This window comes from Anastrepha ludens, chromosome X (genome assembly GCF_028408465.1).
Source record: "Anastrepha ludens isolate Willacy chromosome X, idAnaLude1.1, whole genome shotgun sequence".
NCBI classification, from domain to species: domain Eukaryota; kingdom Metazoa; phylum Arthropoda; class Insecta; order Diptera; family Tephritidae; genus Anastrepha; species Anastrepha ludens.
The window spans coordinates 82,913,559-83,057,737 of NC_071503.1; the positions used below are offsets into that span (position 1 = coordinate 82,913,559).

The following is a 144,179-nucleotide window of genomic DNA, read 5'->3' on the forward strand; positions in this document are numbered from 1 at the left end:
TCCCAGTATTGAAATGTCCAACACAGAACTTTTTTATAAGCAACTTATGTTGTTTTCTGCAACTTCAAGATTAACCAAATATTGGCAAATATTACTATTTTCGAATGGTCGAGAAAATTGGTAATGGGCGGCTCGTTTTATGAATGAAAGTACTTTGCTCGTAGAAATATGTGCTCGAATTTATCAATGATGTTTTTGATGATGAGTTTTTGTTGAAACTGTTCAGTGCCGCAGCGACTATTTTAGGCTGTTCAGCACTATGACAACTAGACTTATGGCAGCTACGGCTGCGCCTATGAATGCTTTTTGTTCTTGTAGTCGCTAGTCCTAGAATTTTAGCTTTGAACGACATACTCATTTTGAGGAATAAAGTGAGTGCCCTGTGTGTGCGGTTGTATGTACATGCATACCTACATATGTATATATTAGTAAGCATTGTTTTGCTGGAAGTTCAGAACACAAATATAGGGTTTTTCAGTAAGAGCGCTTCAACTTTTGAACTTTTTTGAATAAAACACAAACGGTTTGACTTTTTTAACTAATTTTTTTTTTATTATCGAGTTTGAACATATACATTTAAGCATGAAATTCAATTTCTTTTGCATGACCACCGCGTGCACGTTTTACGAAGTCCAATCGCTGAACCCAATTTTCGACCACTCTTTTGCATAAATCGGCCGAAATTCCAGCAATTTCGCGTTCAATATTGGCTCTGAGCTCACAAATCGTCGCCGACTTGTTACTGTAGACCAATGACTTCCCATAACCCCAAAACGGGACGGCTTGTTAAATGGACCGTAAAATGGCCGTAATGCTCTTAAAGTAGCAGCAACAGAACGATTATTTTCATAAAAAATTTGCACGATTTGCAATCGTTGCTCAAGTGTGTAGCGTTCCATGATGAAATGTATACTAATGAAGTTTACAAATGACAAGCGAAAAATAAAAAAATATTGCGTCGTTCGCCCTCCCTATCGGAAAAAAGTTGAAGCGCACCTATTGAATAACCCTATATGTACGTACATAGGCTAGGCCGTGATTCTAGTTGCCATAGTATAGCATATGTATAAAACATTCACATATTTCAATTTGCATCTGCCATCTTCCTGTGTGTCTGCAGCGTTTTCTATAAAGAATTTTTTGATTTGATCAATATTTGTCAAACATATATATGTATGTACGTATATAGGCTACGGCATCAAGTGTGCATACGCACATACAAATACGTACATGCATATGCAAAAGAAGGTCGCGCTCCCATGGGATCGGGCGACTAAGCTGGGCTCTAAGCAACCGTGGGGGTCGGCAGGTTGCGGATAGCCGGACGGCCTGTAGTAGCAGGTTAGTTGCGAATAAATTCTAACAAATAAGCAGCCCCCGACAATGAGCGGCAGAAACGGAGGAAGCGGTTTAAAAGCTAGCAAATCCGAAGAGGTTCCTGTGACAAAGGCGAAACGACACCGCCTTTAATAAAATAAGTGTCCTCCTCATCATGCAAAGGCATGGTGAAAAATACAAAAATCCAGAAGCGACTGACTCATAGTGGGCGGCTCCCTGGTCAGCGTCTGTCCTCCATGTTAGGGGCGGCTGTTAATTTAATACGATCTACATTAAGACCGAGCCCAGTAAGGTCTTAATCATGGAATACTGGAATACGTTAGGACATACTGCCACGAGCTGACGACTGTATTATTCTGTTTCCCTAGTAAGCGGAGTGATATCTAGCTGAAACGGCATTCAGGCTAATAATCCAGTTGCCCCCGCCCCGTTAAAATGATGGCAAGTCTCTAAGAACGCTCCATATCCTGTCGCCATTAAGTGTCGGCGTAGGTCTAGATGTAACATTCCTAGTTAACACTGATTCGGCTCTGAACTTAAGCTCTCATAAGGAGCTTTTGTCAACCCTCGCATGGCCTCCCTGCTCGCAAAGATAACCATGGAATCATTTACAAGTGACTACGCATCAGGATATGGATAACGACTCATGAGTTGGGGCCCAAAAAACTAGAAATGTCTTCAAACCAAAACCAAAAACAAACCACGGAAGGAAGTGAAGTTGTAACAAAAATAACATCAGAGGTAACAACAACTATTGCAAATGGCAATAACGGCAGCGGTGAATTGCTCAAAAACCCGTTCCAACGGAGCTCAAGGCTGGCATATTCACCATCAGGCACGGAAAGAACCAGGTCGGCATCACCGTGCATGCAGCACTTTGGCTTCACGAAAGCGATGACGGCCGAAGAAATATATCGAGCCATCGGCGATAAGGTCAAAGAACTAGCCGAAATGATGGAGCTTCCGAAGAGAAACATAAACCAGCCAATGCGAGATTTGGTAACGTACATAACGGACCTACACAAGAAACTGGAGGGATCTATCCTAACTCCGGAAAACCTGGCGATAAGAGGGGCCCATAGTGAACCATCTACTGTCAAAGATGGATGTACCCAAACTTCACCTCTTATTAAGCGTATAGATTCTACGCCAAAAAGGGCTATCGACAACGCCGCTGCAAGGAAAAGTCCTGCAAAAAGAAACAAAAATAACCGCGTTGAAGCTTTGAGAATAGAGCTTGTTGCAACCGAAAAATGGGAGATGGTTAAGTCCAAGAAAACCCGGAAGGATTAAACGCAAAATATACCCAAATCGGATGAAAAGACAGAAAGAAACGATGCAAGGAAAATTCGAAAACGGCAGAGGCCACCGCGAAAGGATGCCATAGTAGTAAAAAGCGTTGGCAGCATATCATATGCGGAAATCCTGAAGCGGGTTAAGTCAGAGCCAAACCTAAAGGAGCTGAATAATGACATTCAAGGGGTCAAAAAAACTGCCAAAGGGGAGTTACTTTTGGTGCTGGCAAAACCATCTGACCCAAACACCCTGAAAATCCATAAAGCTGTTAAGGCGGCTTTAGGAGAAGCGGTAGAAGTCAGGGCTCTAACGGAGCTGCGGCAAGTGGAAATCCGAGACCTTGATGAAATCACCACAAAAGAAGAAGTACATGAGGTGATAACAAAACAGTTCAAGGAACTTGACGTACCTGCCTCAGCGATTCTGGGCCTACGAAAAGCATATGGAGGCACACAAACAGCGACACTAAGAGTAACGCCGGAGACCGCTACCAAGCTGCTTGAAGCAAACAAAATTCGAATAGGCCTTGTAATTTGTCGCATACGAGAGAAAATAGAACCAAAAAGATGCTTCAAATGTATGGAATATGGGCATGTGGCAGGAAGTTGCGAAAGCTCAGCTGACTACACTAGCGCCTGCTTTAAATGCGGCAACAAAGATCATCAGGCCAAAAATTGCACACAAGCAGCAAACTGCATAATATGCAAGAAGAAAAATGTAATTGACACAGGACATGCGATGACCAGCAGTAAGTGCCCAGAATACCAGAGAGCTCTGAAAGAAATACGACAGAAATGAAGATCTTACAACTAAACCTTAACCACTGCGAAAGCGCGCAAGACCTACTCACGCAGTCTATACGGAAACACAAAATAGACGTTGCTGTACTCAGTGAGCCCTATAAACACCTAGAAGGCAATGGCTGGGCCTCTGATATTCCAGGCAAGTCGTCAATCTGGAACTGTGGGTCAAATAGCTCCCGACTTATGAGCGTGAAGGCAGCTCGCGGATTTGTACGAGCGCGTATTGGGGAAACATACGTCTATAGCTGCTACCTACCACCCAGCTTAACTCTGACTGAAGCTACCAGCATCCTAGAGAATCTCGCCCAAGATATTAAAGACCATAGACCTGTGGTCGTAGCTGGTGATTTTAACGCTTGGGCTGTGAACTGGGGATGCCCGCGAACAAGTCTAAGAGGTCAAGCCCTCTTGGAAACTTTCGCCATGTTAGACATAGTCCTTCTGAACACAGGGAACCAGCAGACATTCCAAAAGGCAGGAACGGGATCGATAATAGACCTTACCTTCATGAGTCCCAACCTTGCTCGCTCGACGAAATGGTTTGTTAGCCAGCATTATACTCGGAGTGACCATCTCGCGATAATCTGCGAAATAAAGAAACATGACGAATCAAAGGTGCCCTATACATACGACGCGAGATACAGGGTCGACTCAATGGAGGCTGAAGTAATCGAAGTCATGCCGACAGATGTAACACTCACTGGTGATGCAACTGAGAAGGCTACACAAACTATGAAGCACCTAACAAAAGCTTGCGACGCAGCCATGTCTAAAACAAGGCCTAACAGGCATAATAGTGGGCGGGTATAGGCTAGTCATGAAAAAACTAAAAGTTTTCAAGCCACTCCCAACAACGTGCCCGGCCACACTGCGTAATATAGTTGAAACATTGTTCCCAGCACAAGATGCTCTCCGAGCCTATGATTTGGAAAAATGTTGTGAGGGGGACCAAAATATGCAGTTGACAGACAAAGATGAGCTCCTGATGATCACTAAACGGATCAAAAACAACAAAGCTCCTGGCCCAGACGGAGTCCCCAACGAGGCACTAAAAGTGGCAATTCGAAGCCATACCGACATTTTTGTAGATCTCTACAATACATGTCTAAAAGAAGGCACATTTCCAACTCAGTGGAAGTTACAGAAACTGGTGCTGATTCCAAAAGGATCTAAACCAGCGGAAGATCCTACAGGCTACCGCCCCCTTTGCATGCTCGACACCGCAGGTAAAATTCTAGAACGGTTGATCGCTAATCGTCTGGAGGCTGCCATTGATGACGCAGGCGGTCTATCATCCTCGCAATTCGGATTCCGCAAGGCTCGCTCAACCACAGATGCTGTAGTTGCGGTTAAAAGCATTGCGCAGAAGGCAATCGAAGGAACTCGGTGGTTATACGGTAGCAAGGAATACTGCCTAATGGCAACGCTAGACGTAAAGAATGCCTTCAATACCGCGAACCGGAACCAGATTCTGATGGCGCTTGATTGCTTCCAGGTTCCAACGTATATACGAAAGAGTATACTCAGCTATTTCACTGACAGAACCCTTCGCTATAATACCGATGCGGGTGTTAGGGAATATAAAATAACTGGCGGAGTTCCTCAAGGCTCGGACGGAGTCTTACGTCTCAGTTTACCCCCAGGGTCCAAAATTATAGGGTTTGCTGACGATATCGCTGTTGTGGTCGTAGCTAAAGTACTACAGCCAACAGAAGCAACCTGCAACCAGGCTGTCGGCGTGGTAAAAGAATGGCTGCGCAAGAATGGTCTAACTCTTGCGGATCATAAGACGGAAGCAGTGCTCATTAGCAGCAGGAAGAAGGTGGAGTCGGCAAATATAATGGTGGGCGAAAATACCATAGGATCAAAACCGTTCATTAAATACCTGGGCGTATTAATCGACCATAGGCTGAACTTCAGAGATCACCTATCATGCGCAAGCAGCAAAGCGGCAGAGGCAGTAACAGCACTGACGCGCATAATGATGAACGCTAGAGGCCCTAGGCAAAACCGTAGGAGACTACTTAATACCGTGGTCTCATCGATTTTGCTGTATGCAGCTCCAGCATGGGCAGAAGCAACTAATTGCAGCTCATATGTGAGTTGTATGAAATCAGTGTATCGACTGAGTGCCCTCAGAGTGCACTGCGCGTTTCGAACGGTATCAGAAGACACCATTATGGTTATTGCAGGACTACTCCCAATAAATTTGATGGCAAAAGAGTACGCTGAAGTTTACCAAAACAAAGCTACTTCAGAACGACAGACAATACGCAAGGAAGCAAGAGAGCGTAGCTTGCGTTCATGGCAGGGAAGTTGGAGTTCGTCCTTGAACGGACGCTGGACGTACCGTCTGATTCCCTTAATAGCCAAATGGGTTAGCCGTAAGCATGGACAGTTAGACTATCATCTGACCCAAATACTGACGGGACATGGGTGTTTTAAATCCTATCTATGTATATAGGTTTAAGCACGAAGACGACCCGTACTGTTCTCATTGTGCACCAGCTGTAGAAGACGCAGAACATGTTTTCTTTGTCTGTCCGCGATTTGTGTTCGAAAGGGAGGAATTAAGCACTAGGGTGGGGAAGCCGATTTCGGCTGATAACCTAGTCGATATTATGTTAGAGGCAGAAGAACATTGGTCCGCTGTATGTAATATGGCAAAAATAGTAATCTCCAAACTGCGTCGCGCTGAACAACAGCGCAGATTTTCATGAAGAGGCAATAGGCCGTTCCCCTTCCCGTCAAGTGATACTTGACGGTTGACGTCGCTGAACAACACAGCGCAAATTTTCAAGAATTGGCAATAGGCCGCTCCCCCTCCCGTGAAGTCAGGCCTAACGGTTGTCCCGCGGTGGGAGGGAAACGGAGCTGGGGTGGGTTTTTAGTGGGTGAGTCGAAAGGCAAGTCCCACACTTTTCGGCTTTCAATGCTTTGTGCCACCTCCATAAAAAAAAAAAAAAAAAAAAAAAAATATGCAAAAGAAGTTGTTTTAGCATTTGTTAGACAGCAATTTTATCATTCGGATATTTACTCCGTAATTATTGCATGAAATATAAGGAAATATAAGGCGTGAGGTAGGTAATGGTTGCTTCAGTACATACATATGCCTGCAACACTATATTTAATAAAGATGCAATTGAACTTAGTTGTCCCATAAATGCAAATATATACGTTTCTTTGAAGTTTTTCTTTATTTATTTCAAAGTTGTATACTATCTAGAAAATGCATGCATACAAATGTATGTATATTATAGGCACAAATAAATGCATATTCAAATGTAAATATGCGTCGTGAAATAGGTCATGGTTTCTGCAAGTGCGTATGCACATACATAAGTGCATACATATCTAACACTATAAGAATTGAAGATCCAATTGAACTTTTCAAATCATTCATTAATTCATTTATTAAGTTTGTTTGAAAGCATAAATTGAATAAATTTTCGTTCATCAAGGGAACATAGAAATGCACAAGCAAATACTTTGCAAAATGTCGTCGGCTATTCGTCAATTTGATTTCCTACAGAAACCAAAAACTGTGCAGAGCCAATATACTAAAGACAGAAATCGCTGTAAACAGCTCACACACACTCCGGCGATGGTTAGACTTCATTTTTGACAATTCACACTATGCGTAGCTCGTGAGACTTCTCTATATATTAACGTTCTCTGACTGAAATGACCTACACAGAACTTGTATAAGCTTTTTATAAGCTACTTGTGTTGTTCTCTGCAACTTACTATATGCTCATGCGCGCACTTTACGCACAGCAGCTGCGGTTGTCGAGCATTTAGAAAGACATACAGTTAGTAACAGAAGTAAGTATACAAAGGACACGTTTTCAATTTCCCCCCAATTGATTCCTTCAAACATCCTAAGTTATAACAAAATTGAGTTTTATATACATGGATGAAATACAAAAATCATATTTAATCCAAATATAGCTAATAAACTATAGCTTTTTATATTAAACTTTATAAAAATTCATGTCTCAAAAGTAAGTATACAGTTCATCATATTATTAATTTGTGAAATCAAAAACATAACTAAAATCAAATCCTAGTATGTGGTAGGTTAACTATTAGACTTTACAATCGCTTTAAGTCGTGATGCCATTGATTTCACCAAGTTTTCAGTTACAGCTGGTGGTATTTTATTCCATTCCTCTTGAAGGACGTTTTTCAGTTGTTCCTTATTTCTAATCGGATGTTTACGTATTTGCCGCTTTAAATATTCCCATAAATGTTCGATTGGGTTGGTGTCCGGGAACTGTGGCGGTGTTTTCAGCTGTTTTCGCACATTGTATATTATAACAGCCACTCTCGTACAATGTTGGATGTGTGCTTGGAGTCATTATCCTGCTGGAAGATAAACGTTCCTCCAAGGCCTAATTTCGTAGCGCTTTCTTTTAAATTATTTTTCAAAATATTTAAATAACCATATCGGTCCATAATATTTTCGATAAATTCCAAGTTTCCAACACTGTTTGCAGCCATAAATCCCCAAACTATCACAGAGCCCCTCCATGCTTCACAGTGCCGGTCATATTGTTTGGATCTAATTCCGGGTTAACTGTTCTCCAAACTTTTTCACGGCCATCGGATCTACAGATACAGAACTTACAGTCATCAGAAAATATGGCTTGGTTCCAAAACGTTTGGTCATATTTTTCATGATTTTTTGCGAAAGAAATCCGTTTACTCCGATTGACACTACTCACGAAGGGTTTTTTCCTAACATTGTTCCCATGATAACTAGCACTATGCAAAACCCGGCGAATAGTTTGGCTGCTAATTTGTTTTCCAGGCCCATTTTCAACTTCGGATTTCACTTTGGGGGCACTTATTTTGGGGTTTGTCCTGATTTTCCGTACGACTAAGCTTTTTTCTCTGGGACTTAAGAGCGGCGGACGCCCACAACGCTCTTTATTAGTTGTGCTTCTCGCACTTTTATATTTATTCACAATCTTTTGAACTGTAGCAAAACTCCTATCTATCAAACGACCGATTTCTCGCAATGATTTATGTTCCTTGTGATATTTTATAATCAGTTTTTTTAAATCATCAGAAAGCTCTTTTCCTCTTGGTGCCATTACTAAAAATGTCGCAAAACTTAATACAAAACGTACTTCAATAAATTTTTATACTCACTTTAACCCTCTAGTGCATACTTTTTTAAATTTTAATTTAAAAATTTTCTTCGCTTAATTCAGCGTCAGAGAATACGAATCCGACATCGCTTTTGATATTTTACCTACAGGAAAAGAAATTTTTGCCAAAAGGCACTGCCATCCAGTTAAGGTATCATTGTACCGTATCAAAATAAGTACACATATTTTCGTGTTTAATCGATCAGTTATATCTTTTTTATTAAATTTTTTTAATAATTTAATTCGTTTGTATCTTTGCCTGCATTAAGATGTACATTAGATATATAAATACATATATTTATAAATATATATATGTATATAATTATATATGATTGGTTTGACTTACTTATGTATGTACTTGTATTTGAATTAGTTATTTCTTGGTATGGAATTCTTTGAAACAGTTCTTTGGGGATGAATTACTTAATGGAATATCGCATTTTTCACAATAAGATTGCGTCTGCGAATTACAAGGTTTACTTTTGCAATGCGATTGTGCAGACCGATCTCGAAATTGACACCAGTGACCAACGTTATCAAAACGTACATCTGATATTGGCATATAACCTTTTTTTTACCGACAACAAAACTTTCCACTTTGCTTGAGTTTGTTGGCCTTCCTCTGCCTTTGACTGAATCCTGGCCTATTTTAGTGAGAGCTTCTGCCACTTCATGAACTTTTATGTTTTTCTTTTTCCACACTATTTTGCTTATTTCCTCATCCTTATGTCGCATCTGGACAACATTTCCATCAAATCTCTTGAATATATAACTACTGACCCCTGCGCACGTCTTAGGCCTTTTTGGAGGAGCTGGTGGTGTATTGTCACCATGTAAATTTACACTTGATTCTTCCCTGGCTACGGAAGCTGTAGGCGTAACCAAAGTTAAATTTAGATCTGATACACTTATGCCCAGTTCGCCACAGCCAAAGCTGAATTTGTCAACCAAGTTGATACCGTCATCAATATTTTCATCATCCGTTGAGACCACGTCATCACTGCCTTTCTCATCTATAACATCAATAGTGTTCAGAAACTCCTCAATTTCTTTTTCAGTCAAACTTAAAACCTTGTTTTGCATTTTTTCTTTCCAACCATTCATTTTAACTTTAAAATTTTCAAAAGAGAGACGTTCGCTACAAAAGAGTATTCACATGGTAACTGCATGCTGGTGCCTTTAGGCATTGAAACTTTGAAAAGTCACCCTAATGAAGTATACATAAAGCAACACTTTTGACAACTGAATATCATTGAAAATACATGAAATAACTTACCTAAATTTTTTTATCACTTTCTTTATATAAATTACCAGCGAAAAAATACTTAAAAGTTTACACTTTTCACACAACTATTTTATGCATGCTCAATACTCAGTTTCTCGCGGACAACTGCCATTCATTATATAATGGCAAGTGAAGTAAAAACTTTGAATATCAAAAAAGAGTATAATCTATATATATAAAATTCAAATTATGTACATATGTATCTATAGATCGACTTGCGTCCTAAACGCATAAACCGATCGTAACCAAATTTGAAACACGAACTGGATACCTTACCGGGATGGTCATAGGCTAAAAAATATTTTGATATATATGGGCGTGGCACCTCCCATACAAATGGAATTTTTAACAGTCTGTATTTCTGGAAGTATTTACGTTAGACTACTGAAATTTGGTAAGGGGTTATATGACATTAATCCTTACCACATCCACAAAAACTGCGTATAACTAAAAAGGGGGCGTGGCACCTCCCATACAAATGGAATTTTTAACAGTCCGTATTTCTGGAAGTATTTACGTTAGACTACTGAAACTTGGTAAGGGGTTATATGACATTAATCTTTACCACATCCAGAAAAACTGCGTATAACGACAAAGGGGGCGTGGCACCTCCCATACAACTGGAATTTTTAACAGTCCGTATTTCTGGAAGTATTTAGGCTAGACCAATGAAATTTGGGAAGGGGTTATATGAGGTTAATCCCTAACACCTCCAAGAAAACTGAGAAAAACGAAAATAGGGGCTTGGCACCTCCCATATAAATGCAATTTTTCATTGTCCGGAGATATGGGCTAGACAACTGAAATTTGGTAAGAGATTATATAAGGTTAATACCTAACACCTGCATGAAAACTGGTGATAGCTAGAAATGGGGCGTGACACCTCCTATACAAATGGGATTTTTCATACTGCATATCACTGGACGCATTTATGGTAGAATACCAAAAATTGCTTGCCAACATTTAGGTCTACTGGAAAACGATAATCACTGGGAAATTACATTATCTGAAGCTGGACTGTCATGCCTTCCTTCGCAGCTTCGCAGCTAATTGGCAATAATATTGACAACCTGCTCGCCATCAGATCCAAAAGCACTATGGGAAAATCACAAAGATAACCTTAGTGAAGGCTACATGAGAGCAGCACGAGCTGCAAACGATAATACAAACCTGAACTGCTCCTTGCAAATTTACAACCAAGCGCTAATCGACATAGAAAATATATGTATTTCAATTAATAGCAAATCCTTGGAGCATTTGGGATTACCTTCTCCCGTTCGAGACAGAATCGATTTGGCCGACAAAGATATCTCCCGGAAAATGAACTACGATATCGAGGCTCTTCATACTTTTATAAGCAAAAGCAAACCTCTATTGGTTACGGATCAAAAAGTCGCATACGAAACTATTCAAGGAATGATTATAGAAAATAAGGGAGGATTGATTTTTCTGGATGCGCCTGGAGGAACCGGCAAAACATTTCTGCTTAATTTGATATTGGCTGATGTAAGAGAAAAGAAAGAAATCGCTGTGGCAGTTGCTTCTTCAGGAATAGCGGCTACCCTTTTGTGTGGCGGACGAACAGCTCACTCAGCTTTTAAGTTACCACTGTATATGCAAATATCTGACACACCGATGTGCAATATAAGCAAAAACTCAGGTCAAGGTAGGGTTCTAAAGACATGTAAGCTAATCGTGTGGGATGAGTGCACAATGGCCCATAAAAAGTCGCTAGAAGCTTTAGACCGATCTCTGAGAGACTTGAGAGGTAATGATCAACCCATGGGTGGTGGCTTACTCTTACTGGCAGGCGATTTTCGACAAATTCTTCCAGTTATTCCGAAAGGAATCGCCGCAGATGAAGTGAATGCCTGCTTAAAATCGTCATACCTATGGGACTGAACGTAGTCTTGAAAAATTGACTCTTTCTACAAATATGAGAGCACATTTGGGAGGAGATGCTTCAGAAGAAGTTTTTTCTGAACAATTACTTACAATAGGCAATGGAAAAATACCAATTTCTTTACCACCAAATTTAATTTCTTTTCCTCCAGGTTTTTGTCAACTTATGTTATCAGTCGATGTTTTGATAGAAAGGGTATTTCCAAATATTTTAGCCAATCACACAAACTATAGATGGCTTCGAGAAAGGGCCATTTTGGCACCTAAGAATGACGATGTAAATGTCATTAATTCCAAAATTCAAGAAATACTACCAGGAACTGTCACAACTTATCATTCCATTGACACAGTCGTCGAGGAATACCAGGCAGTTCATTATCCCGTTGAGTTTCTTAACTCCTTGGACCCATCAGGAATTCCTCCTCATCGACTGATGCTTAAAAAGGTGGCCATGATAATTATGCTGCGTAATTTGGATCCTCCACGTTTATGCAATGGCACAAGGCTAATCATCACGAAACTTTTACCGAATGTTATAGAAGCTATGGTTTTATCAGGATATTTTGAAAACCATAAAGTTTTCATACCAAGAATTCCAATGATACCGACGGATCATACCTTTCAATTTTAAAAGCCTCCAATTTCCTATTAGACTGGCTTTCGCAATGTCCATAAATGAAGCTCAGGGACAATCATTAGCTGTAGCAGGAGTCAATCTAACCAACTCATGTTTCACCCGTGGCCAATTATATGTAGCCTGCTCCAGAGTTGGCGCACCGAAAAACCTTTTTATTTATCAACCACAGATGCTGTAGTTGCGGTTAAAAGCATTGCGCAGAAGGCAATCGAAGGAACTCGGTGGTTATACGGTAGCAAGGAATACTGCCTAATGGCAACGCTAGACTTAAAGAATGCCTTCAATACCGCGAACCGGAACCAGATTCTGATGGCGCTTGATTGCTTCCAGGTTCCAACGTATATACGAAAGAGTATACTCAGCTATTTCACTGACAGAACCCTTCGCTATAATACCGATGCGGGTGTTAGAGAATATAAAATAACTGGCGGAGTTCCTCAAGGCTCGGACGGAGTCTTACGTCTCAGTTTACCCCCAGGGTCCAAAATTATAGGGTTTGCTGACGATATCGCTGTTGTGGTCGTAGCTAAAGTACTACAGCCAGCAGAAGCAACCTGCAACCAGGCTGTCGGCGTGGTAAAAGAATGGCTGCGCAAGAATGGTCTAACTCTTGCGGATCATAAGACGGAAGCAGTGCTCATTAGCAGCAGGAAGAAGGTGGAGTCGGCAAATATAATGGTGGGCGAAAATACCATAGGATCAAAACCGTTCATTAAATACCTGGGCGTATTAATCGACCATAGGCTGAACTTCAGAGATCACCTATCATACGCAAGCAGCAAAGCGGCAGAGGCAGTAACAGCACTGACGCGCATAATGATGAACACTAGAGGCCCTAGGCAAAACCGTAGGAGACTACTTAATACCGTGGTCTCATCGATTTTGCTGTATGCAGCTCCAGCATGGGCAGAAGCAACTAATTGCAGCTCATATGTGAGTTGTATGAAATCAGTGTATCGACTGAGTGCCCTCAGAGTGCACTGCGCGTTTCGAACGGTATCAGAAGACACCATTATGGTTATTGCAGGACTACTCCCAATAAATTTGATGGCAAAAGAGTACGCTGAAGTTTACCAAAACAAAGCTACTTCAGAACGACAGACAATACGTAAGGAAGCAAGAGAGCGTAGCTTGCGTTCATGGCAGGGAAGTTGGAGTTCGTCCTTGAACGGACGCTGGACGTACCGTCTGATTCCCTTAATAGCCAAATGGGTTAGCCGTAAGCATGGACAGTTAGACTATCATCTGACCCAAATACTGACGGGACATGGGTGTTTTAAATCCTATCTATGTATATAGGTTTAAGCACGAAGACGACCCGTACTGTTCTCATTGTGCACCAGCTGTAGAAGACGCAGAACATGTTTTCTTTGTCTGTCCGCGATTTGTGTTCGAAAGGGAGGAATTAAGCACTAGGGTGGGGAAGCCGATTTCGGCTGATAACCTAGTCGATATTATGTTAGAGGCAGAAGAACATTGGTCCGCTGTATGTAATATGGCAAAAATAGTAATCTCCAAACTGCGTCGCGCTGAACAACAGCGCAGATTTTCATGAAGAGGCAATAGGCCGTTCCCCTTCCCGTCAAGTGATACTTGACGGTTGACGTCGCTGAACAACACAGCGCAAATTTTCAAGAATTGGCAATAGGCCGCTCCCCCTCCCGTGAAGTCAGGCCTAACGGTTGTCCCGCGGTGGGAGGGAAACGGAGCTGGGGTGGGTGTTTAGTGGGTGAGTCGAAAGGCAAGTCCCACACTTTTCGGCTTTCAATGCTTTGTGCCACCTCCATAAAAAAAAAAAAAAAAAAAAAAAATATGCAAAAGAAGTTGTTTTAGCATTTGTTAGACAGCAATTTTATCATTCGGATATTTACTCCGTAATTATTGCATGAAATATAAGGAAATATAAGGCGTGAGGTAGGTAATGGTTGCTTCAGTACATACATATGCCTGCAACACTATATTTAATAAAGATGCAATTGAACTTAGTTGTCCCATAAATGCAAATATATACGTTTCTTTGAAGTTTTTCTTTATTTATTTCAAAGTTGTATACTATCTAGAAAATGCATGCATACAAATGTATGTATATTATAGGCACAAATAAATGCATATTCAAATGTAAATATGCGTCGTGAAATAGGGCATGGTTTCTGCAAGTGCGTATGCACATACATAAGTGCATACATATCTAACACTATAAGAATTGAAGATCCAATTGAACTTTTCAAATCATTCATTAATTCATTTATTAAGTTTGTTTGAAAGCATAAATTGAATAAATTTTCGTTCATCAAGGGAACATAGAAATGCACAAGCAAATACTTTGCAAAATGTCGTCGGCTATTCGTCAATTTGATTTCCTACAGAAACCAAAAACTGTGCAGAGCCAATATACTAAAGACAGAAATCGCTGTAAACAGCTCACACACACTCCGGCGATGGTTAGACTTCATTTTTGACAATTCACACTATGCGTAGCTCGTGAGACTTCTCTATATATTAACGTTCTCTGACTGAAATGACCTACACAGAACTTGTATAAGCTTTTTATAAGCTACTTGTGTTGTTCTCTGCAACTTACTATATGCTCATGCGCGCACTTTACGCACAGCAGCTGCGGTTGTCGAGCATTTAGAAAGACATACAGTTAGTAACAGAAGTAAGTATACAAAGGACACGTTTTCAATTTCCCCCCAATTGATTCCTTCAAACATCCTAAGTTATAACAAAATTGAGTTTTATATACATGGATGAAATACAAAAATCATATTTAATCCAAATATAGCTAATAAACTATAGCTTTTTATATTAATCTTTATAAAAATTCATGTCTCAAAAGTAAGTATACAGTTCATCATATTATTAATTTGTGAAATCAAAAACATAACTAAAATCAAATCCTAGTATGTGGTAGGTTAACTTTAAGTCGTGATGCCATTGATTTCACCAAGTTTTCAGTTACAGCTGGTGGTATTTTATTCCATTCCTCTTGAAGGACGTTTTTCAGTTGTTCCTTATTTCTAATCGGATGTTTACGTATTTGCCGCTTTAAATATTCCCATAAATGTTCGATTGGGTTGGTGTCCGGGAACTGTGGCGGTGTTTTCAGCTGTTTTCGCACATTGTATATTATAACAGCCACTCTCGTACAATGTTGGATGTGTGCTTGGAGTCATTATCCTGCTGGAAGATAAACGTTCCTCCAAGGCCTAATTTCGTAGCGCTTTCTTTTAAATTATTTTTCAAAATATTTAAATAACCATATCGGTCCATAATATTTTCGATAAATTCCAAGTTTCCAACACTGTTTGCAGCCATACATCCCCAAACTATCACAGAGCCCCTCCATGCTTCACAGTGCCGGTCATATTGTTTGGATCTAATTCCGGGTTAACTGTTCTCCAAACTTTTTCACGGCCATCGGATCTACAGATACAGAACTTACACTCATCAGAAAATATGGCTTGGTTCCAAAACGTTTGGTCATATTTTTCATGATTTTTTGCGAAAGAAATCCGTTTACTCCGATTGACACTACTCACGAAGGGTTTTTTCCTAACATTGTTCCCATGATAACTAGCACTATGCAAAACCCGGCGAATAGTTTGGCTGCTAATTTGTTTTCCAGGCCCATTTTCAACTTCGGATTTCACTTTGGGGGCACTTATTTTGGGGTTTGTCCTGATTTTCCGTACGACTAAGCTTTTTTCTCTGGGACTTAAGAGCGGCGGACGCCCACAACGCTCTTTATTAGTTGTGCTTCTCGCACTTTTATATTTATTCACAATCTTTTGAACTGTAGCAAAACTCCTATCTATCAAACGACCGATTTCTCGCAATGATTTATGTTCCTTGTGATATTTTATAATCAGTTTTTTTAAATCATCAGAAAGCTCTTTTCCTCTTGGTGCCATTACTAAAAATGTCGCAAAACTTAATACAAAACGTACTTCAATAAATTTTTATACTCACTTTAACCCTCTAGTGCATACTTTTTTAAATTTTAATTTAAAAATTTTCTTCGCTTAATTCAGCGTCAGAGAATACGAATCCGACATCGCTTTTGATATTTTACCTACAGGAAAAGAAATTTTTGCCAAAAGGCACTGCCATCCAGTTAAGGTATCATTGTACCGTATCAAAATAAGTACACATATTTTCGTTTTTAATCGATCAGTTATATCTTTTTTATTAAATTTTTTTAATAATTTAATTCGTTTGTATCTTTGCCTGCATTAAGATGTACATTAGATATATAAATACATATATTTATAAATATATATATTATATGTATATAATTATATATGATTGGTTTGACTTCCTTATGTATGTACTTGTATTTGAATTAGTTATTTCTTGGTATGGAATTCTTTGAAACAGTTCTTTGGGGATGAATTACTTAATGGAATATCGCATTTTTCACAATAAGATTGCGTCTGCGAATTACAAGGTTTACTTTTGCAATGCGATTGTGCAGACCGATCTCGAAATTGACACCAGTGACCAACGTTATCAAAACGTACATCTGATATTGGCATATAACCTTTTTTTTACCGACAACAAAACTTTCCACTTTGCTTGAGTTTGTTGGCCTTCCTCTGCCTTTGACTGAATCCTGGCCTATTTTAGTGAGAGCTTCTGCCACTTCATGAACTTTTATGTTTTTCTTTTTCCACACTATTTTGCTTATTTCCTCATCCTTATGTCGCATCTGGACAACATTTCCATCAAATCTCTTGAATATATAACTACTGACCCCTGCGCACGTCTTAGGCCTTTTTGGAGGAGCTGGTGGTGTATTGTCACCATGTAAATTTACACTTGATTCTTCCCTGGCTACGGAAGCTGTAGGCGTAAAAAAAAAAAAATAAATAATTGGCGCGTACACTTCTGTTAGGTGTTTGGCCGAGCTCCTCCTCCTATTTGTGGTGTGCGTCTTGATGTTGTTCCACAAATGGAGGGACCTACAGTTTCAAGCCGACTCCGAACGGCAGATATTTTTATGAGGAGCTGTAGGCGTAACCAAAGTTAAATTTAGATCTGATACACTTATGCCCAGTTCGCCACAGCCAAAGCTGAATTTGTCAACCAAGTTGATACCGTCATCAATATTTTCATCATCCGTTGAGACCACGTCATCACTGCCTTTCTCATCTATAACATCAATAGTGTTCAGAAACTCCTCAATTTCTTTTTCAGTCAAACTTAAAACCTTGTTTTGCATTTTTTCTTTCCAACCATTCATTTTAACTTTAAAATTTTCAAAAGAGAGACGTTCGCTACAAAAGAGTATTCACATGGTAACTGCACGCTGGTGCCTTTAGGCATTGAAACTTTGAAAAGTCACCCTAATGAAGTATACATAAAGCAACACTTTTGACAACTGAATATCATTGAAAATACATGAAATAACTTACCTGAATTTTTTTATCACTTTCTTTATATAAATTACCAGCGAAAAAATACTTAAAAGTTTACACTTTTCACACAACTATTTTATGCATGCTCAATACTCAGTTTCTCGCGGACAACTGCCATTCATTATATAATGGCAAGTGAAGTAAAAACTTTGAATATCAAAAAAGAGTATAATCTATATATATAAAATTCAAATTATGTACATATGTATCTATAGATCGACTTGCGTCCTAAACGCAAAAACCGATCGTAACCAAATTTGAAACACGAACTGGATACCTTACCGGGATGGTCATAGGCTAAAAAATATTTTGATATATATGGGCGTGGCACCTCCCATACAAATGGAATTTTTAACAGTCTGTATTTCTGGAAGTATTTACGTTAGACTACTGAAATTTGGTAAGGGGTTATATGACATTAATCCTTACCACATCCACAAAAACTGCGTATAACTAAAAAGGGGGCGTGGCACCTCCCATACAAATGGAATTTTTAACAGTCCGTATTTCTGGAAGTATTTACGTTAGACTACTGAAACTTGGTAAGGGGTTATATGACATTAATCTTTACCACATCCAGAAAAACTGCGTATAACGACAAAGGGGGCGTGGCACCTCCCATACAACTGGAATTTTTAACAGTCCGTATTTCTGGAAGTATTTAGGCTAGACCAATGAAATTTGGGAAGGGGTTATATGAGGTTAATCCCTAACACCTCCAAGAAAACTGAGAAAAACGAAAATAGGGGCTTGGCACCTCCCATATAAATGCAATTTTTCATTGTCCGGAGATATGGGCTAGACAACTGAAATTTGGTAAGAGATTATATAAGGTTAATACCTAACACCTGCATGAAAACTGGTGATAGCTAGAAATGGGGCGTGACACCTCCTATACAAATGGGATTTTTCATACTGCATATCACTGGACGCATTTATGGTAGAATACCAAAAATTGCTTGCCAACATTTAGGTCTACTGGAAAACGATAATCACTGGGAAATTACATTATCTGAAGCTGGACTGTCATGCCTTCCTTCGCAGCTTCGCAACTAATTGGCAATAATATTGACAACCTGCTCGCCATCAGATCCAAAAGCACTAGGGGAAAATCACAAAGATAACCTTAGTGAAGACTACATGAGAGCAGCACGAGCTGCAAACGATAATACAAACCTGAACTGCTCCTTGCAAATTTACAACCAAGCGCTAATCGACATAGAAAATATATGTATTTCAATTAATAGCAAATCCTTGGAGCATTTGGGATTACCTTCTCCCGTTCGAGACAGAATCGATTTGGCCGACAAAGATATCTCCCGGAAAATGAACTACGATATCGAGGCTCTTCATACTTTTATAAGCAAAAGCAAACCTCTATTGGTTACGGATCAAAAAGTCGCATACGAAACTATTCAAGGAATGATTATAGAAAATAAGGGAGGATTGATTTTTCTGGATGCGCCTGGAGGAACCGGCAAAACATTTCTGCTTAATTTGATATTGGCTGATGTAAGAGAAAAGAAAGAAATCGCTGTGGCAGTTGCTTCTTCAGGAATAGCGGCTACCCTTTTGTGTGGCGGACGAACAGCTCACTCAGCTTTTAAGTTACCACTGTATATGCAAATATCTGACACACCGATGTGCAATATAAGCAAAAACTCAGGTCAAGGTAGGGTTCTAAAGACATGTAAGCTAATCGTGGGGGATGAGTGCACAATGGCCCATAAAAAGTCGCTAGAAGCTTTAGACCGATCTCTGAGAGACTTGAGAGGTAATGATCAACCCATGGGTGGTGGCTTACTCTTACTGGCAGGCGATTTTCTACAAATTCTTCCAGTTATTCCGAAAGGAATCGCCGCAGATGAAGTGAATGCCTGCTTAAAATCGTCATACCTATGGGACTGAACGTAGTCTTGAAAAATTGACTCTTTCTACAAATATGAGAGCACATTTGGGAGGAGATGCTTCAGAAGAAGTTTTTTCTGAACAATTACTTACAATAGGCAATGGAAAAATACCAATTTCTTTACCACCAAATTTAATTTCTTTTCCTCCAGGTTTTTGTCAACTTATGTTATCAGTCGATGTTTTGATAGAAAGGGTATTTCCAAATATTTTAGCCAATCACACAAACTATAGATGGCTTCGAGAAAGGGCCATTTTGGCACCTAAGAATGACGATGTAAATGTCATTAATTCCAAAATTCAAGAAATACTACCAGGAACTGTCACAACTTATCATTCCATTGACACAGTCGTCGAGGAATCCCAGGCAGTTCATTATCCCGTTGAGTTTCTTAACTCCTTGGACCCATCAGGAATTCCTCCTCATCGACTGATGCTTAAAAAGGTGGCCATGATAATTATGCTGCGTAATTTGGATCCTCCACGTTTATGCAATGGCACAAGGCTAATCATCACGAAACTTTTACCGAATGTTATAGAAGCTATGGTTTTATCAGGAAATTTTGAAAACCATAAAGTTTTCATACCAAGAATTCCAATGATACCGACGGATCATACCTTTCAATTTTAAAAGCCTCCAATTTCCTATTAGACTGGCTTTCGCAATGTCCATAAATGAAGCTCAGGGACAATCATTAGCTGTAGCAGGAGTCAATCTAACCAACTCATGTTTCACCCGTGGCCAATTATATGTAACCTGCTCCAGAGTTGGCGCACCGAAAAACCTTTTTATTTATACTCAAAATAATATTACAAAAAATGTCATATATCCGATCGTTTTAAATAATACCTAAACTGACTTAGAAAAGTTAAAGTTGTTTTATTTACATTGCATACTTTTTGATAGAAATGTGGGGTGAAACCCACGGGTATAAGCTAGTATTGTATAAAATATGTCCGTTTAACTTTTAAAATTAAACAGTTACATAATAATTCAAAATTCTGTTGCAAAGCAAGCATTGTCTAAAGGCACTATTATGCACTAGAGGGTTAATTATTTCCTTTTAATAGTTTTAACTTTTTTAATCAATGCGTAAAAATAAATCTTATGCTAACTGAACAATCGTTTGCTGTATACTAACTTTTGTGACTTAAATTTCGCTGGCATCAAAGACAAAGCAAAGCGTGGATAACGGTACTTAAAATGTACAGCTAAATTAAGGCGCATATGAAAGCAATTACCAGTACACAATTACCATGTGTAAAAAATTTTGATTACATATTAAGGAAAGCATTAGCGTCAAACAATTCCATAAATCAGGCTCCTGTATACTTATTTATGTTACTAACTGTATTTACATACATATATTGATGCATACATATGTAAGGAGCCGCGGGCACTCGACTTGACAAAAATTCAAGATTCACCAAATATTGGCAAATAATTCAACGCGAAATATTCCAATATTGACTATTTTCGACTGGTCGAGAAAGTTGGCATATGGGCGGCTCGTTTTATGAATGAAAGTACTTTGCTCTTAAAACTATGAGCTCGAATTTATCAATGAACTTTTTGATGATGAGTTTTTGTTGTGCAGTGCAATAGTTAAAACGGTTCGGCGCCGCCGCGATTATTTCAAACTGTTCAGCACTATGGCAACTAGAATGATGGCCGCTACGGCTGCGCCTTTGAATGCATTTTGTTCTTGTAGCCGCTAGGCATAGAATTTTAGCTTTGAACGACATACTCACTTAGAGGAATAAAGTGAGTGCCCTGTGTGCGGTTATATGTACAGGGCGGGCCAAATAAGACCTACTAATGTTAAGCAAAAATAACTTTTTTATTTTTGACATATTTATTTTTCTCTTTTTGTAGGTTATAATTGAATTGCTGGAAATTTATTATGGAACCCTACAGTACACCACAACGTGTTAGAATTATCGAGTTTTTCTATTTTTACACAATTAGCCACACAAATTGATTTTTTAAATAATGTTTTGATGTCGGATGAAGCTCATTTCCATTTAAATGATTATGTCATCAAACTAAACTGTAGATTGTGGGCCTCTGAAAATCCAAGGGCAATACACCAACATCACTTGCACCCATCTAAATGTACGGTGTTATGGCAACTAAAGTTATCGGCCCATATCGAAAATGAGGATGAAACGCTTCAGGAGCTTCTTACAGAACATTGATTGAAAACGTTTTGCGGCCAATGGCGGAGCAGAATCCAAATTTGTGGTTTCAACAAGATGGAGCAACTGCCCATACTGCTAGGCAAACTATGGACCTTAGTATGGACATTAGTAGGTCTTATTTGGCCCACGCTGTACATGCATATGTGTATACTAATAAGCACTGTTTTGCTGGAAGTTCGAAATGCAAATATGTACGTACATAGGCTAGGGTATCAAGTGTGCATATACACATACAAATATGTAGATGCATATGCGATGAAGGAATCGACCGCAGGCTCAGCACCTTAGAATGTCAAAGCATAGCTGTCCGGTCAGGCGATTCCGAGCTCGAAATATTTAACACATATATACCCTCAGTCACCTGCTGCCCGGCAGGATATCATCCTGATATAGGTGCGCTCATCAGAGGTGAAAACCGATTGGTTGTAGGTGACTTCAATGCGCATCACGATCTTTGGCATTCAAGCCTGCCAAATGATCGTAGGGGACAGCAACTGGCAGAGCAGATAGACGATTCGACATTCAGCACAGTGAACGACGACGCCCCCACCTGGGTAGGGGGCAATTGCAGCAGTTCGCCTGACCTAACAATAGCTAGCGCGGGTCTGATAAATAGCATAACGTGGCGACCTATGCTATCGCTTGCATCAGACCACTTGCCCATTATCGTCTCGATTGAGAGACCTGCCGACTTTGTTTCCGCGAATCACCGGTCCTATTTTAACTTTAAAAAAGCTAATTGGGCCGACTTCACGGAATTCACCGAGGACACCTTCGCCGCTCTTCCCATCCCCACTGATGTGCGCGTAGGCGAACGCGCATTCCGCAAGGTTCTCACAGCTGCTGCGGCTCGCTTCATTCCAACTGGAAGCTATAAGGCCATCCGTCCTCATTTCCCAGCAGAAGCAGCCAGTTTAGCAAACGAGCGAGACCACCTACGACAGGCTGATCCTTGGGATACCCGCATAAGGGATCTCAATTTGGAGATCCGGCAACTGGTAAATCAACATAAGCGGACTAAATGGGTTGAGCACCTGAAGACTTGTAACCTCACCTCCGGAGTGAGTAAGCTCTGGTCCACCGTTAGGTCCCTGTCGAACCCGACGAAACACAACGACAAGGTGGCTATCACCTTCAACGGTTGCACTTCGTCGGACCCGAAGAGATGCGCGAGCTATTTTAGCCGGCTTTTCATACTGCATCCTCCGGGCGACAGAACCAAACGTCGTGCTACCAGAAGGCTGCACAAACTGACGAACGACAGTGCGCCACTTACTTTCTCCGGTGATGAGGTTCAGGGGGCCATCAACAAGTCGAAATCATCGAAAGCCATTGGCCCTGACGGTTTAAACGCGCTGATGCTGAAGCATCTGTGACCCCTGGGAGTAGGATTCCTCACAAGGGTTTTCAATCTGTCCTTGGCCACTCTCATCATCCCTGACAAGTGGAAAGCAGGGAGAGTGGTCCCACTACTGAAACCTGGGAAATCCGCCAACCAAGGGAAGTCTTATCGGCCGATAACTCTCCTTTCCCCAGTAGTGAAGACACTTGAAGCCCTCCTACTCCCACTCTACACGAAACACCTGGCCCCAGCCCCACATCAGCACGGTTTCCGACGAGTGCACAGCACCATCACTGCACTCACCGCCATAAACGCCCAGATAAATCGCGGGCTTAACCAAAACCGCCCCTGCGAGAGGACTGTCCTAGTAGCGTTGGACTTGAAAAAGGCTTTCGATATAGTCAGCCAGACTAGATGACATTTATCAGTCGACACTCCCGCCAGGGCTGAAGAGTTGGTCCGCAAACTATCTGAGCGGTCGGCACTCGTCAGTGATATTTCGAGATCAAACTTCAAAGCAGAGAAAGATTAAGCAAGGTGTACCGCAGGGTGGTGTTCAATTTCTACATCTAGAAGCTCCCCCAACCACCAGCGGGAGTTTCCCTGATCTCATACGCTGACGACTGCACGATAATGGCGTCGGGCAATGACATCGATGGCCTGTGTTCCAAAGTGAACGACTACCTCACCGACCTTTCTCGCTTTTTCACTGCGAGGAACCTCCAACTTTCCCCCACCAAGTCCACGGCGACCCTCTTTACCACCTGGACATAGGAGGTCAAGCTGTCCCTTAAGGTAAAAGTCGATGATACACCAATTCCGACGGTAAATAACCCCAAAATTTTGGGTGTAACCTTTGACAGCTTGCTCTCCTTCTCTGCGCACACAACCTCAATTGCCACTAAAGTCCAAAATCGCAACAAGGTCCTCAAATCGCTGGCCGGCAGCACTTGGGGTAAAGACAAACAACTGTTGCTTTCGACATTTAAGGCAATTGGTCGGCCGGTTCTAAACTATGCTGCGCCTGTCTGGTCGCCTGGAACTAGTGATTTTCATTGGACAAAGCTTCAGACTTGTCAAAATACCGCTATTCGGACAGCGACCGGTTGCCTCCTGATGTCACCCATCCAATACCTACATAACGAGGCACAAATGCTCCCAGTAGTGGAACACAACAAACTGCTCAGCAAACAGTTCCTGCTTGGATGTTACCGTAGGTTTCACCCCTGCAGACACCTGCTTGAGCCTGAGCCGCCTCCCAAGCACGTCAGGAGACACCTCCTAGACTACGCTGACGAAATCCAGGACAAAACTGACGGCAACCTACTGGACCGGACAGTATTTAGACAGTCAATTAACGACATTCACCGGAAGACCGTTACCACCTTCATGAACTCCCGTCCTGTGAATGCCGTAATCGGAGTCCAACCACCACCTATTGCAGACGAAGAGCTCCAGCTTCCCCGTGAGATTCGTGTAACACTGGCACAACTACGTTCTGGATACTGTAGCAGGTTAAACTCCTACATATCCAGAATCGACCCCGACATACCAAACACATGTCAAGCATGTGAAGGTACCCCGCAAGACACTAACCACCTCTTCACATGCCCCCTTAAACCGACTCATCTAACCCCCCTCTCCCTCTGGACCCAACCTGTCGGAACAGCATGTTTCCTGGGCCTACCCCTAGATAGCTAGACGAAGACGAACGATGATGTGCCTACACTGACAGGGCTACCTATGCTGTTAAAACAACAACAACAACAACACAACGAGCAGGATACCCACCGATGGATCCTTATAGGGGGGAACCCTTTAAGAGAGATTATCAACCATCATCTTCTAGGAACAATTTGGCACCTCAGAAAATACAAAGGATCAATCAAATAATTGATGCCGGTAGCGAAGATTCGACAAGGGTAAATATAGACCAAAAAGAATTTGAAACAAGAGCTATTATTTTAGGGGAATAAATAATCTGCCGTGTCTTCAATTTTTTTTGAATAATGATAAAAAGTTAAAAATTTTAATAGACAAAGGCTCAACGTTAAATTATATTAGAAAGTATATTAGTGAAGGAAAAATAATTCCAGTAAAAGAATTTGTTAGTAGAACTCTGAGTGGTTCAAATACAATAAATAGAAAGCAAAGAAATTATTTGTGTTAGGAAGAAAATTAATGTTCTATGAAATTGAAAAAATAAAAGAATTTTATATGACATTAAGGGAAGAATCCTTAAAAGAAATGAATGATAACATAGATTTGGCTAACTATAAATTAATATATACTAAAAAGAAAAGTAATGAGGATACATTCAAAGATCAGGTGAACTTTACAATTGATGATAACAAGTATAAAAAGGAAATAGAAGAACTAATGAACATTAATGAAGAATCAGACCCCACTCTACCATTTACCACTACAATAGAAGCCACGATTAGAACAAACACTGAAGAACCTATATGGGCAAAACAATACCCATATCCTTTCTCAGATAATATATATGTATATATATAACTAGTGGACCCTCTGCCTGCTTCGCTAGGCATATCAAAATTAGAAATGAATAATGAACAATCGATTTAAATTCACTCTATGAGTATTTATTCTTCTTTTACAATATAAAATTAATGTTAATTTTAAACTTAAACTAACGCAAAGTCTTTTCGTAAACTACATTTTTTGTTTTGCCCTGAGTTGTGGTATAAATAAACAGAACTGATGTCTTTCCTACACGTGAACATGATACATACTCGTATAATTGTCCGTGGGAGAAGCATGGATATTCTAAGTCAATTCCGCATAATTTCAGCGATTGTCCTTGTGTTTTGTTTATGTGTTTGTTTTAATCTATCTTGCTCATTACGTTGTATACGTTCTTCAGGTGAATGGCCTGAACGTGATCTGGCCATACGTTCCCTTTGATTTTGGTTTTGAATTTCTCGCTCTTCTTGTGATTGATTTTGCCTTCCATTTGATCTATTTCGCGTTCTACGCGACCGACGATCAATATCATTTCTTCGCGGGCGTGGCATTTCTAAAATAAAGCGATAAAAATATAAATATATTAATAAAATTTTCTTTTTTCCATTGTTGAAATTAAATTTCTAATTCTTTTGGCCGCATACGTTGATTTCAAATAAGTTAAGAGAAAATAATTGAAAAGTAATGAATTTAATCAAAAAAACATGAAAAACTCACAATGTGCATTAAAATTGCTAACAACAACAACGAAACCACCGTTTTTTTATTTTCACTGATTATTCAAATTTTACGCACAATATATTTTATTTTTATAAATTTTTTCCCAAAAAAAAAAATAACAATGAAAAACGCACTTTAAAATTGTTGACCACTCACCAAATGGTTTTGATACAGCTGATTATGTTGACCTCAGTATATCCAGTAAACAAACTGTAGTGAAAGTCCTTTATAAGGACCAAGTTTATAGTGGTGAAGTTTTAAGTACAACACAATTTTCTGTACGCACGGTTGCTCTTTGGCAAAAATAAAGTAATCTTTAGAAATCATAAAAAAAAGTTGCAAATTTTAGAGAAATTTCTTAAAGAAAAACTAATACATGCATTTACTTGAATAAGTAAACACCAAAAGTATACTAAAATGACTATTTAATGCGTTGTTTGATACAAATTTATACAATATTATTGCTCAAAACCCTCTGCGCGCTGTCGCTGTCTTTTTGTTTCTGTATCGCATCGCGGTGAATTCACGTTTTTCAGAAAGTTGGCAACAGAAGAAAATTGAAGAAAGTACATATTTTGCTCATATTTGCTATTTTAGTTGTTAAATGAAAATGTGTTTCAGGTATTTTTTAATCTTGCAACTATTCTTTGGCTTTGAAACTAATTATTACCTAATACAAACTTGTTCTCTTTTAACAATGATAATATTACTATGTGAAATCAAGTAAATATGCATTTTTGTATTATATCCTGAACATTTGTCTTCAGCGCTATACCAATGCTCGATCACTTGGAGCATGAAATTTACAGAAGTATTGTAACAGAAATCCCTGAGAGCGCTATTCTAGTTATACCTGCTTTTAGGCATTTATCTCGTAAACGTACGTATGCCCATATAAAATTGTCTACCTAAATGCATGAAAAAAGTGTTAGCATAACTTTTTCGAGTATATATATGGCTCACAGCTTATTTTATGCAGTGCATAGTCTCAAATCCCAAGCTTTATAACTACAAAACTAAGAAGAATTTGAAAAAGAAATTGGTACCATTAAAAAGATAAAAAACTCAAATTTAACAAAATAACTTCATTTATTGTGAAAATATATATTTAAACAACTTTAAACTACGAAAACCAAAAATACTGGTTAATTTCAGGTCACAGCTTATTTTATGCAGTTACTTATAATTATAAAAAACTTAATATTAATCATAATTTGAAGTATTTTTAATATTTGGTATGATAACCCTTGTTGTCTATAACAGATTTAAGGTGATTTTGCATTGATGTCACCAGTTTTTTTGTAATATCTGGCGAAATATTCGTCCACTCCGTTTTCAGCGCCTCCTTTAGGTCGTTTTTGTTAGAAATCTTATGTTTCCGGATATTAGTTTCTAGTATAGACCACAAGTTTTCAATGACATTCAAGTCTGGCGACTGTGGCGGCGGCGTCATCAAGTGAGGACAGTTATATATTAGCCAGCTTTGTACAATACCCGCTTTATGCTTTGGATCGTTATCCTGATAAAATCGAAAATCTGATTTTATACCCAGATCCTCGGCACTCTGCAACAAATTATCCTTCAGAATCTGTAGGTATTTAAATTTGTCCATTGTTGTCTCAATAAATGTCAACCTCCCAGTACCAGCAGCCGACATGCAGGCCCAAACCATGACGCTGCCACCGCCATGTTTCATTGTCGGTTTCAAATTTTCTTTATTGAGTTCCTTATTTGGTTTTCGCCAAACATAGGACATCCCATCCGAGCCGAAAATGTTGAATTTCGATTCATCTGCGAAAATAACAGAATTCCAGTACTCTGTCGTCTCTGAAACATGCTCATTGGCAAAGCTAAGTCGGCAAAGTCTATTTTTTGGGCTGATAAAAGGTCTTTTACGTGCTACTCGGCCATGAAAATCGTGTTTGCGCAGAATACGGCGAACAGTTTCCACACTACATTGTTTACCGAGGTCAGATTGAACTGCAGAGGTCAGTTTCGGAGCCGAGAGTCGTGGATTAGCTTTTATCCTTCTTACAATAGTTCGCTCATCAGTGTCACTGAAAATTTTGTTTGGTGGTTCCCTGCCCTTATTATGTACACGATTTTCATGGACGAAGCGCTCGATGATTTTTTGTAGGTACTGTAGGGGCGTTAATGTTAACTATTTCTGCTATTTTTCGCTGCGATTGGCCGAAAAATACAGGCTTATGGTTATTAATGGAATCAAATACATATAACGAATTTTTATTTTATCTAAATCATAAAACGTTCAAATGAAGCTCAAAATATTTTCCCAGTTTAAAAAAAAGCAATGTGCTTTGATGTCGTATCACGCATGCATAAAAAGGAAAGAAAAGAGATGACAACTATTGCGTTACGAATAATACAGTCGCATACGTCACTCGACATCAGAACAATATTCATATCTGTGTATATTCTATTCATTTGCGTGTATTCTCATTCCGTATACGTAATGTCCGTATAAGGGAAACACGCAAATATTGTATTTTTCACACTTAAACAACGCACGCATACTTTTACCGATTTCTTTAAAACTTCACATAAACCATCTATGGACCAATACCAATGATCTGTGAAAGTTTGATTGAAATCGGTGAATGCGTTTAGGCGTGAATCGGCGACTAACGAACACCAAAAAACGTCTCCATTTTTATATATAAGATTGGCGGGTACACTCTTTTTGGGTGTTTGGCCGAGCTCCTCCTCCTATTTGTGGGGCGCGTCTTTTTTTTTGGCAGAAATACACTCGGAGGTTTCCCATTGCCTGCCGAGGGGCGACCGCTATTAGAAAAATGATTTTCTTAATTTTGGTGCTTCACCGAGATTCGAACCTACGTTCTCTCTGTGAATTCCGAATGGTAGTCACGCACCAACCCATTCGGCTACGGCGGCCGTCTCAGATAATACCTTTATAAATAAAGAAATAAATAAAATGTTAGAGAACGGAATAATTAAACCTAGTAAAAGTCCTTATAACTCACATGGGAAGTACTCAAGAAAGGCACTGATAGTTAGGCAATCCAAAGAGAAGAATGGTCATAGATTTCCAGAAGCTAAATAATGAAACTATTACAGATAGATATGATGTTTTGATATATTCATCATCACACGATGAACATATACAACAAATAAGAATTGTTATAAATGCACTCAGGTCAGCAAACATGAAAATTTCATATGAGAAATCCCATTTCTTCAAGAGAGTACAGAATATCTAGGACACATAATTAAATACCACAGAATAACAGTAGATCCCCAGAAGGTGGAAACAATAAAGAACTATCCTATTCCAAAGAATTTGAAAGAATTAAGATCATTTTTAGGACTAGCAGGATACTACAGAAATTCAACAAAACCCTTAACGTTATTCTTAAAAGGAGATAAAGGAATGGTAAAAAAGAACTAAAGTGAGAAAATGACTATTAATTTAGATAAAGAAGTAATTGAAGCAAATTATAAAGAACGCACTACAAGAACAAGTAGAACATTTTCAGCCAGATTTCAATAAACCTTTTAACTTAACCACGAATGCAAGTAACTTTGCCATAGGAGCCGTATTATCACAAGGAAGAAATCCCATGTGCTTTATTTACAGAACTCTAAGTGAAACTGAACAAAAATATAGCACAAATGAAAAAGCAGCAATTGTGTGGGCACTACAAAAAATAAGAAACTATTTGTACGGAAAATCCGAGCTAACAATTTACACAGACCTCCAATCTTTAACGTACTCTATATCGGAGAAAAATCCTAATAATAAATTGAAAAGATGGAAAAACCAGATAGAAGAATATGGAGCTAAATCAATCTACAAACCAGGCACGCAAAATACCTAATGCATCTGCTACGGTAGACAACACATTAATCAATTAACAAGTTCGAATGATGAATCTGTACATGCACAATTAAGTTCACCATCAGAGACAATTCGAAGAGTAGATAGGAGTATTAATCACTTTAGAAACCAAATTATAATCCAAGCGAGTAACGGATTGGTTAGAATCGAAAGCCAAAATATATTTGGAAATTTTAGACAGACTATCTATTTCACGTCAGTTGAACAATTACTCACTAACATAAAAACGGTAATCAATCCCAATAGGATAAATGCATCAATTACAACCGAAGAAATACTTTACAGAATACAACCCGCACTAGTACAAACCTTTGATATTACTAAACTTATAATCGCTAACTCAGTAGTTAAAGACGTTACAGATGAAAATGAACAAAATCAATTACTCGAACAGACATATAGAAGAGCACACAGAAACTTTAGAAACAATACGAGGGGACTTTGAGAGAAATATTGGCCAAAAATGCAAGAAATATGAAATATGTAAAAATGTAAATATGATAGACGACCGAATAAACTATACTATGGAGAAACTCCAATATCAAGTAAAGTAGGTACACACTTACACATGGGCACACTATTCATGGATAGAAATATGTATATTACAACAGTAGACAAATACTCAAAATACTGCTATATACGAGAAATACCGGATAAGAGATCAGTATACATGTACATAAATGAAATACTTTCTTAAATATTTCCTCATGCCATCAATCTAATGACAGACAACGACCCAGCGTACGTTAGAGCAGAGGCAAAAGCAAAATAGGTTAGGTTAGGTTAGCCTGGTTGGCAATAAGCCACGCATAGACCTTTTGGTCCCTAGCGATACCAGATGGAGACCGACCTCGATGAATATCTAAAGTAGACATCATGTAGGATGTCAGCGCTTTTGGCGAATCTAAGTAGGGCTGGGAGCTCCGCTTTTGAGACGTCTTCCAGACCCTCAAACAGTGGGGCTCCCAGGCATCTTAGTCGCGTTTTTGATAATGCCGGACAAACGCACAGAAGGTGTTCTAAAGTCTCCTCAACATCCTCTCTGCATTTTCTGCATTTGTCCGTGTTAGCAATCCCTATCTTGTACGCATGTGCAGCCAATATTAGCATACCTATGATAGTTCTGCATTCCTTTCGCGAGAGCGTAAGTACGAATTGAGTAAGTTTTTTGTCGTTAGTTCTACACATGACTTTTGCTGTTTTGCATGTGGTCAGGTTAGTCCACCTAGCTTTCACTTGCCTTTTCATGTGGTCGTCCATTTCATTGTATATTGTGTTTAGCGGTCTCGGTATGTCGTTCTCTTGTTCAAATGGTAGTCTCACAGCACTTTTTGCTATCTCATCTACTATTTCGTTCCCTATAATGCCTTTGTGACCAGGTACCCAGTAGATATGCAGCCTACTGTTTCCGGCTAGCCTTTCTATGGCCTCCCTGCTCCGTCGAACATTTTTGGACTTAATACAATATGAGCTTATTGCTCTTATTGCTGCTTGACTATCCACGTATATATTAATTGTTGAGTTCTTTCTTGTTCTAGTGTAGGCTAGCTCCGCGGCCTTCCCCACAGCAAAAACTTCCGCTTGGAAAATACTGCTGTGGTCTGGCAGCTTGATAGACTGCCTTATTCCTAGTTTTGAGCAGTAAATACCCGCTCCCACTCCGTCTGGAGTTTTCGAGCCGTCTGTATAGATGTGAAAGGTTCTATGGCCAGGCTTCATGCCTTTGTGCCATCCCTCCTCTTCAATTGTAGTGCGGAACCTTCTCTTCCAATTAAAGTACGGAGTCATTTAGTCCGTGCCACCTGAGCTCCACTTTCCTATTGAGCTGTGACCGAAGGTTCTGCAGGTGAATACCCCCGCAGCCATTAGCCTCCTCGCAGATTTCGCTGCCAGGTTTTCTGCCATGAGGTCAATAGGTGGCATGCTGAGTATCATTTCCAGCGCCGCCGTTGGAGTGGTCTTCATCGCTCCTGTTATGCACAGAGCAGCGAGTCGTTGAATCCTTTCCAGCGGCATTAAGTATGTCAGTTTTTTTGTCGCAGTCCACCATACTAAGGTTCCGTACAGCAATATCGGTCTGACTACTGCTGTGTAGCACCAATGCATCAGGGAAGGTGATAGACCCCAAGTAACGCCCAGCATTCTTTTACATGCGTACAGCGCATTACTGGCCTTTTTCACCCTCTCCTCAACGTTGTGCTTCCACAGCAATTTGCTGTCCAATATTACTCCGAGGTACCTTGCATAATCTTTGAGAAGTAGTTCGTTGTTGCCTAGCTTCGGGAGGTTCCACGCCGGAACCTTGTACTTCCTGGTAAAAAGTACCATGTCCGTTTTTCCCGCGTTTATCCCTAGCCCTGCGCGAGATGCCCATTGGTGTATCGTTTTGAGAGTGCTGTTCATCACATTACTGATGGTGTACAGGTACTTTCCCGTAACTACTATAGCTATGTAATCGGCATATGCCACTAGTTTTGGTGCCCCTCTGTCAAGTTTCTTAAGAATTTCAGTTGCTACTAGTAACCATAATAGCGGCGATAGTACCCCACCTTGCGGAGTACCTCTGCATGCATATTTGGTGACGCTCGCATCGTTCCACTCCGCTCTTATCTTTCTGCTAGCTTATAGCTGCCTTATCCATAGATAAACCACGGGTTGCACATTAAGTGACTCTATGCTATTTAAAATAGCATCTTTTGTCACGTTGTTAAAGGCCCCTGATATATCTAGAAATACTCCTAGAGCATACTCCTTATATTCTAACGCCTTTTCTATGTTTAGTACAAGTGAGTGAAGTGCAGTTTCAGTGGATCTGCCTTTAGCGTAAGCATGCTGCGCCTTGGATAATTCGTCCGGCGCAATTGTGTCTCTAATGTATGTATCTAGAATCTTCTCTAACGTTTTCAGGAGAAATGATGTCAAACTAATGGGCCTGTATTCTTTTGAGTATAGATGGTTGCTTTTTCCCGCTTTTGGAATAAACACAACCCTCGCTTCTCTCCACAATACAGGAACGTAGCTGAACCTCAGGCATCCCCTGAAAATCGTTCTTAACCATGGTACCACAAGGTGGCTTACCTTTTGGAGCATGGCTGGGAAGATTCCATCCAGTCCTGGCGATTTATATGGGTCGAAACTTTGTATAGCCCATTCTATTTTGTTGGTTGTAATTACGTTCGTCGGGATTTCGTGCACAATATCTCCTCTAGGTTCGAGATCTGCAATGTCCGCACACCCTGGAAAATGTGTACTGACTAGGTCTTCTAGAGAGTCCTCACAGCTGTCAGCCCACTCCCCGTTAATTTTTCGTATTATTCTTGGCATAGACGGATTCTTGGATAGCAGTTTCCTGAGTCTAGCCACATCGTTAGTGTCTTCCATACTGCTACAGAAGTCTTTCCAAGATTCTCTCTTGGCTTTACGTATCTCTTTCTTGTATACTTTTAGTAGATCCTTATACTCTTTCCAACAGAACTCATTGTCAGCAACTTTGGCTAACCTATAGAATTCATGTACTCTACGTCTTTGTGCTCCTAATTCCCTGTTCCACCAGGGAGGCTTCACCTTGCGTCTATTACGTGTGGGAGGGCAGGATCTTTTAAAGGCTTTGACAAGAGTAGTTGCAAACAATTCAACCCCTTTCTCAAGTGCGACGTGTGACTTGTATTTCCTGGGTATCATTGGTGTTTTTGATAGTATATCCCTATACAGGTCCCAGTTCGTATTCTTAGGATTTCTAAAGGATGTAAGCTTGTTTTTTGAGCGGAATATAACCTGAAAGCTTATGTATCTGTGATCAGAGAATGAGGGCCTACTCAACACTTCCCATTCCTGAACCATAACATGCTTGCTTGTGTAGAGTGTTACATCGAGTACATTCTTCGAGGTTGGTCCCACATATGTTGGTTCTTCACCTCTATTAGCTATTTCTAGGCTACTCTGAAGAATATAGGTAAATAGTGGCTCACCTCGGTCGTTTATATCTGCACTTCCTCAGACCGTGTGATGTGCGTTTGCGTCCGTTCCTACCACCAGAGCATGCTTCTTTCTGGCAGATGTTTCTACCAGCTTCCGAAGTTCCGTCTGTGGTGCTTCTTCATCATGTGGCATATAGCAGGACCCAAAGAGTAGCGTCTCATCCTTGCAGCCCTCCAGCGCCACCACGGTCAGATCGTCTGAAGAGAGATTATTATCAATATAAGAACATATACTTTTTTTGACCATTATCACTGTTCTTACCTTATTTTTTACAATCGGGATGTATGTGTTGTAGTTGTGTGACTTTAGACCGGAGACTATGTTGCCCGATGCTATCCATGGTTCCTGGACTAGAGCCACATCGTAGCCGACTCGCTCTATGTTGAGCAGGAGCTCGGCTGAGGCGTTCTTACTTTTGTGGAGGTTTATCTGAAGGACTTCCAGCATCTGGCCTCAGTACCTTCTCGGGGTTGGATACTACCTCCAAGTCACCCTTCTCCACTTCCTGTATATTGAGGGAGGCTTCCAGGATCTCTTCTATACCGAGATCCTTTTCCACCTCCCCCGCAGCGAGCGTGTTGTGGTTGTCATCTGTCGGGTTGCGCTTTTTGAGGCGAAGGTGCACGCTACCAACTCCCCAAGCCATCCTCCCGAATCGCGCGTAAAGCAGGTCCTCTGCCGGCTTTTTGATTTGGATGATGTAGTCCTGGCCACCATCATCAGTTGCTGGTTTTGCCACACTCAACACTTTCCAATCGTCTGTCGGCACGTCCGTGTTTTGTCGTTGTAGTAGTCGCAGCGCATATTCCGGTTTTACCACTCGCGGAATGAAAACCTTTGCCTTCGGTATTGAGGGAATGCAGCTGCGATCAACAATTTCCAGTGATGCCCCCTCCCACAGGCCGTGAAGCGTATTTACCGCTTCCTTTAGCCATGTGAGCGTGGGGTCATCCTTGCATTTTATGATTTTGACGCCGCTGAACCACCCTGCTCCGTCGAATGCTGGCATGGGTGCTTCCGGCTCTGCGTCCATTTTTGTAAACAAGGTTTCCAGTAGCTTCATTTCCACTACCTTCCACCGTTCCTGCGACATTCGCCCCAGCTGGTCGCTACGGTCAGTGAGTGCCACTATGAGGTGTCTCTTGGCAATTTCACTGGCCGCTGCCGCTGCTTTCGACGTCGTAGGTCTTTCGTCACCGTTTTTCGGTTTAGCCGTCTCGTGCTTGTGCTTCTGCTTTTTTGATGGCCCTGAGGCCTCACTATCCGCAGAACGCTGCCTCTTGGATTTTGTTCGCATATTTCGGATTGGAACCCGCGAACATTGGCTTTGTTGCGTAGAAGGCCCGGCCATTTTTGATCTCCTCTCTGGCCCAAGCCAACCGTTCCTCCTCTTGCTTCGTCAGGTTGGACTTGCTGCCAAATCGGTCACAAACTTTGACCGCGGCCTTCTATCGGGCTTTGGCCTTCAGCTTCTCTTTATCAGGCTTGATCCTTGGTCTGATCTTGCTATCCGAAGCAGCACCATTGGGCCCAGCCGGAGAACGCAGAAGAGCCTCTTCCTCAGCTGTGTTAGTGCTCCCGACGCTTTCGCGGTCCGAGTCTTCGTCGACAACGGCACCTCCGCGCTGAAGAGCGTTATTCGTGTGTTTGGCAGTAGAATTACGACCACTGTAGCCTGCTCCCGCTGCAGTGGAAGTTTTGTTACTTAAATTTTTGTTGGTATTCATCTTTTTCTTACGACCACCTGCTCGACGAGGCGAGCGCAGTGGTCTATTTTTATAATGGGGAATTCAACACGGTCCACCACGGCAGCGCCCTATGCCGCGGCAAGGCCACAGTTACTTCCTAAGGTGGCCCGGTGTTAGGAAGGCGCCGTTTAAATACAGCCGGTCTGGTGAACCCCCTGGCTGCAAACCATCCAATGGGCACGGTGTCGCATAACACCCTGGATTAGGGGGTGGGCTAGGAGAGGAAATAACGGGATGTAGGGGGTTTGGGGATGACAAAGGGATCTTCGTCGGTACGGTGATCTTCGCATGGTGATTGGGTGGCCACCAAGTACGCCGTAAAGCGAGTGGATAGCTAGCCAATCCCCATGTGGAGCTTCCATCTTAGTTCGTGTTGGGTTGGCCCCCATGCTATGGGGGTCAGACCACCACTTAAGCCTCATCCCCGCGTCAAGGAGACCAACATGATGAGGGAAAAGCAATATATCAACGACTACAAATAGAACATGTAGCTACACCATCGTACCATTCGACTTCGAACGGTCAAGTTGAACGCACGGACAGTAAAGTTATAGAAATGACAAATTTATTAGCAAAGGAGCAAAAAACGACACATAGTGAAACTATTTTTGAAGCAGTAAGACAGTATAACAAAACCATACACTCGGTCACAGGACATAAACCCGAGGACGTGTTTTTCAACAGAGAGGAGGAAAGATACAAGGACATTGAGGATAAGATTTTGTGCTACACAACAAAGGAATATATACCAACAGAAAGCCCTAAATAAAGAAATAACCTATCAACCAGGAGAAAAAATGTATATTAAAACGAAACGAAGAAATAAAAACGTGGATAAATTTGTACAAAAAATAATTAAAATTGATAACGGTAGAACAGTAACTTCTACTTAAAACAGAATTGGATAATATTCCAACAAATGAAAATGATACAATTAATAATCTCTCTATTAATAGGAATTATAGCCAACGCAGAAGTAAATATCACTAATCTAAAGGACAAAGATTTCACTTTTTCATAAAAACAAAACAACCCAGTATATATATTCAGAGAATATGACTATATACATATATTACATTACAAATTTGACTAAAATATTAACACCCTATGAAAAATATTACGATCTAAATATAACTTAAATTCAGAACCTGAAGTTAGGATAGGACATGAGAAAACTGAGGTACTAAAAAGACAAATAAATCCAAGAAATTGGAATAAAAGAGGAATAAACTTGCGTTTAAATGGATAACAAGAACACCCGATCATGATGATGAAATCGAACTACAGGCAAAAATTAATCAATTAATAGAAAATACCAATAAACAGAAAATAATAAACACCCAATTTGAAAAAATACTAGAAAAAATTAACCCTAAAGCTTTTATATAAAAAAAATTTTAACCGAAGTACTTTATGAACTTAATAACCTCATGACAACTATTAACTTAGCAAAAAATAACAATTCCTTATCGACTTCAGTAGACTTAAAGGAAATTACGAGAATTATATCGCATGAACAAACAGATATTTTAATAAAAAGTATTTTAGAATACTCAGAAATAAAAATAGCTAATACGAACAAAGTTTTATTATTATGTATAAATATCCGTCCTAGGATAGAAAGGAAATTCGAACAATTACATATTCACTCAATATCTTCAAAAAGAGGTAAAATCATAATCGACAAAAACATAGCTTTATGTAACAATAAAGAATACGTAAGGATCTCTAATTGTAAAGATTCTATTGAACAAACTATATGTAAACAAAATATTAAGGATAATTTTACAATAGAAATTTTAAAAAGAAATGACGCACAATGTAATATATTAAAAGAAAGAAATCAGCCCATTGTCAATTATGGAAATGGAAATATTGTAATTGATGGTCTAAATGTACTGAACAACGAGACTCTAGCAGGAAATTATTTGATACAGTTCAAAAATAGTATAACACTAAACAACGAAAAATATTTAAATATGAAGGAACAAATGTCTTTAGCATTACATCAAAAACATAGAGAAAAACTCGATATCCCTGAATACTTAGAATCACAAACTGAGTATAAATTTAATAATATTGAAGAAATATTATAAATTAATAATATATTAGAAATACCTATAGAACAAAATTCTCTTAAAATAACATTTATTACAATATTGATGTCCATAATAATCACAATCGTTGTAAGATTTTATCTACATATATACAGTTCAGGCAAAAAAGAAGGAAAATTATATATGAAAGAGCAGGATACAATGTCAAAAAGAATATAATGAAACAAGACAAAGAATGATAGACTCAGGAGTATAAGTGAGGGCATTTATTTTTTAACAGAGAGGAGAGTTAGTACATTATCCAAGCACCCTACTGTACTTATGACTCATCAAAAAACCTAGTTTTAGAAATACATACTGTAAGAAATACATACTGTACACAAATGTGGTGCCGTGTGCAAAATAATGGTATCGATAAGAAATACATACATGCCGCATACATAACAATGGTATCGTGTGCAACATTCCAAATAAACTCTATCAGCACTATTTGTATATACAAAGGAAAAGTTATAAATACAGTGAAATTCCTTATAACCGGACACTCACCGTCGCAGTGTTTTTGTCCGGCTATGGGAGATGTCCGCTTATAAGGGATGAAGTCACAAAATATATACCACACATATAAATTGTATTGTACATAGTTTATTTAAGAAATTTTTGGAAGTAAAGAATATTTGCATACTTTAGTATTACATGTAAATACATATATGTACATATAGCGATTAAGTACATTGTACAAGTCTTTACATTTCAATACTAGCTTGATTGAAAAAATTAGGTAATGCTTGATTGCTTTAATTTAAAATGTTCATTTTCAAAGAGACTCTCGATATTATTAATGTGCTGAAAAGCTACATAGTAATTTTTTGCATATTGTTTCAAGCCCGCAACAAGTTTCAAAGCCTCATCATATGATGTTATAGGCTCACTTATTTCTTCTGAAAATCCATTTTCTGAATCACTTACACATGGCAGAAAAAGTCTGCGTTCACCCACTGTTATAAAGTATTAAAATAATTTAACGTGTTTATCTTATAACTCTCAGTTATTTCTTTTCACTTATTTCAAAGAAAATTATTCATAGAGGTTATGAACAAAATTTTTTGGAGTTTGAGCTGCGTCGTGTTCAGATAACGGGATTGTAGTACAGTTACTTAAATAGGCTAAGCAGAAAAAGTGTGCGTTCATTTCGAATAGTGACGATTATTTGCATGGCAATTACGTTAAATTAAATTTTAAATCATTCATGTAGTTGACGCGGTTAAGAACAAATCTAAAGAGGGAAAAATTGGTATTAGAAATACATTTTTTGCTACTGTGGACCAAAGGCGAAAAGAAATAGATATTGGTGAAAGGAAAATCATTGTAAGTTTGTGGCAAAATAGTAAGAGCTATCGGGAAATCGCGAAAATTGTTGGGAGGTAATACTCCTCAGTCCAAAGAGTGATAAACAACTTCAAGCAAACGAATTGTTTGGAGTCTAAGCCTCGTTCTGGGCGTCCAAAAAAACTGACGGAAAGAGAAGAACGCAACATAACTATTCTTGTGAATTCTAATCCACGACTAACAGCAAGCCGAATTTCAAAAGACATAGAAGTAAAATACCAAAAGATAGTACATCCAGATACAGTAAGAAAAATTCGAAAAAGAATCGGATTTCACGGCAGAGTGGCCCGAAAAAAACCCTTCATATCGCGAGTAAATCGACTTAAGCGGATGGCTTTCGCCAAGGAATACGTAAACAAGCCACCTGAGTTTTGTAATAGTGTGATTTTTTCAGATGAGGGCAAGTTTTGCATTTTCGGGATAAAAAGTCGTAAAATTATTTGGAGGAAAAACGGAACGGCACCTGGAAAGCAAAATCTGGTACCCACGGTAAAGCATGGGGGAGGAGGTGCCATGATATGGGGGTGTATGGCTAGTTCGGGCGTTGGAAATATGCAGTTTTTTGAGTCGATAATGAACAGACATGATTATCTCGATATTTTAAAAACGAATTTGAGAGAAAGTGCAATCAAACTGGGACTCGGTGAAAGATTTGTTTTCCAACAGGACAACGACCCGAAACACACAGCAGAGATTGTTGGGTTGTGGTTGTTGTATAATGTTCCAAAACAACTTCGCACACCCCCACAATCACCTGACCTTAACCCCTTTGAGCACTTATGGGACGTTCTAGAAAAAAAAAATACGAGAGCGTACAATAACTAGCAAGGAAATGCTTAAGAACGCGCTAAACGAGGAATGGGAACCCATAAGTCCAGAAATAACAGCCAACCTAGTTGGATCAATGAAAAGACGCCTCCTAGAAGTCATAAAAAGCCGGGGATATCCAACTAGCTATTAATTTTAAAACATTTCTATGATCTTAAGCCTTTTATTTTATTATTATTGAAGTGAACGCAAACTTTTTCCGTTTAGTTTAAATGGACTTTTTAATTTTATGTGATCTCATTTTAAATTTGATTTTGTTATTGGTAGCGAAATATGTGTGATAGTTACGTTTAAGTGAACTTAATAAAACTCATTAAAAAAAAATTCTGAAATATTTATTGTTTTGAACTTTTTCTAATGCAAAGAATATTTGCATAGGTGAACGCAGACTTTTTCTACTATGTGTATGTCCATAGTATCATCTTGTTGGTCAAATTGAACTTCTATATTGTTGTCCTCAGTGAAAACATTTTGATCCATTTAGAGAAAATCTTTGAACGCAACCATTCGCATGCAACTGACTTAACAAACTGAATGGAAAACTACTCTTAATTTAAAACACAGGACTTGAATGAGTGCATACATGTTAAAAGGGGAATCACCTATTTCATTTTTATAATGAACAACAAAGCTTGCTTGTGATATTTTTGAATTTTGTCCGTTTATGAGAAATTTTTTTATGAAAATGGTTTGAAATACTTTGTCCGCGTCCGGTTATTAGAGTGTCCGTTTATTAGGATGATATTTGTATGAAAAAATGAATGAAAAACCTGTGTGCCCAAAATTTGTCCGGTTATTGGAGCTGTCCGGTTATAAGGACTGTCCGTAATGGGGAATTTCACTGTAGATGAATATTAATATTTGTAAGTCAATCTTAATATTACACTTAAGCTCACTTGTACAAATACCGATTTGATACGACTTAAATATATTTTTTTATTATGTATCAAAGTGTATTGTTTTAACTCGCGCACTTAACGCACAGCAGCTGCGGTTGTCGAGCATTTGGAAGACATATTTACATCCATATGTTGATGCATACCTGCATATGTATGGAGCCGCGACCAAATATTGGCAAATAATTGGACGCGAAATATTCCAATATTGACTATTTTCGAATGGTCGAGAAAATTGGCATATGGCCGGCTCGTTTTATGAATGGAAGTACTTTGCTCGTAGAAATATGAGATTGAACTTATCAATGGATTTGTTTTTGTTGTGCTTTTTAATATTTTAAACTGTTCAGCGCCGTCGCGGGTAAATAATCATGTTCGCTACAGCTGCGCCTATGAGTGCATTTTGTTCTTGTAGTCGCTAGGCTTAGAATTTTAGTTTTGTAAACATACGCATGTAGAGGCATAAGTATATACCTACACATGTATATACGAATATGTATTGTTTTGCTCAGAATAGAAACGTCTACGTACATACAATGTTCCAACATATGTATTCATGTATGCACGCATCCGGTTTAGATCCGTTTTTTTTGCATATGATAGGAATTTGTTTGCATATGTTTCTCTATTTGCTCTTGAATTTTTTATATGTAGATATGCATATGAGCTGTGTTATGAGGCAGACAAAGATTTTCTTCTGCCTACATAATAATATGAATGGTAGATATTATATGTATTCAACAATTTGTTCCATAGTATATGAATATACTTACATAATAAGTTAAATAGTACGGCATATTGCTAAATACTGACCCTGATCTAAATGAATGGCTTACAAAGACAATTTTTTATGTGGATATTGTGAAATAATTTTGATAACACACTTAATATCAATACAATTTAGCTAATTAGATATTTAAAATTTCACATTCATGCATGTACATATATATCAGGTCAGTCCATAAGTTCGTGCATATTTTACCCATAATTTCACTTTTGCACGATTTTTGCATGCAAAAAATTATTCGCGGAATGTAACGGTACTATTTCTATTTTTTTTCTTTGAAATATTGTGCTGACTTGAATCGCGGATAGAAGAACGTGTTGTTAAAAAATAAAATGGAATCTTCGAATGCATATAAGAGGCATATTTTGTATTTTGTTTATAAAAGTGGTAAAAATGCAACAACTGCTGCTGCAGAAATAAACACTGTTCACGGAGAGGACACCGTGATTGTAAGGACTGCGCAAAAGTGGTTTTCAAAATTCCGAAATGGTGACTGCGACGTGGATGATACCCCGCGCGCTGGTCGTCCTGAAGTCTTTAACTCCGACGCCTTGCTCGAACTCGTGGAAGCTGAGCCAAATTTGACAGTCGATATGATAGCTCAGAGGTTAAATTCATCGCATGGAACTGTAGGAACCTGGTTCAGTTGGGAAAGGTTTCAAAGCTGGGAAAATAGGTTCCGCATAGACTTTCCGTCGCCAACTTTCAGCAGGGAGTGAATGTGTGTTCACAGCTGCTACAAAGGCTTGAAAATGAAAGTTTTTTGAACCGTATCGTTACTGGTGATGAAAAATGTGTCCTTTACAATAATCCTGTTCGACCGTCTTAAGTGAATAGACGCAAAGTTTTGTTTCACCACGACCATGCGAGACCTCATACCGCAAGGCAAAAATTAGGCAAGCTGAACGAGCTCGGAACTAATACCGCATCCACCATACTCTCCGGATATTGCACCTTGTGATTATCACCTTTTCCGTGGACTTACATCCAATATTAGTAACAAGAACTATTCCTCAAAAGAAGCTATAAAAGGAATATCGAAGCGTATTTGGGCCCCAAGGACAAACAATTTTTTGAGCAGGGAAATAAAAATTTGCTTAAACGTTGGGAAGACATTGTAAATAATGAAGGAAAATATATTATTGATTAATAAATAGTTTACACATCTTTTTTATTAATTTTAAAACCACCTTTAAAAAACGCATGAACTTATGGACTGACCTGATACTTAGAATTAATTTATTCATCTCACTAGAAATAATCCATTCGCGCATGTAAAATGCCGACGGCAAATAAGCATGAAAGAAAAATGTACAAGTCTGCTGTGATTGCCTAACACCAAATCTTGGCATTTTACATTTCAATGCAAACGCTATATTTAATTCTGTTGACTACGCTCCGCTATGTTAACTCTCTTATGTTAACTTTTCCAAGGCCGTGGTAAAATACATAACAAAAATTTCTTAGCCGCATTTTTTTTAGCATTTGACATTTAACCTGCTCATTCGTTCCTGAGCCTTCTCTGTGAATTTACGTTCTCTGATGACGGACTCAGTCCAAGGTATCATTTAAATGAAATGTCAAATCACTAAGAGATCTAAAATCAACATGAAAATCGTCTGATTATGAGATATTTACGTTTAAAAAAGTCAGGAATTAAAAACAAGGAAACAAACAGTCACTAAGTATCGCTTCGAAAAAGAAAAATCTCCTCGTCGGCTCCGTCTAAATTTCTCAGCATTTGCATGAATGGCACACAAACAGGTGCATCGCTAAGAGAGCGCTTTATAAAAATTTGTCCGTACCAGGTCAAGGCTGAAGATATTTTCTTGCACTTCTTCAATCACAATGCAGTTTTTAGCAACGCGGGTCTTGCTTTGGTCGAGCACTCGTTGGCATAAATTTGCATGCTGGCAGTTTATTCTTGTTGTAGAGCAAATTAAGCGCAGTTACCATTGTTGTAGAGCAAATCGTCCTGAGAAATACTTAATTTTCCTTAGGAGAGGTAAACTTGACAATAATAGGAACATTGTTAGTTTTCCGCATTCGAAAAATGATCTAGATTGTAAGAACCGTTCTATTTTTAAGATGCAGAAATTGCTCAGTAGGCATATTAAAACCTCTCCTCTTTGTGTTGGTGCCGAGCTCTCACCTTTACTCAAACTGTGACTGTTGGACTCACACCCAAAGAAGTGGTTATGAAGTGATTTGATTTGGTATGAGTAGTCATTATCTGCTCTTAACACAAAAAGACGAAACCGTTCAGTTTTTGAATAACTTGATATTGTAAAATTCTCTCTAAAGTATTGCCCGGATTTGTATAGCACAATAGAACACTAGTATACGGCAATAATTTCATTGAGGCATCCCACTGCTTTTGTACTACTTGTCAATTGAACGCGTTGTCGCAACATAATCAACAAACGGAGAGGCTATTTAGTATACTTGCTATCTAATGATTTGTATAAAAATTTTTGATGTGACATAAATTTACCCGAAAATTGAATTTTGTGTTCCGAAAGAAAAAAAAATTGTTGGATTTTTCACGCCTGAACTAAAAATTAGAGCCTCAGATTCAAACATGAATGCTGTCAGAAATAAATTTTTAGATCACTATCTAGATTTCTGTCATTGAGACATTTTTTTGTTTTTGCACCGTGCAAAAACGACTGCAGAAATATTGAAGACTTATAGGTCCGCAAAACGAAAGGTTTGCAGCTCAAATTTAAAGATTAAAATAATAAAAATGTGATCAGAATATTAGTTTTCTCCTTTGGGGGTTTAGATGGGAAAGTGATGCGAACAATATAGCTTCTCCTCTCCAAATGGCAACTTTAAACCACTGTCCAAAAGACTTGATGTCCTGGTACTCCGTTTTTTCGCTAACAAGAGTCTGTCGACCGATGACAAGGCGGTATAACCTTGTCAGCACTTTAAGCTAAGGTGTCGAGGTACCCGTGCCAAGACCTGCATGGATGGTAGTGCCTAAATAAGCAGTCTTTAACCAGAAAGTAAGTGAATTTTAATACAAAGAAAGAAAAAGAAGGAGTAAAAGATTAAACTGAGCGGGTGCTGGGCCAAGTATGACGAGCGGTGCACGATACAGCACCCCGCTTCTCAGGTCAGGCCGACTTCAGTCAGCCCCCAAGACGGCCTCTGGAAATGTTTCCATGGGGGCCTCTGGTTATGCTGCCAAGGCGACTCCTGGCAATGATGTCCCGTAGTCCACTGCGAAGCACACGAGCAGTACATCGAGGATCGTGCTAAGTGCGAGAGTATGAGGCCGCGCCGTAGCTAAACTTAACCAGTCACAACAATACCCACACCAACAGCTTAAATCGGCACGGAGATCAGCTAAGCGTATTAGCAACGAGTCCCCGAAAGCACTCGGAAAACAGCAGTTTAAACTTCGCTTTGGCCTCGGGGTGGCCAAAGTGAAGGTCTTCCCCGCCTCTGGTGCCCTGGATGACGACTTGGAGAAATTAGGGGGTGACACAATGAAACTGCTCCACGATCTGCGGTTGTCTGAGATGGAAGCAGATTCTGAACAAAGGGAGTAGTTGTAAAAATAAGCAACACTTTTGATCAGTTTGTTAAAAGTAGATTAAATTAACCCTCGTCCCTCTAAGCTAGCCACCGAGAACCTATGAGTCCCCCTACGTGAGGAGGACATCGATGTCTGCTTGATACAAGAACCTTTGGATCTGGCAGCAAAAAATCATTGAACTGAGGGATAGATCCTATGACATTTTTTATGTCCAAACTGATAGTAAGCCTAGGGCCTATATCCTAGTTAGGAACACAATCTTCTTCTATAGTATTATTTTAAAACATGGCGCTTATTCTGACTAAACTACAATATGTACAGATATGAAATATATATCAAAAGAAAGGTTTTGATGAGCATATTTCCGGAAAATTATAAAAATTAAAATTGGTTAATTTGTTCATGAAATATTTGCGTATAAAGTTATCAAAATTTTCATATTGATAACAGCGATGTCTATGCAAAGCGAGATGACACACAAATATACGCATATATATGAGTACGTTTGCTTTGTTTAGCTCTCTTTCTAATGTCTATGCAAAGCGGGATGACACACAAATATACGCATATATATGAGTACGTTTGCTTTGTTTAGCTCTCTTTCTAATGAGCACAGCATTGTATGGGCAAAGAACTCTTTAATTTGTTTTTGGCCAAAACATGCACTTTGCTCCATTATCTTCTTCTATCTATAGTATTATTTTAAAACATGGCACTTATTCTGACTAAACTACAATATGTACAGATATGAAATATATATTGTATTAAAAGAAAAGATTTGACGAGTGTGTTTGAAAAAAATCATAAAAATTAAATTGGTTCATTTTTTAATGAGATATTGCAATTTTTGTTGCCAGGCGGGCGAACTGCTCACATTTCCCATACCATTATAAATTTCCCATACCGTTGACTGAATCGTAAGTTTCTTTGGTAAAACCAAACACTAAAGCTGGTCAGGCATTAAAGGTAGCAAAAGCTATTATTTGGGATGAAGCTAGCATGGTACCTGTCAGAGCTTTGTTGTGTTTAGATCGCCTTTTGCGCGATACTCACCATTTTGGTGGGAAAATTATTATTCTGGGTGGAGACTTTAGGCAAGTTTTGCCTGTGATAGCGAGAAGTACGCGAACTGGCATAGTTGGTAATTGTTTAAAGCGTTGCTCTTTGTAGAAATTTTTTAAATCATTTAAGTTCACAATCAATATGCGTAGTCAAGAACCCGACTATTGTAATTTTCTTTTGCGCATAGGACACGGCGAAGGGCAAAATGAAGTAATTAAAAAAAAAATGACTGATTTAACTGAAAAAAATTTTTAAAATGTTATATGCAAAAGGTCTTACATATTACATATGAATAAAAATATACACTTTTCTAATCATCATAACATTTAGTATATAAAAGTGTCACATATGCTGTTTGCTTTCTGTGGCAAAAAAGCCCACCCGATTTTCGGGGGTTACATACTAGTTAATGCACTATTGCTATCAAATTTCAGTTCAGCGGATGTGACGGTGGTCAGGGTGGAACCATCTAGCGGTAGTTGCTTCTGCTTGGTGTCTGCCTACATGTCCTGTGACAGATCTCTTGCAGGACGTTTGCTCCAAAAACTTCTCTTCAGGGCTGGCGTTGAACCCAACCCTGGACCAGAGGTATTTTACTGCTGCATCTGCTACAAACGGCTCCACCTTGGTTAGGTGCAGTAAGTTCAACGGGTGGTGCCATCTTAAGACCTGTTCAGTCCTTAAGACACACAGGGAGTGGTCCACAAGTGGTCCAGGGCCTACCGTTAGATGAGCTAGACGAAGACGACCGCTGATTAGACTACCCTGACAGGGCGAAGTTACTGCTACAACAACAACAAGGGGAGTCTCTTTTTGATTTGATATTTAGCCGTAATTTATTCATCTGAATCAAGAGCAACACCCAACTTTTGTTTTCCCGGCATCGGAAACATCAAGAGGTTGGGAGGAAGTTCTTGACATTTCTCTTTCGAGAAACTCTTCTGCTGTTAAGGTTGAAAATAGGACGTTTTAACGGAAGAACTCTTTTTCGGACCACAGGCTAATCCTTTTCGAAATCGGTTTCGTTCGGGAAACCTTGATACCAAGTAGGAATCCTAAAAGAACTGATTGGTCTCTTTTTCATAGGGATTTCAGCAAGAAGTTGAACAAGAGTAAGTTTTTGACTACCACTAGGGAACAACTGGACATGCAAGTTAGACACTTAGAGAGGTCCTATCAGACTGCCTTTCAAGTGGTCTGTCTAGTATACTTAAGCAACAAAGACTTTCCTTCCTGGAGGAGTAAGACGCTTACCGACTTGAAATTGAAAGTTAGGAGAGTGTTCAATAAATGTTATCAAATAAGGAAATTTCAAGACTACTGAGTAATTTTGAAAGAGTATAAGGAAGCCATTAGAGATGCGAAGCGCAACCTTGGAAAGAGTACTGCGAATCCATTGAATCCGCAAAAGACTAGGCCAGACGCAGTGGGGTTCTCTCCATGAACCATTCTTGTAGCACTCTTGTCAAAAGAGGGAATGGGGAGTGGGCTGAATCTGCAGCCGAATCTTTAAAAATCCTTGTTGATGCCCATTTCCCGTATAATTATATTGCTCCAGTCTGTGACGAAGGCGCGTATCGGCAGGAGGGGTTACTTGCTATGTCCTTGACATCTGTCCGGTCCGTCAACAGAATAAACTGGGCAACTGATAGCTTTTCTCCTTTCACGTCTCCAGGTATCGAAGGTATCATGCCAGTGATATCTCAGAAGACTAAAGCTGATGGTTGCCGTCCTTCAAAAGATCGTGTATCTCGCTAAACCCCGTTCCTGCAAGCTGGAAGAAAACCAAGGTGGCTTTCATTCCTAAGGCAGGAAGTAGGGGCCACGTCTTGGCCAAGGACTTCAGACCAATAGGCCTTACCTCCTTTATTCTCAAGGTGTTCGAAAGAGTGATCGACTATCACATTCGAGAGCAATTTGAAACCAGACTTTCTCCAGCCCAACACTCTTACCTGAAAGGGAAATCTACCGAGTCAGCCTTACATGAGGTAGTAGAGACTGTAGAGAAATCTCTGGAGGGAAAACAATTTACTTTGGCGGCCTTTATAGACATAGAGGGCGCCTTTAATAATATTACGGCGGAGTCAATTGTCACGGCCCTAAATAGGCTAGGGGTGGAAAGACCTATCTACCTCTGGATCTCGTCCCTGCCACCACCAAGGTAGGGAAATAAATGCGGTGGCAGGAGGGGCTATAATCACCAGATTCGTACATAGGGGCACACCGCAGGGCGGCGTCCTCTCGCCTCTCCTTTGGCTAGTAGCTATTGATGAAGCTTTAACTCGCTTAAACAGGGGTGGGGTAAAGGTGGTAGCATATGCCGATGGCTTGGTCCTAATGGTGTCAGCACCCTCCCCATCAGTAATGGCTGAAATTTCGGAAGGTGCACTGGCTACACTCAGTAGTTGGGCTGCCAGTTGCGGTCTCAGAGTCAAGTCTGACAAAGCGGAGTTGGTGCTATTTACCAGAAAATACAAGACTCCACCTTTTAAGCTTCCAAAACTAAACAACCAGTGTCTTTCACTCTCATCGGAAGTCAAGTATCTTGGTGTAATACTTGACCCCATGCACATAGAAAATTGAGTTAAGAAGGCCAGTATACCCTTCTACGCATGTAAATCTATGTGCAGCAAAAAATGGAGTCTCGTGTCGTACAATGGACTTGAATTGAATGAATTTGAAAAGGTCGAGCCAAGGAGCACCAGGAGATTTGGTGGCTCCTACAACACTCAGGCTAAAGAGCCCATTGTATTTAAAGCTCTGGAAAGGGGATAGATAGTCAAGGAGGGAGGGAGAAAAGTATCAGAGAAAGAGATAGGAAAGAATAGAGACAGAGATAGAGATAGTTGGTCCTGTGAGAATTTTCCAGATTCTTTGGCAAATCTGTAAATATCCCCCAGTTTTAGAGAACGAATATTACTCATTCTCATGATGCCGATGATTCCAATGGTGGTCATATGCTGACCCCATGGGTTGTGTCCTGTAATGATGCCGACCATCAACCGAATGTCTTTCCTTCTAAGTTTTAGTAGAGAGTTTGACAGTTTTCTGTTCGGACTTGTCACAAACCACTTTGCAGTTCTGCAGCGTTCTAGACCGGACCATCGCTCTTTATGTAGATTGCCTACATAATCGCTGATCCAATTCTTGATTCCTGCGGGACTGATTCCGATTATTGGCTCTGGCCCCTGTGGGGGCACCGCTGATCCACGGTTGGCCAATTCGTCGGCAATTTCGTTTCCTTGAACACCGGAGTGTCCCGGAACCCATATAAGTACAAGCCTGTTTTGTCTTGCGACAGAATTAAGCTTCTTCTTACATTCTTGAACAATCTTTGAGGTTTGCTTCGCGTTCGCCAGGGCCTTCAATGCAGCCTGACTGTCACTGAAGACTCCAATCTGTTTCCTGCTCCATCTCCTCTCGATTATGCATTCGGCTACTTTTAGGATGGCAAAAACTTCTGTTTGGAAAACAGTTGCCATTCCCCCCATAGCATAGTGATACTTATTACTATCGTTTAAGTACCATCCGGCTCCAGGCCCTATTTCAGTCTTGTACCCATCGGTAAAGAAAATATCCGTCAAACCTCCCTGCATGCATTCTGGATTGCTCCATTGCTCACGCAATGGAAATCTAACATCAAATTCCCTTCCAAATGAAACTGTGGGTATCAGGTCATCCTTTGGTGCCAAAAACAGTGGATACTGCTCCGACAGCAACTTAAAGATTTCTCTGTGTCCCGAAGTTCCATCTTCGTGCCAGAAACCATATTTATGGAGTCTACACATTGCTTTTATTGCTTCCTGTTGTATCTTAAGATCCAGGGGGAGCAAATCAAGCATAGCATTTAGGGCATCACCAGAGGTTGTACTCATGGCACCCGTGATGCATAAACATACACTTCTTTGCAGGCTGTATTATTCCCGGATTGTGGACTTAACCATGCTCCATCGCCACCAGACCACAGAAGCGTAAGTGATGATTGGTCTGATAAGTGCTGTGTATATCCATAGTACCACAGCAGGTTTCAGACCCCAAGTTTTGCCAAAGGCTCTACGGCATTGCTGAAAAATCTTCAATGCACGATTCACCTTCAGTGAAACGTGTGTCTCCTAAGTCAGCTTCTTATCCAAGATTACTCCTAGATATTTAACTTCGTTGGAAAGACCAAGTGTCCCACCTTTCAGTGTTGGAAGACTGAGTCCATCCAATTTCCGTTTTCTCGTAAACAAGACTATGGTTGTTTTGTCCGGGTTAACGGAAAGACCTTGTATCATGCACCAGTCATCGATTTTGTCAAGGATCCTCTGCACTTTCGTGCAAAGCCTCCTTAAGGATTTATCTGATGTTAGCGCACAGACGTCGTCCGCATATGCTTGGACATGAAAACCGAGTTCCTGCATCTCCACTAATAGAGAGTCTACGACAAAGCACCACAGCAGCGGAGAAAGAACACCCCCTTGGGGACATCCTTGCTTGGCCCTGACTGTGATTTGTTCGTCACTGCTCCCACCAGCGGTTAACAGCCTCTCAGAGAGCATGGAACATATCCATTTTATAATGGTTTGACTAACTCTGTGTCGTTCGGCAGAAGAACATATCGAACCGAAAGTGGCATTATCAAAAGCCCCCTCAATGTCCACGAACACGCCCATTGTGTATTCGTCAGCTTCCAGCCCGGCTTCAATCTTGCTAACAAGATCGTGTAAAGCTGTTTCACATGATTTTCCACTCTGGTAAGCGTGTTGATTTCTACTAAGTGGACTTCTCGGCAATACCCCCACTCGAATATGTTTCTCCACCACTCGCTCCAGACTTTTCAACATGAACGATGTCAAACTGATTGATCTAAAACTTTTTGCTAGGGAATAGTCTTCTTTTCCTGGTTTCGGAATAAATACTACTCTTACGCGTCGCCATTGGGATGGTATATAACCAAATGCAAGACAGGCTGTGAAGATCCTTTTCAGGGCCTCAGTCAGCCTGTCTCCTCTTTTTAAAGCGTTGCTGGATATATTCCGTCAGGTCCAGGGGACTTAAAGTTCTCAAAGGAAGATAAGGACCACAATTTACCATTATTGGCATTCCCATGGCAGCCGGTTCTACGTTACCGGAATGACTCGGGTTTTTCCCGATCAAGGGCTGCCGCCCCAGTACACTAGCCCTGTCTAGTGTATCGTATATCACCCCACCCCTTACGTCACAGGAGCAAACTCCCGCAGCTAACCTGCTCCAAATACTTCTCCTCAGGGCTGGAGTCGAATCCAACCCTGGGCCAGAGGTATTCTACTGCTGCGTCTGCCATCAACGGCTCCACCCGAACTCCACCTCGGTTAGGTGCAATAAGTGCAACGGGTGGATCCACCTTAAGACCTGCTCAGGCCTTAAGTCGCACAGGGAGTGGTCCACACGGTATGTGGCCACGTGTTGCTCCCGCCAACAGGCGTCTGATGCCTCCACGGCTACCACACCCCCTGATAGGCCGGCACTACCAACCGCCACCACAACCCACACCTCCACGGTGAGGAGCCTATCGGAGCAACACAACTCCCCTTTAACCCCTCCCATCCCTTCCTGCTCCAACCCCAGTGCGGGGACAAACCAGCAGCTCCTGGTCCCCCGTACAGTCTGTTCCGTGTGTCAGACCGTAATACCTCGGAATCTGGTATCAGTCCAGTGCAATTCCTGCAATGGCTGGTGCCATTTTCGGAGATGTTCCGGCCTGCGCACCACCCGGGAGTGGACAACTGCCTACGTTGCCCCCTGCTGCAGAGCTCTGCACCCACTACCTCCCCCGGAGGAGCGGCCGCCCACCACCATCAGGCCGCAACAACCACAGTGGATTGCACAGCAGGTCCAACGTAGACAACCCCACGCGTCCCTCACCCCCCGGATTACACTGACCTCACCGAGAAGCTTCAAGCTTCTCCAGTTTAACTGCAACGGACTTACGAGTAAGGTCGACGAGATAGTCGACTTTATGAACCGGCACAGTATCAAGATAGCTGCGGTCCAAGAAACAAAGTTGCACGCTAGGTCATCTCTGATCACCAGGGATGGCTATAACGTGCACAGACATGATCGCGAGCGAGACAACGGTGGTGGCCTAGCGTTTATAGTCCACCACACTGTGCAGTATCGTCTTATCGATGAAGGAATCGACCCCAGGGACAGCACCTTAGAATGTCAAGGCATAGCTGTCCGGTCAGGCGATTCCGAGCTCGAAATTTTTAATATATACATACCCCCTGTCACCTGCTGCCCGGCAGGATATCATCCTGATATAGGTGCGCTCATCAGAGGTGAAAACCGATTGGTTGTAGGTGACTTCAATGCGCATCACGATCTTTGGCATTCAAGCCTGCCAAATGATCGTAGGGGACAGCAATTGGCAGAGCAGATAGACGACTCGACATTCAGCACAGTGAACGACGACGCCCCCAGCAGGGTAGTGGGCAATTGTAGCAGCTCGCCTGACCTAACAATAGCTAGCGCGGGTCTGATAAATAGCATAACGTGGCGACCTATGCTATCGCTTGCATCAGACCACTTGCCCATTATCGTCTCGATTGAGAGACCTGCCGATTTCGTTTCCGCGAATCACCGGTCCTATTTTAACTTTATAAAAGCTAATTGGGCCGGCTTCACGGAATTCACCGAGGACACCTTCGCCGCTCTTCCCATCCCCACTGATGTGCGCGTCGGCGAACGCGCATTCCGCAAGGTGCTCACAGCTGCTGCGGCTCGTTTCATCCCAGCTGGATGTTATAAGGACATCCGTCCCCACTTCCCAGCAGAAGCAGCCAGTTTAGCAAACGAGCGTGACCACCTACGCCAGGCCGATCCCGGGGATCCCCGCATAAGGGATCTCAATTTGGAGATCCGGCAACTGGTAAATCAACATAAGCGGACTAAATGGGTTGAGCACCTGAAGACTTGTAACCTCACCTCCGGAGTGAGTAAGCTCTGGTCCACCGTTAGGTCCCTGTCGAACCCGACGAAACACAACGACAAGGTGGCTATCACCTTCAACGGTTGTACTTCGTCGGACCCGAAGAGATGCGCGAGCTATTTTAGCCGGCTGTTTACACTGCATCCTCCGGGCGACAGAACCAAACGTCGTGTTACCAGAAGGCTGCACAAACTGACGAACGACAGTGCGCCACTTACTTTCTCCGGTGATGAGGTTCAGAGGGCCATCAACAAGTCGAAATCATCGAAAGCCATTGGCCCTGACGGACTTAACGCGCTGATGCTGAAGCATCTGGGACCCCTGGGAGTAGGATACCTCACAAGGGTCTTCAATTTGTATCTGGCCACTCTCATCATCCCTGACAAGTGGAAAGCAGGAGAGTGGTCCCACTACTGAAACCTGGGAAACCCGCCAACCAAGGGGAGTCTTATCGGCCGATAACTCTCCTTTTCCCAGTAGTGAATACACTTGAAGCCCTCCTACTCCCACTCACTTCACGAAACACCTGGCCCCAGCCCCACATCAGCACGGATTCCGACGAGTGCACAGCACCACCACGGCACTCACCGCCATAAACGCCCAGATAAATCGCGGGCTTAACCAAAACCGCCCCTGCGAGAGGACTGTCCTAGTAGCGTTGGACCTAAAGAAGGCTTTCGATACAGTCAGCCATTCCACGCTACTAGATGATATTTATCAGTCGACACTCCCGCCAGGGCTGAAGAGGTGGTCCGCGAACTACCTGAGCGGTCGGCACTCGTCAGTGATTTTTCGAGATCAAATGTCAAAGCAGAGGAAGATTAAGCAAGGCGTACCGCAGGGTGGTGTCCTTTCACCCTTGCTTTTTAACTTCTACATCTCGAAGCTCCCCCAACCACCAGCGGGAGTTTCCCTGATCTCATACGCTGACGACTGCACGATAATGGCGTCGGGCAATGACATCGATGGCCTGTGTTCCAAAGTGAACAACTACCTCACCGACCTTTCTCGCTTTTTCACTGCGAGGAATCTCCAACTTTCCCCCCCTAAGTCCACGGCGACCCTTTTCACCACCTGGACAAAGGAGGTCAAGCTGTCCCTTAAGGTAAAAGTCGACGACACACCAATTCCGACTGTGAATAACCCCAAAATTTTGGGTGTAACCTTTGACAGCTTGCTCTCCTTCTCTGCGCACACAACCTCAATTGCCACTAAAGTCCAAAATCGCAACAAGGTCCTCAAATCGCTGGCCGGCAGCACTTGGGGCAAGGACAAAGAACTGTTGCTTTCGACATTTAAGGCAATTGGCCGTCCGGTTCTAAACTATGCTGCGCCTGTCTGGTCGCCTGGTACTAGTGATTCGCAGTGGATAAAGCTTCAGACATGTCAGAATACCGCCATTCGGACAGCGACCGGGTGCCTCCTGATGTCACCCATACAACACCTGCACAACGAGGCACAAATGCTCCCAGTCGCGGAGCACAACAAATTGCTCAGCAAGCAGTTCCTGCTGGGGTGTTACCGCAGGTTTCACCCCTGCAGACACCTGCTTGAGCCTGAGCCGCCTCCCAGGCACGTCAGGAGACACCTCCTCGATACGCTGACGAACTCCAGGACAAAACTGACCGAGACCTACTGGACCGGACAGTATTCAGACAGTCAATAAACGACATTCACCGGGAGTCCGTTACCACCTTCATGAACTCCCGTCCCGTGAATGCCGTAATCGGAGTCCAACCACCACCCATTGCAGATGAAGAGCTCCAGCTTCCCCGTGAGACTCGTGTAACATTGGCACAATTGCGTTCTGGATATTGTAGCAGGTTAAACTCCTACTTATCCAGAATTGACCCCGACATACCAAACACATGTTCGGCATGTGAAGGTACCCCGCACGACACTAACCACCTCTTCACATGCCCCCTTAATCAGACTCATCTAACCCCCCTCTCCCTCTGGACCCAACCCGTCGAAACAGCATGTTTCCTGGGCCTACCCCTAGATGAGCCAGACGAAGACGACAGATGATATACCTACACTGACAGGGCTAACTATGCTGTTAAAACAACAACAACAACAACCACAATTTACTTAGTGGTTCTGCTAATTTTGACATATGGTTGCCTAGTTTAGTCGGTAGCTCTTCAGAAGGGCTACAACCCCACTAAAATAGAGAAAGTGCCCTCAACGTCATTCTGCACCCCCTTCCCGTAGATCTGCACGTTAAGTCCATTGCTGCTCAGAGCGCTATTAGGTTGAAGAAGATTGGCCTCTGGAGGCAACTTCGTGTAGGACATAGTAGCATGATAAAGGAGATCTCCCCTTCCTTCTCTGTACTTTGCACTGATCTCTCCATCCGCAAACTGGGTTTTAAGGGTTGTGTCAGGGCTATCTTTCCGAGCAGGCAAGATTGGAAAGAGGGCAGAGTCCTCACGGACCTTTGTTTTCACTGACGGATCCAAGATGAAATTTGGAGTGGGAGCGGGGGTTTTCTCTAAACCAGCCAATATTTCGGTCAACTTTAAACTTGCTGCAATATGCAAAATGCTTAAGGATCGCTGTTGAGAGGGAGGCATTAATATTTTTCCGATAGTCAAGCTGCGATCAAGGTCCTGTCGTCGCCGTATTGCAGCTCCCTTCTGGTAAACTCCTGTAAGGAGGAACTCAAACGTCTCGAACGTGCAGGAAACATTTCCTTATCTGGCTTCCTGGGCACAGGAATATAGAGGGAAATGAAATTGGCGATGAGCTTGCCAGGAAGGGTTCGTCAGAACCGGTTTCAGTTGTCCCCTTTACCGTTGTTAAAGGGAAACTACTCAATTTCTTTCTAAAAAAGCGCAAGATAGATGGAGGTCTGTGGGATACGTTACACTAGGCAGGGCTAGTTCACTGGGGCGGCAGCCCTTGGTCGTGAAAAGCCCGAGTCATTCCGGTAACGTATAACCGGCTGCCATGGGAGTGGAGGTCTGTCTCATCGTGTACTAGTTCAAAAACACTATGTGCTCAATATGATACAAACAGAACGCTTATGGTGATGCGAATCCCCAAATCCAAACTCATTGCGGTGTTCACTGGTCACTGGGTGATCGGTTCTCATGCGGAGAAGCTTGGAATGCCCTACAACACCTATTGCAGATGCTGTGGGGATCCTGCAGAGAAAGAGACTGCTGAGCACTTTCTCTGCAAATGTCTAGCTCTGGCGGCTAGGCGCTTGAGATTCCTTAGCGTGCCCTTTGGGGATGACGTGACAAAATTCTCCAGCCTAGATCCCTTTTCTCTTCTCCACTACATCAACAACACTGGATGGCTGTAGACGGCTTTCTCTTCCCTAAATTTTTTCGGCACATTATGATATCAAAACGGCACGTAAGTGCTACCTGTAGTGTACCTGGGGTACTAACCTACCTATCTACTATTAGTTTTTTCATAGAAGAATTTACGGAATAAATTTTAGCAATACATATTTACTTTCATCACACTTAATTCGCTTACTTGTAATATTCACCAACACTGAAATGCAACAAATTTAATTTATCTATTTTTATTATTTTCAACTTTAAGACCTTCGTATGCAATCAATAACAATTAGCTAAATTTTATCAGCTGGTTTTCTGATTGAAAGTTATCGACATATTATTAGTATGGATACGCTCTAGTAAAAATTATCACAAATTCTCAGGCAATCGCACCAACCGATTTTATTATTTCTCACAAAACTCCACCCTCATATTTTAACTCAAGAAATTAAAAATTCCCAACTGTTACAAATATAATGTAATATATGTATGTATATATACACAGACGAACTTACACCCATCCCATATAACAAACCATAGATTTGAAGCACAAATTATTGACAATAGGTGTATTTGCACACATTATGTATACTTATGTGCATTTGTGCGCATACAAAGATATTAAATAATAACTCTCGTTTTCGTTACGCGCAATTATAAAATGCTAAAAAATTAATATGCCATAGTAAATAATGTTAAACACGGGTTAAGTATTTCGCTTGATTAAGTACATGTATGTATATATACTCATATAGTCTACATGTCGTCTTTCGGAATGGGCTCTTCATTCCGTTTCTTAAGGATCTGGCTTTCTTCGGCCGACCCGTCAATGCGCGGTTGTGGGTAATTCCAACTTTGAATTTCAGCTGTGCCGTAAATTTGGAAAATACCATATGTTAAAATCGTTATTGCCGATGAAACTCCAAAAACTGTGCGCCACTGTTCAATGGAACTCTTAAAAGAAAAGGAAGCATATAAAATGATTACAAGACTTGTCGGAAAAAACGACCTTATGATGAGTCATCAAAAGCATACCTCATTTGTGACAATTATACCCGATACCAGCGGAGAAAGGAATGATGCCGACATATGTATTGTTTGGCAAAAAGCAAGAACCGGCCCAGCCAAATTCGGAGCGATATCAACAATATTAGCCATAGCACCGGCATAGGAGGCTGTTATGAATGTAACTGCCACAAACCATATAACCAATAATAATAAAATATTTTTATCAATATAACCAATCCAGTATATTAGAATTCCAGGAACGACTTGTGACAAGGCAGTAAAAAGCTTACGAACATTTGTAAGACTCATCCAATTATTTAGCATAATTTTATCAGCAACATAGCAAAATAGTACAGATGAAATATAAGAGCAAATGAACGGCATGCCGGACAAAAAACCATTTGCTTTGTAATTGAATTTAAGCATGTTTTTCATGAAGCTTGGGCCACATACAATGAATATGTAATGAATCCAAATTCTTCCAAATGTTGTTATTCCGATCGCCCACGCAGGTAAAGAAATGAAAATCGATTTCCATGGCACTTTCATGCGTAATGCTTCTTTTGCTTCGGAGCTAACACTAACTTCAATATATTCGATTTCTTCAGCAGAAATACGTGGATGTTCCTTTGGCGTGTTGAATGCTAGGTAGTACCACAGTATACACCAAATTATACCTAATGATCCGGTCGTGTAAAAAACGTATCGCCAGCCAAAGTTGTAAATTATAAATCCACATAGTGGGTATGTTAAACCGATACCTATGCTAAAGCCCTGAAAACTTGACATAAATCGTGAGCGTTCGGCTAATGGAATCCAGTACCCAACTATGGCATACATAGCTGGCCATGTTAAACCAGATGCAAAACCTTGCACTGATCGTAGTAGTATCACAGCAGAATAGTGTAAGTCGGCACTGACCGGAATGCAAAGACTGCATAATGCAGTGGCAAATTGAGACCAACCGAATACCTGTTTTGTGCCGAAATATTGGGTGGCAATACCACCAACAACCTGTGAGAGCACGTAGCACCAGTAAAAGGAACTAAGAATTATTGACTTCACCGCAGGAGACCAATCGTAAAAGCCGTCATTACTGCCTGCAGTCTAAAATAAGATTAAGAAATATTTAGATAAAGTTATTTATAAAACACAAAGTTACCATTTTTTGATTTATCACAGTTTTATTGATAGCATCATCGAAAACAGCCTGTTTAGTTGCATTTTCTATAACATGTTGCAAGGAGACGTTTACCCAGGCAGAGTTATTGAGTGTAAACAATGTATTGTTGCTGGAAACAGTTGTTATTGATGAGTTCCACTCATCAGATGTACGAGTCATTGCCACCAGGGCAAAGTTTATATCGTTGCGCATCATAAAAGAAACCAAAAAACCGGACCATGATAAAAAGTAAAGTACCAAACGTGCAGGTATTCGAGCTGTAAATAAATAATTACATATGTAAGCATTTAACGTGTCATTAGATATCATGTAAAATATTATGACCAAATGTAGGTTAATGACAGGCTAAACATGGCTACACCAGCTGATACTAATATAGGTATGAGTATTCAGTACGCTTGAAAATAAATGCAGAGAACGTAAATTCATAGAGAAGGCTCAGGAACGAATGAGCAGGTTAAATGTAAATGCTAAAAAAATGCGGCTAAGAAATTTTGATTATGTATTTTACCACGGCCTTGGAAAAGTTAACATAAGAGAGTTAACATAGCGGAGCGTAGTCAACAGAATTAAATATAGCGTTCGCATTGAAATGTAAAATGCCAAGATTTGGTGTTAGGCAAAATAAAATAACAGCAGACTTGTACATTTTTCTTTCATGCTTATTTGCCGTCGGCATTTTATATGCGCAAATGGATTATTCCTTGTGGGATGAATTAATTACTTCTAAGTATATGCATTCAAATTATGCATCAAAATTATTTCACAATATCCACATAAAAAATTGTCTTTGTAAACTATTCATTTACATCAAGGGTTAGTATTCAAAAATATGTCGTACTTTTTACCTTATTATGTAAGTATATTCATATACTACAAAGTGTTGAATACATATACATACATAATATCTACCATCCATATTTATGTGGGCAGAAAAAAATCTTTACCTGCTTTATAACACAGCTCATATGCATATCCACATAAATATAAAAAATTCAAGAGCAAATAGAGAAACATATGCACACAAATTCCTATCATATGCAAAAAAAAAGAGGTTGTCTGTAAAGTCGGTTTACTGACGATAGTTTAACGTGACAACGTCGTAAGAAAATATGATGGAATGGTTGCAATTTTCAAAACAAAATTTTAATTTTATTTGTGTGATAGATATTTTGTATGGATATAGAGGAGGAGGTAAATGGAATTGCAATGGAATAGGTCAAGTTACATTTACACAAACGTGAAAAATGACGAAACATTTATCAAATTCATGAAAGATATCTTCAATTTCGATTGTGCATCAGACGTTAATAAGTCAACAACACTAAGAGGCACCATCATCGATTTGCCTTTTTCAAGACACTTTACACTCGAAACACTCCTTTTCATTTCCTACTTTTTCTATCATCGTCCTATTCTCAACAGAGAAATGGTTCATTACCATGCACACAGGAAGAAGGCATATGCAAATACAAGTATGTGAATTTATATACAAATGCGCATATACATACATATATATGCTCACTCAAGTAGGACAGAGCCAGATGTCGAACGTTGCCGAACGCGGGGGCCGATTGTGCTCCTTGTCGTTCGTTCCGCGCTCTCGCTTGCAGTTCAAGCACATTAGCTTACATTTGCTTGCGCACGGAATAGATTCGTATATTTGATATGTCCATATGATTTGTATGCATCTTTACATATAGATTTGTTCTTTTTGAAAATTGCGCGAAATTGTATATGTATATGCATGTTTATATACAATACATATATTAGAATACAACATATCTTATAAGGTATGTGGTAAATATTACCATACATTTTTTCCTTCAGATATAATAAAAAAATGAATAATAATAACATTAAAACAACAAGTATTATTAAAAACTTGGTTTTATTTTAAATTCTTCAAGTAAATCAAATTAATAATAATCAATAAGAAGGCATATGCAAATAAAAATACGTGAATTTATATATGTACATATGCGCATATACATACATTTATACGCTCACTTAAGTAGGAGAGAGCAAGATGTCGAACGTTGCCGTTCGTTTGCTTTGTTTGCTTTGTCGTTCGTTCCGCGCTTTCGCTTGCAGTTCATTCAAGGTAACGGCAATGAGCAAGGTAACGACAAATGAGCAAGGTAACGACACATTTTTTCGTGCGTGCAGCCGGCTAAATCAAATAATAAGACGTTATCACGTCACAAAAACGCATCTAAGCCGGATGCGTATACATATACATTTATATGTGTGAATATATGAAGGACATTGTATGTACGTAGATGTTTCTATTCTAAGCAAAACAATGCATATTCGTATATATTGTACATATGTACATAAGTACATATAACCGCACACACTCCCTTTATGATTCTACATGCGTATGATTCCAAAACTAAAATTCTAAGCCTAGCGACTACAATAACCAAATACATTCATAGGCGCAGCTGTAGCGGTCATGATTATTTACCCGCGACGGCGCTGAACGTTTTCATATACTGTAAAGCACAACAAAAACAAATTCATTGATAAGTTCGAGCTCATATTTCTACGAGTAAAGTACTTTCATTCATAAAACGAGCCGCGCATATGCAAATTTTTCTCAATGATGAAAAAGTCCTTTAACTAAGATTGAAGAAATCACAGACAACCATTCGAAAATAGTTAATATTCAAATATTTGCCAATATTTGGTTCTCCAATTGATAAAAAGTGCAAAAAAAAAACATATGTATAACTTACACTGAAAGAGGAGTGCGAAACATTTGGATGTTACTGTACATATGTACATTCAGCCTTCGGATGAAGCCCAAAGAGCCAAATATTTTATATTGAAGCTTCTGTGAACTGTTCATTTTTTGCGAATCGTAATATTTTTTCTGTGCAAGTGCACGCGACCGCTTATGTACACTAGTCATAAAAAGTTAACGTACAGCATTTACATTTTATATTGCTTTCCTGTACAGAAATGTCCAAAAGAAATCAAAAATGATTTGGTACAGTTATACTAGCCACAGCCTTAAATATCCGCCAAATGTGTTTTTCAGATGCTTACTGCGCCAACGCTTGATTTATCGATAGTTATTTCGAAAATATGCAATCGCTATTGCAGAAAAAGTTTGCGTACATCATTACGTACGGGATTTCCCCTGTTAAATTTCGCGATTGCTCTTCAAAAATTTATAAAATAAATACGTGTATAGGTTACTACAACTATAACTGTGTTAATAAATAAACCTTTCATAAATTTGGTAAAATGGCTCCAACACGATAGTCAACAAGCTCTGCCGAAAGAGACATCATGGTCAAATTATGGAATGAAGGGAAGTCTTTGCGAGAAATTGCCGAAATAGCGGGCAGAACTTATTCTACAGTGCAAGGAGTTATCAAAAATTATAAATAAATGTAGAGGTTCCACTGCATCAAAGCCGAAATCAGGACGCCCAGAAAGGTTAACTGAGCGGGAAAAACGACATACATATAATAAACGAAGTGCAAAAGTATCCAAAAATATCGGCTTCCAAAATCGCAAAAAACGTGCAGGAAATATTTCATAAGACCGATTGTAGTGATACCAGAGAATGTTAATGCAATGAGAAGGTGCAAATGTTACTGTGAGCTTTTTTTAGTACAATTGAGATTTGAAAGATTTGTAGTAAGGTCATTTAGCACACCGAGTTTATAGACACCTCACTGACTTTTGCCCACACAAAAATTAGAAACACCACACATCTTTCACCTCAACACACAACACATTTCTCACCTCGACATTAAACCAATTAAATTGTTACTATTTTCGTATTTTTGAAATAATAAGCGAATACGTAAAATTTATTACATAATTTTTTTTTTTCAATTACATTAAAAAAAAAACGATTAAAAAAAAAAAACTTATAAAAAAAAGTTTGCGCCGGGAATTGAACTCGAGTCTAACATGTGGCGAGGAAAAATGGGCGGTGCGTTTATTTCTTCGACTGCTTATTTTTTGACCATTTTGTTACTTTTGAAATGATAAGCGATAAAATATATTACAAATTTTTTTACGATTACATTAAAAAAAAAAAAATTTAAAAACGAAAAAAAAAATGTGTGCCGAGAATTGATGGCGAGTCACGTGGGGAGGATAAATACGCAGAGCGTTTATTTCTGCGCCTGCGTTGTGAACAAAAGGTTTTGTGCATGCGCGCGGCGCGAATAAATTTTAATAAAGTTCTGAAAGTAATTCATGAAGTTTTTCATTACACACATATGTACATAAATGAACGTATGTAAATAAATGATGGTATATGAAATATACATAAGTACATAATATGTATGTACATGTCAATAGGAGGTATTTGCATTCAGAAAAAAAGAATGGTTTAAGATAAATCAACACTTATTTTATATTGTATGTCAATTTATAGTTTATGTATTCGACAGCATTTACATACATATGTATGTATGTACATTTGTATATGAAAAACAATAATGCACAAGCGCAAGAACATCATATCACATATGCAAGTATGCCCAAATAACCTTGACTTATGTATGTATGTACACATGTCATACCACATCACATTCTTACAAGAAATCAAATACACATGCGCACTAGTGAACGAGTTTCTTCCTAACAAGTGCAAAAACAATTCTGCTCTATGTATGCATATATACCGAGTTTATGTCCTAGCATATATACATACATACATATATACCTACTTGCCTTCTAAACTTCCTACAAAATAATTGCATTCATATGTTACTACATCCATGCACGTTCATACATTCATGCATATATGCGCGAGCACAGCGCTCCCTTCTTGCTTATGTATACTTTTGCCTTTCATCAGTCGATATTCCTAATATTGCAATTACAAAAACACAATACTTTGATCGACGCAAAAGCAACAGCAAGCGCAACGCGATGGCCGCTTTGCCACCACACATTCTAAAATATTCTAGAACACAACAAAAACACATACCTCACATGCGCATGTCGCCCAAAGCTAAAATCTAAGCCTAGCGACTACAAAAACAAAATACATTCGTAGACGCAGTCGCAGCGGCCATGATTCTATCAGCGACGGCGCTGAACAATTTAGATCAAAAACAAAAAGTTCATTCATAAGTTAGAGCTCATATTTCAATTTCATTCATAAAACGACCCGCCATATGCCAATTTTCGCTACCATTCGAAAATAGTCAATATTGGAATATTTCGCGTGGAATTATTTGCCAATATTTGATAAATCTTAAATTTTTGTCATGTCGAGTGGCCGCGGCTCCGTATGTATGTATGCACCCTTATATGTATGTAAATATGTCTTCTAACTGTGCGACAGTCGCGAGTTAATGCGACTTCCAGCGAATCACACATTGCTGTCCGCAAAGCCGCATATATGTACCTTATGATCAGAAAGTACCGGGAATGTTTAAATTAAACAAAACAGAGTTAAATTTAAGGCAAATTTATATTATCTCCTTCAAAATTTGACCCGTCTGAAGCAACACACATGTGCCAACGTTTAACCCAGTCCTCCAAACACCCCCGGCAGGCCGATTTGTATTCTCTTTGATCAGTGCGATGGCGCGTTATCATCATGCAAAATCTGAGGATTGGTTGCTCACATTTCCGGCGGTTTGCAACACACAGCATCTCTCTAAGGTTTCAAAACGGATAAATAATATTCTCTATTGACTGTCTGGCCCGATGGAAGGTACTCATGGTGGACTATGCCTTGGCAATCGAAGGAAACAGTCAACATCACCTTCCCGGTTCTTTTTGCTCATAGGGTATACATATCCCATGTGTCAAGTGTGCGCAGAAGCTTGTGTTCTGGGTTTGTTAGAATGGTGGTAGTTTGTACATATATTTATACACATATGTGAGTATGCGCGTTAGGCTTCCTGGATGGATATTAGAATATTTTCTCATCAATATGTGTATGTAAGTAGTTCAGATTTGACTGAAGAGATTAAATATAGGAATGCATATTCATATGATTGGCTTTATGGCTGTTTTACATATAAATTAATTCAAATGAAGTATGAATAATGTTATATAGAAAATAAATTTCTAAATAACAGGTATTAGAAAAACCTGAATACACTATTTTAAATCAATTCTAATTAAACCAAATATAAAAAATGAAATAAAAATATCGAACAAAAAACTGTGCACAGGATTTGAACCTGAGTCAAATATGAGACGATGTACTGTATACACAACACGTCTTTCACGATTGAGCTAATCTACAATTATTAATGATCTTTTCTAAATCACTCATTTATTCGATTCGCAGTTTTATATGCACATATTCTGCGTTAGTTGAAAGTTTGTATGCGTAATTATATGAATATGCATGTGTGTATGCGCGTTTGGCTTTCTGGACGGATATTAGAATGATATTTTCTCATCAATATAATTTGGATTAGATGAAATAGATTATAGATATGTATATGTACATATTTTCTGTTTTGATTGATTTATATAAAAGTCAGGTCATATCCAGTATGAACTATTTTATACCGAAAAGAAATTTCCATTTATAAAATACAAAAAAAACCGTATTTTAAAGAAATTTTAATTAAAATAAACTCAAAAATTTTACCAAACTTTCCTGGTTTGAATTGTAAAAAAAAAATGTGCAAGAAAAAAAAGATGACTTCAGGACTTGAACCTGAATTAAATACGTGCCAAAAAACAAAACGAATAACTCCGCCGACTTTAGCTTCTGCACCACAAACTAACTGCCGCGCGGTCTGCTTAATCGCAAACTGATTCGCTTCGATTTCCTTAGTAGTGTGCCGAAAAATCTTATGAACTTCCTCAGTAGTTTGGTGAACGCAGAAAAAATCTGAATTTCTGTCCTAGCGTGGTAAGTAAATATAGAAACCCTCCACTCGCGTCACTCGCGTGGTAAATATCTGCAATTCGCCACTCGTGAGCAAAGTTGAATTTGAAATGACCTTATTATGAATCTACAAATTAGAACTTGAAAAAAGCTCGTTTAACATTTGCTCCTTCTCATTGCATTAACATTCTCTGGTGATACTGTGTGCAAAATTTTAAAGAAAACAGGTTATCGTAGTCGAGTCGCACGCAAAGAACCGTTTGTATCATTGGTAAACAGACAGAAACGCATCGCTTTCGCCCAGGAACATTTAAATAAGCCGATTGAGTTCTGGGAAAAGGTAATTTTTTCGGACGAAAGCGAGTTTTGCATATGTGGAATCAAAGGACGCAAGCTGGTATGGCGAAGGCAAGGGACTGCCCTCGACAAACAAAATCTTGCGGTCACAGTAAAACATCGTGGTGGAGGCGTAATGGTGGGGAGTTGTGTGGCCAGTAACGGTATGGGCAAGATAGAGTTCATTGAATCTACTATGGATATATACTTATATTTGGACATACTTAAATCAAATTTAAAGCGCTACCAAATTAGGTTTGGGGAATACTTTTATGTTTCACCAACACAACGATCCCAAGCACACTGCCGAAGGAGTGAAGCTCTGGCTACTGTATAATGTCCCAAAACAGCTGCGTACACCACCACAATACCAAGATCTCAATCCAATTGAGCATTTGTGGGGCTTGTTAGAACGTAAGATTCGCCAACATGAGATAACATCAAAATCAAGGTTAAAGGACGTAATTACTGAAGAATGGAGGAAAATATCTTCGAAAGAAACGTCAAAGCTAGTAAAACCTATGCCAAAGCGCCTAGCAGAAGTTATCAAGCGCAAAGGCTACTTCACAAGCTATTAAATGAGTTATTTTCAGTTTCACTGTCAATAACTTAACGTTTATGAGCAGTGTACGTTAACTTTTTCTGAATTAATTTTCGTATATATTTTATTTTTGTTATTGTTGTTGGAATTCATTTATGTTTATAATTTTTATTTATCCTTTTACTGAAAGACTGAACTCTAATATGTAATCTAAACTTATTTTTTATAATAAAATGCCAATATGCATTATTATTTGAAACTTTTTTCCATGTAAATACGTGTACGTTAACTTTTTATGACTAGTGTATATAAATTCACATATATGTATTTGAATATGCCATCTTCCTCTGTGCATGGTAATGAATAATTTCTCTATCAGAATTATTAATTTGATTTACTTGAAGAATTTTAAATAAAACCAATTGTATCATCATCATCATTACTGAATTTATAATAAGTGACGACTAGTTGTTAATAATAGCAGTTGCTTTAAGATTTTTATTATTAATGTAATCTTATATATGAAGGAAAACATTTATGGTAATATTTACCATATACCTAATACACATATCGCTCATTTACTTCAATAGTGTCATAACTCAAAAAACAAAATTATTCAGGAGAGCAATTTATAGATTTCAGCTTTTTTTTGTGAGTTAAATAAAAGCTAAAGTCGCAGATTTTCTATGCAAACTAGTGATATGTCATATGTAGTATACATTATAGAAGAAAATTCGACCGAAATGAGCGAGTTGCTACTTTTTCTTGAACAAAAACTTTTCTGCTTTGTATTATGTCATTCTTTCTGAAAAAATATAGAAATTTCTCCGTCATAAAGTAAATGTGTCATTATTGTTGAGAAATAAAATACAATATTTTTATATTTAGACATTTTATTTCCGAAGTTTTTTAACTAAAGCATAAATTAAATAGAAAAATTCATAGCATTAGAACATATTTTTATATGAACGAGGTTTTTTAACTAAAACAAAATTTCATAGCATTAAAACATATTTTTATATGAACTTCATTTTCAGTTTTTAAAAATGGTACTAATAATAAGTACAAGAAAATACAGGGAAAATTTAATCACAAATTGCTATAAAATTCTTGATAAAAACGTGGAATCAAGTTCTTTTTAATTAATTCGTTGATATCTTCTCTTTTATTATTAGAAATCCCGTTTTTGGAGTGGTAGGCTTTTTGTAAATCAGTCGATGTGCTATGTTTCTTCTTCGATTTCATTATAGTGGCTTCTCTGAACTTCTCCTCAGCGTATGATGTTTTGAAAAGCACAGAGTTGGGTGACTCTCGTTGAACCTTCAAGATTTTCACTTCAGAGAGTTTAATTTCTCCCATATTCAATGGACCCATGTCAATAGAGAGTAATTTGATGTCAAAGAAGTCTCCATAAGACATTTCTTGCACTAAGAATGGGTGGCCTGTTTTCTTTGCTGATCGAATTATAGCAATGAATGAGTCAGTGGTGTATACTGGACCACTTTTAAGGATTCGTTTAGTTGCTTTCTCAATAAGGGAATGTGCTGAGTCACCTTCGTTTTGGGTTTGGCCTTTGATGAGGTACTTGTGGGTGATGGACTTTATACCCAAGGAGCGAACGGCGTATAAATACAAGGCAACCATGAACTTGTTTTTCTGTTGTCCAGCACAATTATCGGAATAAAATATTATGTCATCTTCATCAGTCTTTGCCAAACTTTTAATGTATTCAAAAACGCATGTTCCTAATTCGTTAACTCCACGTTTTCCATTGGATTCGTCCCAATCAAAACATTGACAGTTGTTTGTTTTTATATCAAATATGGTGAAATTGAACACATTTACTTTAGATTTATAATAGAAGGCAGACACTTCGCCTTTTGGTAATTGCATGACTGCTTGCAAATCATACACTGCCACAAATGCATTTTGTCTTTCCTTGTCTTTACTTTTCTCTTCTCGCGACAAATTTTTCTCATGCAAGTGATTTTCATAAACGGCTTTGTTGTTCGCTTTTTCATCGACCGTCATATTAGTATAGGCTTCGCATTGCTCACACAGATCTTTTTTGGGGGTAAAAAGGGAAATATTAAAGTTTTCCGTAAAGGATCTATAAAACAAAACATATGTGCAAAATGCCTGTTTTTTTCTTTGCAGACATTTACTTGGTCGCGATAAAGGCTTGATATTGTTTTGCTTCCCTCAATAAATGTTTTAGACGTATTTGTTCTCGTATAATGGCTTTCGATTTTCGGTATTGTTTCAATAAATGCCCTTATTCCATTTGCAATATTCTTGTCAAGTTTTCTGTGCTTTCCGTGTTTGCCTCTTTGATCCGGCTGCAATACTTGGTTCGCGAGCTTTTCTCGTTTCTCTATCACTGTTCGTATTGGTCGATCATTGATATCAAGAGTGTTTTTAAAAAATAATTTGCAGAGGCGAATAGAATTGTCAAAAATCTTAAAAAAAAGGCAATATTGTATTGTCGAGGAGCTCTTTTTCCACCCAAACGCACATAGCGGTATTTGGGCTCGACGAGTTCCATACATTTGGAAATAAATTGCCTCTGCTTCTCAATATCGCCAAGAGCCCAATATGAGGAAAATATCTCTTTTCTCTTCTCTTCGCTCAATTTATTTAAACATTTATACCGGCAGCTCTCACCGCAAGGAGGTTTAATTTCTCTTTTGTTTCGAATGATTTTTTTTAAGCTTCCATAGTATTCACCACTCTTCTTTTTAATTGGCGCGATAACCGCTTACGCGATTTTGGCCGAGTTTAACAAAGCGCGCCAGTCGTTTCTTTCTCGTGCTAACCGGCGCCAATTGGACACACCAAGTGAAGTCAAGTCCTTCTCCACCTGATCTTTCCAACGCAGAGGAGGCCGCCCTCTTCCTCTGCTACCACCAGCTGGTACCGCATCGAATACTTTCAAAGCCGGAGCGTTTGTATCCATTCGGACGACATGACCCAGCCAACGTAGCCGCTGGATCTTTATTCGCTGCACTATGTCTATGTCGTCGTAAAGCTCATACAGCTCATCGTTCCATCGCCTGCGATATTCGCCGTTGCCAACGTGCAAAGGTCCAAAAATCTTACGCAGAATCTTTCTTTCGAACACTCCAAGCGTCGCTTCATCGGATGTTGTCATCGTCCAAGCTTCTTCGCCATACGTTAGGACGGGCATGATGACCGTCTTGTAAAGGGTTAGTTTTGTTCGTCGAGAGAGGACTTTACTGCTCAGTTGCCAACTTAGTCCAAAGTAGCACTTGTTGGCAAGAGAGATTCTACGTTGGATTTCAAGGCTGGCATTGTTATCGGTGTTAATGGTGGTTCCTAAATAAACGAAGTCTTTTACAACCTCGAAATTATAACTGTCTACAGTGACGTGGGTGCCGATACGCGAGTGCGCCGACTGTTTGTTTGAATACAGGAGGTACTTCGTTTTGTCCTCGTTCACCACCAAACCCATTCGCTTGCCTCTTTATCCTGTTTGGAGAAGGCAGAACTAACAACAAGGTTGTTAGGCCGATGATATCAATATCATCGGCATACGCCAACAATTGTACGCTCTTATAAAATATTGTGCCTGAGCGATTAAGTTCTGCGGCTCGTACGATGCTCTCCAACATCAATCAGATTAAAGAAGTCACACGAGAGCGAGTCACCCTGTCTGAAACCTCGTTTGTTATCAAACGGCTCGGAGAGGTCCTTCCCAATTCTGATGGCGCTGCTGGTGTTGAGCAACGTCATCTTGCTATAGCCGTATTAGTTTTCTAGGGATACCAAATTCAGACATCGCGGCATACAGGTAACTCCTTTCCGTACTGTCTAATGCAGCTTTAAAATCGACGAAAAGATGGTGTGTGTCGATTCTCCTTTCGTGGGTCTTTTTCAAGATTTGGCGTATTGTAAATATTTGGTCGATGGTAGACTTTCCAGGTCTAAAACCACACTGATAAGGTCCAATCAGTTGGTTGGCGGTGGGCTTCAGCCTTTCACACAATACGATCGCTAAAATCTTATAGGCGATCTTTAGAAGACTAATCCCGCGGTAATTGGCACAGATTGCAGGATCACCCTTCTTATGGATTGGGCAGAGCACACTTAAATTCCAATCAGCAGGCATGCTTTCATCCGTCCATATTTTGCATAGAAGCTGATGCATGCACCTTACCAGCTCCTCGCCGCCATGTTTGAATAGCTCAGCGGGCAGTCCGTTGGCGCCCGTGGCTTTGTTGTTCTTTAGCTGCGTTATTGCTTTTCTCACTTCGTCATGGTCGGGTAGCGGAACGACAATTCCGTCGTCAACAATTGGGGTATCGGGATCTTCACATTCTCTGTGACATGCGCAGCTGTCACTGTTTAACAGGTTCGAGAAGTGTTCCCTCCATAATTTAAAATTGCTCTGTACGTCAGTCCCCAGTTCGCCGTCTTTGTTCTTACAGGAAAACGCCCCGGTCTTAAAACCTTCTGTAAGCCGCCGAATTTTCGGGCGTTGTTCCTGTTGCCCAGCATCTCAAGCTCTTCGCACTCACGTATTTCGGCCTCTCGTTTCTTCTTTCAGATAATACGTCTCTCTTCCTTTCTAAGCTCTCTGTAGCGGTCCCACATGGCTCGCCTTGCGCCCGATCGCAGCGTGGCTCTATAGGCGGCATCCTTTCTTTCAGCGGCAGCATGACATTCCTCGTCGTACCAACTGTTTTTCTGAGCTCGCCGGTATCCGATTTCTTGTTCGGCGGCGGTACGTAGGGAACGACAAATGTTGCTCCATTGCTCGTGCATGTCGGTTTGTTGGGCAGTGGTCTCTGAGAGCAGGAGTGAGAGTCGAGTGGCGAATCTTCTGGCTGTGTGTTGTGATTGCAGCATTTCAATGTTAAACATTCTTTGCGTAGGTAGATGTACGTTTTTTGCTGCACAGAGGCGGGTGCGCAGTTTGGCTGCAACAAGGTAATGATCCGAGTCGATGTTCGGTCCTCGGATCGTACGTACATCTAATACACTAGAAGCGTGTCTTCCATCTATCACAACATGATCGATCTGGTTTCGCGTTTTTCGATCAGGAGACAGCCAGGTAACTTGGTGTATCTTTTTATGCTGGAATCTGGTGCTACAGACTACCCTCTTTCGGGCCCTGGCGAAGTCGATCAGCCTCTGTCCATTACCGGATGTTTCGTTGTGCAGGCTGAATTTTCCGACTGTGGGACCAAAAATTCCCTCCTTGCCCACCCTGGCGTTGAAGTCGCCAGGCACGATTTTTATGTCTCATAGAAGGAATCTTTGGTCGCATCGTCCTTCTCTTCCGTCGGGGAGTGGGCGCAAATTAGCGAGATGTTAAAAAATCGCACTTTGATGCGGATTATTATTCATCACTATTTCTCTTTTTTTTTGACAATGTTTTTCTTCCAATTTTCCGGCTGCTTCCTCTTTTTTCCCCCTTTCATCGCCGGACTAGCCAAAACGATGAGAGAATTGTTTATGTTTGAAGTTGATGTGCTTGGCTGTAGATCAAAAGAGTTTTGTTAAGGCCGGCGGGCCAATTAGATGTCCTAAATTCAGTAGTTTTCGCGAAGCGTTGTAGGATGAGAAAAAAAAACAATTAGCCAAAGGAAGTTTTGGGGATAGTTTAATAATATATATATTTGAACTAAAAAAAAAAATGTGTACAATCTCCAACAATATATTGTAAGCTGAGTTATCAATAGATTCCCAGAGCGCCTTGCCACTGAAGTATCCAACTTCTGTACAAGATACAACTTGCAATTTTCATCTGAAAACAAAAAAAAAAAAGATTATTAATTTTGATGTAATTATCTTCGATGTGAACTAAGAAAATTGGGAGAAACACGTAAAATTCGAATTTTTGGGGAAGGTAGAAAAAAAAAGTGGTTTTTCTGGGTAAAAAAGTCGCTTAAAAAAGTTTTTGGATGTTTTTTTTAGTTCACATAGAAGAGAAAACAATACTGAAGATAACGCATTTTGAATGAAATGGATAGCTCGTTTAGTTTTTTTGCAATCGTGTGCATAAATTAGGTAAAATCGTGAAAATGAAAAGCCGAGAAAACGCGCTTCAAAGTTCAACAATAAGCGCACGGTTGCTCGACGCCGCACTACGCTCGGCTCTGTAGCTCTGCAAATACTTGGAATTTAACTCTGAAAATTTGTGTCTCATGTTCTTGAATATCTAAGCTATTGATTTCAGGAAAAAAAAAATCGATTTTTTTGACCTTTTAATTGGCCCGCCGCCCTTAAGCTACTGGCGTGCATAATTCTAGATCTGGAGAATCTGCCTCGAAACAGTTATCATAAATTTGGCTGTTTACCGCGATCGGATATGGCGGGTTATCTTCATCATTGCTGTAGACAGTATCTCTGGAATCGTTAGCGGCACCTGGGAAGTATGTCACGTCAGCTAAGGAATTGTCACTATCTTCTGACAACGATGATGTAGAAAATGCGCAACTATTTTTGGATAACGACATTTCCAAGTAAGCTAAAAAAAGTCGAAATTCGTCATTTATTATCAGCAATAGCGTATCATTTTGCGTTATTAGAAGGTGTTTTACATTATAGCGGATACAATTTTCGTAAATAATGACATATTTTTTATTAAAACAAAATCGCTATTTCTACAGAGCCCATTTTTTCACGAAGAAAACGTCACAAAACAAAGTATCTAATTACGCTATTAATTTGTTTTCAACAACAACGTCACATATTGTATTGCGCAAATTATGAGGAACTAACATTTTTCAGCAGTACAGTCACAACACGAAATAATATAGTTTACATGAAAATTAGCAACACGAAAAATATAACTACCTTTTCACATAAATCGCTGTAATTCAACATATATCGTTTTTTCGGAAAAACTTATCATCTTTACACGACGACGACCGAAGTTAAACTGAAATGTGTCGATGCCGTTGTAAATAAATAACGCGTCACAGCAAGTGGAATAACGGCACATTTTCATCTCACGCGCTCAATTTTCTATTAATCACAAAGACTTTTTTATACAATATTAACCATGATATTGAGCACATTTTTTTGTATTTAACTAAAAAATCTTGTTTTTTGAGTTATGACACTGTTGAATTAAATGAGCGGTATGTTCTATGCTAATAAATATATATAAACATGCATACATACAATTTCGCGGAATTTTCATAAAAAAATACAAGTCATATCGACGTATCAAATGAACAAATCTATTATGTACGCAAGCAAATGTAAGCTAATGTAAACTAAATTTTTCACACTTGCGTATCAATCTCTCCCTCTCATTTCTCTCCGGGACTAAACCTTCTATGAATTTAGGTTCTCTGATGACGGCTCGACCGCCACTGTGAACATGAAATATCGACATATTGCCTTGAAAAAGGCGGCACAAATCCTACTATACATGATGCAGAGATCGTTTATGTATAGAGAAGTCTCAATGACAGGAACGTATGGGAATTTCAGGGGTACTCGTTTAGCGAAGACTTATCTCCACAGACACATTTTTCACCAAAAGTTAACAGTAGATAGTAGTTAACAATTATGTAAATTTAGCAGCAGTCGATAAGATTTTGTTGATGATTAGAAGCAAAAAATGTTAGGTAGCTTTTTAATATGACTTGTAATTTGAATTTTTTCCACATCATCCAAAATTATTGTATATACTATACATATTATCTCTGTCTCAGGGTGCTCTGTAAAACTTTGTTGAATTCCCTTCACCAAGTCAAAATCCTGTATAGTAAACGCTTCATTACCAGGCACACAGGAAGATGGCATATGCAAATTTAAATTTGTGAATTTATACATATGTGGCCATGTGTACTTGCCACAGAAAAAATATTACTCTTCGCAAAAAAGGTCCGAGGTATCCAGAGCGCACTCATAGGCACAGCATTGTGCTGTTGTTATGAACAGCGCTGAACAATTCACATGCATATATTATTATGTCTGTCTGTTTCCCTTCAACCAATTCAGAATCCTTCATAGACAACTCATTCATTACCAGGCACAGGAAGATGGGATATGCAAATTTAAATATGTGAATTTATGTATATATGCGCATATATAGGTATATGCTGTGTGTGTATGTATGTGCACTTGCCACAGCAAAAAATATTACGGTAAAACTGCTCAGGAAATCCAGCGCACATTCATAGGCACAGCATTATATGTACAGTAGCCTTCAAATGTGTACAGTAACCTTCAAATACATACTTTGTTTCAGAGTAAGTTTCTAACCTTGCAGATATATGCAAATATTTTTGTGCATTTTTTATCAATTCAAGAACTACATACGTAAAGTGATATACTAATTAACTATTTACTTACTATCAGAGAACATAAAATAATTGATTCGAAATTTTCTCCTAGTATTGAAATGTCCGACACAGAACTTTTTTATAAGCTACTTATATGGTTTTCTGCAACTTACTGTATGCTCATGCGCGCACTTTACGCACAGCAGCTGCGGTTGTCGAGGATTTAGAAGACATATTTACATACATATATTGATGCATACGTATGAACGGAGCCGCGGGCACTCGACTTGAGAAAAATTGAAGATTTACCAAATATTGGCAAATAATTCGAAATAATCCAATATTGACTATTTTCGAATGGTCGAGAAAATTGGCATATGGGCGGCTCGTGTTATGAATGAAAGTACTTTGCTCTTAGAACTGTGAGCTTGAATTTATCAATGAATTTTAGGTGGGAATTCAATCATTTGGGTATTTACTCCCTAATTATTGCATGTAAATATTATAAGGCGATGGGTCGTGAAAAAGGTCTTGGTTGCTGTAGTGCGTATGCATATGAGTACTTTTGCACAAACATAACTAACATAATGAATGTATATATTGATATACATAAATTTCAATATACCAAAACACTTGTATGATCTATGAATTCTCGTTTAAAATTAATTTCGACTCGAAAAATTATTAAAAATTTTCATCAAATTTGTATGAAGTTTTAATTGATCGTTTTATATTATATTTCGTTTAAATTTTTCTTTTTAAATTAAATCAACCAACATTAAAGTTACTTTAATTTTAGATATTGGCGCATATACATAATTCAAATATATGTATTATGATTGTACATTTAAGTTTGTTTGAAAATATAAAGTGAATAAAATTACGTTTATCAAGGGAACATAGAAATGCACAAGCAATGTACTTGTACATACATAATTCACTGTAATCAGCTCTGTCAAGAAGTTCCCGGCTGTCGAGTTGAACGAGGTGGAAAAGTCTTGGCGGTTTCACTTCATTTTTGACAATTCACACTATTCGTAGCTCGTGAGACTTCTCTATACATTAACGTTCTCTGCATGATGTATGCGCCAGTCTTTTTATACTACACATAGAACGTTAATGTATAGAGAAATCTCACGAGCTACGAATAGTGTGAATTGAGAAAAATAGTGTGTATTGTCTAACCGCCGCCGGGTTGTGGTGAAACTTTTAACAGAGCTGATTACAGAAATTCTCTATATAGTGCCTATATTGGCTCTGCACAGCTTTTGGGTTCTATAGGAAATCAAATTGATGAAAGGCCAACCGGATTTTCCACGGCATTTGAATGAGATTAGTTTTATGTTCCTTTGATAAACGAAATTTTATTCATTTTATGCTTTCAGAAAACTTAAATGTACATTCAAAGATACATATATTGGAGTTATAAGCACCAAAATTTAATATCAACGTAACTTAAATGTTCTCTGATTTTATTGAAAAAGAAGATTCCAAGATAAACGAAATACATCGGAAACCGACCTCACATTTGATGCGTGCGCTTTAGTAAATTTAAAACTTTACACAAATTTGATGAAAATGTTTACTAATTTTTTTAGTTGAAACTAATTTTAGACGAGAATGATTGTACGCTCTATAGGTGTTTTGGTATATTGATATACATATTATGTTAGTTATGTGTTACATACCTAAGTATGTATATGCATTGAAGAAACCACGACGCATGGGGGTGAAGTGTACGTTGCTTCTCGGGGGAATGCACACAGAGGCGTATGGCAGTTGTGCCAGTAGCCTAAAGACCGACCATTGTGGTAGAATGCCACTCCTGCACGAGGTGCCCCTGCTTTTAACCAAAAATGGCGGATCTAGAGAGGCATAACTCGAAAAAACCCGTAATCCTAGGTGTAATTCGAACCGTGCCTATAGGATGAATGGCACTACGTAAGTGTGTCTTATAACGGTGACCTCCAGATATCGGGCGCCCTCTGGTTGTAATTAGCCTTACCGCGACACCGGGGCACTGTCGTGGCTCGACCTTCCCTTCCCCTTCACTCGTGGGACCACATGGCAGAGTCAAACAATTTATTAAAAAAGGCACAAGTGCCTAATATAAACCAGGTCGATAACGACCTTTCGGTAAATAGTGCCGAATTACCAACAACATCGCAGGCAGCTAAGGGCAAACAATGCCCTCCAACTGTCAGCGAAAGTACGGATATGGAAGTTGACGACATGGCCCTGGGGCCAGATGGCAAAGCAAACTATTATCTTCTCCCATTCGTGACGCAGGAAGAAAGGACGAAGACAAGGTGCGGCTTTGCGGTGCCGCCAGAAAGCGCCTAAAGTACTTCCTAAGAAAAGGTCACAGCATTGACGAGGCAAGAGAGTTGGCTCAAAAACCAGGTGATCTGAAGCGACAACGCTCCAGCAGCACCACGCCAAAGCAAAGCTCCCCTAAACGTGCCAATTTACAGGGGAGCTCTAGCGTTGGACAAAAGGCAGAAGAGCCTACCGAAACGGAAGGACCAAAGGCAGCAGTGCCTAATCCAGAAGTCAAGGTAGACTCAACAAAAATGTCTTACAAAGACGCGGCGTGTAGCACGAAGTTGGGAATAATTCCTCCTGACTATCCCACTACAGTATGGTCGACGGAAAGACTAACGGCCATACAACATGCTATCCTGGAGGCGATAAGGAAAAAGCAGACTGGCCCTGCAAAGCCCAAATTTAATAGCTGCACCTTTCGCCCAGGATATATAGTTATATCATGCGGCTGCGATGATACGGCTAATTGGCTAAAGGAAGTAGTTCCTAAGCTGAAGCCGTGGAAAGATGCACAGCTGAAGATTGTGCAGGAGGCGGACATACCGCGCCCACAAATCTTCGTTGGACACTTTCCAGAATTGGACAGCCCCTCAACTGAGGATATCATTAGCCTCCTTGACGGCCAAAACGAGGGCCTCAACACCAATGACTGGCGGGTGCTCAACAGAGTGCGCAAGGGTACTGTGGTAGAAATTACCATTGCTATTGACCCAATCTCCGCAGAAGTCATAAAGACTTCCAACAACTGGTTGAACTACGGGTTCGGTAAAACCCAACTTCGGCCAAAATCTAAAGGCCCGATTGATCCGCCTAAGGTTACCGAACAGGACCCTGACCCCTCGGCGAAACAAAGCTCTGAGGAAGCGGGAACTTTGACTCCAACTGCTTCAATAGCCCAGGACGATAAGGCCAGCTGCTCCAGACACGAGCCAGAAAAGCGAACAACATCCGGCACATGGCGCCAGAACGTGGCCGAGGGTATCCGCATGCGACCCCCGCTTCAGGCTGATAAAAAAGCGCACAGCCACAAGAAGGATCGAAGGGGGGATCAAATGTCCGCTGAGGAAGCAGTCCTGCTGAAAAGCAACCGAGGCAAGAAAAAGGCAGCCATTGCCAAACGAAGGATCACTAGATGACCTGGCCTAAGCAAAAACCCTACAACACCAGAAGGCAACTCGGATGCCTTCAAATAAATCTCCACCACGCAAAAGCAGCCTCGGACGTGCTTACGAGGAGATTTAACCAAGAACTCTTGGATGTAGCTTTCATTCAAGAACCATGGGTACGTAAAGGAGTCATTCAGGGACTCCAGAGCGCAAACGGTAAGTTGATATATGCTGCCAACAAAGACCGTCCCAGAGCGGCGTTGATAATAAATAATCAACTAACCTTTATCCCAATATCACAGTTCATTACAGAAGACATGGTGGCGATTTGGGTAAAAGTGCCAACGAGCAAAGGTGAGCATGAGGTAGTACTTGCCTCCGCCTACCTTCCAGGAGATGAGGTCACTGCTCCAACAAGGGAGGTTATAGCCCTGGTGGAATATTGTCAGCAAAAACGTCTCCGGTGGATCCTCTGCTGTGATGCAATGCGCACCACACAGCGTGGGGAAGCACAAACATCAATCCAAGAGGTGAGTACCTTATTGAATTTCTACTTAGGTATAATATATCTATCTTAAACCGAGGCAACGAACCTACATTCATTAATGCAATCAGAGGTGAAGTCCTTGACATCACTCTCTCTAGCCATAATGTTTTGTCCGAAGTCTCAAATTGGCATCTGTCAGAGGAAACATCTATGTCGGATCACAGACATATTAGATTCGATATAGGTGCAACCAAACCACAAATGACAATTTACAGAAACCCCAGAAAAACTAACTGGGACTACTTTCACTTCTATTTAGAACAAAGTGTTAACTGCTCTAAGCGTCACATTCAGCTTATATCTGAGCTTGAGGTCGAATCGAACGAACTACATTCAAACATAATATCTGCGTTTCACGAAAGTTGCCCAGTAAAAGTGAAAAAGCCACAAAGAAATGTTCCTTGGTGGAATAGTACACTTTCCAACCTGCGTAAAGAAACAAGAACCCTATGGAATAGAGCTAAAGCAATGGGGGACTGGTCCTCCTACTCAACAGCCCTAACCAACTACAATAAAGAATTGAGGAAATCTAAAAGGGCTACTTGGAGGAATCACTGTGAAAAGATTTGTAGTCTTCCGGATGCTATTCGTATCCAAAAAGCCCTACTAAAAGATCACTCAAACGGTATTAGTACCCTGAAAAAGCCAGACGGAAGCTACACAAAGAATCCAGAGGAAACCAGTCAACTTCTGCTGGACACTCACTTCCCTGGATCACTTGTGCTAGACGAGATCTCTGTACCGGCAGAAGCCACTACATCTGCGGGTGCTGAGAACTTAAAACTAGCAAACAAGCTATTTGCTTGTAAAGCTTATGAAAAGCGGGTACAATGGGCGATATCAACATTCAGCCCATACAAATCTCCTGGTCCTGATGGGATATTCCCCTGTTTTTTACAGCAGGGTGCACACCATATTATCCCTAATTTGACCAGACTATACAAAGCAAGCTTACTGCTAGGGTATTTGCCTACAAAATGGGCTGAGGTTAAGGTCGTATTTATTTCAAAAGGTAGGGAAAAAACCCGAACAATTGCCTAAATCATACAGACCAATTAGTCTCAGCTCATTTTTCCTCAAAACAATGGAAAAGATAGTTGATCAGTATATTAGGGAATACAATCTAGCTAAATTCCCACTGCATCGACTTCAATTTGCCTATCAACAGGGAAAATCCACTGAGACTGCAATACACAGCCTGGTAACAGTTATTGAAAAGGCTATTGAGTCCAAACAGATAGCTCTATGTGCATTTATTGACATATCAGGAGCTTTTGATAACAGCTCCTATGAGGCAATCTATAATGCCCTATATCTAAAGGAGGTACCTGAACCCATCACTAGATGGATAATATTCATGCTGAAATCTAGGACGATCAGCACCGAACTAGGAGGAACAATCAAATCTATTAAAGCCACAAGAGGTTGCCCTCAAGGTGGCGTACTCTCTCCTCTTCTGTGGACTCTAGTCATAGATGAACTTCTCCACAAACTGAATAACCTAGGATTTCACACTCAGGGTTACGCTGATGACCTAGTAGTTTATGTATTAGGCTGGCATGAGGAAACCATTTCGGATCGCATGCAGCAAGCCCTTACACTAATAAACAAATGGTGCACGGAAAAAGGGCTCTCCATCAACCCATCCAAAACAACACTTGTACCATTTACTAGGAGAAGGAACATAAATCTCAAATGTCCGACCCTTAACAGAACAACACTTGAACTCTCGACAGAAGCGAACTATCTTGGCGTTAGTCTTGACAAAACGCTTACGTGGAACTCCCATATTGAGAGAGTTACTTCAAAAGCCACAAGGGCATTCTTTGCCTGTACAAGGCTTTTTGGTAAGACATGGGGACTAAGCCCTAGAATGACCTTCTGGACATTCACCACAGTTGTGAAACCCATAGTCACTTATGCATCCTTAGCATGGTGGCCCAAGGTCAATCAAAGAAAGGCGGCAAACGAATTAAGCAAACTGCATCGCCTGATATGTGTTGGTATTACAGGGGCTATGAAAACGTGTCCCACGGATGCATTGGGTGTGCTCCTGAACATACCACCGCTTCCAATTCTAATTGAAAGGGAAGCTCGCTCGAGTGCCTTAAGACTAAAAGGTATATCTGAACTTAAAAGTGGGGATATGAAAGGACATTTAAAGATCTTAGAAGACTTCCTACATAGTCCCATTCTTCATAGGGATGATATACTATCACCCAAACCAATACTCTTCAGGAACTTCCAAGTTATAATCAATGAACGAACAGACTGGAGAACTAACTCTATCACTTTCAAACCTGGCTCCCAGCTATGGTTTACTGATGGGTCCAAATTGGAAAATGGTAGAACAGGGGCAGGAATCAATGGGCCCAAATTCAAAAAATCGATTCCGATGGGATCCTACCCAACAATATTCCAGGCAGAAATACATGCCATTGAAATATGTGTGAGAGGATGCCTTAGAAGGAAAATGAGAGGTACTCACATCTACATACTTTCAGATAGCCAAGCGGCTTTAAAAGCCCTTCTATCAACAACCATCACCTCTAAATTGGTAAACGATTGCCTAAACCTCCTAAACACGTTAGGAAACCTCAACACAGTAACACTATGTTGGATTCCGGGACATGAAGGACATGAGGGAAATGAAATGGCTGACGACCTTGCAAAACAAGGAGCAAATATGCAACTTACTGGTCCTGAGCCTTTCTGTGGACTGACAAAAGGCCACATTAATGAATTCCTTAGGAAATGGGAGGAAAGAAAACTTGCCGCACACTGGCTAAACTGTGCCGGTCAGCGTCAAGCCAAACTATTCCTAAGTCCCAACAAAGGAATATCTGACAAATTTCTCTCACTAAACAGAGTAGATCTGCGTCTTTTAACCGGATACCTTACAGGTCACTGCAGCCTGAGGTACCATCTAAACAATATTGGTCTATCCGAGACCAATGTCTGCCGCTTTTGCGAAATGGACATAGAAAGCTCAGAACATGTGCTTTGTGAATGTCCTGCGTTGGGCAGACAAAGACTTCACCACCTTGGTGGTATCGTAGTATCTCCATGCAATCTTTGGAACAACAAACCCAAAACTGTGCTAAAATTTCTAAAAAGCCTAAAACTCTAGGGTTACAAAATAGGCCTTTCACAATAGATCAGCTCTGGTCGCAGTGCGTAATGGCCTTCTAATAATAATAATAACCACGACGCATCGCCTTATCATATCTACATGCAATAATTAAATAATAAAAAATAAAAAAATACCCGAATGATCGAATTCCTGCCTAACATATGTATGCTAAAACAATTCTCTTTTGCACATGCGTATACCATATTTGTAAAGTTAAAAGAAATACACTCAACTGTTCAAATTAAATAGCAGTTGAGTAAAATTCGTTTGTAAGTAGGAAGAAAGAATGTTAACGCTGTAGACTAGCTACAGGCACTTTATCATAAATAACAAATATGCTAAGTTCAATAATGACTTAGAAAGAGCAAATCATCCAAAAATATATACTTGTGGTCTAAGGCATCGTCTGTTAAAACTTTGTTGAATACCCTCCAACCAAATCAAATCCTTCATAGAGAATTGATTCATTACCAGGCACACAGGAAGATGGCATATGCAAATACATATATATACTGTGTATGTATGAACGTATACATATATGCTGTGTATGTGTGTACGTATATATGCTGTGTGCAGGTGCTACAACAAAATTAGATATTAAGATTCCCTAAAACGTCTCAAGAAATCCAGCTCACATTCATAAGCACAGCATTATGCCAAAAATTATGAATTATGAAGTGCCAACAAAATTTCTTGATAATCTGCTGATTTCAGAGTAATGGCCTCTGGAGACGGTCCAGCATGCTTGACTGAGCTTTGTGTGTGTTAGTGCAGTCGGGTGTCGTCGTGTCACACATACTTGTTGTCGGCTTTTGAATGATGAAAATCAAAAATTTTAGATATTAGCGTCAATCAGCCGACACGCACACATATAAAGTTCTTGTCAAACAATGCTTGACCGTCACCAGAGGACATAAGTTTCTAACTTTGCAGATGTATACATATAATTTGGTGCACTTTTAATCAATTGAAGAACTACATACATACGTAAAGTACTATACTAATTAACTATTTACCTACTATCAGAGAACATAAAATAATAGTTTCGAAATTTTTCCTAGTATCGAAATGTGCGGGACAGATCTTTTTTATAAGCTACTTGTTGCTGTCTTCTGCATTTTACTGTACGCTCATGCGCGTATTTGACGAACAGCTGCTGCGATTGTCTAACATTTAGAAGATATATTTACATACATGCGGCCGCCGTAGCCGAATGGGTTGGTGCGTGATTACCATTCGGAATTCACAGAGAGGTCGTTGGTTCGAATCTCGGTGAAAGCAAAATTAATAAAAACATTTTTCTAATAGCGGTCGCCCCTCGGCAGGCAATGGCAAACCTCCGAGGGTATTTCTGCCATGAAAAAGCTCCTCATAAAAATATCTGCCGTTCGGAGTCGGCTTGAAACTGTAGGTCCTTCCATTTGTGGAACAACATCAAGACGCACACCACAAATAAGAGGAGGAGTTCGGCCGAACACCTAACAGAAGTGTACGCGCCAATTATTTATTTTTATTTTTTTATTTACATACATATATGGGTGCAAAGAAATATACGGAGTCGCGACCATGCGACATGACAAAGATTATTTATATTTATTATAATATTTCTTTAAGAAATATTCCCGTATTGATTATTTTTATTTGATTTCTTCGATCTTAGAAGTAAATTTTTGTCATCGTTGAGAAAAATTGGCATATGTGCGACTCGTTTTACGAATTAAAGTATGAATTGGTTTTTGCTATGGTGTACAATATTTGAAACTGTTCAGCGCCATGGCAACTAGAATCGTTTTGTTCCTGTAGTCGCTAGGTATAGAACAGTGGTCGCCAACCTTTTCAATGTGTTGAGCTACTTTCATGATTTTGAAATAAACAGCGAGCTACTTGCACAAGCCAACATAAATTAAATAATACACAGTTATATTCGACATACAATACATGTATTTATTTTACTCATATACGTTGTGCATAACTACATCCATGTTCACACCTATCAATCGTAACAAAATTTTTTGCAGTCATAATGGCAAATCACAAGCGACTTAAAAAAACAACAAAACAGTAATAGTACATTATTAAATAAATAAAATATGGGCAGATAAAAAGAGCATATTTAATGAGAAGGTTGACATTCTGGTCCATCGATAATTTTTTTAATATTTGCAGTATAATTTGATACAGTCATTCCAATACAGTTATCCAAATGTATATCTGTAAGCCGATTGCGGTATTTATTTTTAATAAATTTCATATTGGAAAAAGAAGATTCACACAAATAAGTTGAACTGAATAACCCTTTCACTTTCAACGCAACACGACATAAAACTGAATACTTATCTTTACTTACTAAAGTCCATATACATTTTGTATTTGAACCTAAAGATTTCAAAGTCAAGTCACTTTGAAAAGCAATCAGTTCCATTTCTGTCACAGCAATGTCTTCGCCAAAGTTGTTCATAACACAAGCTGCAAACTGTTGTATATCAATGTCCATGAAGGGTGAAACAACAAATTTCGTCACTAACTGAGCGCAATGTCGACGTGCATTGCGTATATATAAAGCCAAAAAATTCTCGAACACGCTAATCGGTTCCAGCCGATCCTAGAACGGAGACGCGACTTCGCGTCGTGTTTGTCGGCGCGACATCGCTTACCGCAGTGTTGCCGCTGTTTATTTATTATGAAAATTTTATATTTATTATGAAAATTTCTGAAATTTGCTAATACTGGTATGATTTTCAGACTTTTGGATTATTTGCAACGTGAGCACCGCGAGCTACCAGAATTGCCTTTGCGAGCTACCGGTAGCTCGCGATCGACGGGTTGGCGACCACTGGTATAGAATTTAAGCTGTGGGCGATAAGAATTTCGAGGAATAAAGTGAGTGGCGTGTGTGCGGTTATATTATATGTACATGCATATTGTATATTAAGGGGGAACGCCACTGTGAATATTCAAAAATATCAATTATTTTTTTTGCATAAATTGTTAGTATAGGGTGGGCCATGTAAAATTTGCCTTTTGAATCGGCTATAAAAAAAAACTAATCAATATTTTTTCAAACTTTTTTTTATTTTGAAGATTGAGCATTGTCATTTATGAATGAAAAATAGTATCGTACAAATGACTGTCACGACTGGCTTTGCAGTAGGCCATTCGATCAACCCAATTTTTAAGCACATTTTCGATTGTTTGGGCTCCAATTTCATGAACGGCAACTTCGATTTCGTGTTTTAAAGCATCAATCGTCTCTGGACGGTTCGCAGAGCATTTGTCCTTAACGGCTCTTCAGAAAAAATAGTCCAACAGGCTTAAATCACAGCTCCGAGGCGGCCAATTGACATCGGAATTTCGGCTGATTATTCGGTTTTCAAAAACGGTAGCCAAAAGTTCGATTGTAACTTTGGCAGTGTGACAAGTTGCACCGTCCTATTGAAACCAAATGCCCTCCATGTCATCCTCTTAAATTTTTGGAAACAACTCGTTGAGCATGTCATGGTAACGCTCGCCATTTACTGTAACCAGACCAAAAACCGCACCAAACAGTGACTCGTTGTGGATGCATTTGCTTCTCTACATTAACGTGTGGATTTTCTGAGCCCCAAATCCGACAATTTTTCTTATTGACGTAGCCACCGATGTGAAAGTCAGAAAAGAAGAAGAAGACTCACCACTTTGGAAATAGGTTTTCAATATTTCCCAATTTAGTTCAAGCGTATAGCGTCCCATTTCGTAAATGTCAAACCTTTAAGTAAATTATGAACACATTTGACATGTCATTTGTGTTACCATTCTCAAAAAAATAGGTGGTTCAAAAAGCAAACGCTATATGGCCCACCCGTATAACTACCAGTAGCGCTTATTTCAAATGCTTTATTTCAAGCGCGTTTTTCTCGAAACGCCTCTTTTTGATACGGTGGCAACGATTTCTCGAAGACTAATGAACCGATTTTAAATTTCTTTCTTTCAAAATTTTTGTTATGGCATTGGCTATCGTTGTACGTAGCCGATTTTCAAAATTTTAAAAATAACTATATATTATTTTGGGCCTGTTGAAAAAAATCATACAGAAATTTGTCAATATTTTTAAATAAAAATTTACATCAACATAGTTTAATACATATGTAATAAATTTCCTTTTGTGCGATCCTCGAATAAGCATTCCTGCTTACAAAAAAAAACTCCCAAAAATCGACTATTTCTTGACCCCCCACAGTGGCGTTCCCCCTTAATAAGCATTGTTTTGCTGGGAGTTCAGAATACAAATATGTACGTAAATAGGCATCAACAAATATGTATGTGTCACTTTTGAAGCAGTCAGTTTTTGATATTTGACAAATACAATAGAAACTACGCCATTAATAAAAATGGAACGATACCACATTGTTGATGCTTTCCATTTCAATTCAACCGGGCTATTCGGGACATGTTCTTCGATTTCGATGTAACTCAAATATGTTGCTCTCTTGTCAAAATAATTTTTTTTTTTTTTTTTTATTAATACTTTTATTTGCAATCTATTCTAAGAACAATAAGCAAATTATATAACATTGTGGTTATTTGACATGTATTATTAATCTCCAGTGAAAACAATAATAATATACTTATATGTAATACATGGGTAAGGTTTTCTCAAGTGGGCCTCAAAATTACCAAAGTGAATATTTTGCGATGAAATTCAGCCGGGACTGAGTTCTATCATCCAGAAGCATTCTCAGAAAATTTTGTTGTAAAATTCTAAATAGTTTTTTTTTTATTAACTATCGAAGTTTTTTGCAGCGCTTGAATAATTATCACATTTCTCGTAAAGTAAGTATCCGATTACAACGATTTTCAACTGCAGACTGATAAAGGATGATATTTTCCAAAAACGTTATTTTTGTTCCGAAACTTGATGTTTTGTTTTTGAAAATAATTTTTTTTAATAAACAATTAAAAATTTAACTAATTTCTGCGCCTCTGGGATGAAAATTTGTTAAGAATATTAACGTAATAAACATCTGTGCATTTATGTATGAAAAAAAATGCGTGCAATTCGAAAAGGATTAATTATAATTAATTTTTTTGTGCCAGAATGCGCGCTTCGACTTACGCGGACGCGCACGAACACACAAACGGCGACTCGCAGGCGGCTTGCGAAAAACCGTTTTTCGGACACGTCTCAACGCGATATGCTTCCGTAAGATCAGATTTGCCGACTTTTCCATTACTGGTGCTTACTTGTTTTTAAAGATTGGCCATATAAATAATTTACGTATAACAGAATTTGCGCTTTGACTGTCGCGGAAATGCGTAATGATAATTAAATCAAATGTATTCAAAGGAATGTAAAAGCTGTCATGCAAGGTTTCATATATACTTCTTTATTACTAACGTTTATGTTTACATATCAGATCTATACCTACATTGTAAGTTCAGTCAGCAAATGCCCTTAAAATTTCTCGCTGAAAAACAACAACAATTCACGGACGGACACAAAAAGTGAAAATATATAGAAAGTTATACAGATATCGCATATTCATTTGTTATTTCGAGAAAAAATGAAAATCATTCACGCTTTTTACACTTTTCATGTAGTTTATTTTTACATAATGGGTATAATTTTAGATTGATCGTGGGCTGAAAATATTTTGCACTCGATGGAATTTTTAACTTTTGGAATAAAAGAATGGAACTGCCTCGTATTTTTCAAAGTTTGCGCTTTGGAATAGCGCTTCTTCAACTTACTAGAGTGATTTTCATGTTCTTGTTTATTACAGTAATCAAAACTAATTTTCTTAGAATTGACTTTTGCCCAATCATACAACTGTTTCGGTCCCGTAATTTTCACCGGGATTTTATCTCGCAAGCTTGCATGGTACGCATCTCTCTTTATAGCACCACCAATACCATCGCAGGCACCTTTCCCATGTGCAGAGGCAAAAAAGTGCCACTCGGCATCGATGCCAAAATCCTTTTTGTGAAATAGTAAATTTATAAAATTGTACTTGTTTTTGTACTGTGAGGCCGCCCCGTCGGAAAAATAACAGATTTTTTTCACATTTCGTTTACCAAACTGTTTAATCAAATATTGAATCAATTTAGAATTGAACAAATTGACTGCGGAACTGTCATGTTCCAATGCTTCAGAAATTATCACAAAATTTTTATGCTGTTCTACGCAGTTTTCTTTGTAATGCACAACGTAAGGATGTATTGTTGCCTGCGTTGTGTTCCAGTATTCTGATTGCACAGAATTTTGAACACGACACTAAATTTCGCATTTTGGTCACTTATTCGGATTAGATTTGTGTAAAACGACTATGGTTTTGTTTTCCGAAAGGGTTACAACAACGACTTGCATGTGGCATTATATTAGTCTATACTTAGTTTTGTACACATTAACGTACGCGATTTATATAATATCACAGTTTTTATTATCACCGAAACACATCACCACAGCAGTCGGAAGGAGACTAGACACAACTAATGACAATGTCGGCAAAACTGATCTTACGGAAGCATATCGCGTTGAGACGTGTCCGAAAAACGGTTTTTCGCAAGCCGCCTGCGAGTCGCCGTTTGTGTGTTCGTGCGCGTCCGCGTAAGTCGAAGCGCGCATTCTGGCACAAAAAAATTAATTATAATTAATCCTTTTCGAATTGCACGCATTTTTTTCATACATAAATGCACAGATGTTTATTACGTTAATATCCTTAAAAAATTTTCATCCCAGAGGCGCAGAAATTAGTTAAATTTTTAATTGTTTATTAAAAAAAATTATTTTCAAAAACAAAACATCAAGTTTCGGAACAAAAATAACGTTTTTGGAAAATATCATCCTTTATCAGTCTGCAGTTGAAAAATCGTTGTAATCGGATACTTACTTTACGAGAAATGTGATAATTATTCAAGCGCTGCAAAAAACTTTGATAGTTAATAAAAAAAAAACTATTTAGAATTTTACAACAAAATTTTCTGAGAATGCTTCTGGATGATAGAACTCCCGGCTGAATTTCATCGCAAAATATTCACTTTGGTAATTTTGAGGCCCACTTGAGAAAGCCTTACCCACATATATTTATACCAAGTTAAGGCTATACACGTGATAACGTTATATGAATATGTTGTAAGCTTATTAATAAATAGTGATTAGGTACGAAATGGGAGATCTAAAACATGTTGTCTTTTCAGTCTTATTATTTCATTGGTTTCATCTAAGAGAGTTATTGCAAGCGGGTTTTCATGATAGCTGATCCTTTGCAAATATGCTGTACTGAATCTTTTAATCTCAGTTTTTATGAAAGGAATATGTAAGTCTGAATGAATGGCTTTATTGGTAATGAACCAGGGTGCACTCGTTATCAATCGAAGGGTTTTCGACTGATATCTTTGTAAGATTTCTATATTAGAATTAGAGACTGTTCCCCAAAGTTGTACGCCATATGTCCATATTGGCTTCAATAGGGCTTTGTATAATAATAATTTGGTTTCAAGGTAAAGTGGTGACTTAGGTCCAAGTAACCAATAAAGTTTTCTTGTTTTAATTTTTAATTGGTTAGCTTTAGCTTGTATATGACACTTCCATGTTAATCGCTTGTCTAGGTGTAAGCCTAAATATTTTACACTGTTATATTTAGGAATAATGTTTCCATTGATCTGCAAGTCAGGACAGTCATTTCGCCGTAGGGTAAATAAAACATGTACAGATTTGTTGGTATTAACTTTAATCTTCCAGCAGTCTAACCAGACCTGCAAGTAATTCAATGCAATTTGTACTAGTGAGGTAGATTCGGTTGGAGAATAACTTGATGCAGGAAAAGCGGTATCATCGGTATATGTTGCAATAAGTATATTTTCAGTTACTGGCATATCTGATGTGAAAATAGTATAAAGAACTGGACCGAGTACGCTTCCTTGAGGTACCCCAGTAGTGCGATTCACTAACTCTTATCGATTCGACAATTGTTATTTTTCTCTTCAGTATTTGTCGATTGCACTGTCGATTGTGCTATTCACTAACTTATGTTAACTAACACTGAACAGCTGTTTTCTTCTATTTATTCAAACTGATAGAGAGTGGCATCTTTGTCAAATTAAATGTCAGAATGAGCGAATAACATGAAGAAGAGAAACAAAAAAATATAGACGCCAAACTGTTAAATGCAATTGTGAGTGTTTTTTAACAATAATATATGTACAAGGTAAGTACAATAAAATAACTGTTTATTTCAATTTATTGTTTTATTAATAATTTTTGTATATTGCTTTAGGATGACATCGACAGCTACCAAAAGAAGCCGTGCCACATCCGAGCAGCTAAATCGCCTGCTTGACTACCTAATGGAAGTCCCGGGTCTAGCAGGATCTAGGTTCCACAGCCTCCATGGTAAGTACGAGTGCGACAAAAAGTGGAGCGAGCTAGCAGCAAAATTAAATAGTCTGGGTGGAGCAGTGAAGACGGTGAATCAATGGCAAACGGTAAGAAAATATTGTGTTATTACTTAAAAGTAGAGAGATGTTAATTATTCCCCTAAAAAGGTATGGCGGGACTTAAAAAGCCGCACCAGCATTAAAGCACGGAATCGGCGAAGGCAACAAGCTTTAACTGGGAACAGGCCAATCAGCGAGGAGCCCCTAACGGAATTCGAGAGGCGGGTGTCTGCTCTTATAGGGGAGGAGTATATGAAGGGCCACGATTCAACCCCTGAAAATATTCCACTAGAGGAGGTAAATTGCATGAAGTGTATGTTTTAAAGTGTAACTTACTGGTGTGTAAATTTGTAGGTAATCCAAATGGGTATCGAAGTGGAAGATGAAAGGGTGATTTCGGAAGCCCCGTCGCCTTTACGGACGCCACTGGCAGAGAATTTCACGCTGAGGTCAGGTAATTCCCATATCTCAGACAGGAGAACACCACGGGCGAGCTTGAAAAGAAAGCGCATGGAAGAAGACGGTAATGCTCGGAAGAAATTTTTGGAAATAGCAGAAAAACAGGCAGATGCACTAAAGGTAATTTCTTTTGAACTTAATGTAAAATAATTTTATTATGTTTTTCCATTGGTGATTGTTTTTTAATAGATGCTAGCCCAGTCGAGTATAGAAACAGTAGAAGTCGCGAAACAACAAGCAGATGCTTTAAAGGTAATTTATTTTCAACACATAAAAGTGGCATTTTATTAATCGTTCTTCCAATTTTTAATAGATCTTAGCCGAAAGCAACTCTGCAATTGCTCAGGCTAATAAAATGATGGCGGAGGCAATAGCCGTATTGGGGAATGGATTAAGCGCTACCGCAGAAGCATTCAACAATCTAACGAATGCAATATATCGTATGTAGATTAGAAACCAATTCCGCAGTTCCTTTTTATGTGCACATATACTAAATGTTTATTTTAGTACCTGAAGTTACTTTTTATTTGAATTTTATAAGTAAACAAGCTGTGGTAATGTTAAGTAACATTAATTAAATGAATTAGAATGTATTGTTTTCGTTTTTACAAATAGACTGACCTTTGAATTTATAAACCATGTGTACATACGCTTATGCATACCTATATACATAAATAGATTTATGTGCCTGTAACCTAAAACTGTATGTAAACTGAAGTTAAAGACTGAATTGTTTTTATTGAATCTGCATGTAATTTTGTTCAATAAAAGGTTTTAACAATAAATATGAAAATGTTTTAACTTTTTATACCCGAGTGTTCACATAGATATGTATGCGGAATGATTATGAGTGAAAATAGTATTTAAGTAAAAAAATTAGCAATCAGTCGGTCTTGGATGCGCTTTGCTGTTGAGGATGGTGCATCTTGGTTTACAAAAATGTCGTTTGTTCTGGGCTCTGTGAATTCATTTTCGGTCTGGTATATTCCTTCTCTTAAACGAATATTATGTAAAACTGAGCACGCGTTAACTACTTGTCCAGTAAATCCTGGATCGTACAAGAGGGTCCTTTGTTGAGACAAGCACCGCCACGTTGCCTTAAGAACACCAAAAAGTCTCTCAACTGGGTTACGAGCTTTGCACAATGCCTCATTGTACAAGAATTTCGGAGTACCTTCCGGTTGGTTTGTTAGAGGAGTCATCAGCCAAGGCTCCAAAGGGTACCCGGAATCACCTGCAGAGAATTTTTGATTTTTAATTCCCTCATTTTTATTTAAATATATTTATTAATAGATTAAAAAGCCTACCAATCAAAAACAAGTTATGGTTTCCAATTTCAAAATTCCGTTGCATAACCATTCGCACCGCAGAGGAACTCCAAATGTATGAATCGTGCCGTGCTCCCGGAAATTTGGCATTTACGTTTAAAATTTTAAGGGTAGGATCACATATCTGTAAAACATTAAAAGGGAATCTTGATTCTTGAATACTTTACAAATTATGTTGTTATCATTTGGACATTAAGCGAATGGTAGCCGTGGTGGTTGACATACGCTTCTTCATGACGTTTCGGGGCCAAAATTGACGCGTGCGTACAATCGATAGCTCCAATGCTACCTCCCACAAACGGGGAGGTTGCTGAAGCAAAAATTTCTTTTGCCGCTTGCCGCTCCACTTGGGTCATGGGAAATCTCACCTTTGCGCAAAACATGGAGCTGTTGATTGCAGCTGTTACCCGATGAATGCTACGGCTAACGGACGACTGGCTCATAGATATTCCCCATTGCTCACCTACGGGTCGTTGATAACACCCGGTTGCAAAAAATCGCAGTGCAGCTAGAACCTAGTTGTATAAGGGCAGAATTTAGAACTGAATTAGCTTGAATGTTACCAAATTTACCTGTTTTTCAGTCGAAATCGCTGTTATTCTGGAACCTCTAAGATGACTGTCAAGCTGCGAAACTACTTCCTCAGTCAAGTCTGGAGTTAAACGGAATAACTTCTGGAACTCCCCTGCATCCAAATCGAAAGGATTGTCCACATGCCGGAGCAAACTTCGATCAACTATTTGAGGGCTCACTTCCTCCTCTCCACGCGATAAATCGTAAGCCAAATACTCAAACGCCATACTCACGCTTTTTAAATAAGTTTTTTTTCATCTAATTTCACAGTTTTGATTAAAATCACTAAATCTTCTTTAACGTTTGATTTAACAACACCAAAATTATTGTCGTTTAGTTCGCGATAATCGACAGGTTAACCAAACAGCTGATTTTGTCTTGTCGATTTTCGTAATGAAATGGGTTACTGAATAGCAAAATCGTAAAAATTGTGGTTAAGGAAAGATAACAAAGCGAATATCGATAAAATGTGTTAGTGAATCGCACCACAGCTTTGATGTATGCAATGCTAGATGTTTCATCTTTCACTTTCACGTAAAATGATCTTTCAGTAAGATACGATTTTAGAATTAAATATATCTGTGAGGGGAAAATTTTTTTCAATTTGTATAAAAGACCATGATGCCAAACTTTGTCAAATGCTTGTTGGATATCCAAAAAGACAGCTGAACAATACTCTTTTCTCTCGAAAGAATCAACAATGAAGTTAACCATGGTGTCGGTGAAAACCAAATTGATATTCAGGTATTATATTATGTTGTTTTAAAGTTGGCGATATTCTCCGTAAAAATATTCTCTCAAATATTTTAGAGAAAAGTGTCAGTAAACTTATTGGTCTGTAAGACGTTACTTCATTTTCAGGCTTATTTGGCTTGGGAATCATAACAATTTCCGCGCATTTCCATTGTGTAGGAAAATGGTTTAATCTTAATATAGCGTTGTAAATATGTGTCAGCAGCATAATGCCTTTTTTTGGTAAACACTTTGCTACTTTAGAATCAATTTTATCATAGCCTGGTGATTTATTTTTACTTAAGTTTTCTATTTCGGTACGAATTTCTGCAGGTGTAATGAGCACGTATTTTTTTGTTTGCCCGAAAACTATTTTTTGCAAGATTTATCGGCAATTTTGTTTTTTGGCTCCAAATCGGTTTTTTTTTTTTAATTATAAAAGAAAATTTTTTTAATTGTTTATAACTTAGTCAAAAATGAACCGATTTTAATGATTCTGGGTTCAAAATGATAGTCATTACTTGCACGAGCGATGTACAAACAATAGCAAAAAAGTAGTTGAAAATTTATTATTTTGCGAAAAACAAAAAGTGCGAAACAGGGTTTTTACTCAAAAATTCATTACTCAAAAACAATCGGTTTTAGCTACTGGGCATTCAGCTCAATTGAAGTTTGAGGTGTCCTCTTGATTTGGAAAAAGTTAAAACAAAAAAATACACATTTTGAAATATTGAATTTCGAAAAAATTTCGCACTTCTTGTTTTTTTGCAAAATAAACAATTTTCAACTATTTTGTGGTATTGTTTGTACATGAAGTCGCTCGTGCAAGTAATTATATTTGAATTACATCGTAATCGAAGAACATGTCCCGAATAGCCCGGTTGAATTTAAATGGAAAGCATCTGTTGTCAATTTTGGTAAAAAAGATCGCACAACTAAAGAAAATAGAGTTAAATTCAAAAGGTATAGTTAGCGACCAAGGGCCTTTCAACACTAGCATCTTTAACACCTTAGGCATTTCTGAGAAACGCCATTTTTTTCTGCACAAAGACACAACGATTTTTGCAAGTATGATTATTGTAACTTCATAAAGTCCGTCCGAAATGCTTTAATGAAATATAATTTTTTAACATCAGATAGAGTGACAAGCTTCAAGGTGATAAAAAAAATTGTTTGATATAGATCAAATGAATCCCTTTTTTAAAATTTGTCCGAAATTAACGGAGGCCCATATATATCCTAGTTTTTGGGAAAAAATTAGCATTTTCTCAACTCAAATCCTGAGCAATTCGTTAGCTTCTGGTATCGACATGGACTTGACCCAAAATTTATTAGGTAGTGAGGACTACGTGATCAAATGCGCTAAGCCCACACAGATGTTTGTAAAGAAAATGAATGATCTGTTTGACGAAAGGGATGCAAAAAATGTCCAGTCAAAAAACCTTTTCAAGTGCCCGATTAGGCTGGGGGCACAAGAAAAATTGAAAAATTAAATAAACATGTAGATTTTTTGCGTTCATTCCAGTTGCCGGCAAAAGCAGGTTTCCGTGTAACGATTTTAGCGATGCAAAAGTTATGCGCGGAACTTTTTGTCTAACAAAACTCTTTAAAACTTATTTTCAACGGTAAAATAAATCAAAATACGTTACAAAACATTTTTATCGCATACGAGCTAGTTAGGGTCTGAATACCCATCCAACAGCACTTGAAGTGCAATATGATTAATCTCCATGAAAATTTTAAGCCAGAGATTTGAGAAAAAAGGTACAAACTGTACAGCTGATGACGATATAAATTTTAATTGGAATGTAGGCCCTGAGGATCGTCATCTTCAGACAGAAGTAGGTGACCAGCAAAATGAGGATCTCATTTTAGAAAAATGAGTTGATGAAGAATGAAAGTGCATCGTTATTACACTGGTTACGGTATTTACCAAAAAGTGCTATGTAAGCTGAAATGTGAAAAATGCTCCCACACCATGACGAAAGAAGAGTTGAAGTTATATTCAGAGGCCCTGATTAGATCCAAAAACTTCAGGGATGACAGTGATTGAAGGTATGTCAATCCTGAAGACGGAGCTTTCGAAGTATGCCGACTCGAAATGGTGTGGTACCGTCGCAAAATATACCCACATTGCAGGTCTTAGAAGTTTTATGTTGCCCGTTACAAACGAAAAAACGCAAAAATATTTCCCACAATCTGGCGAATGTAGAGATCATCGCGTAAAACTTTTAGATTTTCTTCTAACTGTTCTTCTCTCCAAAAATATATAGTGGCTCTTGCCAAATGAGATAAAAGTATCAGGTTAAGAGGACCCAGTGGTTGTTTTTTCGATATTTCGAAATTATAGTATCTTAATTCTCAATATTATAGCTACTACATCCCTTTTACTAGGTGGAGAGCGGTCCGCGCGACTAATGTGTTTTAAGGGGTTATATACCTTGTGTTTTTCAAAAAAATCAAAATAAATTTTATTTCTTTATCGTAAAGTACAATCCCTTGAGAACATTTTCCAAAAATTTCATAGAGATCTGAGCAATAGATCGAAAGTTACAGCGTTTTAAATTGTGCGTCGTCACGTCCTGAGCGTACGGCCTCATGCGGCGCTTGAAACTTTAAACGCGATTATCTCAAAAACGTGTTTTTCCAAAAATGCTTTTGCGGTGGACGCGATTGCAAAAAAAGTATTCAACCGATTTTTATAATTTTTTTTTTAAATTGTTCGTAATTGATGTCGCCTCTTAGTGAACGATCAACTTTTTATGTATAAATTTTTATTTTGCAGATATGAATTTTTTAATGCCAATTTTAGGACTGTAGAAGTGGAGTTTTTTAAAAACATGTTCCTATTTTAGCAAAAATCAAAATATTTAATATATTGATCGTTCACTAAGAAGATATAACCCTATACTAATGAAATCTTTTCGATTTTTTGATTTCAGTTGACTTGGTGGACTTGAATCGCGTCCACCGCAAGCCTCTTCCAAAAAAAGGGTCTTGGGGGAAAACGCCATAACTCCGCCATTTTTAAATATTTTTACACAAACAAAGCCTTTTTTTTTCTTTAAACATTGTAATATCCAATAATAAAAACTTTTATACAATAAAATTATTGCTACATATCTTTAAAAAAACCCAACTTTCGCTAATTTCACCGGACCACAAGGTATATAACCCCTTAAGTCTTTGGACTTAAATTGAAACACTAAAGTTAATTTTTTTTTTCACAGTTTTATTGTTAAACAAATTCAACCTTCTTGGTTGCTGTGAATCTACAGACTGAATTTTTATAATTTCCTTAATTCTAATAACACCTGTTTTGCGCTCACTTTGTGCAGTACTTTATGCTTATTGAGAGCATAACTGTATTGAGCGAAAAACGTGTCGGTGTAATATTGCATACTAAGCAAATCTTTTGGTGGGAACCTTTATTTGTGAAATCTTAGTATCTTAGCATTTAAATAGTTTGGTGTATGATTCCAATTTCATTAAATGTAAGACAATACTGTCACAACTCAAAAAAGATAAATAAATAGATAGGGTGGTGGAGTGATGGTACGTAACTCGCGCTCCTGTCCCTCAAACTTTAAACTCATTTATCTTGAAACGACTTTTTCCGGCATGGTGTTGTCAAAAAAACTATTCAGCCGAATCGTCTTCTAATGGAGCCCTCCAACACCAGGCCGCCTCAGGTTGTAACAGTGGCCTTACCATGGTATGGCCTGCCGCCATGGCTGACCGATTATTTCCCCAATACCCTCTTTCGTCACTGCATATGTCGACATGTGCAGGCCGGGCGGGGCAGGTGACCGTACAAAACAGAAATGAACAAAGAAAAAACTAAAAAATTGGATAGCATCCACAAACGGACATGTCAGCATCCACAAACGGACATGACAGCTACATCCGCGGATCACCTCCATTGAGGCAAAACCTGGCACTTGATCATCCGGGTTTGCCTTGATGTGATCAACGACAATGCAAGAGTGAAGGGCCTCAATTTCGGACCACTTCTCCGGTTTACCACGGTTCGTTATTTCGTCTACCAATGCAGTTTGCAAGTGATCTCGTGCCACCTCTTTAAATGTGCGTTTGGTTGGTTTTGGTATTGAAGCGGGGTGAACCGATACTTTGTGCTTCTTCGAAAGTGTGTCGCTTTCGCCCTGTGAACGATTGCGTTTCACGGCTTCTGCCTTCTGGGTGGTTTGGAACGCCTGGTATTCATCGAACACCTTTTGTCACCTTGCCTTATCGGCCGCGCCCTTTGGATGAGTTTTCCCCTCGGCCTCATTTTTCCTTATTCTGCCGAGAATAGCCAGAGACATGAAGTAAAGCTTATATCTGGGCGGGCCTTTTATTACGTTTTGACGCTTTTGCCCCTTGGCATCAGCGGATGTAGATGGTTGATTTAAAGTAGATGGCGTGCTGTGCCCAACAGCTTTGTCTTCAACTGTCTCTTGACTGGAGGCTAATAGTTTGTCCTGGGAGTTCGCTAGTCTCGGTCCGTGTACTCTCATTGTCCATGGGTCCATGTTTTGTCAATGGGTACGTCCGCTTATCCGTCTGCTGGTCTCGACGGCCGAGGGATCGCATCTGGATACCGAACATGGAGTTCGAAGCAAAACAGTTGATTCCATACCTACAAGCTAATAACCGCAATGTTCCGATGGATGTCTGTAGAATCATATAAGCGACGACTTCGCAAAAGAACAGCGCATCCCTTCTTCTCCAAATATCGGAGGAGAGCATCGAGCCACTGGGAAAAGTGGAGAACAAACTTCGGTTCGGCGTGAGGAAAACGCAACTGAAGATATTCCGATCTGCAAATCCGGAGGATGAACAGAACGAGGTTGACGGCGCCAACGAGTTGCTCACAGGCATGCAACTTGAGGACGCCGCATCTACCAAAAACGATGGCGCTAATGAGCAGCACCCGGGAGTGCAGCTTGGCGACGCCTTCGAATTGTAAAGCGACCAGCAGCATGGGTCTCAAGGTTGTCCAAATAAACCTGCAGCACTCGCGGACTGCAACGGACAACCTAACCGTTCTCCTGGCGGAGGAGGACGTCGACATCGCTTTAATCCAAGAGCCCTGGGTGCGGAGCACCGAAGTGAAGGGGTTTACTGGGAACAACCACAACCTACAAACGGACTGAAGGTAATCCCAGATGTTGTATTGTAGCTAAGAAACATTTGAACATATTTTTAATCGCATCAAATTGTTCACAGGATGTGACGGCTGTGGAGGTAGAAGCCGCTGACGGTGTCGGCATCATACTGGCTTCCATCTACATGGCACATGATCGGCCAGCACCACCCGAGGAGGCTCGTCGGCTTGTGTGTGAAGCCAGATATAAAAACCTGCTGCTCGCATGCGATGCCAACGCGAGGCATGCGTTGTGGGGAAGCTCTGAGGTGAGTCTTTATATAATTTTATTATTAATACTAACTTATCGGTATGTAACAGGGGTAACACTCCCACTTTCACCTTTCCTAGTACGGAGTACTTCAGAGGATGGGAGGAAGTGATTGATGTTACTCTACTGTCAGAAAATAGCTCAGTAAGGGTAGATAATTGGAGGGTATCCAATAAAAGGTCCTTTTCTGATCATAGTTGGATCCTCTACGATTTGGATCTTAAGGTAGATCCACCCCTACCGTATCGAAATCCTTTAAGAACCAACTGGAAGAGGTTCAAAAATGCAGTAAACAAGAGGATAGGAGAGACTCCTTGGATATCGAAGGCGCCACTAACAATGTTAGCACAGATGCCATCCAACGGGCATTGATAGACCTGGAGGTGGACAGTTGCATTAGTAACTGGGTCATCTCCATGCTAGAAATCAGGATCATCAAAGCTAATATGGGTAATATCAGCATAACCAAGAAGGTCCACGGGGGCTCTCCACAAGGGGGAATATTATCTCCACTTCTTTAGCTATGTGTGATCAGCAAAATCTTAACAAAACTTGACGGAGGTGGGGTAAAAGTGGTGGCGTTCGCTGATGATGTGGTGTTAATGGTGTCAGGGCTGTGTCCAAATACGATCAGTGGGATCATCCAAAGGGCGTTAGGCAAGCTTAACTCTTGGGCCACAGGATGTGGGCTAAGTTTAAACCCGCGTAAAACAGAACTTATGCTTTTTACCCCCAGATACAAGGTACCAATTTTTACCCTACCAAATATCAACGAACAAACTCTGTCTTTATCAACCAGTGCAAAGTACTTAGGGTTAATTTTGGACTCCAAACTTAGCTGGAAGTTAAACGTCGAAGAACGGGTAAGGAAAGCAGAAATTGCTTTATATGCCTGCAAACGTATGCTTGGAAGAAGATGGAGTCTTCAACCTAAGCATACATTATGGCTGTATAAGGTGGTTATACGACCCATTTTATCGTATGGTTCGGTAGTTTGGTGGAAAGCTCTAGGGAGAGAGTACAATACCAAATTACTCGGCATAATACAAAGATCAGCCTGTGCAATAACGGTCGGTGCAATCATGTCCTAGAGAGGCTCTCAATGCACTGACTCACGTTATTCCAATAGACCTACATATAAAGAAGACGGCAACCATGAGTGCATTTAGGTTAAATGAAGCGGGTCGCTGGAAAGGAAAAACTTATGGTCACGCTAGTCTATTATTGCGACAAACTCAGTTAACCTCGGTGAGGACTGACTACATCGTCCCGATGGTAACGTTCAATAGGAATTTTGCCACACTCTTTCCATCTTAAAAAGAATGGAATAAGGGATTCTCTCTAAACAACTTCGATACCACAGTCTATACAGATGGCAGTAAAATGGTAATACCAGCAGCGTCTTCCAAGCGGAAGTGCTAGAAATTGGGGAAGCCTGTAGGTTACTAATCGCAGATTTCTCTTTTAAGGGCAATATCGATATTCTTTCGGATAGCCAAGCTGCAATCCAGGCGCTGGACGCGACTATAACAACCTCTAAAGTGGTGGAGCAAAGTAGGAATAGCCTCACCAACTTGAGTGAAAACCATAGAGTAACCTTAATTTGGGTTCCGGGACACCGGAACATAGAAGGTAACGAAAAGCTGATGAACTGGCAAGAGGGGGATCTGCCATGAATAGCGCTCTTGCAGTACCAGTATTGCGGTCAAGAATGCAATTTCCCTAAAATACCTTCGAATTGCAGATTGTAGATGGAGAGACCAAACGAAATGCAAAATCAGCAGAACGTTATGGCCCACCTACAACCTCAAGCAATCGTCGACATTAATAAACATGAAACGACGGGACACCTGTAGACTCACGGCAGTCATAACTGGCTTCTGGTCTATCGGAGAACAAGCCGCCAAAATGGGCATCCTTCACAGCACATACTGCCATAGTTGTAAACAACCGGAGAAAAAAGAAACAATCTTCCATTTCCAGTGTGAATGCCCTGCCCTATGGAAGGACAGAATGTTAACCCTGGGCAAACCGCTGTTCGAGAGTCTCGAGCAACTGTCTGGCTTAGACGTCAACAACCTAATAAGGTTCCTAAACCGCACAGACTGGATATAGTCCTGCTGCAAATAACTGTTAAACAATTTGGTAACGAGGATGTGGAAACAAAATGGTGCGGAAGCGCTAGTTGGATTCTGGATGAATCACCACTCTAACCAACCAACCAACCAACCAATAGCAGGCTGTAAGTCAGAGCCGATATTTTATTTATTTATTTTTTATTTTAAAAAGCTTACATGATAATAAATTATTAGGCAAATTGAAGCAAACGCTTTCGGTTGGGAAAAAAAATAAACTCATATTCAAACGCCTTGCAAAATATATATATTACATATATATGTATATTTATTTATTAATTTTTTTCCTTGTTCACTCCTCTTGGGAGCATAGAGCTTGGGACTTTTCCATCGTACACGATTCTGTGCTGCTGTTTTTGCTCCGTCCCATGAGATGCCGGCATCTGCTAGTTCGCGCACCATCGACCTTCTCCAAGTGGTTTTTGGTCGACCGCGACCTCTGCTCCCTTGCGGGTTCCAGTCCAGTGCCATCCTCGTGATGCTATCTGGTGGTTTTTTCAGTGTGTGACCAATCCATCGCCACTTTCTGCGTTTGATTTGCCTAAGAATGGGTTCCTCGGTCGTTAATCTCCATAGTGCGTCGTTACTGATGGTGTTTGGCCAGAGTACTCTGCACAGGATGCGGAGGCAATTGTTGATGAATGATTGTAACCTCTGTGTGATGGTGTTAAAGACCAGCCATGTTTCGCTTCCGTACAGAAATACTGCCTTTACGCATGAGCCGAATATTCGTAGTTTAGTGCGCCTGGAGATTTGCGAACTCCCCCATACCGTATGCATTCGCCCGAAGGCCGCCCTTACTTTGTTCAGCCTGCAGTTGACATCTTCATCTGCACACCATCTGCCGTGATGATGCAGCCGCAGTAATGAAATAGATTAACTTAACCAACGCAAGACAAAGAATCGGATTTATAATTCCCCCTATGATGACCACATTTGGCCCACGTACCAGGACATGAATATTCATTTAATAGTTAAAAATGCGATCTTTCTTACAGACTATGAAAACAGATAAATTAAACATATAGTTTACTAGTTTCATTGTAATAAATCAGAGAAAATGTAACATTTCTTATAATTCACAGAGAAGGAATATTAGATAATACTAAGAATTTAGTTCAACAATTCATATAGAATTAAATCGAATTAAATTCTCTCAAAGTTCTGAAAATTTGAGCATTGGAAGCATATTAGTTCTAACCAGAACATATCATGGATCAGTGAAATTCAAAGAACGCAAAGCATTAGGCACAAAAGCTTTCTGCACAAAATCAATAATTCACATATAGTCACATACATGTAATCTTTATATTTCACGTATTCATTTTCATGCTTTAATTTTTATTGCCACAAAACGCTAGACGCAGACGTCAGTGTATTCTTCAAAATTCCACAACGGTTTAGCGAGCAAACAAACTTCTAATATTACAACATGAAGTTTGTTTGGCAAATGTGCTTATTATGCACATTTATTCTTTCTCACGGTAAAAATTGTAATACTTTTAAGCTCTAACGAACGAAAAAATAGTTAATGAAAATAACTGTTAATGAAAAAATAGTTAATGAAAACAACTGTTAACGAAAAAATAGTTAATGAAAATAACTGTTAACGAAAAATAGTTAATGAAAATAACTGTTAACGAAAAAGAATAGTTAATGAAAATAAATTTTAACACAAAATTTTGGTGAAAATAACTGCTAACGAAACAATAGCTAATTAAAATAACTGTTTACGGAAAAGAATAACAAAATAGGAAAATTTGACAATACCCACAAAAAAGAAAAGAAAAAAAAAAAAACACCCACATAATCTTAAGTGTGAAACATCGAGAATTGGTAGAGATCCGTGTATGAATAAACATCAGTGAGGTACCATAGGAAAACCCACAGGAAGATCAAATCAACTAACTCCAACAGAAGGTCGGTCAGGAAGATCAAATCAACCAACTCTAACAGAAGGTCGGTCAGGAAGTCCAAGGCACCAACTTTATCAACCTGTTTATTCTACTTTTAGTAGTAAGTTGATACAAATATAGTTGAATAACTTAATTTTTTGTTAATTGAAAAAAAAAAAACAACAAAAGGGGAAAAATTTTATTAATTAAAAATTATTTTCTGCTTGGAATAGAAAGAAAGAATAGCATTAAAATGGAACCATTTGAGGTAGCTAGGTGGCTATTTATGCCATACAACAATTCAATGGCAACACTCTAGACTTACCAAATTTTATAAAACGAGTTGAGTCATTGTCATCCATAATGGAACCCCTTAGTGTCGAACTAAAAAGAATCCTGTTAGGATACATTGAGGACAGATTGGTAGACAAAGCGAGAGATTCCCTCGCAAGGAACGGACAAGTACTCACGTGGTTAGAATTACGAACGGTGCTCATTAGAGAACACGGAGATCACACTCCTAAAGAAACAATTTTTGATGAGATAAATATGTGCCGATGCACGCATGACATAGGACATTTTTATAGTAAATTAAACAAACTTTTAGTCAGACTAAACAACTCATATCTGCTGGATGATACCTTGACGGCCCTTCAAGCTACCAGAAACAAAAACTTGGTTTTGGAAGTGTTCCGACAAAATCTACCGGAGCCAGTTAAGTGCATAATAATAGGTAGAAATCCATCCACAATGTCGGATGCTTATGCCATAATAGAGGAAATCGGTTACTTGAACTTTACCGGTCTCTCATTGAATAATACCAACCGCTACAATAGAAGGCAATCTCAGAATAATAATACCAGCTACAAAAGAAACGATTCAGGAATGTCAAATTATCGTCACCCACAACAGAGTGGAAGCTTCCGGGAAACCAATCATTTTCAGCCAAGGAATCAGGGTAATTTTAATAGGGGCACTGAATGGCCAACTTCCTCACAATCAAGAGAGGACAGGTTCACTCGGCAATCGCGGAGTTTTAATGCGTCGCAACGCACTCGACACGAACAAAACAATCAAAATCAGGCAATTGAACCTATGGACATTTCGAGTAATTTTCAAAATTTTCAAATAAGTGGCCTCCCAGATACATGCCCTAATAGTCATAGACAACCCAATTAGAAGGCTCAGGTTTTTAATAGACACCGGAGCTGAGTTTAGCATAATAAAACGCGGAGTATGTAATGAGAAATGGAAATCGGCTATAGATATAACTCTTAGAGCATGTAATAAAGATATTAGTATTAAGAAGAAATGTACAATACCACTTTTTAAAGAGTTTGGCCTTGAAAATTTCCATGTCGATTTTTTGGAATATAATTTCGCTGACAGATTCGATGGACTCATAGGAAATAACATTTTAGTCAACCTTGATGTCAATATTTCCTACAACGACCGAGTGATTTCAACTGAGAAAAGTATAATCAAAATATTTTTTAACAGAGAAGAGGAGGAATATTACTCCCGTTCAATGAACGAACCAATTGATCTTTCTTGTCAAGAAACTAATGTGTTTCATAACAGATTACAGTTTAGAGACATAATGCAATACATACGGACAAACCATCTGAACAATGAGGAAATCGAAGGCTTAAAGAGAGTCCTCTCCAAATTTTCTAAAACATTTTATAAGGATAGTGACGACCTGACATTTACGAGTGAAGTCAAACATAGGATCCAGACTACAGATGATATCCCCCTTTATTCGAAGTTGTATAGATACCCCCAAGTTCATAGAGAGGAAGTTGATAGACAGATTGATCTGATGTTGAAGCAAGGCATTATTAGACCCTCTTGTAGCCCATACAACGCACCTATTTGGGTAGTTCCCAAAAGGGGTGTCCATTCCAGTATTCAAAAGTGGCGTATAGTCATCGATTATAGGAAGCTAAACGCTATCACTATAGATGACCAATTCCCCATGCCAAGCATGGAAGACATGATTGGGGAGATGCAATTATTTTTCTACTATCGATCTGGCTAAGGGTTTTCACCAGATAGAAGTGAATCCTAAGGATGTTCCAAAGACTGCATTCTCCACGGCCACGGGACATTATGAATTCCTACGGATGCCATTTGGGTTGAGAAACTCACCTGCCACGTTTCAGAGAATGATGAACGGTGTCCTTGCTGAGTACATAAACAAGATTTGTGTCGTTTACCTCGACGACATTCTGATATTTTCAACGTCTATTTAAGAACATTTAAATTCACTCAAGTTAATACTTCAACGATTGAGTGAGGTTAATCTCAAAATACAACTAGACAAATGCTCATTTTTGCAGAGACAGACCGAATTTTGGGGACATATAGTCACTGATGACGGCATCAAACCGAATCCTCAGAAGGTTGAAGCGATTCAAAGAATAGAGCTACCAAAAACGGAAAAGGAAATTAAATCGTTTTTGGGGATCACGGGCTATTATCGAAAGTTCATAAGAGACTATTCAAAGATTGCCTATCACATGACAAAATATTTGAAGAAAGGAGCGGATATCAATGTTTCCGACATGGACTACATCAATGCCTTTAAGAAACTCAAGTTAGTCTTGATGACTGACCCAATTCTTATCTATCCCGATTATTCTAAAAGTTTCACCCTTGTCACGGATGCATCAAATTTTGCGATCGGTGTTGTCTTAATGCAGAACGAAAAAGTTATATCTTATTACAGTAGAACATTGAATGAACATAAACGTAGGTATTCCACAATAGAGAAAGAACTACTCGCCATTGTGGCGGCAACGAAGTACTTTAGGCAATATTTATGGGGCCGACAATTCACTATTAAAACGGACCACAAACCTTTAGTTTGGCTGGATTCATTGAAGGAGCCAAACCTTAAACTGCAAAGGTGGAAAATCAAATTAAATGAATTTGATTATAAAATTGTACACGTTAAGGGCAAAATAAATGTGGCAGACGAGCTGTCAAGATTGCCAAATTTGGAAATCAATAATAAGGAGGAAGAAGACCAAAATGACGCAAGTTCAAACTCGGCGACCGTACATAGTGGGCAAGAGGACAGCTCTTGTTATATTTATATTACAGAAAAACCAATAAATGTTTACAAAAACCAACTGCATTTCAAAAAAGGGAATACTGAAAAGTTTATAATGCAAATTAAACATAAGAAGGTAAAAAACTTTATAACGGTTACTGATACTAGCAACTTGGTAGGAGTTCTGAGGAAAGTACTGAAGGATAAAGGCGTGATGTGTATTTTTTGCGAGGACGACCGACTTTTTGTACAACTTCAGGATGTCTACGTAAATTATTTTTCTAACAACAGAAATTTAAAAGTATTAAGATCCACAAAAAAATTAAAAGAAATTACAGATACGGATGAGGCACTAAATATAATTAAGGATGAACACCTGACTAATAACCATCGTGGCATAAATGAGGGGTTTGCGGAATTGAAATCGAAGTATTATTTCCCGGGGTTTATGAACCTAAAAACGAAGTTTATTAATAATTGTGATGTCTGCCAGTTGGCTAAATTCGACAGGAGACCGGTAAAGGTTCCATACCAGATGAGTGAATCACCAGGTAGTTTTAATGACATTGTCCACATGGACATTTGGTTCCCATTCCGAAACGTAATGTTTTTAACAACAATAGATAAACTTTCAAAATACGCCACAGTACACAAACTGGCTGATAGAACTTGGCTGTCTATACTCTCTGCTCTTAAGGAAAGAATACGATTTTTAGGAAAAATGAAAAAACTGGTTTATGACAATGATAGGTGCATGCTACATGAAGCAGTTAAACTGTTTTTAAATGAAAATAACATTGACTCGCATGTAACAACCGCCCATCACAAAACAGGCAATGCAGACGTTGAACGCCTACCCGGTACATTGAATGAACACATTCGGATTATAACAGCTGATAGAACAGTGACAGACGAAGACACTGAAGACAAAACACATAGAATAATTACAATTTACAACAACACTATTCACTCAACAACTAAATTAAGACCCATTTACTTTATTGAGAAAAATTTTGACAGAGAGAAAATCCAACAGCTTGCAGAACAGTTCAAGAAAGAAATGAAAATCGAACAGAAAATTTCGACTAGACGGATTCAATTGTACGGAACAGGGACATTCAGAAAAATAGTCTCAAATACAAAAGGCTATCACAATTCCGGAAAGATGGTAATTATGTCACAGACACTAGTAATAGGAGAAATAAGAAATATTATAAAACTCAAATGAGACACAAATTCAAACAACAGATTTAATAGTTTTTGCAGAATGAACGTCTTCACCTTCACCATGCTGATGATGATAGCAGGATCTGGGGCAAATGAAATTGAAATCTAAAACTTAATCTTGTGGACGAACATGATAATGAATTGATTCAACGAGAAATTAAACTAACAAGGACAACTTTAGCAACACTAATTCACGTCTATAAGAATAACAGAGCAAAAAGAGGACTGATAAACATTGATGGATCGTTTTTGAAGATGGTGTGGGGAACCATGGACGACGATGACGCAAAAGAAATTTATAATCATCTACAAACGTTGGACAGCAATGCAAAACAAATAACATACCAAACGAACAAGCAGGTGGAAATCAACAATGAACTGATTAAGAATCTAAATACCGTGGTTGATAGTGTCAACAGGCAACAAAATAAAGTGAATGCACTTTTATGAAATATTACAGCCTTGGCAAACAGGGCGCTCAATATGGTGGAAAAGTTTAGGGTTGTTTTACAAATGTATGCTGACCTTAACATTCTGAATAAGCAAATAGATAAAATATCCGATGTTGTTATGATGAGCAAACAGATCATATTACCGCACGACATTTTGTCCGAAGAGGAAAAAACTAAATACAATATTACGGTGGAAACTTTACCTTACCTAGGAACAAGTACTATGTTCTTTGAAAACAAATTGATCTTTGTACTACAGATTTCAAAATTCACAACAGAAACCTACTTTAGAGCCCTCATTATACCATCGCCGAACAACAATTATGAGGAATTAGATTTGCCAATAGAAGAAGTGGTGGTTCAAGGAAAGGAGGTATACAGGAACCAAGAAAAAATGTTGGTGAAAAAAAACCTTATGCTCCATGATGACAACTGTATTAGAAATTCTTTCCAGTAGACTTAAAGTAAATAGAGAGCCTATAATTAAGGAAATTCAATCAGGTCTTGTAATAACAAAATTACTTGAATTTACCAAAATAAATCACAATTGCAACGATCAGCCTTATTTTGTCAAGGGCAATAACATAATGAAATTTTTTAATTGTACAATTAAAATAAAAGAATTTGTGTTTGAAAATTTGTTTGATAAATTTGATCATGGCGTTCTTATACCAGTGAACTATGTAAACTTTACAAAGATTGTTAATAACGTCACTTTGGATAAACTTCATCTTCAAAGCATTAAGAACAGAGAAATTATTAAATACATTGAATTTAAGAACAATATAACGCATGGCACTACTATAAGTTTGATTTTTATGCTTTTAACGGTAATTATAGTTTTAATAATAAGAATTAAATGTTGTAAAGTGAGAAAGAACAAAATGGAACTAAAACTTAAAGATTACCCTGACTCATTTGCCCGGAGTGCAAAACCTAAGGATGGGGAAGTCACATACATGTAATCTTTATATTTCACGTATTCATTTTTATGCTTTAATTTTTATTGCCACAAAACGCTAGACGCAGACGTCAGTGTATTCTTCAAAATTCCACAACGGTTTAGCGAGCAAACAAACTTCTAATATTACAACATGAAGTTTGTTTGGCAAATGTGCTTTTATGCACATTTATTCTTTCTCACGGTTAAAATTGTAATAGGTACTTTTAAGCTCTACTCTTAAGGAAATGAGAATCAGTTGTTCAGTTTGAAATAAAGATTCATTCTCGTTCGAACTCATTATTGGCGCAGTCGGGAAAACCGGTGTTCGTTCTCAAATAAAACTATTAGCGCATATAATAGTTAGAGCCGCGAACAGTAAAAAAAATAGTTAGTGAAAATAACTGTTAACGAAAAAATAGTTAATGAAAATAACTGTTAACAAAAAATTTTTGGTGAAAATAACTGCTAACGAAACAATAGCTAATTAAAATAACTGTTTACGGAAAAGAATAACAAAATAGGAAAAATTGACAATACCCACAAAAACGAAAACAAAAAAAAAAACACGCACATAATCTTAAGTGTGAAACATCGAGAATTGGTAGAGATCCGTGTATGAATAAACATCAGTGAGGTACCATAGGAAAACCCACAGGAAGATCAAATCAACCAACTCTAACAGAAGGTCGGTCAGGAAGTCCAAGGCACCAACTTTATCAACCTGTTTATTCTACTTTTAGTAGTAAGTTGATACAAATATAGTTGAATAACTTAATTTTTTGTTAATTGAAAAAAAAACAACAAAAGGGGAAAAATTTTATTAATTAAAAATTATTTTCTGCTTGGAATAGAAAGAAAGAATAGCATTAAAATGGAACAATTTGAGGTAGCTAGAAAATGTATTTGTGCCATACAACAATTCAATGGCAACAGTCTCGACTTACCAAATTTTATAAAACGAGTTGAGTCATTGTCATCCATAATGGAACCCCTTAGTGTCGAACTAAAAAGACCCTGTTAGGGTACATTGAGGACAGATTGGTAGACAAAGCGAGAGATTCCCTCGCAAGGAACGGACAAGTACTCACGTGGTTAGAATTACGAACGGTGCTCATTAGAGAACACGGAGATCACACTCCTAAAGAAACAATTTTTGATGAGATAAATATGTGCCGATGCACGCATGACATAGGACATTTTTAAAGTAAATTAAACAAACTTTTAGTCAGACTAAACAACTCATATCTGCTAGATGATACCTTGACGGCCCTTCAAGCTACCAGAAACAAAAACTTGGTTTTGGAAGTGTTCCGACAAAGTCTATCGGAGCCAGTTAAGTGCATAATAATAGGTAGAAATCCATCCACAATGTCGAATGCTTATGCCATAATAGAGGAAATCGGTTACTTGAACTTTACCGGTCTCTCATTGAACAATACCAACCGCTACAGTAGAAGGCAATCTCAGAATAATAATACCAGCTACAAAAGAAACGATTCAGGAATGCCAAATTATCGTCATCCACAACAGAGTGGAAGCTTCCGGGAAACCAATCATTTTCAGCCAAGGAATCAGGGTAATTTTAATAGGGGCACTGAATGGCCAACTTCCTCACAATCAAGAGAGGACAGGTTCACTCGGCAATCGCGGAGTTTTAATGCGTCGCAACGCACTCGACACGAACAAAACAATCAAAATCAGGCAATTGAACCTATGGACATTTCGAGTAATTTTCAAAATTTTCAAATAAGTGGCCTCCCAGATACATGCCCTAATAGTCATAGACAACCCAATTAGAAGGCTCAGGTTTGTAATAGACACCGGAGCGGAGTTTAGCATAATAAAACGCGGAGTATGTAATGAGAAATGGAAATCGGCTATAGATATAACTCTTAGAGCATGTAATAAAGATATTAGTATTAAGAAAAAATGTACAATACCACTTTTTAAAGAGTTTGGCCTTGAAAATTTCCATGTCGATTTTTTGGAATATAATTTCGCTGACAGATTCGATGGACTCATAGGAAATAACATTTTAGTTAACCTTGATGTCAATATTTCCCACAACGACCGAGTGATTTCAACTGAGAAAAGTATAATCAAAATATTTTTTAACAGAGAAGAGGAGGAATATTACTCCCGTTCAATGAACGAACCAATTGATCTTTCTTGTCAAGAAACTAATGTGTTTCATAACATATTACAGTTTAGAGACATAATGCAATACATACGGACAAACCATCCGAACAATAAGGAAATCGAAGGCTTAAAGAGAGTCCTCTCCAAATTTTCTAAAACATTTTATAAGGATAGTGACGACCTGACATTTACGAGTGAGGTCAAACATAGGATCCAGACTACAGATGATATCCCCCTTTATTCGAAGTTATATAGATACCCCCAAGTTCATAGAGAGGAAGTTGATAGACAGATTGATCTGATGTTGAAGCAAGGCATTATTAGACCCTCTTGTAGCCCATACAACGCACCTATTTGGGTAGTTCCCAAAAGGGGTGTCCATTCCAGTATTCAAAAGTGGCGTATAGTCATCGATTATAGGAAGCTAAACGCTATCACTATAAATGACAAATTCCCCATGCCAAGCATGGAAGACATGTTTGACAAATTGGGGAGATGCAATTATTTTTCTACTATCGATCTGGCTAAGGGTTTTCACCAGATAGAAGTGAATCCTAAGGATGTTCCAAAGACTGCATTCTCCACGGCCACGGGACATTATGAATTCCTTCGGGTGTCATTTGGGTTGAAAAACTCACCTGCCGCGTTTCAAAGAATGATGAACGGTGTCCTTGCTGAGTACATAAACAAGATTTGTGTCGTTTACCTCGACGACATTCTGATATTTTCAACGTCTATTCAAGTTAATCTGCCCTATCACACAATCCATCGTAGCAAATCTCCGAATGTAAATGTCCGCTCCGAATCGGAGCAATTTTTTATCATGCAACCCATGTGAATTCGAAAAAGTTGTTACCATACGCACATTTTAAATTTTGACGTTTCGAAATCAAATGTTTTGCAATAAATTGAAATTTCAATAAAGACAAGCGTAAATAAATTTAATTAGACTGGAATATATATTGGAAAAACAAAGCTTTTAAGTGTTATGGATTTTTCGTTGATATTTTCTATAATGTTGGTGGAGGCGGAAGGTGAAAGAAGTAGATCGAATATGAAAATTCAACGAAAAATATTAAGGGACGCAAGCAATCCGCTCGATGTCGAGGACACAATGTAAGTATAGGAATAACTTCATAGGTTAACTTTATTTTATGAAACAGGTTTACTAAAAATTACCGCTTGAATAAGGCGGCATTTTTGTACGTCTTAAGTGTCCTAGATGGAAATGCACGCTCAATGAGGCCGTGCTCCATCTCTTCGCTCCAGCGTTTGTCTTCCGTATTACGTTTTTTTGCGGACGGTGGGTACCAGCATGGAGTGGGAAAGGACTTTGACATTCCCATGGCTCAATCCACATTGTGTGGCGTATTAAAAGACGTGTTACACACTCTTCAATGTCACCTATGTCCTCAGTGGGTGAATCTTGATTTAAGCAACGTAGAAAAAAGACAAGCAAAGATGGACTTTTATCAAAAATATGGATTTCCTGGTGCGATTTTATGTGTAGACGGAACACACATTAAAATTGTTGCGCCAGCTAAGGACAAATACTATAGCATCAATGCTATGATTGTAAGTCTTGCAAAAACTGATATTTCAAATATCTTTCTAATTTTTTATTTATTGTAGATATGCGATAATAAAATGAGAATTTGCTACGTGAATGCGCAGTATCCTGGCAGCAACCACGATGCTCATATTTGGAACGTAAGCAGCGCGCGAAATTTTTTTGAAAATAAATACCTAAACGGCGAACGAAACACTTGGCTTTTGGGTATGTGCATACACATATAGACCGTTTGAATAGTTTTTTGCTAAAATGATTTTAATCATTCCACAGGAGACGCTGGATATGCTCTAGAGCCATGGTTAATGACACCTTTTCGTTCACCTACAACAGGAAGCGCCGAAGGAAACTACAATAAAATAGTACATGCAAAAGCCAGAAATACTTAAAAAAGGACCATAGGTGTATTTAAGAACCGATTCAGATGCCTTCGATGCGTTGCCGCAGCATTGCACAATATTTGTATCCATTATCGCGTGGTTGATGATTTTTCAGAAAATGTTGAAGAAAACCATTTTAATCAAACGTATGAACCTTCTCCTTCAACATATACTGATGTAGCTATTCGGATAAGGGAATCTATGTCTTCAACATTAATACGACTGTAATATTCAATTAAAAATAGCAAGACTTATATGTATTAATTCATTTACACTTTTTTTATTTGAACTTTTGATAGGCACTTGTGTATAAATAAAGGAATGTACATATACATACATACATATGTATAAATTTCAGTTGTTTTTGGAAATCGCTTTAAGCTTTTTTGCTCAACTAATAACATTTGTTTTTTTATTGAATTTTTAGCATTGATCAAATCTTCCATGGATTGGTTGTGTCTATGGGTTTCTTCCACTTCTGCATTCTTCAGGTCGTAGTGCTTTTCCATTGCTAGGTATAATCGTCGTATACCGGAACAAATATCTTCCAGCCTTTGTTCCTGTATTGAATAGTGTGCTATGGTCTTTTCCTGAAATTCCTTTTGAAGCAAAAAATGGTCTTGAAGTACTTCTGCTGTACTTGTATCAGTTGGTTTGCGCGCAGAGGAAATACGTCTCGGAAGTGCTGGACTGCGGCTCGATGACGTCATTGACACGTCAGCCCCGATCTCAGCTTCAGAATCGCCTTCAACAGGTAGCCCAATACTCACAGTGTTTTCAATTCCATTCGTGCTAGTCTCTAGTGCCGTCAATCGGATGACAGCTTCCTCCATTTCATTGAAATGGTGCTGCCTGTTTCGACCGCCACCAATAGCCCTCTGTTCTATTTTGTTTTCCGGTAGCTTCCTTTTAATATACGCCTTCCAGTCTAGCCATACCTAGTAAACACGATATATATACACACAAACAAGGCACAGTAAATAACACATTTTACCTTTTTCCAGCTAGTGATGTCTTTCTGAGGTGGGCCCATGCTGTTAAGCTCCTCCGCCACCTTTTTCCAAAACTCAGACGCTTCTTCCTTAGAGCACTAAAGTGTGTTCAGTGAATGCTATTCTCCGGTTTTCGAATTTACGTTCGGAGTTGTTCGAAATGCATGAATGTTTTTGTAGTAACTTCTCCGAAAAACAGTTTACGATGGATTGCGTGATAAGGCCGAATACTTCAACGATTGAGTGAGGTTAATCTCAAAATACAACTAGACAAAGCTCATTTTTGCAGAGACAGACCGAATTTTTGGGACATATAGTCACTGATGACGGCATTAAACCGAATCCTCAGAAGGTTGAAGCGATTCAAAGAATAGAGCTACCGAAAACGGAAAAGGAAATTAAATCGTTTTTGGGGATCACGGGCTATTATCGAAAGTTCATAAGAGACTATTCAAAGATTGCCTACCACATGACAAAATATTTGAAAAAAGGAGCGGAAATAAATGTTTCTGACAGGGACTACATCAATGCCTTTAAGAAACTCAAGTTACTCTTGATGACTGACCCAATTCTTATCTATCCCGATTATTCTAAAAGTTTCACCCTTGTCACGGATGCATCAAATTTTGCGATCGGTGTTGTCTTAATGCAGAACGAAAAAGTTATATCTTATTACAGTAGAACATTGAATGAACATAAACGTAGGTATTCCACAATAGAGAAAGAACTACTCGCCATTGTGGCGGCAACGAAGTACTTTAGGCAATATTTATGGGGCCGACAATTCACTATTAAAACGGACCACAAACCTTTAGTTTGGCTGGATTCATTGAAGGAGCCAAACCTTAAACTGCAAAGGTGGAAAATCAAATTAAATGAATTTGATTATAAAATTGTACACGTTAAGGGCAAAATAAATGTGGCAGACGAGCTGTCAAGATTGCCAAATTTGGAAATCAATAATAAGGAGGAAGAAGACCAAAATGACGCAAGTTCAAACTCGGCGACCGTACATAGTGGGCAAGAGGACAGCTCTTGTTATATTTATATTACAGAAAAACCAATAAATGTTTACAAAAACCAACTGCATTTCAAAAAAGGGAATACTGAAAAGTTTATAATGCAAATTAAACATAAGAAGGTAAAAAACTTTATAACGGTTACTGATACTAGCAACTTGGTAGGAGTTCTGAGGAAAGTACTGAAGGATAAAGGCGTGATGTGTATTTTTTGCGAGGACGACCGACTTTTTGTACAACTTCAGGATGTCTATGTAAATTATTTTTCTAACAACAGAAATCTAAAAGTATTAAGATCCACAAAAAAATTAAAAGAAATTACAGATACAATTAAGGATGAACAGCTGAGGAATAACGATCGTGGCATAAATCGAAGTATTATTTCCCTGGGCTTATAAACCTAATAACGAAGTTTATTAATAATTGTGATGTCTGCCAGTTGGCTAAATTCGACAGGAGACCGGTAAAGGTTCCATACCAGATGAGTGAATCACCAGGTAGTTTTAATGACATTGTCCACATGGACATTTGGTTCCCATTCCGAAACGTAATGTTTTTAACAACAATAGATAAACTTTCAAAATACGCCACAGTACACAAACTGGCTGATAGAACTTGGCTGTCTATACTCTCTGCTCTTAAGGAAAGAATACGATTTTTAGGAAAAATGAAAAAACTGGTTTATGACAATGATAGGTGCATGCTACATGAAGCAGTTAAACTGTTTTTAAATGAAAATAACATTGACTCGCATGTAACAACCGCCCATCACAAAACAGGCAATGCAGACGTTGAACGCCTACACGGTACATTGAATGAACAAATTCGGATTATAACAGCTGATAGAACAGTGACAGACGAAGACACTGAAGACAAAACACATAGAATAATTACAATTTACAACAACACTATTCACTCAACAACTAAATTAAGACCCATTTACTTTATTGAGAAAAATTTTGACAGAGAGAAAATCCAACAGCTTGCAGAACAGTTCAAGAAAGAAATGCTAGTAAGAACGAATAAGCTGAATGAAAATCGAACAGAAAATTTCGACTTGACGGATTCAATTGTACGGAACAGGGACATTCAGAAAAATAGTCTCAAATACAAAAGGCTATCACAATTCCGGAAAAATGGTACTTATGTCACAGACACTAGTAATAGGAGAAATAAGAAATATTATAAAACTCAAATGAGACACAAATTCAAACAACAGATTTAATGGTTTTTGCAGAATGAACGTCTTCACCTTCACCATGCTGATGATGATAGCAGGATCTGGGGCAAATGAAATTGAAATCTACCAAATAAACCCAGATGGTGGATTTGTGATATATAAAATGGAGCCCGAGGCAGTTGTAGACAAATATCTCAATGTATTACACATCGCAGATTTAAATACCTTCCAATACTGTTTGGAAAAAACGGAGGAAAATGTAATAAAACTTAATCTTGTGGATGAACATGATAATGAATTGATTCAACGAGAAATTAAACTAACAAGGACAACTTTAGCAACACTAATTCCACACGTCTATAAGAATAACAGAGCAAAAAGAGGACTGATAAACATTGATGGATCGTTTTTGAAGATGGTGTGGGGAACAAAGGACGACGATGACGCAAAAGAAATTTATAATCATCTACAAACGTTGGACAGCAATGCAAAACAAATAACATACCAAACGAACAAGCAGGTGGAAATCAACAATGAACTGATTAAGAATCTAAATACCGTGGTTGATAGTGTCAACAGGCAAAAAAATAAAGTGAATGCCCTTTTATGAAATATTACAGCCTTGGTAAACAGGGCGCTCAATATGGTGGAAAAGTTTAGGGTTGTTTTACAAATGTATGCTGACCTTAACATTCTGAATAAGCAAATAGATAAAATATGAGATGTTGTTATGATGAGCAAACAGATCATATTACCGCACGACATTTTGTCCGAAGAGGAAAAAACTAAATACGACATTACGGTGGAAACTTTACCTTACCTTAGAACAAGTACTGTGTTCTTCGAAAACAAATTGATCTTTGTACTACAGATTTCAAAATTCACAACAGAAACCTACTTTAGAGCCCTCATTATACCATCGCCGAACAACAATTATGAGGAATTAGATTTGCCAATAGAAGAAGTGGTGGTTCAAGGAAAGGAGGTATACAGGAACAAAGAAAAAATGTTGGTGAAAAAAAACCTTATGCTCCATGATGGCAACTGTATTAGAAATTCTTTCCAGCAGAATAATGATTGTAGACTTAAAGTAAATAGAGAGCCTATAATTAAGGAAATTCAATCAGGTCTTGTAATAACAAAATTTCTTCAATTTACCAAAATAAATCACAATTGCAACGATCAGCCTTATTTTGTCAAGGGCAATAACATAATGAAATTTTTTAATTGTACAATTAAAATAAAAGAATTTGTGTTTGAAAATTTGTTTGATAAATTTGATCATGGCGTTCTTATACCAGTGAACTATGTAAACTTTACAAAGATTGTTAATAACGTTACTTTGGATAAACTTCATCTTCAAAGCATTAAGAACAGAGAAATTATTACATACATTGAATTTAAGAACAATATAACGCATGGCACTACTATAAGTTTGATTTTTATGCTTTTAACGGTAATTATAGTTTTAATAATAAGAATTAAATGTTGTAAAGTGAGAAAGAACAAAATAGAACTAAAACTTAAAGATTACCCTGACCCATTTGCCCGGAGGGCAAAACCTAAGGATGGGGAAGTCACATACATGTAATCTTTATCGGCCTTATCACGCACTCCATCGTATACTGTTTTTCGGAGAAGTTACTACAAAAGCATTCATGCATTTCGAACAACTCCGAACGTAAATTCGAAAATCGGAGAATAGCATTCACTGAGCACACTCTAAATGTCAAATTGTCACATTTCCCACAATTTTTCTACGGCAAGTTTTTGTAAGCGGAAAATCCACGAAAAATTGAAATAAATTAAAATAAAGTGAAAAAATTATAAAAATGTAAGTATTTATTGAATAAACGCGCAATCAGTATTTAATTTGTCAAAATACAGGTCCAAAATAACAACAAGGCAACAGTATGCGGCTTTGCTGGAGTTGCTGCAAGAAAAGCCCTCTATGGCACACGGCTTTTCAAAGTGCTCTAAGGAAGAAGCGTCTGAGTTTTGGAAAAAGGTGGCGGAGGAGCTTAACAGCATGGGCCCACCTCAGAAAGACATCACTAGCTGGAAAAAGGTAAAATGTGTTATTAACTGTGCCTTGTTTGTGTGTATATATATCGTGTTTACTAGGTATGGCTAGACTGGAAGGCGTATATTAAAAGGAAGCTACCGGAAAACAAAATAGAACAGAGGGCTACTGGTGGCGGTCGAAACAGGCAGCACCATTTCAATGAAATAGAGGAAGCTGTCATCCGATTGGCTGCACTAAAGACTAGCACGAATGGAATTGAAAACACTGTGAGTGTTGGGCTACCTGTTGCAGGCGATTCTGAAGCTGAGATCGGGGCTGACGTGTCAATGACGTCATCGAGCCGCAGTCCAGCACTTCCGAGACGTATTTCCTCTGCGCGCAAACCAACTGATACAACTACAGCAGAAGTACTTCAAGACCATTTTTTGCTTCAAAAGGAATTTCAGGAAAAGACCATAGCACACTATTCAATACAGGAACAAAAGCCGGAAGATATTTGTTCCGGTATACGACGATTATACCTAGTAATGGAAAAGCACTACGACCTGAAGAATGCAGAAGTGGAAGAAACCCATAGACACAACCAATCCATGGAAGATTTGATCAATGCTAAAAATTCAATAAAAAAACAAATGTTATTAGTTGAGCAAAAAAGCTTAAAGCGATTTCCAAAAACAACTGAAATTTATACATATGTATGTATGTATATGTACATTCCTTTATTTATACACAAGTGCCTATCAAAAGTTCAAATAAAAAAAGTGTAAATGAATTAATACATATAAGTCTTGCTATTTTTAATTGAATATTACAGTCGTATTAATGTTGAAGACATAGATTCCCTTATCCGAATAGCTACATCAGTATATGTTGAAGGAGAAGGTTCATACGTTTGATTAAAATGGTTTTCTTCAACATTTTCTGAAAAATCATCAACCACGCGATAATGGATACAAATATTGTGCAATGCTGCGGCAACGTTCACTATTTGGCAAACCTTCATGGGTTCATAATAAAGCTCACGAGCACCCAGAAGGCATCTGAATCGGTTCTTAAATACACCTATGGTCCTTTCTATAGTATTTCTGGCTTTTGCATGTATTTTATTGTATTTTCCTTCGGCGCTTCCTGTTGTAGGTGAACGAAAAGGTGTCATTAACCATGGCTCAAGAGCATATCCAGCGTCTCCTGTGGAATGAATGAAATCATTTTAGCAAAAAATTATTCAAACGGTATATATGTGTATGCACATACCCAAAAGCCAAATGTTTCGTTCGCCGTTTAGGTATTTATTTTCAAAAAAATTTCGCGCGCTGCTTACGTTCCAAATTCTCATTTTATTATCGCATATCTGCAATAAATAAAAAATTAGAAAGATATTTGAAATATCAGTTTTTGCAAGACTTACAATCATAGCATTGATGCTATAGTACCCTTTACGATTAAAATACAGGAATTTGTCCTTAGCTGGCGCAACAATTTTAATGTGTGTTCCGTCTACACATAAAATCGCACCAGGAAATCCATATTTTTGATAAAAGTCCATCTTTGCTTGTCTTTTTTCTTCGTTGCTTAAATCAAGATTCACCCACTGAGGACATAGGTGACATTGAAGAGTGTGTAACACGCCTTTTAATACGCCACAAAATGTGGATTGAGCCATGGGAATGTCAAAGTCCTTTCCCACTCCATGCTGGTACCCACCGTCCGCAAAAAAACGTAATACGGAAGACAAACGCTGGAGCGAAGAGATGGAGCACGGCCTCATTGAGCCTGCATTTCCATCTAGGACACTTAAGACGTACAAAAACGCCGCCTTATTCAATCGGTAATTTTTAGTAAACCTGTTTCATAAAATAAAGTTAACCTATGAAGTTATGAAGTTATTCCTATACTTACATTGTGTCCTCGACAACGAGCGGATTGCTTGCGTCCCTTAATATTTTTCGTTGAACTTTCATATTCGATCTACTTCTTTCACCTTCCGCCTCCACCAACATTATAGAAAATGTCAACGAAGAATCCATAACACTTAAAAGCTTTGTTTTTCCAATATATATTTCAGTCTAATTAAATTTATTCACGCTTGTCTTTATTGAAATTTCAATTTATTGCAAAACATCTGATTTCGAAACTTCAAAATTTAAAATGTGCGTATGGCAACAACTTTTTCGAATTCACATGGGTTGCATGATAAAAAATTGCTCCGATTCGGAGCGGACATTTAATATACATTCGGAGATTTGCTACGATGGATTGTGTGATAGGGCAGTATATTTCACGTATTCATTTTTATGCTTTAATTTTTATTCCCACAAAACGCTAGACGCAGACGTCAGTGTATTCTTCAAAATTCCACAACGGTTTAGCGAGCAAACAAACTTCTAATATTACAACATGAAGTTTGTTTGGCAAATGTGCTTATTATGCACATTTATTCTTTCTCACGGTTAAAATTGTAATAGGTACTTTTAAGCTCTACTCTTAAGGAAATGAGAATCAGTTGTTCAGTTTGAAATAAAGATTCATTCTCGTTCGAACTCATTATTGGCGCAGTCGGGAAAAACGGTGTTCGTTCTCAAATAAAACTATTAGCGCATATAATAGTTAGAGCCTCGAACAGTAAAAAAAATAGTTAGTGATAATAACTGTTAACGAAAAAATAGTTAATGAAAATAACTGTTAACAAAAAATTTTTGGTGAAAATAACTGCTAACGAAACAATAGCTAATTAAAATAACTGTTTACGGAAAAGAATAACAAAATAGGAAAAATTGACAATACCCACAAAAACGAAAACAAAAAAAAAAAACACGCACATAATCTTAAGTGTGAAACATCGAGAATTGGTAGAGATCCGTGTATGAATAAACATCAGTGAGGTACCATAGGAAAACCCACAGCAAGATCAAATCAACCAACTCTAACAGAAGGTCGGTCAGGAAGTCCAAGGCACCAACTTTATCAACCTGCTTATTCTACTTTTAGTAGTAAGTTGATACAAATATAGTTGAATAACTTAATTTTTTGTTAATTGAAAAAAAAACAACAAAAGGGGAAAAATTTTATTAATTAAAAATTATTTTCTGCTTGGAATAGAAAGAAAGAATAGCATTAAAATGGAACAATTTGAGGTAGCTAGGTAGCTATTTATGCCATACAACAATTCAATGGCAACACTCTCGACTTACCAAATTTTATAAAACGAGTTGAGTCATTGTCATCCAAAATGGAACCCCTTAGTGTCGAACTAAAAAGAATCCTGTTAGGATACATTGAGGACAGATTGGTAGACAAAGCGAGAGATTCCCTCGCAAGGAACGGACAAGTACTCACGTGGTTAGAATTACGAACGGTGCTCATTAGAGAACACGGAGATCACACTCCTAAAGAAAAAATTTTTGATGAGATAAATATGTGCCGATGCACGCATGACATAGGACATTTTTAAAGTAAATTAAACAAACTTTTAGTCAGACTAAACAATTCATATCTGCTAGATGATACCTTGACGGCCCTTCAAGCTACCAGAAACAAAAACTTGGTTTTGGAAGTGTTCCGACAAAGTCTACCGGAGCCAGTTAAGTGCATAATAATAGGTAGAAATCCATCCACAATGTCGAATGCTTATGCCATAATAGAGGAAATCGGTTACTTGAACTTTACCGGTCTCTCATTGAACAATACCAACCGCTACAGTAGAAGGCAATCTCAGAATAATAATACCAGCTACAAAAGAAACGATTCAGGAATGCCAAATTATCGTCATCCACAACAGAGTGGAAGCTTCCGGGAAACCAATCATTTTCAGCCAAGGAATCAGGGTAATTTTAATAGGGGCACTGAATGGCCAACTTCCTCACAATCAAGAGAGGACAGGTTCACTCGGCAATCGCGGAGTTTTAATGCGTCGCAACGCACTCGACACGAACAAAACAATCAAAATCAGGCAATTGAACCTATGGACATTTCGAGTAATTTTCAAAATTTTCAAATAAGTGGCCTCCCAGATACATGCCCTAATAGTCATAGACAACCCAATTAGAAGGCTCAGGTTTGTAATAGACACCGGAGCGGAGTTTAGCATAATAAAACGCGGAGTATGTAATGAGAAATGGAAATCGGCTATAGATATAACTCTTAGAGCATGTAATAAAGATATTAGTATTAAGAAAAAATGTACAATATCACTTTTTAAAGAGTTTGGCCTTGAAAATTTCCATGTCGATTTTTTGGAATATAATTTCGCTGACAGATTCGATGGACTCATAGGAAATAACATTTTAGTCAACCTTGATGTCAATATTTCCTACAACGACCGAGTGATTTCAACTGAGAAAAGTATAATCAAAATATTTTTTTAACAGAGAAGAGGAGGAATATTACTCCCGTTCAATGAACGAACCAATTGATCTTTCTTGTCAAGAAACTAATGTGTTTCATAACAGATTACAGTTTAGAGACATAATGCAATACATACGGACAAACCATCTGAACAATGAGGAAATCGAAGGCTTAAAGAGAGTCCTCTCCAAATTTTCTAAAACATTTTATAAGGATAGTGACGACCTGACATTTACGAGTGAAGTCAAACATAGGATCCAGACTACAGATGATATCCCCCTTTATTCGAAGTTATATAGATACCCCCAAGTTCATAGAGAGGAAGTTGATAGACAGATTGATCTGATGTTGAAGCAAGGCATTATTAGACCCTCTTGTAGCCCATACAACGCACCTATTTGGGTAGTTCCCAAAAGGGGTGTCCATTCCAGTATTCAAAAGTGGCGTATAGTCATCGATTATAGGAAGCTAAACGCTATCACTATAAATGACAAATTCCCCATGCCAAGCATGGAAGACATGTTTGACAAATTGGGGAGATGCAATTATTTTTCTACTATCGATCTGGCTAAGGGTTTTCACCAGATAGAAGTGAATCCTAAGGATGTTCCAAAGACTGCATTCTCCACGGCCACGGGACATTATGAATTCCTACGCATGCCATTTGGGTTGAAAAACTCACCTGCCACGTTTCAGAGAATGATGAACGGTGTCCTTGCAGAGTACATAAACAAGATTTGTGTCGTTTACCTCGACGACATTCTGATATTTTCAACGTCTATTCAAGTTAATCTGCCCTATCACACAATCCATCGTAGCAAATCTCCGAATGTAAATGTCCGCTCCGAATCGGAGCAATTTTTTATCATGCAACCCATGTGAATTCGAAAAAGTTGTTGCCATACGCACATTTTAAATTTTGAAGTTTCGAAATCAAATGTTTTGCAATAAATTGAAATTTCAATAAAGACAAGCGTAAATAAATTTAATTAGACTGGAATATATATTGGAAAAACAAAGCTTTTAAGTGTTATGGATTTTTCGTTGATATTTTCTATAATGTTGGTGGAGGCGGAAGGTGAAAGAAGTAGATCGAATATGAAAATTCAACGAAAAATATTAAGGGACGCAAGCAATCCGCTCGATGTCGAGGACACAATGTAAGTATAGGAATAACTTCATAACTTCATAGGTTAACTTTATTTTATGAAACAGGTTTACTAAAAATTACCGATTGAATAAGGCGGCGTTTTTGTACGTCTTAAGTGTCCTAGATGGAAATGCAGGCTCAATGAGGCCGTGCTCCATCTCTTCGCTCCAGCGTTTGTCTTCCGTATTACGTTTTTTTGCGGACGGTGGGTACCAGCATGGAGTGGGAAAGGACTTTGACATTCCCATGGCTCAATCCACATTTTGTGGCGTATTAAAAGGCGTGTTACACACTCTTCAATGTCACCTATGTCCTCAGTGGGTGAATCTTGATTTAAGCAACGAAGAAAAAAGACAAGCAAAGATGGACTTTTATCAAAAATATGGATTTCCTGGTGCGATTTTATGTGTAGACGGAACACACATTAAAATTGTTGCGCCAGCTAAGGACAAATTCCTGTATTTTAATCGTAAAGGGTACTATAGCATCAATGCTATGATTGTAAGTCTTGCAAAAACTGATATTTCAAATATCTTTCTAATTTTTTATTTATTGCAGATATGCGATAATAAAATGAGAATTTGCTACGTGAATGCGCAGTATCCTGGCAGCAACCACGATGCTCATATTTGGAACGTAAGCAGCGCGCGAAATTTTTTTGAAAATAAATACCTAAACGGCGAACGAAACATTTGGCTTTTGGGTATGTGCATACACATATATACCGTTTGAATAATTTTTTGCTAAAATGATTTCATTCATTCCACAGGAGACGCTGGATATGCTCTTGAGCCATGGTTAATGACACCTTTTCGTTCACCTATATTACAACAGGAAGCGCCGAAGGAAACTACAATAAAATACATGCAAAAGCCAGAAATACTATAGAAAGGACCATAGGTGTATTTAAGAACCGATTCAGATGCCTTCTGGGTGCTCGTGAGCTTTATTATGAACCCATGAAGGTTTGCCAAATAGTGAACGTTGCCGCAGCATTGCACAATATTTGTATCCATTATCGCGTGGTTGATGATTTTTCAGAAAATGTTGAAGAAAACCATTTTAATCAAACGTATGAACCTTCTCCTTCAACATATACTGATGTAGCTATTCGGATAAGGGAATCTATGTCTTCAACATTAATACGACTGTAATATTCAATTAAAAATAGCAAGACTTATATGTATTAATTCATTTACACTTTTTTTATTTGAACTTTTGATAGGCACTTGTGTATAAATAAAGGAATGTACATATACATACATACATATGTATAAATTTCAGTTGTTTTTGGAAATCGCTTTAAGCTTTTTTGCTCAACTAATAACATTTGTTTTTTTATTGAATTTTTAGCATTGATCAAATCTTCCATGGATTGGTTGTGTCTATGGGTTTCTTCCACTTCTGCATTCTTCAGGTCGTAGTGCTTTTCCATTGCTAGGTATAATCGTCGTATACCGGAACAAATATCTTCCGGCTTTTGTTCCTGTATTGAATAGTGTGCTATGGTCTTTTCCTGAAATTCCTTTTGAAGCAAAAAATGGTCTTGAAGTACTTCTGCTGTACTTGTATCAGTTGGTTTGCGCGCAGAGGAAATACGTCTCGGAAGTGCTGGACTGCGGCTCGATGACGTCATTGACACGTCCGCCCCGATCTCAGCTTCAGAATCGCCTTCAACAGGTAGCCCAACACTCACAGTGTTTTCAATTCCATTCGTGCTAGTCTCTAGTGCAGTCAATCGGATGACAGCTTCCTCCATTTCATTGAAATGGTGCTGCCTGTTTCGACCGCCACCAGTAGCCCTCTGTTCTATTTTGTTTTCCGGTAGCTTCCTTTTAATATACGCCTTCCAGTCTAGCCATACCTAGTAAACACGATATATATACACACAAACAAGGCACAGTAAATAACACATTTTACCTTTTCCCAGCTAGTGATGTTTTTCTGAGGTGGGCCCATGCTGTTAAGCTCCTCCGCCACCTTTTTCCAAAACTCAGACGCTTCTTCCTTAGAGCACTTTGAAAAGCCGTGTGCCATAGAGGGCTTTTCTTGCAGCAACACCAGCAAAGCCGCATACTGTTGCCTTGTTGTTATTTTGGACTTGTATTTTGACAAATTAAATACTGATTGCGCGTTTATTCAATAAATACTTACATTTTTATAATTTTTTCACTATATTTTAATTTATTTCAATTTTTCGTGGATTTTCCGCTTACAAAAACTTGCCGTAGAAAAATTGTGGGAAATGTGACAATTTGACATTTAAAGTGTGTTCAGTGAATGCTATTCTCCGATTTTCGAATTTACGTTCGGAGTTGTTCGAAATACATGAATGTTTTTGTAGTAACTTCTCCGAAATACAGTTTACGATGGAGTGCGTGATAAGGCCGAATACTTCAACGATTGAGTGAGGTTAATCTCAAAATACAACTAGACAAAGCTCATTTTTGCAGAGACAGACCGAATGTTTGGAACATATAGTCACTGATGACGGCATTAAACCGAATCCTCAGAAGGTTGAAGCGATTCAAAGAATAGAGCTACCAAAAACGGAAAAGGAAATTAAATCGTTTTTGGGGATCACGGGCTATTATCGAAAGTTCATAAGAGACTATTCAAAGATTGCCTATCACATGACAAAATATTTGAAGAAAGGAGCGGAAATAAATGTTTCCGACATGGACTACATCAATGCCTTTAAGAAACTCAAGTTACTCTTGATGACTGACCCAATTCTTATCTATCCCGATTATTCTAAAAGTTTCACCCTTGTCACGGATGTATCAAATTTTGCGATCGGTGCTGTCTTAATGCAGAACGAAAAAGTTATATCTTATTACAGTAGAACATTGAATGAACATAAACGTATGTAGGTATTCCACAATAGAGAAAGAACTACTCGCCATTGTGGCGGCAACGAAGTACTTTAGGCAATATTTATGGGGCCGAAAATTCACTATTAAAACGGACCACAAACCTTTAGTTTGGCTGGATTCATTGAAGGAGCCAAACCTTAAACTGCAAAGGTGAAAAATCAAATTAAATGAGTTTGATTATAAAATTGTACACGTTAAGGGCAAAATAAATGTGGCAGACGGGCTGTCAAGATTGCCAAATTCGGAAATCAATAATAATGAGGAAGAAGACCAAAATGACGCAAGTTCAAACTCGGCGACCGTACATAGTGGGCAAGAGGACAGCTCTTGTTATATTTATATTACAGAAAAACCAATAAATGTTTACAAAAACCAACTGCATTTCAAAAAAGGGAATACTGAAAAGTTTATAATGCAAATTAAACATAAGAAGGTAAAAAACTTTATAACGGTTACTGATACTAGCAACTTGGTAGGAGTTCTGAGGAAAGTACTGAAGGATAAAGGCGTGATGTGTATTTTTTGCGAGGACGACCGACTTTTTGTACAACTTCAGGATGTCTATGTAAATTATTTTTCTAACAACAGAAATTTAAAAGTATTAAGATCCACAAAAAAATTAAAAGAAATTACAGATACGGATGAGGCACTAAATATAATTAAGGATGAACACCTGACTAATAACCATCGTGGCATAAATGAGGGGTTTGCGGAATTGAAATCGAAGTATTATTTCCCGGGGTTTATGAACCTAAAAACGAAGTTTATTAATAATTGTGATGTCTGCCAGTTGGCTAAATTCGACAGGAGACCGGTAAAGGTTCCATACCAGATGAGTGAATCACCAGGTAGTTTTAATGACATTGTCCACATGGACATTTGGTTCCCATTCCGAAACGTAATGTTTTTAACAACAATAGATATACTTTCAAAATACGCCACAGTACACAAACTGGCTGATAGAACTTGGCTGTCTATACTCTCTGCTCTTAAGGAAAGAATACGATTTTTAGGAAAAATGAAAAAACTGGTTTATGACAATGATAGGTGCATGCTACATGAAGCAGTTAAACTGTTTTTAAATGAAAATAACATTGACTCGCATGTAACAACCGCCCATCACAAAACAGGCAATGCAGACGTTGAACGCCTACCCGGTACATTGAATGAACACATTCGGATTATAACAGCTGATAGAACAGTGACAGACGAAGACACTGAAGGCAAAACACATAGAATAATTACAATTTACAACAACACTATTCACTCAACAACTAAATTAAGACCCATTTACTTTATTGAGAAAAATTTTGACAGAGAGAAAATCCAACAGCTTGCAGAACAGTTCAAGAAAGAAATGCTAGTAAGAACGAATAAGCTGAATGAAAATCGAACAGAAAATTTCGACTAGACGGATTCAATTGTACGGAACAGGGACATTCAGAAAAATAGTCTCAAATAAAAAAGGCTATCACAATTCCGGAAAAATGGTAATTATGTCACAGACACTAGTAATAGGAGAAATAAGAAATATTATAAAACTCAAATGAGACACAAATTCAAACAACAGATTTAATAGTTTTTGCAGAATGAACGTCTTCACCTTCACCATGCTGATGATGATAGCAGGATCTGGGGCAAATGAAATTGAAATCTAAAACTTAATCTTGTGGACGAACATGATAATGAATTGATTCAACGAGAAATTAAACTAACAAGGACAACTTTAGCAACACTAATTCCACACGTCTATAAGAATAACAGAGCAAAAAGAGGACTGATAAACATTGATGGATCGTTTTTGAAGATGGTGTGGGGAACCATGGACGACGATGACGCAAAAGAAATTTATAATCATCTACAAACGTTGGACAGCAATGCAAAACAAATAACATACCAAACGAACAAGCAGGTGGAAATCAACAATGAACTGATTAAGAATCTAAATACCGTGGTTGATAGTGTCAACAGGCAAAAAAATAAAGTGAATGCCCTTTTATGAAATATTACAGCCTTGGTAAACAGGGCGCTCAATATGGTGGAAAAGTTTAGGGTTGTTTTACAAATGTATGCTGACCTTAACATTCTGAATAAGCAAATAGATAAAATATGAGATGTTGTTATGATGAGCAAACAGATCATATTACCGCACGACATTTTGTCCGAAGAGGAAAAAACTAAATACAATATTACGGTGGAAACTTTACCTTACCTAGGAACAAGTACTATGTTCTTTGAAAACAAATTGATCTTTGTACTACAGATTTCAAAATTCACAACAGAAACCTACTTTAGAGCCCTCATTATACCATCGCCGAACAACAATTATGAGGAATTAGATTTGCCAATAGAAGAAGTGGTGGTTCAAGGAAAGGAGGTATACAGGAACCAAGAAAAAATGTTGGTGAAAAAAAACCTTATGTTCCATGATGACAACTGTATTAGAAATTCTTTCCAGTAGACTTAAAGTAAATAGAGAGCCTATAATTAAGGAAATTCAATCAGGTCTTGTAATAACAAAATTACTTGAATTTACCAAAATAAATCACAATTGCAACGATCAGCCTTATTTTGTCAAGGGCAATAACATAATGAAATTTTTTAATTGTACAATTAAAATAAAAGAATTTGTGTTTGAAAATTTGTTTGATAAATTTGATCATGGCGTTCTTATACCAGTGAACTATGTAAACTTTACAAAGATTGTTAATAACGTCACTTTGGATAAACTTCATCTTCAAAGCATTAAGAACAGAGAAATTATTAAATACATTGAATTTAAGAACAATATAACGCATGGCACTACTATAAGTTTGATTTTTATGCTTTTAACGGTAATTATAGTTTTAATAATAAGAATTAAATGTTGTAAAGTGAGAAAGAACAAAATAGAACTAAAACTTAAAGATTACCCTGACTCATTTGCCCGGAGTGCAAAACCTAAGGATGGGGAAGTCACATACATGTAATCTTTATATTTCACGTATTCATTTTTATGCTTTAATTTTTATTCCCACAAAACGCTAGACGCAGACGTCAGTGTATTCTTCAAAATCCCACAACGGTTTAGCGAGCAAACAAACTTCTAATATTACAACATGAAGTTTGTTTGGCAAATGTGCTTTTATGCACATTTATTCTTTCTCACGGTTAAAATTGTAATAGGTACTTTTAAGCTCTACTCTTAAGGAAATGAGAATCAGTTGTTCAGTTTGAAATAAAGATTCATTCTCGTTCGAACTCATTATTGGCGCAGTCGGGAAAACCGGTGTTCGTTCTCAAATAAAACTATTAGCGCATATAATAGTTAGAGCCGCGAACAGTAAAAAAAATAGTTAGTGAAAATAACTGTTAACGAAAAAATAGTTAGTGAAAATAACTGTTAACGAAAAAATAGTTAATGAAAATAACTGTTAACAAAAAATTTTTGGTGAAAATAACTGCTAACGAAACAATAGCTAATTAAAATAACTGTTTACGGAAAAGAATAACAAAATAGGAAAAATTGACAATACCCACAAAAACGAAAACAAAAAAAAAAACACGCACATAATCTTAAGTGTGAAACATCGAGAATTGGTAGAGATCCGTGTATGAATAAACATCAGTGAGGTACCATAGGAAAACCCACAGGAAGATCAAATCAACCAACTCTAACAGAAGGTCGGTCAGGAAGTCCAAGGCACCAACTTATCAACCTGCTTATTCTACTTTTAGTAGTAAGTTGATACAAATATAGTTGAATAACTTAATTTTTTGTTAATTGAAAAAAAAAACAACAAAAGGGGAAAATTTTATTAATTAAAAATTATTTTCTGCTTGGAATAGAAAGAAAGAATAGCATTAAAATGGAACAATTTGAGGTAGCTAGAAAATGTATTTGTGCCATACAACAATTCAATGGCAACAGTCTCGACTTACCAAATTTTATAAAACGAGTTGAGTCATTGTCATCCATAATGGAACCCCTTAGTGTCGAACTAAAAAGACCCTGTTAGGGTACATTGAGGACAGATTGGTAGACAAAGCGAGAGATTCCCTCGCAAGGAACGGACAAGTACTCACGTGGTTAGAATTACGAACGGTGCTCATTAGAGAACACGGAGATCACACTCCTAAAGAAACAATTTTTGATGAGATAAATATGTGCCGATGCACGCATGACATAGGACATTTTTAAAGTAAATTAAACAAACTTTTAGTCAGACTAAACAACTCATATCTGCTAGATGATACCTTGACGGCCCTTCAAGCTACCAGAAACAAAAACTTGGTTTTGGAAGTGTTCCGACAAAGTCTACCGGAGCCAGTTAAGTGCATAATAATAGGTAGAAATCCATCCACAATGTCGAATGCTTATGCCATAATAGAGGAAATCGGTTACTTGAACTTTACCGGTCTCTCATTGAACAATACCAACCGCTACAGTAGAAGGCAATCTCAGAATAATAATACCAGCTACAAAAGAAACGATTCAGGAATGCCAAATTATCGTCACCCACAACAGAGTGGAAGCTTCCGGGAAACCAATCATTTTCAGCCAAGGAATCAGGGTAATTTTAATAGGGGCACTGAATGGCCAACTTCCTCACAATCAAGAGAGGACAGGTTCACTCGGCAATCGCGGAGTTTTAATGCGTCGCAACGCACTCGACACGAACAAAACAATCAAAATCAGGCAATTGAACCTATGGACATTTCGAGTAATTTTCAAAATTTTCAAATAAGTGGCCTCCCAGATACATTCCCTAATAGTCATAGACAACCCAATTAGAAGGCTCAGGTTTGTAATAGACACCGGAGCGGAGTTTAGCATAATAAACCGCGGAGTATGTAATGAGAAATGGAAATCGGCTATAGATATAACTCTTAGAGCATGTAATAAAGATATTAGTATTAAGAAAAAATGTACAATATCACTTTTTAAAGAGTTTGGCCTTGAAAATTTCCATGTCGATTTTTTGGAATATAATTTCGCTGACAGATTCGATGGACTCATAGGAAATAACATTTTAGTCAACCTTGCTGTCAATATTTCCTACAACGACCGAGTGATTTCAACTGAGAAAAGTATAATCAAACTATTTTTTTAACAGAGAAGAGGAGGAATATTACTCCCGTTCAATGAACGAACCAATTGATCTTTCTTGTCAAGAAACTAATGTGTTTCATAACATATTACAGTTTAGAGATATAATGCAATACATACGGGCAAACCATCTGAACAATGAGGAAATCGAAGGCTTAAATAGAGTCCTCTCCAAATTTTCTTAAACATTTTATAAGGATAGTGACGACCTGACATTTACGAGTGAGGTCAAACATAGGATCCAGACTACAGATGATATCCCCATTTATTCGAAGTTGTATAGATACCCCCAAGTTCATAGAGAGGAAGTTGATAGACAGATTGATCTGATGTTGAAGCAAGGCATTATTAGACCCTCTTGTAGCCCATACAACGCACCTATTTGGGTAGTTCCCAAAAGGGGTGTCCATTCCAGTATTCAAAAGTGGCGTATAGTCATCGATTATAGGAAGCTAAACGCTATCACTATAGATGACAAATTCCCCATGCCAAGCATGGAAGACATGTTTGACAAATTGGGGAGATGCAATTATTTTTCTACTATCGATCTGGCTAAGGGTTTTCACCAGATAGAAGTGAATCCTAAGGATGTTCCAAAGACTGCATTCTCCACGGCCACGGGACATTATGAATTCCTACGGATGCCATTTGGGTTGAAAAACTCACCTGCCACGTTTCAGAGAATGATGAACGGTGTCCTTGCTGAGTACATAAACAAGATTTGTGTCGTTTACCTCGACGACATTCTGATATTTTCAACGACTATTCAAGTTAATCTGCCCTATCACACAATCCATCGTAGCAAATCTCCGAATGTAAATGTCCGCTCCGAATCGGAGCAATTTTTTATCATGCAACCCATGTGAATTCGAAAAAGTTGTTGCCATACGCACATTTTAAATTTTGAAGTTTCGAAATCAAATGTTTTGCAATAAATTGAAATTTCAATAAAGACAAGCGTAAATAAATTTAATTAGACTGGAATATATATTGGAAAAACAAATCTTTTAAGTGTTATGGATTTTTCGTTGATGTTTTCTATAATGTTGGTGGAGGCGGAAGGTGAAAGAAGTAGATCGAATATGAAAATTCAACGAAAAATATTAAGGGACGCAAGCAATCCGCTCGATGTCGAGGACACAATGTAAGTATAGGAATAACTTCATAGGTTAACTTTATTTTATGAAACAGGTTTACTAAAATTTACCGCTTGAATAAGGCGGCGTTTTTGTACGTCTTAAGTGTCCTAGATGGAAATGCACGCTCAATGAGGCCGTGCTCCATCTCTTCGCTCCAGCGTTTGTCTTCCGTATTACGTTTTTTTGCGGAGGGTGGGTACCAGCATGGAGTGGGAAAGGACTTTGACATTCCCATGGCTCAATCCACATTGTGTGGCGTATTAAAAGACGTGTTACACACTCTTCAATGTCACCTATGTCCTCAGTGGGTGAATCTTGATTTAAGCAACGTAGAAAAAAGACAAGCAAAGATGGACTTTTATCAAAAATATGGATTTCCTGGTGCGATTTTATGTGTAGACGGAACACACATTAAAATTGTTGCGCCAGCTAAGGACAAATACTATAGCATCAATGCTATGATTGTAAGTCTTGCAAAAACTGATATTTCAAATATCTTTCTAATTTTTTATTTATTGTAGATATGCGATAATAAAATGAGAATTTGCTACGTGAATGCGCAGTATCCTGGCAGCAACCACGATGCTCATATTTGGAACGTAAGCAGCGCGCGAAATTTTTTTGAAAATAAATACCTAAACGGCGAACGAAACACTTGGCTTTTGGGTATGTGCATACACATATAGACCGTTTGAATAGTTTTTTGCTAAAATGATTTTATTCATTCCACAGGAGACGCTGGATATGCTCTAGAGCCATAGTTAATGACACCTTTTCGTTCACCTACAACAGGAAGCGCCGAAGGAAACTACAATAAAATAGTACATGCAAAAGCCAGAAATACTTAAAAAAGGACCATAGGTGTATTTAAGAACCGATTCAGATGCCTTCGATGCGTTGCCGCAGCATTGCACAATATTTGTATCCATTATCGCGTGGTTGATGATTTTTCAGAAAATGTTGAAGAAAACCATTTTAATCAAACGTATGAACCTTCTCCTTCAACATATACTGATGTAGCTATTCGGATAAGGGAATCTATGTCTTCAACATTAATACGACTGTAATATTCAATTAAAAATAGCAAGACTTATATGTATTAATTCATTTACACTTTTTTTATTTGAACTTTTGATAAGCACTTGTGTATAAATAAAGGAATGTACATATACATACATACATATGTATAAATTTCAGTTGTTTTTGGAAATCGCTTTAAGCTTTTTTGCTCAACTAATAACATTTGTTTTTTTATTGAATTTTTAGCATTGATCAAATCTTCCATGGATTGGTTGTGTCTATGGGTTTCTTCCACTTCTGCATTCTTCAGGTCGTAGTGCTTTTCCATTGCTAGGTATAATCGTCGTATACCGGAACAAATATCTTCCAGCCTTTGTTCCTGTATTGAATAGTGTGCTATGGTCTTTTCCTGAAATTCCTTTTGAAGCAAAAAATGGTCTTGAAGTACTTCTGCTGTACTTGTATCAGTTGGTTTGCGCGCAGAGGAAATACGTCTCGGAAGTGCTGGACTGCGGCTCGATGACGTCATTGACACGTCAGCCCCGATCTCAGCTTCAGAATCGCCTTCAACAGGTAGCCCAATACTCACAGTGTTTTCAATTCCATTCGTGCTAGTCTTTAGTGCCGTCAATCGGATGACAGCTTCCTCCATTTCATTGAAATGGTGCTGCCTGTTTTGACCGCCACCAATAGCCCTCTGTTCTATTTTGTTTTCCGGTAGCTTCCTTTTAATATACGCCTTCCAGTCTAGCCATACCTAGTAAACACGATATATATACACACAAACAAGGCACAGTAAATAACACATTTTACCTTTTTCCAGCTAGTGATGTCTTTCTGAGGTGGGCCCATGCTGTTAAGCTCCTCCGCCACCTTTTTCCAAAACTCAGACGCTTCTTCCTTAGAGCACTAAAGTGTGTTCAGTGAATGCTATTCTCCGGTTTTCGAATTTACGTTCGGAGTTGTTCGAAATGCATGAATGTTTTTGTAGTAACTTCTCCGAAAAACAGTTTACGATGGAGTGCGTGATAAGGCCGAATACTTCAACGATTGAGTGAGGTTAATCTCAAAATACAACTAGACAAAGCTCATTTTTGCAGAGACAGACCGAATTTTTGGGACATATAGTCACTGATGACGGCATTAAACCGAATCCTCAGAAGGTTGAAGCGATTCAAAGAATAGAGCTACCGAAAACGGAAAAGGAAATTAAATCGTTTTTGGGGATCACGGGCTATTATCGAAAGTTCATAAGAGACTATTCAAAGATTGCCTACCACATGACAAAATATTTGAAAAAAGGAGCGGAAATAAATGTTTCTGACAGGGACTACATCAATGCCTTTAAGAAACTCAAGTTACTCTTGATGACTGACCCAATTCTTATCTATCCCGATTATTCTAAAAGTTTCACCCTTGTCACGGATGCATCAAATTTTGCGATCGGTGTTGTCTTAATGCAGAACGAAAAAGTTATATCTTATTACAGTAGAACATTGAATGAACATAAACGTAGGTATTCCACAATAGAGAAAGAACTACTCGCCATTGTGGCGGCAACGAAGTACTTTAGGCAATATTTATGGGGCCGAAAATTCACTATTAAAACGGACCACAAACCTTTAGTTTGGCTGGATTCATTGAAGGAGCCAAACCTTAAACTGCAAAGGTGGAAAATCAAATTAAATGAATTTGATTATAAAATTGTACACGTTAAGGGCAAAATAAATGTGGCAGACGAGCTGTCAAGATTGCCAAATTTGGAAATCAATAATAAGGAGGAAGAAGACCAAAATGACGCAAGTTCAAACTCGGCGACCGTACATAGTGGGCAAGAGGACAGCTCTTGTTATATTTATATTACAGAAAAACCAATAAATGTTTACAAAAACCAACTGCATTTCAAAAAAGGGAATACTGAAAAGTTTATAATGCAAATTAAACATAAGAAGGTAAAAAACTTTATAACGGTTACTGATACTAGCAACTTGGTAGGAGTTCTGAGGAAAGTACTGAAGGATAAAGGTGTGATGTGTATTTTTTGCGAGGACGACCGACTTTTTGTACAACTTCAGGATGTCTATGTAAATTATTTTTCTAACAACAGAAATCTAAAAGTATTAAGATCCACAAAAAAATTAAAAGAAATTACAGATACGGATGAGGCACTAAATACAATTAAGGATGAACAGCTGAGGAATAACCATCGTGGCATAAATCGAAGTATTATTTCCCTGGGCTTATGAACCTAATAACGAAGTTTATTAATAATTGTGAAGTCTGCCAGTTGGCTAAATTCGACAGGAGACCGGTAAAGGTTCCATACCAGATGAGTGAATCACCAGGTAGTTTTAATGACATTGTCCACATGGACATTTGGTTCCCATTCCGAAACGTAATGTTTTTAACAACAATAGATAAACTTTCAAAATACGCCACAGTACACAAACTGGCTGATAGAACTTGGCTGTCTATACTCTCTGCTCTTAAGGAAAGAATACGATTTTTAGAAAAAATGAAAAAACTGGTTTATGACAATGATAGGTGCATGCTACATGAAGCAGTTAAACTGTTTTTAAATGAAAATAACATTGACTCGCATGTAACAACCGCCCATCACAAAACAGGCAATGCAGACGTTGAACGCCTACACGGTACATTGAATGAACACATTCGGATTATAACAGCTGATAGAACAGTGACAGACGAAGACACTGAAGACAAAACACATAGAATAATTACAATTTACAACAACACTATTCACTCAACAACTAAATTAAGACCCATTTACTTTATTGAGAAAAATTTTGACAGAGAGAAAATCCAACAGCTTGCAGAACAGTTCAAGAAAGAAATGCTAGTAAGAACGAATAAGCTGAATGAAAATCGAACAGAAAATTTCGACTAGACGGATTCAATTGTACGGAACAGGGACATTCAGAAAAATAGTCTCAAATACAAAAGGCTATCACAATTCCGGAAAAATGGTACTTATGTCACAGACACTAGTAATAGGAGAAATAAGAAATATTATAAAACTCAAATGAGACGCAAATTCAAACAACAGATTTAATAGTTTTTGCAGAATGAACGTCTTCACCTTCACCATGCTGATGATGATAGCAGGATCTGGGGCAAATGAAATTGAAATCTACCAAATAAACCCAGATGGTGGATTTGTGATATATAAAATGGAGCCCGAGGCAGTTGTAGACAAATATCTCAATGTATTACACATCGCAGATTTAAATACCTTCCAATACTGTTTGGAAAAAACGGAGGAAAATGTAATAAAACTTAATCTTGTGGACGAACATGATAATGAATTGATTCAACGAGAAATTAAACTAACAAGGACAACTTTAGCAACACTAATTCCACACGTCTATAAGAATAACAGAGCAAAAAGAGGACTGATAAACATTGATGGATCGTTTTTGAAGATGGTGTGGGGAACAAAGGACGACGATGACGCAAAAGAAATTTATAATCATCTACAAACGTTGGACAGCAATGCAAAACAAATAACATACCAAACGAACAAGCAGGTGGAAATCAACAATGAACTGATTAAGAATCTAAATACCGTGGTTGATAGTGTCAACAGGCAAAAAAATAAAGTGAATGCACTTTTATGAAATATTACAGCATTGGTAAACAGGGCGCTCAATATGGTGGAAAAGTTTAGGGTTGTTTTACAAATGTATGCTGACCTTAACATTCTGAATAAGCAAATAGATAAAATATGAGATGTTGTTATGATGAGCAAACAGATCATATTACCGCACGACATTTTGTCCGAAGAGGAAAAAACTAAATACGACATTACGGTGGAAACTTTACCTTACCTTAGAACAAGTACTGTGTTCTTCGAAAACAAATTGATCTTTGTACTACAGATTTCAAAATTCACAACAGAAACCTACTTTAGAGCCCTCATTATACCATCGCCGAACAACAATTATGAGGAATTAGATTTGCCAATAGAAGAAGTGGTGGTTCAAGGAAAGGAGGTATACAGGAACAAAGAAAAAATGTTGGTGAAAAAAAACCTTATGCTCCATGATGGCAACTGTATTAGAAATTCTTTCCAGCAGAATAATGATTGTAGACTTAAAGTAAATAGAGAGCCTATAATTAAGGAAATTCAATCAGGTCTTGTAATAACAAAATTACTTGAATTTACCAAAATAAATCACAATTGCAACGATCAGCCTTATTTTGTCAAGGGCAATAACATAATGAAATTTTTTAATTGTACAATTAAAATAAAAGAATTTGTGTTTGAAAATTTGTTTGATAAATTTGATCATGGCGTTCTTATACCAGTGAACTATGTAAACTTTACAAAGATTGTTAATAACGTTACTTTGGATAAACTTCATCTTCAAAGCATTAAGAACAGAGAAATTATTACATACATTGAATTTAAGAACAATATAACGCATGGCACTACTATAAGTTTGATTTTTATGCTTTTAACGGTAATTATAGTTTTAATAATAAGAATTAAATGTTGTAAAGTGAGAAAGAACAAAATAGAACTAAAACTTAAAGATTACCCTGACCCATTTGCCCGGAGGGCAAAACCTAAGGATGGGGAAGTCACATACATGTAATCTTTATCGGCCTTATCACGCACTCCATCGTATACTGTTTTTCGGAGAAGTTACTACAAAAGCATTCATGTATTTCGAACAACTCCGAACGTAAATTCGAAAATCGGAGAATAGCATTCACTGAGCACACTCTAAATGTCAAATTGTCACATTTCCCACAATTTTTCTACGGCAAGTTTTTGTAAGCGGAAAATCCACGAAAAATTGAAATAAATTAAAATAAAGTGAAAAAATTATAAAAATGTAAGTATTTATTGAATAAACGCGCAATCAGTATTTAATTTGTCAAAATACAGGTCCAAAATAACAACAAGGCAACAGTATCCGGCTTTGCTGGAGTTGCTGCAAGAAAAGCCCTCTATGGCACACGGCTTTTCAAAGTGCTCTAACGAAGAAGCGTCTGAGTTTTGGAAAAAGGTGGCGGAGGAGCTTAACAGCATGGGCCCACCTCAGAAAGACATCACTAGCTGGAAAAAGGTAAAATGTGTTATTAACTGTGCCTTGTTTGTGTGTATATATATCGTGTTTACTAGGTATGGCTAGACTGGAAGGCGTATATTAAAAGGAAGCTAGCGGAAAACAAAATAGAACAGAGGGCTACTGGTGGCGGTCGAAACAGGCAGCACCATTTCAATGAAATGGAGGAAGCTGTCATCCGATTGACTGCACTAAGACTAGCACGAATGGAATTGAAAACACTGTGAGTGTTGGGCTACCTGTTGAAGGCGATTCTGAAGCTGAGATCGGGGCTGACGTGTCAATGACGTCATCGAGCCGCAGTCCAGCACTTCCGAGACGTATTTCCTCTGCGCGCAAACCAACTGATACAACTACAGCAGAAGTACTTCAAGACCATTTTTTGCTTCAAAAGGAATTTCAGGAAAAGACCATAGCACACTATTCAATACAGGAACAAAAGCCGGAAGATATTTGTTCCGGTATACGACGATTATACCTAGTAATGGAAAAGCACTACGACCTGAAGAATGCAGAAGTGGAAGAAACCCATAGACACAACCAATCCATGGAAGATTTGATCAATGCTAAAAATTCAATAAAAAAACAAATGTTATTAGTTGAGTAAAAAAGCTTAAATGCGATTTATACACAAGTGCCTATCAAAAGTTCAAATAAAAAAAGTGTAAATGAATTAATACATATAGGTCTTGCTATTTTTAATTGAATATTACAGTCGTGTTAATGTTGAAGATATAGATTCCCTTATCCGAATAGCTACATCAGTATATGTTGAAGGAGAAGGTTCATACGTTTGATTAAAATGGTTTTCTTCAACATTTTCTGAAAAATCATCAACCACGCGATAATGGATACAAATATTGTGCAATGCTGCGGCAACGTTCACTATTTGGCAAACCTTCATGGGTTCATAATAAAGCTCACGAGCACCCAGAAGGCATCTGAATCGGTTCTTAAATACACCTATGGTCCTTTCTATAGTATTTCTGGCTTTTGCATGTATTTTATTGTAGTTTCCTTCGGCGCTTCCTGTTGTAGGTGAACGAAAAGGTGTCATTAACCATGGCTCAAGAGCATATCCAGCGTCTCCTGTGGAATGAATGAAATCATTTTAGCAAAAAATTATTCAAACGGTATATATGTGTATGCACATACCCAAAAGCCAAATGTTTCGTTCGCCGTTTAGGTATTTATTTTCAAAAAAATTTCGCGCGCTGCTTACGTTCCAAATATGAGCATCGTGGTTGCTGCCAGGATACTGCGCATTCACGTAGCAAATTCTCATTTTATTATCGCATATCTGCAATAAATAAAAAATTAGAAAGATATTTGAAATATCAGTTTTTGCAAGACTTACAATCATAGCATTGATGCTATAGTACCCTTTACGATTAAAATACAGGAATTTGTCCTTAGCTGGCGCAACAATTTTAATGTGTGTTCCGTCTACACATAAAATCGCACCAGGAAATCCATATTTTTGATAAAAGTCCATCTTTGCTTGTCTTTTTTCTACGTTGCTTAAATCAAGATTCACCCACTGAGGACATAGGTGACATTGAAGAGTGTGTAACACGTCTTTTAATACGCCACACAATGTGGATTGAGCCATGGGAATGTCAAAGTCCTTTCCCACTCCATGCTGGTACCCACCCTCCGCAAAAAAACGTAATACGGAAGACAAACGCTGGAGCGAAGAGATGGAGCACGGCCTCATTGAGCGTGCATTTCCATCTAGGACACTTAAGACGTACAAAAACGCCGCCTTATTCAAGCGGTAAATTTTAGTAAACCTGTTTCATAAAATAAAGTTAACCTATGAAGTTATGAAGTTATTCCTATACTTACATTGTGTCCTCGACATCGAGCGGATTGCTTGCGTCCCTTAATATTTTTCGTTGAACTTTCATATTCGATCTACTTCTTTCACCTTCCGCCTCCACCAACATTATAGAAAATGTCAACGAAGAATCCATAACACTTAAAAGCTTTGTTTTTCCAATATATATTCCAGTCTAATTAAATTTATTCACGATTGTCTTTATTGAAATTTCAATTTATTGCAAAACATCTGATTTCGAAACTTCAAAATTTAAAATGTGCGTATGGCAACAACTTTTTCGAATTCACATGGGTTGCATGATAAACAATTGCTCCGATTCGGAGCGGACATTTACATTCGGAGATTTGCTACGATGGATTGTGTGATAGGGCAGTATATTTCACGTATTCATTTTTATGCTTTAATTTTTATTCCCACAAAACGCTAGACGCAGACGTCAGTGTATTCTTCAAAATTCCACAACGGTTTAGCGAGCAAACAAACTTCTAATATTACAACATGAAGTTTGTTTGGCAAATGTGCTTATTATGCACATTTATTCTTTCTCACGGTTAAAATTGTAATAGGTACTTTTAAGCTCTACTCTTAAGGAAATGAGAATCAGTTGTTCAGTTTGAAATAAAGATTCATTCTCGTTCGAACTCATTATTGGCGCAGTCGGGAAAAACGGTGTTCGTTCTCAAATAAAACTATTAGCGCATATAATAGTTAGAGCCTCGAACAGTAAAAAAAATAGTTAGTGATAATAACTGTTAACGAAAAAATAGTTAATGAAAATAACTGTTAACAAAAAATTTTTGGTGAAAATAACTGCTAACGAAACAATAGCTAATTAAAATAACTGTTTACGGAAAAGAATAACAAAATAGGAAAAATTGACAATACCCACAAAAAAGAAAAGAAAAAAAAAAAACACGCACATAATCTTAAGTGTGAAACATCGAGAATTGGTAGAGATCCGTGTATGAATAAACATCAGTGAGGTACCATAGGAAAAAACACAGGAAGATCAAATCAACCAACTCTAACAGAAGGTCGGTCAGGAAGTCCAAGGCACCAACTTTATCAACCTGCTTATTCTACTTTTACTAGTAAGTTGATACAAATATAGTTGAATAACTTAATTTTTTGTTAATTGAAAAAAAAACAACAAAAGGGGAAAAATTTTATTAATTAAAAATTATTTTCTGCTTGGAATAGAAAGAAAGAATAGCATTAAAATGGAACAATTTGCGGTAGCTAGAAAATGTATTTGTGCCATACAACAATTCAATGGCAACACTCTCGACTTACCAACGCATGACATAGGACATTTTTAAAGTAAATTAAACAAACTTTTAGTCAGACTAAACAACTCATATCTGCTAGATGATACCTTGACGGCCCTTCAAGCTACCAGAAACAAAAACTTGGTTTTGGAAGTGTTCCGACAAAGTCTACCGGAGCCAGTTAAGTGCATAATAATAGGTAGAAATCCATCCACAATGTCGAATGCTTATGCCATAATAGAGGAAATCGGTTACTTGAACTTTACCGGTCTCTCATTGAATAATACCAACCGCTACAGTAGAAGGCAATCTCAGAATAATAATACCAGCTACAAAAGAAACGATTCAGGAATGCCAAATTATCGTCACCCACAACAGAGTGGAAGCTTCCGGGAAACCAATCATTTTCAGCCAAGGAATCAGGGTAATTTTAATAGGGGCACTGAATGGCCAACTTCCTCACAATCAAGAGAGGACAGGTTCACTCGGCAATCGCGGAGTTTTAATGCGTCGCAACGCACTCGACACGAACAAAACAATCAAAATCAGGCAATTGAACCTATGGACATTTCGAGTAATTTTCAAAATTTTCAAATAAGTGGCCTCCCAGATACATTCCCTAATAGTCATAGACAACCCAATTAGAAGGCTCAGGTTTGTAATAGACACCGGAGCGGAGTTTAGCATAATAAACCGCGGAGTATGTAATGAGAAATGGAAATCGGCTATAGATATAACTCTTAGAGCATGTAATAAAGATATTAGTATTAAGAAAAAATGTACAATATCACTTTTTAAAGAGTTTGGCCTTGAAAATTTCCATGTCGATTTTTTGGAATATAATTTCGCTGACAGATTTGATGGACTCATAGGAAATAACATTTTAGTCAACCTTGCTGTCAATATTTCCTACAACGACCGAGTGATTTCAACTGAGAAAAGTATAATCAAACTATTTTTTTAACAGAGAAGAGGAGGAATATTACTCCCGTTCAATGAACGAACCAATTGATCTTTCTTGTCAAGAAACTAATGTGTTTCATAACATATTACAGTTTAGAGATATAATGCAATACATACGGGCAAACCATCTGAACAATGAGGAAATCGAAGGCTTAAATAGAGTCCTCTCCAAATTTTCTTAAACATTTTATAAGGATAGTGACGACCTGACATTTACGAGTGAGGTCAAACATAGGATCCAGACTACAGATGATATCCCCATTTATTCGAAGTTGTATAGATACCCCCAAGTTCATAGAGAGGAAGTTGATAGACAGATTGATCTGATGTTGAAGCAAGGCATTATTAGACCCTCTTGTAGCCCATACAACGCACCTATTTGGGTAGTTCCCAAAAGGGGTGTCCATTCCAGTATTCAAAAGTGGCGTATAGTCATCGATTATAGGAAGCTAAACGCTATCACTATAGATGACAAATTCCCCATGCCAAGCATGGAAGACATGTTTGACAAATTGGGGAGATGCAATTATTTTTCTACTATCGATCTGGCTAAGGGTTTTCACCAGATAGAAGTGAATCCTAAGGATGTTCCAAAGACTGCATTCTCCACGGCCACGGGACATTATGAATTCCTACGGATGCCATTTGGGTTGAAAAACTCACCTGCCACGTTTCAGAGAATGATGAACGGTGTCCTTGCTGAGTACATAAACAAGATTTGTGTCGTTTACCTCGACGACATTCTGATATTTTCAACGACTATTCAAGTTAATCTGCCCTATCACACAATCCATCGTAGCAAATCTCCGAATGTAAATGTCCGCTCCGAATCGGAGCAATTTTTTATCATGCAACCCATGTGAATTCGAAAAAGTTGTTGCCATACGCACATTTTAAATTTTGAAGTTTCGAAATCAAATGTTTTGCAATAAATTGAAATTTCAATAAAGACAAGCGTAAATAAATTTAATTAGACTGGAATATATATTGGAAAAACAAATCTTTTAAGTGTTATGGATTTTTCGTTGATGTTTTCTATAATGTTGGTGGAGGCGGAAGGTGAAAGAAGTAGATCGAATATGAAAATTCAACGAAAAATATTAAGGGACGCAAGCAATCCGCTCGATGTCGAGGACACAATGTAAGTATAGGAATAACTTCATAGGTTAACTTTATTTTATGAAACAGGTTTACTAAAATTTACCGCTTGAATAAGGCGGCGTTTTTGTACGTCTTAAGTGTCCTAGATGGAAATGCACGCTC

The 144,179-nt window shown here is 38.5% G+C and overlaps 7 protein-coding genes and 2 pseudogenes across 7 annotated transcripts; 3 read left to right on the forward strand and 6 right to left on the reverse strand.

Annotated features, from left to right (window-relative positions):
• Nucleotides 1–25,921: 25,921 nt before the first annotated feature.
• On the reverse strand, nt 25,922–36,551 carry LOC128869441 (uncharacterized; annotated as a pseudogene).
• A 20,606-nt stretch (nt 36,552–57,157) lies between these two features.
• LOC128869198 (sialin) lies at nt 57,158–59,441 on the reverse strand. Its single transcript, XM_054111717.1, has 3 exons — nt 59,084–59,441; nt 57,949–59,028; nt 57,158–57,867 (listed from the first exon to the last, which is right to left on the reverse strand). Exons 1-3 carry the CDS (start codon nt 59,411–59,413, stop codon nt 57,670–57,672), a joined length of 1,608 nt encoding a protein of 535 aa, XP_053967692.1. The 5' UTR covers nt 59,414–59,441; the 3' UTR covers nt 57,158–57,669.
• A 30,959-nt stretch (nt 59,442–90,400) lies between these two features.
• On the forward strand, nt 90,401–91,353 carry LOC128870288 (uncharacterized). The gene is made up of 4 exons (XM_054112891.1): nt 90,401–90,651; nt 90,712–90,900; nt 90,958–91,182; nt 91,252–91,353. Exons 1-4 carry the CDS (start codon nt 90,445–90,447, stop codon nt 91,351–91,353), a joined length of 723 nt encoding a protein of 240 aa, XP_053968866.1. The 5' UTR covers nt 90,401–90,444.
• Nucleotides 91,354–91,432: 79 nt separating this feature from the next.
• Nucleotides 91,433–94,092, reverse strand: LOC128869199 (putative nuclease HARBI1). The gene is made up of 4 exons (XM_054111718.1): nt 92,963–94,092; nt 92,759–92,905; nt 92,370–92,514; nt 91,433–92,296 (listed from the first exon to the last, which is right to left on the reverse strand). Exons 1-4 carry the CDS (start codon nt 93,188–93,190, stop codon nt 91,926–91,928), a joined length of 891 nt encoding a protein of 296 aa, XP_053967693.1. The 5' UTR covers nt 93,191–94,092; the 3' UTR covers nt 91,433–91,925.
• A 19,083-nt stretch (nt 94,093–113,175) lies between these two features.
• LOC128869200 (uncharacterized) lies at nt 113,176–115,211 on the reverse strand. The gene is made up of 2 exons (XM_054111719.1): nt 113,906–115,211; nt 113,176–113,849 (listed from the first exon to the last, which is right to left on the reverse strand). Exons 1-2 carry the CDS (start codon nt 113,942–113,944, stop codon nt 113,181–113,183), a joined length of 708 nt encoding a protein of 235 aa, XP_053967694.1. The 5' UTR covers nt 113,945–115,211; the 3' UTR covers nt 113,176–113,180.
• Nucleotides 115,212–117,717: 2,506 nt separating this feature from the next.
• Nucleotides 117,718–118,900, forward strand: LOC128869201 (uncharacterized). The gene is made up of 3 exons (XM_054111721.1): nt 117,718–117,936; nt 117,990–118,170; nt 118,227–118,900. Coding segments are annotated over exons 1-3 (852 nt in total). The 5' UTR covers nt 117,718–117,934; the 3' UTR covers nt 118,896–118,900.
• Nucleotides 118,901–124,812: 5,912 nt separating this feature from the next.
• On the reverse strand, nt 124,813–126,662 carry LOC128869202 (uncharacterized). The gene is made up of 2 exons (XM_054111722.1): nt 125,543–126,662; nt 124,813–125,486 (listed from the first exon to the last, which is right to left on the reverse strand). Exons 1-2 carry the CDS (start codon nt 125,657–125,659, stop codon nt 124,818–124,820), a joined length of 786 nt encoding a protein of 261 aa, XP_053967697.1. The 5' UTR covers nt 125,660–126,662; the 3' UTR covers nt 124,813–124,817.
• Nucleotides 126,663–133,834: 7,172 nt separating this feature from the next.
• On the reverse strand, nt 133,835–135,758 carry LOC128870289 (uncharacterized). Its single transcript, XM_054112892.1, has 2 exons — nt 134,560–135,758; nt 133,835–134,503 (listed from the first exon to the last, which is right to left on the reverse strand). The coding sequence occupies exons 1-2, from the start codon at nt 134,596–134,598 to the stop codon at nt 133,835–133,837; spliced, it is 708 nt and encodes a 235-aa protein (XP_053968867.1). The 5' UTR covers nt 134,599–135,758.
• Nucleotides 135,759–136,832: 1,074 nt separating this feature from the next.
• Nucleotides 136,833–139,449, forward strand: LOC128870290 (uncharacterized; annotated as a pseudogene).
• The last annotated feature ends 4,730 nt before the right edge of the window (nt 139,450–144,179 follow it).

Excerpts from the sequence above, each read along its gene's own strand:
- LOC128869198 (XM_054111717.1), bottom strand. The coding sequence starts at position 59,413 with ATGATATCTAATGACACGTTAAATGCTTACATATGTAATTATTTATTT. Across the intron at positions 59,029-59,083 it reads CTGTGATAAATCAAAAAATG|ACTGCAGGCAGTAATGACGG; the intron begins GTAACTTTGTGT and ends ATCTTATTTTAG. Across the intron at positions 57,868-57,948 it reads GTATAATTGTCACAAATGAG|AGTTCCATTGAACAGTGGCG; the intron begins GTATGCTTTTGA and ends TTTTCTTTTAAG.
- LOC128870288 (XM_054112891.1), top strand. The coding sequence starts at position 90,445 with ATGACATCGACAGCTACCAAAAGAAGCCGTGCCACATCCGAGCAGCTA. Across the intron at positions 90,652-90,711 it reads CGGTGAATCAATGGCAAACG|GTATGGCGGGACTTAAAAAG; the intron begins GTAAGAAAATAT and ends TCCCCTAAAAAG. Across the intron at positions 90,901-90,957 it reads AAAATATTCCACTAGAGGAG|GTAATCCAAATGGGTATCGA; the intron begins GTAAATTGCATG and ends GTAAATTTGTAG.
- LOC128869199 (XM_054111718.1), bottom strand. The coding sequence starts at position 93,190 with ATGGCGTTTGAGTATTTGGCTTACGATTTATCGCGTGGAGAGGAGGAA. Across the intron at positions 92,906-92,962 it reads CGATTTCGACTGAAAAACAG|GTTCTAGCTGCACTGCGATT; the intron begins GTAAATTTGGTA and ends TTATACAACTAG. Across the intron at positions 92,515-92,758 it reads GCTCCATGTTTTGCGCAAAG|ATATGTGATCCTACCCTTAA; the intron begins GTGAGATTTCCC and ends AATGTTTTACAG.
- LOC128869200 (XM_054111719.1), bottom strand. The coding sequence starts at position 113,944 with ATGGGCCCACCTCAGAAAGACATCACTAGCTGGAAAAAG. Across the intron at positions 113,850-113,905 it reads ACATCACTAGCTGGAAAAAG|GTATGGCTAGACTGGAAGGC; the intron begins GTAAAATGTGTT and ends CGTGTTTACTAG.
- LOC128869201 (XM_054111721.1), top strand. Across the intron at positions 118,171-118,226 it reads ACATCACTAGCTGGAAAAAG|GTATGGCTAGACTGGAAGGC; the intron begins GTAAAATGTGTT and ends CGTGTTTACTAG.
- LOC128869202 (XM_054111722.1), bottom strand. The coding sequence starts at position 125,659 with ATGGCACACGGCTTTTCAAAGTGCTCTAAGGAAGAAGCGTCTGAGTTT. Across the intron at positions 125,487-125,542 it reads ACATCACTAGCTGGGAAAAG|GTATGGCTAGACTGGAAGGC; the intron begins GTAAAATGTGTT and ends CGTGTTTACTAG.
- LOC128870289 (XM_054112892.1), bottom strand. The coding sequence starts at position 134,598 with ATGGGCCCACCTCAGAAAGACATCACTAGCTGGAAAAAG. Across the intron at positions 134,504-134,559 it reads ACATCACTAGCTGGAAAAAG|GTATGGCTAGACTGGAAGGC; the intron begins GTAAAATGTGTT and ends CGTGTTTACTAG.